At 52.6% G+C, this 131,400-nt stretch overlaps 2 protein-coding genes across 9 annotated transcripts; one reads left to right on the forward strand and one right to left on the reverse strand.

Annotated features, from left to right (window-relative positions):
* Nucleotides 1-22,692: 22,692 nt before the first annotated feature.
* On the reverse strand, nucleotides 22,693-68,170 carry OPA1 (OPA1 mitochondrial dynamin like GTPase). Of its 6 annotated transcripts, none has more exons than XM_078390282.1 (31): nucleotides 68,039-68,170; nucleotides 65,951-66,266; nucleotides 64,729-64,825; nucleotides 63,850-63,957; nucleotides 62,854-62,907; nucleotides 61,460-61,527; nucleotides 57,953-58,072; nucleotides 54,340-54,393; nucleotides 52,908-53,012; nucleotides 52,175-52,258; nucleotides 51,567-51,680; nucleotides 51,387-51,467; nucleotides 49,351-49,425; nucleotides 49,065-49,136; nucleotides 48,308-48,407; nucleotides 47,546-47,676; nucleotides 46,521-46,593; nucleotides 46,358-46,430; nucleotides 45,369-45,484; nucleotides 44,424-44,488; nucleotides 44,010-44,086; nucleotides 40,774-40,939; nucleotides 40,150-40,302; nucleotides 39,128-39,236; nucleotides 38,815-38,894; nucleotides 37,937-38,077; nucleotides 36,275-36,391; nucleotides 35,612-35,705; nucleotides 35,211-35,321; nucleotides 25,354-25,438; nucleotides 22,693-24,601 (listed from the first exon to the last, which is right to left on the reverse strand). In XM_078390282.1, exons 1-30 carry the CDS (start codon nucleotides 68,065-68,067, stop codon nucleotides 25,371-25,373), a joined length of 3,051 nt encoding a protein of 1,016 aa, XP_078246408.1. In that variant the 5' UTR covers nucleotides 68,068-68,170; the 3' UTR covers nucleotides 22,693-24,601; nucleotides 25,354-25,370. The 6 variants fall into 6 exon arrangements, with proteins under 6 accessions (XP_078246408.1, XP_072852501.2, XP_072852502.2 ...); XM_072996400.2 differs by having other exon boundaries at nucleotides 52,175-52,261; XM_072996401.2 differs by lacking the exon at nucleotides 62,854-62,907 and having other exon boundaries at nucleotides 52,175-52,261.
* A 1,037-nt stretch (nucleotides 68,171-69,207) lies between these two features.
* Nucleotides 69,208-116,538, forward strand: ATP13A4 (ATPase 13A4). Of its 3 annotated transcripts, none has more exons than XM_072996397.2 (30): nucleotides 69,208-70,084; nucleotides 81,130-81,303; nucleotides 85,811-85,948; nucleotides 88,008-88,078; nucleotides 88,183-88,254; nucleotides 88,634-88,703; nucleotides 93,523-93,657; nucleotides 94,889-94,961; nucleotides 95,486-95,617; nucleotides 96,451-96,624; nucleotides 98,532-98,689; nucleotides 99,221-99,409; nucleotides 100,800-100,861; nucleotides 101,825-101,975; nucleotides 103,220-103,309; nucleotides 104,476-104,629; nucleotides 105,478-105,589; nucleotides 106,310-106,434; nucleotides 106,931-107,100; nucleotides 108,191-108,316; nucleotides 108,595-108,674; nucleotides 109,102-109,144; nucleotides 109,697-109,806; nucleotides 110,056-110,152; nucleotides 111,043-111,115; nucleotides 112,054-112,228; nucleotides 113,176-113,381; nucleotides 113,934-114,022; nucleotides 114,870-114,950; nucleotides 116,293-116,538. In XM_072996397.2, exons 3-30 carry the CDS (start codon nucleotides 85,931-85,933, stop codon nucleotides 116,521-116,523), a joined length of 3,267 nt encoding a protein of 1,088 aa, XP_072852498.2. In that variant the 5' UTR covers nucleotides 69,208-70,084; nucleotides 81,130-81,303; nucleotides 85,811-85,930; the 3' UTR covers nucleotides 116,524-116,538. The 3 variants fall into 3 exon arrangements, with proteins under 3 accessions (XP_072852498.2, XP_072852496.2, XP_072852500.2); XM_072996395.2 differs by lacking the exon at nucleotides 69,208-70,084 and adding an exon at nucleotides 73,561-73,693; XM_072996399.2 differs by lacking the exons at nucleotides 69,208-70,084; nucleotides 81,130-81,303; nucleotides 85,811-85,948; nucleotides 88,008-88,078; nucleotides 88,183-88,254 and having other exon boundaries at nucleotides 95,494-95,617.
* Nucleotides 116,539-131,400: the final 14,862 nt, after the last annotated feature.

Below are 131,400 nucleotides of genomic sequence, written 5' to 3' on the forward strand. Positions count from 1 at the left end.
GACATCTGTGCCCATGGCAAAGGGGGGCCTGATTCCCAGAAACGTCATTTGCACACATGCTCAATTCCCTTGGGAGGGCAGCGCAAATCTTCTCCGTCCAACTCCTCTTGCAGGCGGTCGGGCGGTCGGGCTTTGAGAGGCCATCCCTTCCTCTTGACCCCAGACTGTCACCACCACAGTGGTCCTGGCCCCCTCTGTGAGACAAGGCGCCAAAAGCAAAGGTCCCGGGTGTGAGACTCTTGGGGGGGGGCCCTCAGACCTCCTGGGCCCTGTTGGAGGAGGGCTTTGCAGCGAGGGCGAGGGGCTTCAGGGGCTCTTGTGACACGCCGGGGCTTCCCATGAACGGCTGACCGGAGGGTGTCAAGAGCCGGGAGGTCTCTCCCGTTGCCATGAGATCCCGTGGCAGGCAAGCCCAGAGAAGGAGCAGGGCCCACGAAAGGGAGGCGCTTGCAAAATAAATAGACGCGAGTTCAGCTCGGGGCCAAGGAGACCGGGGAGGCAGAGGAGGGGGCCAGAGTCCCCAGGGACTCCCTCACATTTACCACATGCCATCCGGGGCCCGCCGGGCATCCTTGGCAACTCTTAAGCCAGAGTGAGGAGGGTCCATTTTCCCCACCGTGAGGGAAATTCAAGCAGGTGCTAAATTCTGGGAGAAGCGCAGATCTGAAGCAAGGGAGGCAGGGCGGGGGGTAGCATAACTTGACAGTTGTCTTAGAGCAGAACCCTATAAGCCTGCTCACGAGTAGGTGGCCCAGGGCGCCAGCATGGCCGTGCGCAGCAGGCAGGGATCCCTCCTTCCCCGGGAGAACCTGAGAAGTGTGCTTGGATTAGCTCAGGGCTCTGCACCTGCTGGGGGCAATCACCGAGGGCTAGAAATCTGGACGAGACGGATCCCCTCACGTCATGTCCACCCCCAGCCCTCGAGTCAATGGCTCCTCCAGCCCCCCCCCTCGGCCTTGCAAAAAGGGGAAGGGCTCGGTCTTGGCCAAAATCAGGGACGCTTTCTCTCTCCCTTGCAAATGGGACCTCTAAGGACATTTCAGAGCTTGGATAAAATGCCTTCAGGAAATGCTCAGAGAGTTTATTTAGCAAGGCCCAAATTCTCTGGAGTTCTGGGCCGCAGTTCCCATCAGAGGCCAGCCTCCTTTGGACGCCACCAATGGAGAGACCCACAAGTCTCATGGAGCAGAGAGTGGCGCTCGGGGGGGGGCTTCCCGAGGGGTTTGGGGCGCCACTCTCGTCAGCGCTGGCCAGGGCGAGCGGGAGCTGCCCTCCGTCACCCTCTGGAGCCTCCGTCCTGCCCCAGCCTTGAGTCCACACAGTGACGACTTCCCTTTGTGGGTCCACAGCTTTATCACAAAGAGCTTCGTTTTAATTAGATAGCGAATTCCTTCCAGGGCTGTGCATGAGCCTGGGAGACATCACAGCGCCTACAGATAAGAAGGGAGGAGGCCTGCCAAACTCCAGGCAGCTCCCTTCAGGAATTCATGTGCTAATTAATTCCTCAACCGTGGGCCCTCAGGTGGATTCTGACCTCTGGCAGTCCTGGGCAGGGCTTCCCAGGGATGGTTGACCAGCCCCTTGCTCCTGACGGGGGGGGGGGGGGGGGAGAGAGAGAGAGAGAGAGAGAGAGAGAGAGAGAGAGAGTGCGCGCGCGCGCTTTGGGACTGAGCTGTCCTGGGTCTCCTCTCTCTTCCACCTCCTGCCCTCACAAAAAGAAGACAGAAAAGGGCCAGGGTGATTTGTGCTTGGGATACCAACTGTGTTTGCTGGTCCTCTCTGTCCAGCCCTCCCTGCCTCATCCACCGCCCCCCCCTTTGGTCCAAACCTCATAAAAAGCCCGTCCGACCACACTGAGGCCATGAGCCCTTTACGCTCGGGTTCATGGATGCGGTCCTTTGTGCTAGGCACACGTGGAAACCTCTTTCTCTGAACAAGGGGCCTGTGGGTTGCATCCGGACCTTCACGGTGTTTGTGTGTGCGTGTTCAGCTGTCAACCACCTTCCTATTTCATACCTGCAGTTCTGTCAGTTGCAATGCTGTTACTCGCCGTAACATCCTTGTCGTGTGGCCATCCTTGTAACTTTGCTAAGGCTAGCTTTAATATTAAAGTATTTAATACTATGCTAGAGTGATGTTCTGTCCTGGGGCAAACAGAGGCCTTTGTGGCCAACCTCATTGTGAGGGTTCGTGTGTGTGGGCTGTCCTTTCTTCAATAAACGGACGAGACCCTTGAGGAAAGTCAAACGGCAACGTATTTATTTCTACTTTAACATCATCAGTAACTATACCCATAAAAGGGTTTAGGGACATTTGGAGTCCAAGGTTTGGTTTGGGAGGAGTCCACAAACTATGTACAAAGGGGTTAGAGTTCTCTGGGTTCCAGGGTCCTGTTGAAGTCGGCACAGTCCCTGGTCCAGGGTTCACCTCTTCTTCCAGGGATATCAAGGGTAGGGTCTCCTCATCTCCACTCCAGCCGTCCCAAGAGGAACCGTCTTCTACTGTGAAGCCCCAGGGGCCGGGTAACCCCCCAGCTTCCTCAATTCGGCGATGTGCCATTGACGCTTGCGTTCCAACTCTCTGGCTACCGCCTCTCTCTCCTCCCGTAGTTTCCTGCGCCACTCTTTCGCCTCCGTCTCACCCCAGTAAGACGGACGCGGCTTCAACCCCAGTTGACGGCGTCTCTCCGCCTCCTCATGGGGTACTCGGACTTGTTCCCACTCATGGGTCCAGGGGTCCTCCATCCACACCCACTCCCAACCGCCTGGAATATCCTTCGGTCTTCCCCTTATATCCCCCATCCCAGCTTCTATCTCCTCCCCTCTTTTTCCCGCCTGAAACCGTCCCGTTTCGCGGGCAATCTTTAACCCCTTCATATCCTCTTCTAGGTCCCGGGTATCTACTCCCTTGTTTAGGGTGAGGGTTCCGCCGCATTCTGCCCCCCAATCAGGGGTTTCCACTCCTTTCTCCTCCCGTCGCGGTGGGGATGGTGGGGGGGAAGTCTGGGTCTGGCTGCTATTCTTCGAGCGCAGCGGCACTCCAACCAGGGCTTCCACCTTGGGAGCCTCACATACCCCCCCATCCGAGAGTGCCGCTCGCTCCTCCTCGCTCCGCGCCCTCGGACCCTGCCGGGAAAAATAATCTACGTTAGAGTGTTCTTTACCCTTGCGGTACTGGACCTTGAATGAATAGGGTTGCAAAGCTAGATACCAGCGGGTAAGCCTAGGGTTAGTCTCCTTCATACGGTTCAACCATTGGAGAGGGGCATGGTCTGTCACCAATGTGAATGGGGCTCCCTGGAGGTAATACTTCAAGGCGTGGGTGGCCCACCTTATGGCTAACGCCTCTTTTTCTATAACTGCATATCTTTCTTCCCGTGGTTTCAACTTCCGACTCAAGTAGAGAATAGGATACTCGTTGCCCTCCCTCACCTGTGACAATATCGCCCCCAGACCCCTATCCGAGGCATCGGTGAATAGGACAAATGGGTAGTTGAAATCGGGGGAGAACCTGATGGGTAGTTCACATATTATCCCCTTCAAAGTCTCGAAGGCCCTTTCCTGGGCGGGGCCCCACTTTACCTTAACCGAAGCCCCTTTTCTGGTGAGGTCGGTGAGGGGGGCAGCTATGGATGCAAACTGGGGTATAAACTGTCTGTAATAACCAATCAGGCCCAAAAACTGCTGCACCTCCTTTTTGGTACGAGGCTTATACCATTGTGAAATCTTTGTCACCTTCTCTTCCTGCGGTTGCACCTCCCCCTGCCCTACTTTGAAGCCCAGGTACTCTACTTTATCTACACCAATTTTGCATTTTTTGGGATTGACGGTTAACCCGGCCTTCCTCAACTCCTTGAGAACTCTCCTTAGGTGAGTTAAGTGTTCTTCCCAACTGGCACTGAAAACAATGATGTCATCTATGTATGCCGCAGCCCACTCCCTCTGAGACTCCAACAGCCGATCCATAAGTCTCTGAAAGGTCGCGGCTGCCCCGTGTAGCCCGAATGGCATCTTAACAAATTGGAAGAGCCCTTTGGGGGTGCAGAAGGCTGTTTTCTCCCTATCCTGAGCCCTCACGGGAATTTGCCAATAACCTTTAGTTAAATCGATCGAACTTAGGTATCGGGCGTTCCCTAATTTGTCCAACAGGTCTCCCACCTTGGGCATGGGATACGCATCAAACTTGGAAACCGCATTGACTTTTCTAAAATCCACACAGAACCTCAGAGACCCGTCCGGTTTGGGTACAATGACAGGGAAACTGCGCCACGGGCCCTTGGCGGGTTCTATCACCCCAATGTTCAACATGTCTTCTACTTCCTTTTCTATTAGAGCCTTTACATGGTGGGGCCACGTTCTACCATTCTCCCTTACCACCACCCCGGGGTCAGTTTCAATGGTGAGTTCTACCAGATTCGTTTGACCCGGGACCTTGGAAAACACTTGGGGAAATTCAGCTTTCAAGGAGAGGGCTTGCCCCTTTTGGGTGGGGTTCAGGAGTTCGCCCACAGTAATGTCTTCTTCTTCTTGCATCTGTCCGACCTCCGGCCCCAATTCCTCATCCGTTTCCCCATCGAAGAAGCATTCACGGTCTACCCAGGCTTTTAGTAGGTTCACATGAAAAATCTGCCTTTTCCTCTTTCTATCTGGGGTTTCTACTTCGTAGTCCACCTCGCTGAGCCGCCTTATCACTTCATAAGGCCCGTGCCATTTTGCCAGAAATTTGGAAGTCTCGGTAGGCAACAACACTAATACTCTTTGCCCCTTCTCAAATTCCCTAGGCTTCACCTTTCTATCATAGCGCTCTTTCTGTTTCCCCTGAGTTTGGGCTAAATTTTCTTGGGCCACCTCCCAGGCTAATTTCAAGTTATTTCTCATCTCTACTATTTGCTGCAGGGCATTCCGTGAAGCATCTTCTCCTTCCTCCCATTTTTCGCGGATTAGGTCTAGCACTCCCCTAGGTTTCCTCCCGTACAACAATTCAAATGGCGAGAAACCCGTCGAGGATTGAGGGGCTTCTCGCACTGCAAACATTAAAGGGTTAACAAACATATGCCATTTCTTAGGGTGTTCCATCGCCACTTTTCTCAACATTCCCTTCAGAGTCCGATTGAACCTTTCCACCAAGCCATTGGCCTGGGGATGGTAAATGGAAGTCCGGAGGGGCTTGACCCCTAACAGTTCCCACATTTGCTTGAACGTTAAACTCATGAAATTGGTCCCCTGATCCGTTAGTACCTCCTTCGGAAACCCCACCCTCGAAAATACCCCCAGTAGCTCTTTGGCCAATACTTTCGCCGTGGTTGACCTCAATGGGAGGGCCTCCGGGTATCGCGTAGCATAGTCAATTATCATCAACACGTATTGATGCCCCCCTTCAGATTTGGTCAAGGGCCCCACAATGTCCATGGCAATTCGATCAAAGGGTCTATCTACCAACGGCATAGGTACCAGGCCCGCCCCCGGGCCGGTTTTAGGTTGTGTTAGCTGGCATTTTGGGCAGGATTTGCAATATTCTTCGACGTGTTTCACCATGTCTGGCCAGAAAAACCTTTGGCGGATGCGGGCCAACGTTTTCTGTGTGGCCAAATGACCAGCCACGGGCAAATCGTGGGCCCAATGCATCACCCAGCTCCTCAAGTGGTCGGGGACTACCAGGGTTGACTCCTCCCCCTGTTCCCCTCGGCGTATTTGGTACAGCAGTCCTCGTCGTACCTCAAACCCTTCCCCATTCACCGGGGTTTCTCCCTCAGGGTTGGCTTTTTGGAAACAGGGCTTCAGGGAAGGATCGTCTTGTTGCAGGCCCCTTACTTGATCTCTGGACAACTGCATTATTTCTCCTTCCCCTTCCCCCTCGCCTCTTTCACCAACCAGTCCGTCTTCTGCTCGTCACGCCAAATCCTCTAGGCCCGGCCAGTCCCTGCCCAACAGCATCTCGCGGGTTAAGCCGGGGACAACTCCCACCTCCAAGGTTGCCTCCTGGGTTCCGATAGTCATGTTTGCCCTGGCCGTATCATATTCTTTGGCGTCCCCGTGGATGCACCTTACTACCACCGTCTCCCCTAGTCTCGGTCCCTCTAGTTCTCGTACCAGCGATCGGGTGCACCCAGTGTCTATTAAGGCCCTTTTTCTCTGGCCGTTAACCTCGGCAGTTACCACCCACCCGGGATGGAACTTCTCACCCACCTTAGCGGCGTTCGCATAAATGTTGGCCCACGCATACTCTTCTGCCGGGCAGAACTTCCGGATGTGGCCGAACTGGCCGCAGCCGAAGCAGGCGGTCATCCTTTCCTTCCCCTGGTTCCAGGTGGGTGCTAGCTTGCTCTTTGCCGGGTCTGTTGTGATTGTCGGGCGAGGAATTCGCGACCCCGTTGCATTCACGTACTCGATACGGTCGGGGCCTTGTTTTTTTTGGAGTCGCCGTCGGGGTCCCTCGTGGGGCTCCTGTGATCATCGCCTCCGCCATCTTGTCTTTGCTCCGGGGTTTCTCTCCCCCTGCCGCAGGGCAATTTAACCATGGATCCTCCGCTCCTAGATAGTCTTCCAGTAGTGTAACAGCGCCCTCTACCGACATTGGTTTGTGTTTCACTACCCAGTTCCTGGGTCCGGAGCTCAGCGTTGATACTAATTGTTCCAGTATCATTAACTCTAGCACCTGTTCCGCCGTTTTTCCCTTCGGCTGTACCCATCTCGTGGCGTTCACTCTCATCTTTTGCGCCACCGTTCGTGGGTGTGTGCCCGGCTTCAGTCGTAGTTCCCTAAATCGTCTGCGATAGGCTTCCTCATTTAGATTCAGCGTGTTGAGGATCGCTGTCTTGACCTTTTCATAATCCCCTGCGTCTTCTGGGTCTAACGTGTCCACTATTTCTTGGGGTAAGCCCGTCAGGTAAGGTGTCACGATCAGAGCCCACTGGTCCTTTGGCCATTGCGCCGACACCGCCACCCGTTCAAATATGTTCAGGAACGCCGCCGGGTCGTCTTGGGGACCCATCTTTTGGAGTTTGATCGGTGGCCGGTGTGCGATTGCCCCTCTTCCTTCCGTTGCTGGTGTCTTGGCGGACAACCCTATTTGTGTTCTGCTTAGTTGATCTATGATGAGTTTCTGTTGATCCGCCAGTTGTTTCATCAGTGCCTCTTGACCTTCTGTTATTTGTCGTATCCATCCCTCCGTTTCTTGAGGGGCTGACAGCCCCACGTTGGGCGCCAATATGTGAGGGTTCGTGTGTGTGGGCTGTCCTTTCTTCAATAAACGGACGAGACCCTTGAGGAAAGTCAAACGGCAACGTATTTATTTCTACTTTAACATCATCAGTAACTATACCCATAAAAGGGTTTAGGGACATTTGGAGTCCAAGGTTTGGTTTGGGAGGAGTCCACAAACTATGTACAAAGGGGTTAGAGTTCTCTGGGTTCCAGGGTCCTGTTGAAGTCGGCACAGTCCCTGGTCCAGGGTTCACCTCTTCTTCCAGGGATATCAAGGGTAGGGTCTCCTCATCTCCACTCCAGCCGTCCCAAGAGGAACCGTCTTCTACTGTGAAGCCCCAGGGGCCGGGTAACCCCCCAGCTTCCTCAATTCGGCGATGTGCCATTGACGCTTGCGTTCCAACTCTCTGGCTACCGCCTCTCTCTCCTCCCGTAGTTTCCTGCGCCACTCTTTCGCCTCCGTCTCACCCCAGTAAGACGGACGCGGCTTCAACCCCAGTTGACGGCGTCTCTCCGCCTCCTCATGGGGTACTCGGACTTGTTCCCACTCATGGGTCCAGGGGTCCTCCATCCACACCCACTCCCAACCGCCTGGAATATCCTTCGGTCTTCCCCTTATATCCCCCATCCCAGCTTCTATCTCCTCCCCTCTTTTTCCCGCCTGAAACCGTCCCGTTTCGCGGGCAATCTTTAACCCCTTCATATCCTCTTCTAGGTCCCGGGTATCTACTCCCTTGTTTAGGGTGAGGGTTCCGCCGCATTCTGCCCCCCAATCAGGGGTTTCCACTCCTTTCTCCTCCCGTCGCGGTGGGGATGGTGGGGGGGAAGTCTGGGTCTGGCTGCTATTCTTCGAGCGCAGCGGCACTCCAACCAGGGCTTCCACCTTGGGAGCCTCACACTCATAGCCTCCTGAAAGGTGAGCGAATGCCTCCAGTTTGCTCCTAGTTTTCTACATTTTCCCAAAGACTGTTCACATGCTTACTTTATTCCATGCACCGCCTGCCTTGTCTTCAATTGGCTGCTTCTCCATGCTGGCCTCTATGCCATTTCCTCTCGTGTTTGTCCTCTCAAAATTGGCTCTTTTGATGGACCGAGGAGAGTGCGCATCCCCTTCCCAGATTTATCCAGGAAAGGGACATCTTGGGGGCCAAATGCCCACCTCCTGACCTTTCTGGCCCAGGCTGGCAGTGGGCTCTCAAGAAAGACCCCCACATTAAAGAGGCCTGGCCAGAGGGAGCATTTGGGAGCCAGCCGTGGTCCCAGGGCCCTGACAATGACGCTCCCCTGCCCCGCCCCACCTGCCCCACGGATGCCTTGGTGAAGCTTTCCTCTGAGCCAGTTCCCCCATCCTCTCCAGCTCCTGGGACTTAGGCAAGGCCCTGCTCCTCCCCCCCCCCCAGCACCCTCCTGCCCTTCCTTGCTCCAAGACAGGAAGGGGGGTGGTGATGGTCAGCCTGTCCCAAAGGAGCGGGCTTCCAAATGCGAGGCTCCCCAGCGGTGGAAAGCCAGGGCTGCTTTTCCTCTTAATTGGGGGAGGGGGCACCCAGGGAGCTTTATGGTCAGGTTTTTTCATCAGGAACAGCAGAGGAGAGCCGCCCGCCCCTCATCCCACCAAGATTGCTGCAAATGGACTATAAATAGCACCTCCAGGAATGGCGCCGGAGCCGAACGTGGCTTCCACGGAAGCACACCCCCCCGTTTGGAAAATGCGATGAAAAGCTTGGGGAGGGGAGAGGGAGGAAAGAGAGTGGAAGGGAGGAGAGGGGAGAGGGGAGAGGGAGGGGAGGGAGGGAGGAGCCCCTGGGACAGAATCCCCCTGGAATGGGCTCCGGTGGGTTCAGCCTCTGCCGACCGATCCCTGCTGGGCCCAGCCGCACACGGGCCAGGCAGGCTTGACCCCCAAGACATCCTGGCAACAATGACAAAGTCCACAGAGTGGTTTCTCCCCCTTCCCTACTCACCTGCAGCTTTTGCCCCAGAGGAGCCATGACTCGTGTGTGTGTGTGTGTGTGTGTGTGTGTGTGTGTGTGAGAGAGAGAGAGAGAGAGAGAGAGAGAGAGAGAAAGAACTGTTTTTTTTTTTCCCAGGTGGCAAGCTAAGAAAGGCCATTACGCACCTGAGGGGTCTTGGTGGCCAGGTAGGAAGCTGTTCAAGGAGTCCCTCCGGCATGGTGATGAATGGCCTGGCCCCAGGGAGCAAAGCCCCCTGCTGCCCATTAATCGGGGCTAATCAGCTCTAAAGCTGGCTTGCTTTGTTTTGCAATTAAGTGGTTATCTGAGAAAGGGAAAAAACAACCCAAATGCGCTCCCTGGCCATGGTGCTGAGTGCATCCCCCTCCCCAGCACATGATAATGGTCTCTCTCTCTCTTTCTTTCTCTTGGGAAGGAGAGGGAGGGGACGAGAGGGGGAAAGGGCCTTGCCTTTTCAATCACAGCTGATGGAAAATGCTGAGAAATAGCGCTTGAACAGCCCCCAGAGCATCCTGACAGGCCCTGGAATGATGATTAGCACTGCTTCCCCCCCCCCCAAAAAAAACAAAGGCTCAGGATAAATCAGGGGGTGGGTAGGGTCTTCTGGGGACCCCTCTCTCTAAGCAACCCTTGGGACTAATTGTACAGCTGGGGGAGGCTTTGGGATGGGGGGGACACGGTCCCGCAGCAGGTGCTGCTCACAGTGCAGGCGGCATGACGGGGGGGCAGAGGCCCACTCAGGGCCCTCTCCGTGACAGAATGGCAAGGGTGCCTGGCTTGATCCTGCATTAAGTTGGCTCAGGCATGAACTGCAGGGTTGGCTCTCCCTGGGCGGCGGGCAGCCCCCCCAAAAGGGCACCCTCCTCAGCTCCAGGCACATGGCCTTCGGGCAAAAGCCTGCACCCCACTGCCTGCTCTCAAGCATGGGTGTGTGTGTGTGTGGAAAGAGGCTGTGGCCCCTCTGGTGTTCGCCGCAGACAGCACGGGCTGTGGGTGAGCCGGATGCCGCAAAGACTCCAGACAGAGCCCTGGGAAGCCCTCTTTTGCAAATGTCACCTCCCAGAGCCCGGGTTGTAAAGCGAGTGGGGCCGAAGGGACTTTGCCCCCAGGGCACCAGAATCTAGAAGGTGCCAAATTCTGGAAGTGGGTCTACCTGTGAGTGTAACAAAAACGGGGTGGGTGGGGGGAGGAATTAAGTGCCTCCTCTTCTCTGGGGAGGATTACGCACCTTCCCTTCCTCCTCCTCCTCCTTCTCTTCATCGTTTTTTTCACAGATGGGGGGGGCCTCCCTCCCCATGCCTCAGGGCAGAACCGCTGGGCAGTGGAGCGGTTTGGCCCGGGGCCAGCTATGGCTCTGCCCAGAATCCCTCAGCTGGCCGGCTGGCGTGCCGTCCTGCAAGGAAGGGTTGACACTCATGTTGCAAAAACCTGGTGACATGTTGCCTAATTCTTCCTTTTCAGGGTGTGTGGGGTGTTAGCTTTTATCAAACCTTAGCATTGAAGAGGGAATGACCTAAAACCGGCATCCGTGGAGTTGCTCTTGAAATCACACATGACTCATGCAGAGCAAGGGCAGGCTGGAAGAAGGATGGGTGGAGGGACGAGGGGGCACCCCTGGGATCCGGGTTGTCTTGGGAGGATGTGGAACATTTAGGGTCCTTTTGCATCGGTTGTCTGACCCAGTCGCTGAGGAAGTGAGGCTTTGGACCGAGTGGCCCCTGACGCGAGCCAGGATGCGACGCGAGGGAGGGAGCGATCTTGCCCGAACCTGGCTTTTTCCAGGTGGTTTAGAAGATGGGATGACCTTTGCATGCGGGTCAGTTCATGAACACGCAGGCCTTGCAAGTCATGGGCGCCTTCCTACATCTGTTCGACTCATTTTGCGCTAGAGGGACATTTGAACCTACTGTGCAGGATCTGTGCATAAAGTGGAGTCAGAGGCAGGTTACAAGAAGTAGCCCCAAACCTGCTTGGGGGTTGCATGGGGGAAACAAAAGCAAGATGGAGGTACTGAGGGTGGGTGTCCCCACAGTGGGGGGGTTTGGGAAACTCCCTCTCTTTTGGGGGGGGTGACCCTCCCTGCCAAGGATGGGGTCTGCAGTTTGGGGATCCATCTGGACATGGCGCTCACTATGGAAACCCAGGTGGCGTCCGTGGTCCGAACCGCCTTATTTCATCTCAGGCGGATAGCCCAGCTGCGGTCCTATCTCGGTGTTGGGGCGCTCACCACCTTGGTGCATGCGCTCGTAATCTCAAGATTAGACCACTGTAACGCACTCCACGTGGGGCTGCCTTTGAGGCTGTTGCGGAAACTCCAGGTGGTGCAGAATGCTGCGGCCAGATTACTTAGCGGAGTGAAAAAATACCAACATATTTCACCCACTCTGGCCGCATTGCATTGGCTGCCCATCCGATTCCGCATCGACTTCAAAGTGTTGATGCTTACGTACAAAGCCCTAAACGGTTTAGGGCCTCGATATCTGGCGGAATGCCTACTCCCACCAAGATCTACCTCGTGCGAGCCAGGAGGAGCCTAACGCCAAGGGAGGCCCGGAAGGAAAAGACAAGAAATCGGGCCTTCTCGGCGGTGGCTCCTCGCCTCTGGAACAATCTCCCTCCTGGGATTCGCGGGGCTCCCTCACTGGGTATCTTTAAGAAGCAATTGAAGACATGGATGTTTCGGCAGGCCTTTCCTCCAGACAATTCCTGATGTTTCTTTTCTTTTCCGCTGCACTTGGTTTCTATTTTTGTAAAGTTTTTATTATTTACGCTGTTGTATGTATGTATACTTTTATTATCTGATGATGTTAGCCGCCTAGAGTGGTCCTGAGTTGGCTAGATAGGCGGGATATAAATAAAATAAATAAATAAAAAATAAATAAATAAAATGTTTCCCACGTGGCCGTCCTGCAAGAGGCAGGGGGCTGAAGTAGGCTGCCTCGACCCCCCCCCCCACTGCACCAGGCACTTTAGTGGAATGTGTTTGTATGAGAAATGGGGACGAATCGGGGGGGGGGGATGGTGCTTCGTTGGGATGCATCATTCATCAAATTTGACAGATGGACGAAATGACAAAGCACCGTATTTTAGCAAAGGCAAATGTTCCTTCATTTGTGGTTACATACAAGGTCCCACCGAACAGCTGATCAGCGGTATTTGTATGCACAGGTGAACATAAGGAGGGTCTGGCCCCCTGGGGCAGGACAGTCCGCTCACCTTCTGCTGTTGGCGCGGGCTCTGCACTCCCTTCCCATCGCTCCGGAGCTCGCGGTCTGCGACTCCCTCCTGGCCGGAGGCGGGAGGACCAGCCTCGCTGCCGGGTTGAAGAGTCTCTCCCCGGACCCTTTCTCTTGGGGGATTGTGGCCCCGGAGGGCGTGCTCAGGTTCTGTGCCAAGGATTGCTGTGCATCGACAACGGGCTGTGTGCTGCCCCCACCCCATGGAACACACACGGCCGCTTCGGAAAGGCTTCACAAACGGCGTCCCCCGCTCCGAGCAGCTCCCCTCAGGAATCCTGGGCCAAGCAGACTGGAAGGATGGATGGACAGACGGATGGACGGAACGGATGGGCAAAGGGCTGTGCGGCTTCAAAGAGCAGCAGCAGGAGGACAAGTAGGAAGGGGGGAGGCCACCGCTTTCTAGTGGCAGAGCAAACAGTCGAGCATCCGCAGCAGCAGCAGCAGCGACACCCTCCCTCGGCCGGCCGATGTTTGCACAGGGAGCCTTATTCCAGAATCCCTCGCCAAGTCGCACTTCACGGGGACAAAAGGAGACCGCCCGATTAGCTGCCTCCGGGGAAAGGGGTGACCCAGCTCAAGGAGGGAGTCCAATATTTGCTCCAGGAGGGCGGGAGCAGCTCTTTAAGCAGCCCGGCAAGGGTTGCCTTCCGTCCTGTTTGAGCAGCCCAAGCGCAGCCCCGTCGGGGGCTGGAGGGGGGAAAAGGCCCGAGGGCATCCCCTTGGTGTAGCCCTGAGGGGAAGCACCTTGCTTGCTCAACCCCCCAAGGGAACAGACAGTAGGGGGTAGCCCTCATCTATCAACACCTCACCAGGGAAGGAGGGTTTGGCGCACGGCTGCAGAGCGGAGAAGGACGGAGGGCTTGGCCGGCCTCTGCTTCCCCCCTCACCCGTAGCCCCATTGTGCCTGGGAGTGGAGCAGCCCAAGGGAAGCGAGGAATCGGTGCCAACTGAAGGGTGTGTGCACTGAATAGGCGTGGGGTTCACATGGGGTTGGACCGTGTGAACAGAGGGCTCTCCCTGGAACTGGAGCAGAGGTGGGTGACTCTGCACCTCTCCGGGGCTTGGTCTTCCCCCATCTGCTCAGGGGAAGGGAGGGGGCGCCCTTCTCGTGCCCAGATGGCACTTCTGAGCCAACTGGCAAGTGAAACGACATCCCCCACAAATGCCTGAGATGGAAGACGTCAGGGAAGAGAGGCAGACAGAGGTCCTTCTCCAAGTGCCCCCCTTCCTCCAAAAAACCCAGCTCCACCAGGTTTGGCCTTCAAGAGCCTGGCAGCGCTGGCAGGGGACCAGGGAGAAAGCTCTCCTGGGCAAAAGCAGCTTGGGGGGGGGGGGGGACAGAATGTAGATCTGGCAGGCCCTGGCTTTGTGCTCTTTGGGGCATCTGGTGGAGCCATTTTGACCCTCAGAAGAAAGGAAAAGAGCAGGACTCCCAAGGGAGGGACCCCTCCTGCTCCCGTCGTGCCACCTCTCTGCACCTCTTCCAGAAAGGCAGCTCTGTGCCAACTGTGACAGTCCTGGTGCACTCGAAAAAACATAGGTTCAGGTGGGATCAAGGTTGTGCCCCGTCTTGTCCCCTGACGCCAAGGCCCTGCTTCCCACCCAGGGCAGCACAGATCTTCTGCAATGGGTGGGTTGTCCGCGGCCAGATCCTCTTTTCCAGGAGACTGGCAACGGCCCGGCAGCCTTCTGGGCTGCACAGAAGCATCTTGAGGGGATGGTTGCAACCCTGGCAGATGATGGGCAGTGACCCTGGGTGTGCCCTGGAGGGCTGTTGCTGGAGCCTCTCTCGGTGAGCCTCTGCCACGCACATCATCCCCTGGGGAACTAAGGCAAGGGGGACAGCCCACTGCTGCCCTGGGCAAATCTGACAGAGAGCAAGGAGGCGCTCCTAAGGCTTAAGGGCATCGCTTTAGAAACCAGGGGACCTGCACCGGCCTGGCAAGCAGAGAAGGGGATCGGATCGTCTTTCCTCCCGTGTTTCCGCCAAAATAAGACAGGGTCTTAGATTAATTTTTCCTCCAAACACGCATTAGGGCTTATTTTCAGGGGATTTTCATTTTGTTCATGTACAACCATCTACATTTATTCAAAGACAGTCCTGTCCTCTTCTTCTGGTTGCTGCAGAAGGGTGGAGGGCAGGGTTTCACTCAAATGGGGCTTATTTGGGGGGTAGGGCTTGTATTACAAGCATCCTGAAAACTCCTACTAGGGCTTATTTTCAGGGAAACAGGGTAGGTGGAGAAGCGTGGTCTAATCCTTCTCCCCACAAACACACATACCAGGACAGACAAGTAACTCACCACACATGCCTAAATTTAATTGTTATCGCTTATGCCAGTCTGGGCAAGAGGATAATGGCAAACCTACGCCGGCTGTAACTCACTCTACTGAAAGGGCAACCACATGGATTGAAAAAAAGAAGAAGCAGGAAATGCTCCAGGATTGGGATGGGTCGATGCACATTCTTTTCCTTTGACCACACAACACAGAAGGAAATGTGAATCAGCCTGGAGTCCCCACCACCACGCTATGTTTTTCGTCTCCAGTGCTGGGGGCTACTAGTTTGGCGGTGGTAGTGGGCACAATACTCTTTTGCATCGGTTCAGGCATGTGATTGCTGGAACTCCTGTGGCTAAGCAACCCGCCCCCATCATCACACTTACAACTTGTCCATCAGCAAGATGGCTCTTTGGATCTTATTTTTCCAGCTTGAGAACAGAGAGAAGAGCTTCTCTCCGCTGGCAAGAGTTTTCTTTCTTTCATTTTTGAAAAAAGATAGTGAGATGAAGAAAAGAGGGGAGAAAAACTTGTTTAAAGTTTATTAGGTTGCTCTCTTGTAATGATCTGCAGGGCTGTCAATGGAACAGCAGACAAGCTGTAAACAAGGCTTTCCTCTGCCTGTTTGACCAGTCAATGCGGAGACTCGGGGAGTTCTCTTCATCCGAGATCCTTTAAGCTCATCAACTCCCCCACGAGGCCCACCCTCCTGCCTGTGTGGCCTCCATAGATCTGTGGCACTACGGTGTTCCGCTGGCTTTTAGGCCCAAAAGTCAAAACACAACCACACCACACCCCAATTCAAAACATTCTCTCTCTCCCTTCCTCACACCTTAACACCTTCTTTTAGGATGCAGGAAATGGTAGAAGTTGGTGAACTGCCTGATTGCCCTTCTTGACGGCTCTGAGCCTCCGTGCGGGGCAAAAAACCTGAGGCTGACGGAGAACCACGCAGGCCCAGCGTTCTGCCCCCTCGACAGACCACAACCACTCCTGCTGTGGTGGCCCTGCCTGTGAACACTGCTAAGCGGTTTCCGGGACGGGTGACTTGCTGTGGATTTATTAATCATGGCTTGGTTTGCAGTTGATGGCTGCAGGGTTTTGATTCAATTTGGTGGAGTGAGTGGTTGGTTATCACATTTTTACGTAGCTTTAGAGCAACTTTGAAATTGGGTTCGTTAGGATCCTTAGAGATGGCTTGGGGCATACCTACCTCTTTCATTCTCCTTCTGTCTCTCCCAGAGAGGTGAGGATAGGAGCCCAGCAATGGGTGCAGAACGACACCACGGCCCCCCCGTACTGCAGGCAGCAGGTGCGGTTCAGGAAGAGGGGCAGTTAGGAGTCCTACTGCCCACGAATCTCTTCCCCCCACACACCTTTTTTGTGGCTGCTCTGTGCCATCAAGTTAGTGGCCTCCAACGGATGGCGACCCTCCGAAGGCACGATCTCCAAAAGGCCCTCTTCCTCAACAGCCGTGCTCAGCTCCTGTAAACGCAAGCCCATGAGGGTTCCTTTAAGGAACCAGTCCATCTCATATTGGGTCTTCCTCTTTTCCTCCTGCCTACCACCTTTCCCTGGCATGACAGCCTTCCCCCCTTTTTAAAAGATCTGTCTAAATGGATGGCCGCCCTGATGCTTGCAGCCTACTTTGACCACGGGCTGTTTAGTGAAGGGACCTGCGCCTCCCATTAAAACCAGATGCCGCTCCAACTTCTAGATTGATCCACAGAGAGCAACACCTTCCTTGTTTCCCCCCCGCCCCAAATGCCTTGCACGGTTTGGGTCATCTCTTTGGTGCCCTCTTTCTCTCACACAAAGAGAGTGCCCCCCCCTCAGAGAGGACTGGCTTCGGCCCCTCCATCATCTGGGTTGAGCTCTTTCCTCTGCTTTCCAGCTCTGCATGATCCTGTGGCCAGCGTAGCAGCCGGCCCTGCTTGAGGCACCCCAGGTGGGGCTTCACCCTCGCAGATTTTTTTTTAGTCTGCCAAGGCTGTTCCATTTCTAAGCCCGTCTCCACTGGTGGGAAGCAGGGCATCCGCTGGGCAGAGGACGGGCCTCCTCCCTGAGCTGCCTGCCCACCCCACCCGGAGGAACGCTTCGCCTGTTTGCCCCAAACCTCCTCCGTCCTGGATGGATTCGCCCCGAGGGCTTCCTCGGGCGGCCCTCGAAGGCAGCCGGCTGCCCACCAGGGGTGCAGAGGGCGCGCGCACGGGTGCAGGCAGGAGAGCTCCGGGCGGCTTGCCTCTAGGTTTAATCCGCAAACATGCCCACCCCACCCGCGCCAGCCCGGCGGGTTGCAACGTGTCCCCTGGAACGCCTTCTGCTTGGGTGGGTGCAGACAAGGGTTGCATTAACTCCCCAACCTGCAAAAAATTATTTGAAACAAAAGGCCCAGCGATGTCTCCCTCACCCTCTGACAAGCCCAGAAACAAACACTACAGGAAGGGGGTCACAAAGGAATGCCCCCACCCACCAGCCCCCTGAATTAATTTACCTACCTCAGAGCTCATTCAGGGGAGGGGGAGGGCGGCCTGTGGGGGTCGGCTGGCTGCTCCCTTACAAGACCCGACAGGCCTCTGCCCGCCCCTCCAGTGGCTTTGTGTCTCCCACATAATAGGTGCACAGAGGAGTGCAGAAAGGGGAGAGGGAGGCATCCTGCACCCCCCCCCTTCCCGGGAAGGAGCAAGGCCTTTGCAAATGCTAATAGCGCTGCAGCATGCTCGGGCATGTTGATTTCCACATGAAACAGAAAGGAGCCATTGTGACACCAGGGGCTGGTCAGAAACGTCATGTGGCATCAAAGATGTCAGGCAGGCTCAGTGGGGCGGTGGTGGTGGTGGGAGCCCCCATTGTTGTTCGTGGATCGCCCTTCACTTTGCCCACTCTCGGCTCCTGGCAAGAGGACTGACGGGCGGCAAAGGTGAAATCCTGCAGCCTCCCTCCCGGGTCCCTCTCCGCCGTGTGGAGAAGCCCATGGGCCTGCAGAGGAAGAGCGGGCACCGCTTGGCCCACGGTTCTCATCCCTCTGCTTGCCAACAGCCTCCCGCCACCTGCCTTGGCTACCAGAAAAAGAGGGAGCTAACCATTCTGAAAGGCCAAGGGGATGCCCAAGGCCCAGCCATCCCTGGGGGGTGCGCACGACGGAGCCTGTGCAAGGGGACGTTTGCACGGACCTTAAGCGAACCATGGGCCAGGCTGGCCAAAAGGGGCAGCCATAAGAATCACACAACTGTCAGACTGGGAAGGGGCTCCGGAAAGGCGCCAGCGAGCCTGGGCCCAAAAGTCAAGCGCCTCGGGCAGACGCTGGAGCGTGGTAAAAAGGAGGAGAAGGGGGCACAAGGATGGGGCCGGGTGGTGGGAATCCTCTTCTCTCCAGAAAAGGGCCTGAAGAATACACACAGAGAGGCTGAAAAAGCCACCTTGGGGGCCGGGACCCCGATGTTCACCAAGGTTGAACCACCAAATTTTGGGCAGTGTCTCCCACGCCTATGTATATATGTCAAATAAATTCAGTCAGTTCTTTTATAATTTATTTATGGGAGTATTCCTAACTTAAATTATAAAAGAACTGACTGAACTTATTTAACATGAAGGGGAAGTTAGGAATACTCCCATAAATAAATGTATATATTTATCGGAGTATTCCTAACTTCCCCTTCATGGATTGCTGCCTTGTCGTGGCGAAGGGGCTTGAGCAACTCAGAGAAGCTATGGGCTATGCCGTGCAGGGCCACCCAAGATGGACAGGTCAGAGTGGAGAGTTCCGACTAAACGCGATCCACCTGGAGCAGGCAGTGGCAATGCCACTCCAGTGTCTTTGCCAAGAATGCCCCATGATCAGAAACAAAAGGCTAAAAGATATGATGCTGGAAGATGGGCCCCTCAGGTTGGAAGGTGTCCAACATGCTACTAAGGAAGAGCGGAGGACAAGTACAAGTAGCTCCAGAGCTAATGAAGTGGTTGGGCCAAAGCCGAAAGGATGCTCAGCTGTGGACGTGCGTGGAAGTGAAAGGAAAATCCAATGCTGTAAAGCAAAATACTGCATAGGAACCTGGAATGTAAGATCTATGAACGTTGGGAAGCTGGAGGTGGTCAAACAGGAGATGGCAAGAATAAACATCGACATCCTGGGCATCAGTGAACTAAAATGGACGGGAATGGGTAAATTCAACGCAGATGACTATCATGTCTATTATTGTGGGCAAGAATCCCGTAGAAGGAATGGAGTAGCCCTCATAGTCAACAAAAGAGTGGGAAAAGCCGTAATGGGATATAATCTCAAAAATGATAGAATGATGTCAATACGAATCCAAGGCAGACCTTTCAACATCACAATAATCCATGTTTATGCACCAACCACCATTGCTGAGGAAAATGAAATTGAATAATTTTATGAAGATTTACAACACCTTCTAGAACTGACACCAAAGAAAGATGTTCTTCTCATTCTAGGGGACTGGAATGCTAAAGTAGGGAGTCAAGAGATAAAAGGAACAACAGGGAAGTTTGGCCTTGGAGTTCAGAACAAAGCAGGGCAAAGGCTAATAGAGTTTTGTCAAGAGAACAAGCTGGTCATCACAAACACTCTTTTCCAACAACACAAGAGGTGGCTCTACACATGGAAATCACCAGATGGGCAATATCGAAATCAGATTGATTATATTCTCTGCAGCCAAAGATGGAGAAGCTCTATACAGTCAGCAAAAACAAGACCTGGAGCTGATTGTGGCTCTGATTATAAGCTTGTCATAGCAAAATTCAAGCTTAAACTGAAGAGAGAAGGAAAAAACTGGGCTAGTCAGATATAATCTAAACCACTGGTTCTTAACCTTGGGTTACTCAGGAGTTTTGGACTGCAACTCCCAGAAGCCTTCACCACCAACTGTGCTGGCTGGGGTTTCTGGGAGTTGCAGTTCAAAAAGATCCGAGTAACAAAGGTTAAGAACCACTGATCTAAACCAAATCCCTTATGAATACACAGTGGAAGTGAAGAACAGATTTAAGGAACTCAATTTGGTGGAAAGAGTACCTGAAGAACTTTGGATAGAGACTCGTAACATTGTACAGGAGGCAGCAACAAAAACTATCCCAAAGAAAAGGAAATGCAAGAAAGCAAAGTGTCCAACGAGGCCTTACAAATAGCAGAGAGGAGAAGGGAAACAGAATGCAAGGAAGATAAGGAAAGTTACAGAAAACTGAATGCAGACTTCCAAAGAATAGCAAGGAGAGGCAAGAGGGTCTTCTTAAATGAACAATGCAAAGAAATAGAGGAAAATAATAGAAAAGGAAAAACCAGAGATCTGTTCAGGAAAATCAGAGATATTAAAGGAACATTTTGTGCAAAGATGGGCATGATAAAGGACATAAATGCGAGGGACCTCACAGAAGCAGAAGACATCAAGAAGAGGTGGCAAGAATACACAGAAGAATTTTATCAGAAAGATTTGGATATCCCAGACAACCCAGATAGTATGGTTGCTAACCTAGAGCCAGACATCCTGGAGAGTGAAGTCAAGTGGTCCTTAGAAAGCTTGTCTAACAACAAGGCCAGTGGAGGTGATGGCATCCCAGTGGAACTATTTAAAATCTTAAAAGATGACACTGTTAAAGTGCTACATTCAATATGCCAGCAAGTTTGGAAAACTCAATACGGCCAGAGGATTGGAAAAGATCAGTTTACATCCCAATCCCAAAGAAGGGCAGTGCCAAAGAATGCTCCAACTACCGTATATTGTCTGTATTGTCCCCCTGCTTATTTAACTTATATGCAGAATATATCATGCGGAAGGCCGGACTGGAGGAATTCCAAACCGGAATTAATATGGCTGGAGGAAATATCAACAACCTCCGATATGCAGATGATACCACTCTGATGGCAGAAAGTGAGGAGGAATTAAGGAACGTCGTAATGAGGGTGAAAGAGGAGAGTGCAAAAAACAGTCTGAAGCTCAACATCAAAAAAACTAAGATCATGGCCACTGGTCCCATCACTTCCTCGCAAATAGAAGGGAAAGATATGGAAGCAGTGACAGATTTCACTTTCTTGGGCTCCATGATCACTGCAGATGGTGACAACAGCCCCAAAATTAAAAGATGCCTGCATCTTGGGAGGAAAGCTATGACAAACCTTGACAGCATCTTAAAAAGCAGAGACATCACCTTGCCAACAAAAGTCCGAATAGTCAAAACTATGGTTTTCCCTGTAGTGATGTACGGAAGTAAGAGCTGGACCATAAAGAAGGCTGACCGCCGAAGAACTGATGCTTTTGAATTGTGGTGCTGGAGGAAGCTCTTGAGAATCCCCTAGACTGCAAGGAGAACAAACCTATCCATTCTGAAGGAAATCAACCCTAAGTGCTCACTGGAAGGACAGATCCTGAAGTGGAGGCTCCAATACTTTGGTCATCTCATGAGAAGACTCCATGGAAAAGCCCCTGATGTTGGGAAAGTGTGAGGGCAAGAGGAGAACGGGACGACAGAGGACTAGATGGTTGGACAGTGTCATCAAAGCGACCATCATGAATTTGACCCAACTCCGGGAGGCATTGGAAGAGAGGAGGGCCTGGCGTGTTCGAGAGTCCATGGGGTCAGGACGAGTCGGACACGCCTTAACGACTAAACAACAACAATTCCTAACTTGCTCTTTGTAAACAGATCTTGGAAAAAGGTACAATGAATATAATCAAGAACTCAACAATTTCAAATCAGGAGCACAATCTTGCTTTATCTTTTTATTAACAAGGGGTGGGTGCTCCCACAAAGGGGTGGCCAAGCTGAATAATGTTCTGACTAACCATTCCTTGCAGCTGCTACAGGCAACGTCTAAGATGACTTCATCACTAGAGATCACAACATTCCTAAATACTCAAGAGTAAAGCACAGATAAAACGTGTTGAAGCACCCATTTCAGCTGGATGGCCTCTTAAAAATCTCTCGCCAGCTCCTCCAACGGTTAAAGACTTTCATTTCACTTGTTCTAAAAATCAAATTGCAAGTTCGTGGGACAGAGTGATGGACGGACGTCTGGGTAATGCGCTCTTAATTTCTTTGTTCAGACAAATCATCAGATAATTAGGGTAATTCTGTTTTAATACAGTCTGAAGTAAAACGTAGCCATTTGGCCAACCTCTCTTCCAAGTGCTGGTTTTAGCTAATTGCGAGAAAAATCCATTTTCTTTACACTCAATAGTTACTATAAAATTTCCAGTGCTCGATGGTTTATCAAATGCAAGCTGTCTTTGTTCATTAAGGAGCTGAAGGATTAATGTTTTAAGCAAGGACCAGATACAAGTACAGCTCTTGGCCTTTCTCAGAAAGCAGAAAGGAAAACCACGGAGGCCGAAGATGGGAGCAGGCAGATGACCCACAGACCACAGAAGGAGGCTTTCCCCCTCAGCTGAGGCATCAAGGACAAACCTTCCTCTCTCCACTCAATGTCACTTGCAAGCGATGTTTGGGGACATCAGGGTCCTGGTTTCAAAATGCACCCCAGCAAAGAACACGCCAGCTGGTCACCTTGGGCAAATGGACTCTTGCTCAGCTTCAACCCCTGCCCTGCCCTGCCCCACCTCACCCCCCCCCCCAAATTAGCAGCAGTGGGGAAGCCGGCACAGAGTGACAAAGGAGCGCCAGGGATGAAGAAGGCAACGGAGAGGCCATCAAGGACTAAGATGTCCCTCCGTGTCAGCTGTGGTTTCAGCACAGTGCTGTCCAACGATGGTGGGGATCGTCCAAAGCAGAGCATCCATGCGGCTTCCTTATTCAACAACAACCCCTTCGACCCATTTAAAACTGGAGCCCAAGGGAGGAGCTGGTGTAAAGCTGGCTTTTATCGGCCTGACTCCCTTTCCAAATTTACACTGTTGCAGACGGAGGCCCTCATCATTTGCCTGCGGGGCCCACCTTGATCTTTCTTTTCCGTTTCCCAATTTTCTCTTTTGAGAAAGGACAAAGCCTAGACAGAAAGGACAAAGCCCAACACAGAAAACGGGGGGCAAAAAAGCGTGTTCAAAACGTGTGTTTATTCAGCTTTTCTTCAATGACATCTGCATTCAATAAATACCTTTCAAGGGGATACATCATGCTAAGTTTCAGACCAGCAGCAGAGGCTGGCAATTCCAAAGTGCACCAGACAGCAAAGAGGAGGAGGAGGAGGAGACGGGGAGTGAAGGCTAGCCCAGCAAGGGAGACCCTCTGTGGTGGCTGAGTCTGCCACCGACAGGGACTTAATAGCATTCTCCCTCCCCCCCCACCCCCACCCCCACGCAGGGCCAGTGAGTCGAGGCCTGGTGGCCCACTTTAAGACTCTCCTGCGTGACTTTTAACATCAGCAGGAACTTCTCAGCCCTCTTAGGCAACAACCGTCTGTCCAGATGGACAAACTAAGAGGATGAAAAACCCCATCGGCCCGGAGGGCACCTGGTTGCAAACTTCAAAGTCCCCGGCTGAAGAAGATACGATGCTGGCTGCCTGCCACAAGATGCCATGGTGGTTTTCTCAAGAGTAGAGCCCTCCAACCATCTCTGCCCCATCAAACAGCTACTGGGATGCCCCTTTTAAACTGGCTGGTGCCCCCGGCGGGCCCCCTCCCTTGCCTGCAACCTTCCAAGCCCTGCAGCCGAGGCAAGAGTCTGAGGTGTAGTGGGGGGGGGAGAGAGAGGCAGCATATTTGGGGTGGGGGGAAGACAGGGTGGCTGTGACACAACACACCCCACAAGCTGGCATGGGACTCTGGGGTAAAACTGGTCACGAATGACATATTTTGACAACAGAGAGAATCAACACACACACACGCACACCCCACACACAATTCCCCTGGGCAAATCCCCCAAGCCTGGCCCATGACAGGCCCTCCAAGGATGCACAATCTTCTGTGCCTTTTTATCTGCTGGGGACGAGGCTGTTTCCTCCCCAGTGGCATAAAGGCCAAAGGCCACGAGGCATTGGGAGGAAACAGGGTAAGGAGGACCATGAGCCGTGGACTGACCCCCGACTGATCAGGACACCGGACAAGGCAGGAACAAGGCTTTTGCAAGGAAGGGGTTCTTTCAGGCTCTCCAGAAAACAAATCTAAGAGGCTCCGGCACCATGCTTGATCGGTCACCCCCGCCCTCATCCCTGCCGGGGTCTTCTTCTTTCTGCACGGGGCCAGTTCAGAAAGGCCTGCCAGGCACCCACAAAAATGGAAAAGAAGGGGTGAGAAGGAAGGAAAGGAAATGAAATGTGGCTGACCTCAACCCCTCTCCCTGTCCCTCACTAGGCGGAAGGAGAGGAACCCAGGAGGCCCACCCAGAGGTCCCTCTGGACGTCTCTGGGGACCCTGACTGGAAGCCCCCACCCCAGCCACGGCCCCTCCTCACAGGCAGGCTTCCCCCTCTCCAGGGCTTCCCAGGCCTGGTCTCCATAGAGTAGTCAGAAGCACACCTTAAGACCTGCAGGACACCAGGGCACCTACCGCTCTGCAAGTGCAAACATACATTGCTTAAATGTCATCCATATATGTACAAACGCTAAAATTTTTATTTTAAGCTCTCCAGGGCTCGGTTTGGTTTTGCACAACTGAACCTCAAGAGCAGCTACAACCCCTTTGAAGAGCCCAGGGACACTTTGCCTCCCCGGGCCAGAAATCTCCCTTTCTCTGCTTCTCCTCCTCTCTCCTTGAGGAACAGAACCGCTGGCCAAAATGGGATCCATCCCAATTCATCCCTTTCTTTGACATTTCTTCCTCTTCTTCAGCCACCAGGTGACAGCCGTGCCTTCGTGGTGTTGCTGGTGACTGTAGTTCCTTGGCGACGTTTGAAGACATCCTTGAAAAGTGCCCCAGGGAGAAGAGGAGGACCTGGAAGGGGTCCATCTGGTCAGGTTTGAGCGCCATGAGTTCCTAAACAGGGCTTGGATGGCTGAAGAGGGTCTGGGAAACAGAAAAGCAGGCTTACCAAGAGAAGGCAGGGGGAGCAACCCCCCCACCCACCCCCAGCTGCCATGGGAGGGCTTTCACCCCAGCCTTCAAAACCTGAAGCGGCTGCTCAGGCCCTAAGCTGGCAACCGCACCCTGCCCTGAGGGGTAAGCACTCTTCCAGTCTGATTTCAGAAGCTCAGACAAGTTGGGCCCAGTTAGCGCTGAAGTGGGGAGAGCCATTAGGTGGGAGGGATGGGGCTCCGTGGTAGAGAGAACATCCTCTACACGCAGAAGGTTGCCAGTCCAGGGGAGACAAAACTGGGCCCAAGGACTAGGGCTCTGGCACAGGACGAAGGGGCCTCCTCTCTTGGAGGCGAAGGAGAACCACGTCTCCTTGCTACAAACACCAGAGCCCTTCCCCTGGGGTTGCTTGGTCCTGGGCCGGCCAGCCAGGAGCCGGCCTCGGGCTTCTGTAAAGGTGGCAGCGGGCATTCCTCTGCAAGGTGGGCTGGCCCGAGGCACTCTAGGAAAGCTCCTTTGGTTGTCTGGAAGGCCACCCTCTCTCTCCCCCTTCACCTCCTGGTCTCTTGGCTGGACCATCAGATGAACGAGGAGGGTTAGGCAGCCTTTCTGGGCCCCTGGCAAGGTGATGCTGCGCTCTGGGGCCCTTGACTGGGCAAGTCCTCCACCCGACCAGGACCGTCGCCTGCTCTGGGCAGAGAGTCGCGCGGTGTCACACTTCCCTGTTGGCAAAAGCAGCTCACCTGAGGGAGTGAACCATCTACTTCTCTTCTTGATGCAGGGCCTCTATGAAGGCTTCAAGTTTTTCCTGGATCTCCCGCACTTTTTCTGGAAAGAGCAAGAAATCATGGCAATTCTTCCCTGCTCTCCAAACAGCCACCTCCAGTCCCGCACATGGCTCCAAGTGAAAACATAAGTCCCCTACGGCGATCCATCTCCTCCAACGAGAAGCAGAAGCAAAGGGGCGCCTCCCATCCCATGCCAGCTGTAACAACTCAGAGCTGGGAGTCAGCGTGAGGGTCCCAACCTTCCCTCCGGGCGGCTGTTCTGAAGCCTGGCTGGACGACATGGGTCTGTTCACCCTCCTCGGACACACGGACCCCTGTCTGGGGCTCCTGCCTTGAGACACAGCCTCCATGTCCCCTTTTGGGGTTGTGCGGCCAAAGGGTGGACCTTGCTCAGATCCAGATAAAGGATGGCCCCAGCTGACCGTGGGAGACTTCTGCCCACCTTGGCTGGGAGATGCTGAAGGCAGCCCCTCCAAACCACCAAACACTTCCAAGCCTCCCCTCACAGCTCGTTCCCACGGGAGGGTCAACTTCAAGAAGGACCTAAATGTGCTCCCAGTTAGTTCCTGAGAGAGCACAGACACCGGCCGGCTACCAGCTATCATGCCACCTTCTTCCCCAGGAAGGGCACCTCCTTGTCATGCGCACACACGGACACACACACACACACAGAGGACATGAGGCAACCCTTGAACAGCAACAGCTGGCATCTTATTTCCACCCCCCCCCCACCCCAACCCCATCCTTCATGGAGGCTGTGGATCCAGCAAAGTAACAGAAACGGTCACCTTGATGTACATTTCAACCCAAAGAGTGGAATTAGTTCATGTTAAGTGAAACCTGCAACACCATGTAGCTATGCAGAGTTTACCTATCCCAGGAATGGGAAAGATGGAACTTCTCGTTGGCCACTGCAAAGGTAGACGTGAGCCAAGTCTTTGTGCACTTTGTGCACTTTTGTGCAAGGTCCCTGCTCTGGAGAGCCCCACTGCCTCCTCCCGGGCCTGTCTGGCTGCTGCCTGGAGGGCTATATAGGACGGGCGAGGAGAACCAGGAGACCCGACGGCCTCCCCGCACCCCTTCCGAGTCACGGCTTTCGGTCTTTGAGCTGCTCGCCAGCCCAGGAGAAGGCTCAGGGGCCTGAGTTTAGGGGAAAGGGCAGGCAGAAAGGCAGCGTCCTGAGAGCGCCTCTTCAGGTGGACGAGGAGGTGCCGGGAGGGGAGCTGCCCTGGGCGAGACCTCCGTGTCACTGGCGCAGGTGGAGGAGTCGTCGTCATCTGAGGAAGGCCCCTCGGCCCAAGCAATTGGACGCTTGGTAGGGCAAAATGGGAGACGCAGGGGGAGCCTGGAAGGCTATAAAGACAGGGTGGACAGCCGCTGGGGCCAAGGTCCCGCTGAGCAATTGTCTGGGGTGGACGGGCTGTGCAAACCCCTCAACAGGTGAGACCTTGTGGGCCCCAAGAATCTTCCAAGGGTGCCTATCCAGAGAAAGCAATCTTTTGCTTGCTCAGCCAGTCTTTGGCCTGCCCCCTCCCATCATGTCTGTGCTCCAGGGGTTCGGCCCCTCTACCTCACTCTCTCTCTCCCCCCCCTCCGACCTTTCTGCTTGGAGGCCCTTCTACACGAGCAAGGTCCCTGCTAAGAGCTTACAGTGCTGAGGAGGAGGAGGAGGCTGAGGAGGAGGAAGGGCAAGCACGGCCCACGTCTTGCACCACCTGTTAAAGGATGAGGAAGATCCCCAGGCAGGAGGGCCCAAGGAACAAAGCCCGGCTTCTAGCTTGGCCACAATGGAGCACCCCAGCCGCCCGCCCTCCTGAATGCCCCTTCTGCTGCTCTCCATCGACTCCTTGTTTACTCAAAAGATGAGCTGGCCCCGCCACCACTCCTGCATGGATTCATCCCAACCCCTGATCTGTCATGAATAGTCCCATAATCCTCCCCCCGCCCCCCAGAGAATGAAGAAACCCTCTATTCAGGACCTGGAGAGAGGCTCATGCAGGGAGGTGGGCGCTTTATCTGCACATGAAACAACACCCACAGCCGGCCGACCCACTCGGTTGTCTTTTCATGACTCCCCTGATACCAGCTCCAAAGGGTTCAAAAACAAGACTAATTGATCTGTAATTAGCGTTTGAATACTCACTGTGAACAGGGCAAAACAAAGCTAAGGGGACCAGGGCTGCTCTGGCTGCCCACAGAGGGACGGAGGTCAGCTCAAGATGGAGAGGCATCTCTCTCTCTCTTTTTTAAAAAACACACCTTTCTTCTATAGAATCAGTTTCCAGAGCTGCTGGGTCCTGGTAAAAAAGCAACCGCACACAGAACAAGGATCTGTCTGGAATCCCTGCAGAACGGATGGCCAGACCCAAGAAACCTAAACTGGGGGGGGGGGGGGGGAGGGAGAGACCAAAGTGCTACTTATTGAAAGAAATTGCCCAAATTCCAGCCAACATGCCTTGGCCGGCCCTGACCTCTTAAAGCCCGGTGGGCCATCACGCGCAGGTGTAGTAAAACCCACTGGTGTGGATTCACAGAGGCCAAGAAGAAGAACCAGCGAGCATCTCTCTCTGCATTTTACTGGCCTCGAGGTAGAGAGCGTTCAAGTCATGAAGAGCTCCCGGCACACCTCAGTGCTTGTGCCGGGGGGGAACAACGGTCAATGGTCGTGGCACCCTGGGTACCATTCTGAGAGAAGCTCTTGCTACAGGGAGGTCCACAGCAGGTTGCCAGGGCGAGCCATCCTCCTTCTCTCCTCCGGTCTTCATCACCCGCCAGAGCCACCCAGGGGCCTCCCCTCTGGGCAGGGAGCAGGGCTAGCCTTCAGCCCAGGGAGATCCTGTGGAGGCGGCAGCGAGGAAGCCTCTCTCAAAAGGGGCAGCCCCATCCTAGGTCCGTGGCCGTCTCACCTCCAGGGTCCCTGGGATCCCAGCCCTTCATCCAGCTCTTGCTCCTCCCCCACCCGGCAAGCTGGTTCTCCCACACCCTCTGCTCCTTCCTCTAGTCTGGAAGTACCGTTCGGCAAACCATCTCACAAAGACAGAGAAAAATATCCAGTGTTCGCCAGGGCTCCCAGCGGTGGCAAAGAAGCCTTTGCCACTATGGCAAGACAGGACTCCTGTTCCAGGAAAGAAGGTTCAGGAAGGAGGGTGGGAGCTGATCACGAGGAGATGGAAGAGTTTCCATAAGGATCCTTCCTTTCCCCCTCCTGGCTCACCTGGGGTGCTGGCAAGCACTGGCCACCGAGAGTGGACCGATGAAGGTGAAGAGGCCACGGACACAGGCCCAGCGGGGTGACAGGAGAAGCTTTGGGTCGTTTCCAGGCCTCTGCGCCTCCATTCAGTGCCCAAGGGTAACACGAAATGCTGCCGGAACAGAGTGATTCCAGCTAAGCTAGGGTCATGCCCCGACGAGGAGGGTTTTTTGGGTTTTTGTTTGTTTGTTTCAAAGGAATCACTTTTACGCTAATGCTTCACATTTTTGAGGCAGTTTTCTCTTGTTCACATACAACAAGAAAAAGCAGAACTTTAAGGAGAAAACCACCCAAGCCTTCCCTAAAAAGAACGCTGGTCATTGATCACTTGCAAAGACAGATTTATAAAAAGAGCCCCCTCCCCAGCCTCTGTTTCTTAAAGGCGTTAAGAACCAGATGGGAAGTGAATGGGCCGTCCGCCGGTCAAGGAAACGCCGGGGAGGTTCCGCTTGTCTGCGGCATTGAGGCTGCCAGGGGAGAGAAGGGGGTCAAGACGGAAACGGGGCGGCTGGCGGCTGGAAAGGCCCTTTCTTTCTTCAGGCGGCCACAAAGAGCCGCCCTGTTCCCTGCCCCACCGTCAAGCCGGGAGAAAGATGGCTTGTCAAAAGGTCTTCCGCAAGCCCAGCCTTCCCAAAGAGGCTCATGAATTGGGCGAGATTCTTAAACAATTAGCTCATTAGCGCAACAAGGCCAGGAGACAAACGGCTGCCAAATGGAAAGCATCAGAGCGGGATTTGGGGGGTGGGGGTGGGGGAGAGAAGAGCAGTTCAGGGAGAGTCACCCATGAATCATCCTGAAGGGCATTGCAAGCTCTTCTCCGGCAAGTGGGAACCTCGCGGAAAAGCTGAAATGGTGATAAACACCCTGCCCTGCCCGAACACCCAAGAACTCCCAACACGCGCTCAATGAGGACATTGTAAGCAACACACACACACACACACACACACACACACAGAGACCCACTCCTGCCAAGCTTCAAGTGAACACTTCCCAGGCGTTCTCAGCTGTGGGAACCTGGGCTGAGCGCCCGAGATGGGAGACACTGGAAAAGGCAATTCAAGTCGGGTTTAGGAAACAGCTAAGCTTCTATACTTCTCGGCCTAAAACACCCAGAACTCTCCCCCCCCCCCAAGGTATCATGTTGGCAGGCACCTCTGAGACTGGAGGTCCCAAATATCCAGAGGGCCAAAGCTTAGGGGTGGCAGACAGAACAGGCACATGTCCCCTGAGGTGGCTTCTTCGACCTCTCCATGTGTCTGCTGTCACCCGCACATCATTCCCAACATCCTTGACAAGAGAGAAGATCTTCCAGGTGATGCTGGTCCCGAGCAAGACCAGAAGCAAGACATTCCTGGGCAAGAATGCAAAAACCAAGGCCCTCCTCTGCAACTCAGCTGTAAAGAAAACCGTAGCAGCAGCAGCTGCAGGAAAATGTGGAGAAAGGACTGAGACATACCTGCACCTCCACCCCCACCCCTGTTGGTGATTCCAGTGGAGCAAAATAAGGATGTGTAGGACAATATCCACAGGATCTTCCCCAACGGTGGAAGGGGAAGGGGATCACCCACTTCCAATATTTTGCAGAAATGCAACAATACAGAACTAAAACAATGGTGCAATTTTGTCCCCAACAGATCCCACCAAAACTGTGAAACTTTGTCCCTGGGACAGGGAGGTAACATTTCCCCTGGTGCAATTTGTGGCACACCTTTAAGCTCTCTTAAACTTTGCAAATGTTTTTATTTAGAGAAAAAATGTTTCACAGGTGGTTTTATACACATACGGGCTCCCTCTCATTCCCCCAAGTTCAACTGTACCACTGTTCAGTTCTTCTCCTCCCATTTCTTTAGCAAGGTTCACACACAGAGGTCATGCCACCCTTGGCACTAGAAAGGGATCTGTCACGTCCCCTTTTAAAGCCACGCGTGTTGGTGGCCACCACTTTGTGGGAGTGAGTCCCAGAGTTTAACTCTGCCACGGTGTGTGAAGGGATCCTCCTTTTTGTCTGTCCTGAGTCTTTCAGGGCACATCAGATTCACTCAAGGACCCCAATGGGACCCAGGCTTAAGAGGAGGAAACGCTAATCTCTCTCCCTCCATGCCACCCCTTTAGAAAAGGCAGAATTTCAGAAACACTGCCTTTTCTAAAAGGGGTGTGTGTGTGTCCTTGGCTTAGTGCTGCTGCCCCAAGAAGGACCTGCTCCACCTCTCTGCCACTTCTACTACCATGGCTGACCTGAGCTTGTATACCCTGGCTTTCTCCCCCAGTCCTGATGCCACACAAGCCAGTTTTGGAACAGATGCTCCAGATTCACTTTGCAGTCAAGGGAGCTGAGCCAGCTGTCATTCACCTTCCCGTACCCGAGAATGAAATGCTAACAAATCTGTAAATAAACAGTTCCCCCATCTGGATTTTGCATTTCAGCGCAGACCAAATGAAATCACACAGGCCGGCGGAGAGGCAACGGGAGTTAACAACGGCAACGCTGCGCTTAAGAACGGCAGAGACGGAAAGGAGATCAAAGAGCAAATTCAAGAACAGCCAAAACATCGGCCCGCTTCCATGTCCCCATTAAAAAGGAAATTCGTGAAAACAGAACAGCAGGGCAAAATGCCACCGAGGGGACTGAGTGTTTTCATCCGAGAGGCCCTCCAGTCGGCAGCTCTCCGGTCGGTCCACAGGGTGTCTTGCCAGCTCGACTCCGGCACCCTTTTTAATTGCAGGGAAAACACGGAGCCTGCACACAAAGGCAACGAACGGGGGAATCGGCAAGGAAACCCGGACTAGGAGAGGTTGGAAGAGGGGAAAGGGGCTGCTGCTCTCACGAGCCCCCCGGCTCTCAGGGACCCCAGAGCAGATGTTCTTCCAAGGAGCCTCTGCAGCTCAGCTGCCGGCGGACTGGGCGCCTCAGGGGAAGGGGTTAAAACCCCCACTTGATTAGGTCATCTGGTGTGCCAGGTGGAGCGTTTGATGTGCTCCCATGCCCAGACCTTACATGCCTTTTAAAGTGGGTGCAGCTGGCTATATCCAAAGTGGCCAGCTTTAGTGAGTAAAGGCGAAACCAGCCTGTGAACATGGGAAAAGGGGTGTGTGTTGCAGCCAGCATGCTGCATGCTTGTCCCATGGGGGACAAGCCGTGTGTCCCCAGTGGCTAAAGACAATGGACCCTACAATCCACTGGCACACACAGCTCTTGTCCATTTCAGCCTCCTAAGACACAGTGTCGTGAATTTCAAAGAGGCAACAATAGAAAAAGGGAAAGGCAAAGGGAGGCCCTTCTGGGAGAAGGCCAAAACAGGCTGCATAAACAAACTCCACTCGATCTTTCAGGGCGTTGATAGAGATCAAGGCTTCCTAGCATACTAGGCATATTTTCTGCAACTTCTTTTGCCATAAGGATGTTCTCCCTCCACAGACCTGGGGCCCTGCCCTAGACAGAACTCTTAGCATTCCTAGGACTGCCAAAGCTACCGGGCAAACAGCTCATTATCCCACTAATGGCCTGCCATGTAAATTAATTAGTATGTCTTTAAGGCCTTGATAGTCCCTTTCCTGTGTGAACGAGGCCCTGTGGCTTTGCCCATTGTCGGGACCCTGGGGATCCATTCTGATCTAGGAAAGTTCAGGCAAAAGCAAATCTGGCCCCTCAAGGGCACAAACATCTTGTCCTTTGGACCCCCTCCCCCTTTACCCACCCCTCTGATTCTGTCCAGATGCTAAAAGCCTCGTGGCGCAGTGGTTAAAACGCTGTACTGCAGCTAAAACTGTGCTCACGACCTGGGGTTCAAATCCCAGGTAGCCGGCTCAAGGTTGACTCAGCCTTCCATCCTTCCGAGGTCGGTAAAATGAGTACCCAGCTTGCTGGGGGGGCAATGTGTAGCCTTTATAATTAAAATTGTAAACCGCCCGGAGAGTGCTTGTAGCGCTATGGGGCGGTATATAAATCCAATAAATAAATAAATAAATAAATAAATAAATAAATAAATAAATAAAAGCAACCCAAGAGGACTGAGGGGAGCTGGTCATTGTCAAGAGTGGATCCAACCCCAGAGAAAGCTTCTTGCTGGGGGGGGGAGAGAGGGAGACACACACACACCTTCTGCAACCTCCCACAAGAATCATGGGCCTGCAGGAGGGAAGGGAGGCTTTTGGGTTAGGGGCTCTACCCTCCGCCCTCCCCACCGCTTGGCTCCCTTTGTGGGGAACCAAGTCCCGACTTGCTTGGCACATCTGCCCAGGTGTCCGCCTTCCCGGGAGGGGGGGCTCCATCCTTCCCCCCTCCCACATTCTGGAGGTCTCAGCATTCCAGGCTGCAACACCCCCCCCCCACCTCCCTACTTCAAGACAGGAATGTTGGCGCAGATGGAGCCAAGAGATCCTTCTTCTCTGAATGTCATGTTTTTAAAAACAGGGAAAATAGGGTGGTCCTGCTGGTGGTGGAGAAGGGGAGAAAACGCCCGAGGGCTATCGGCCCCTGTGACAGGAACAGAGCAGACACTTCAGAACTATTTTGAACAGCAAGGCTGTTCGGCTCGGGTGGGCCAAAGCATTTTACTTGTGTTTTATTTTTATTATCTCCTTAAAAAAAAAAAGAATTAACAAACCTCTCAAGGCTGCCAAGGAAGGCCACGAGACGGGGCCCTGCGAAGTCCCTGCCTGGGGAAGAGTCCAAATCATGTCACAATGAGGCGAGAAGCTCCCAAAGGCAGAGCGGGAGCTCACCGGGGGGGGGGGGCAAAGCCCAGGCGAGCCCCACCCAGGGAAAAGGAGGCAGGAAAGGCGAAAGATGCTCCTGGCTCTGCCTCCAGGGGCAAAAGACAGCCAACAGAGGCAGGGGGTCGGGCATGGGGTGGTGGCAGCAGCAAACCTGTCTCTCCTGGGGCTGACCCCTCCTACCAAGAGATCGCCCCACCTGCTGCCCTCAGAAGGGCAGACAAAGCCCTCCTCCCCTTCGAGGCACCCGATTCACCCTCCAGGACCAAAATTAGGAGCCCAGCAAATCAGATCTCACCACGTGAAGAGGCTCTCATGCTGCCCCCCCCGCCCTGCCCAAGAACTCAGTGGGGGAGGGAGGATTCTTGTCAGGTATGCGGCGGGTCAAGGAAGAGCAGAGACCCCAGGCAGCCCCCATCCAGACTGGGGTCACTCCGCTATCATTTAAAACGCATATGAAACAGAGTCACACTTGTCACACCTCATTCACCTGGGCTCCCAAACAATAAATCTGCTTCCTTCTGCCCTTCTAACAACACCCCCCCCCAAAGTCTCCTATTAGGACAACAGGCCAGCGTGAGACAAACCTGCCCTTTGCAAGCCTGAAAAACTGTCCTGCTGCACCAGGGGCAGGAGTCAACTGCTGGGACTCCACGGGGGCCAAATGACGAAGGCCAATTCTTGGGCAAACCTTCTTGCAGCTCAGCAGCTGGAAGGAGGACAGGCGGGCCAGAGCGTCCGAGTGGCGCATGGTGCCCTGCAACCCCTTTGCCCACCCTTTCCCCAAAAGTCCAGCCAAATGCCACGCTTATCTTGGCCTCACAGTATTAAACGATACAGAGGCAACGTACATTCCAAAACACTGATGTAGGTAAGACAACAGCATCCTACCGTAAATTTTCCACCTCCCAGAAAATATGCGACCAGTCCTACCACACGGCTTCTTCAAAAAGCCGTGCCTCTTGCCTTTCGCAAGCAAGCCCTCACCTACCACGTGTCACGGGCCTTAACCACAACCACCACACAAGTGGGGAACTGAAACTAGTTAATGTGCTAGTGTGCCTAGTCCACTTCCCAAAGCACCGAAGGCTGAAGGCGAAACAGGAACCAAGGGCTCACAGCCAACGAGCACCGGACCGTTTCACGGCAGCCTCCTGACGGCCAAAGACGCGCCCCCCCTCCAGGGGGACCCCAGCGCAAGCGCGCGACCACAAAGAAGCCCTTCGCTCATCACCGTGTTGCCGACAGTCCCTTGGCAACGGAACAAGCCTTCGGGATCCGGTGGCGTGTCCCAACAGGAGAGCGCCTTTGTTGACTGAAGGCGGCTTTGTCTTAAGAACTCAACTGGAGAGGAAACGGCAAACACTTAAGGTCTCCCCCCCCCCCAAAGGCTGCTGTGCGCTTCGACTGCCACCTCCTTGAGAGGAAGGCCCCGCGGTGCCTTTCCTGGGATGGAGAGGAGCACCACCCAGCCAAGAAAGCCACCAAAGCGAAACAAAGCCCTACCTACTTGCTTGCTACGTGTGACCTGCCCTTTAGCCCTCCGAGGGGCAGCAGAGCAGCCCCTCCTAAAGGCAGGCACATGAAATGCAGCTGGCCTGCCGGTGCTGGGGAGCAGGAGGACAGAAAAGACCATGTGCCTTGCGCAAAAGGCTCTCCTCAACACTCCCCTCCAAATCACTCCAAAGGTGGTTCAAACCAAGGAGTCATGAGCCAACCCACCTCAGAGGGAAGCCGTTCCCGGAGAGGCCACACCCGGTCTGTCTGTGAAGACCCAGAATCCCCAGAACGGAGGGACCAGCTGTCCCAGAGAGCAGGCTTGGGGCTTCTGGGCCAGAGAGATACTCACTCAGGTCCTCTGCCAGCTGGACTCTTTTCCCCGTTAGCAACTTGGTCTTCTTCTCGGGGTCCTCAGCAAAATCTTCCAGCACTTCTTTTACATTCTTCTCCAGGCGCCTCACTACAGAAAAGCCGCATGGTTAGTTAGCAAAACTATTTTTATACCTGGTGGGGCAAAAATAATGATGGAGGGACTCCTTGAGGCAGGAATCGTGTGCTCAGAAGCAAACATCTGCTGGAAGGAAGGAAGGAAGGAAGGAAGGAAAGAGCAGGCTCGGTCTAAAGGGCCCTCCCCACCTTCCTCTTTGCTCACTAGAACTACGGCCACCCCTGAAGAGGGGAGAAAGGGTCCCAGGAGCAGCTGTGGGCACAGCAGCCCCGCCCAAGAGGGCGCCCCGAGTGGCCCCTTACCTTCCGTGTTGGTCAGCTGCTGCCTCAAAGTGTTGGCGGTGATGGCCAGCATCCGCTGAATCCGCCAGAAGAGGACGACGTCGTTGCATTCCAGCTGAAACCCACAGAGTCACAAGTCAGCCCCAAGGACGTGGGCCCCGTGACTCATGAACTCAAGGGGGTCCAGTGGCCCAAGTTGTTGCGGGAGGAGGGAGTCCAGGGGAGGGGGAAGAGAGGAGGTCACCCCAGGAGGTGGGGAAGAGTACAGAGGAGGAGGCTGCCTGTCAGGAGGGCAGTTCATTGACACCCCTGGAAACCACTTTCCTGCAGCCCTCTCTGGCGCATCAGATTCGAGTGGGAAACCTGTGCCTGGGCATGCCAGGAGCCCAGCAGACATGCCCTGGAAGCGTAAGGAAGGGAGCTGGAGCAGCCTCTTCAATCCACAAAAGGATCCCCCCAAGGGAGAGGCCAAGACTGCCATCTGCTGGAGCCTCCCAATAGGGCCATTCCCTCCCTCCGTGCATGTGTGTGCGCACGCACAGACACAGGCAGACCTGTCTGCCTTTCTGCAGAGGGTGCTGGCACTAAAAGGCATGGAGGGACAATTCCCCCCCCCTTTCTGGCCAGCCGTCAGGGAGCGCTGCCATTCCTGCGCACCCATAAGCCACAGGCTCCTCTACTCACCTCGGAGTCCACAAAATGCCTCTGGTAGTAATAAAAGCCTCTCCGGCAGAGATTGCAGTGGCCTAAGGCCTTCTTCAAGAAATGCCGCCGGTAAACCTGGTGCCAGGTGTCTTTAATCTGGGGCCAGAGAGAGAGAGAGAGAGAGAGAGAAGGAGAAACATCTGGTCACAACTGGCTGGAGTCCAGGCTGGGCTAGAGCAGGCGTGCCAGCAAACCCCTGTTGCACAAGGGCTCAGATCAACATTCTCTGCCTTTATGAGCAGCTGGAAGCCTTGCCGGTTGCTGGCAAAGAGCAAGCAGCCGGCTCATCTGGACACCATCCGGCTACAAGGGCGGCACACAGACTCCAGAAAAGCACTCCGCCTTCCCCGCCGGCCACTGGCTGGAAAGCTCTCCTGAAAGCTATCCCCGTTCTCATGACTGAACTGTCCACACACTCATTTTGCATTCCAGGTGCCTCTCCTGACAGAAGCCACATGCAAGGATTAAAAAGGAGGTGTGCTCAAAGGCAGGCAAAAAACCTAGAGATTGGAAGGGGCAGGAAAACCCTTCCCTCTCACTTAGCATGGCTGCTTCTTTTAAGACTGAAGGCCTGCACCCTGTTCCACTGTTGTGAATTTTATTTTCTCTTCACTGCAGGCAGCATGACAATCCGCGCTGCCATCGCTGCCAGACTCTCATCTGCAGGCCGAGAGCAGCGCTCGTCTGACTTCCACTGGTTCACGTCAAGCACAAGAAGGTAAGGCGTCTTTAGGGTCTGGAACAGCATCCTTCTCCAATAAACTGGGCAAGAAGGCCTGCTCCCGTCCCAGGGATGAGAGAGCGAGAGCGAGAGCGAGAGCGAGAGAGAGAGAGCACTCTCTTACTTTGCTACGCCCCCGTTCATCCCAGTTCCGGAGAGAGCCTGAAAGGGCAACTCCCCACAGCCAAGAAAGGATCCGGAGACACCCCTCTTGCGTCTGGACACTCGGACCAGCCAGAGAAGAGCAAGTGCAGGGGTGCAGGTGTCCATTGGCTGGAGGCTGCTTGCTGGGGTTCCTTCACGCCTGCCTTGGCTGCATCCTCACCACAAGCCCGGAGGGTGTAGGGAAGGGCCAAGCGCACGCGCCACACCCAGAGGACCCCCAGTGGGAGAAAGAGCTGCCTGATGCTCTCAAGTCCAGCCACCAGGGAGGTTGGGCGCAAGCGGGGATCCTGTCCCTCGGCCAGACAAAGGCGGCTCTCAGAGTAGTGGTGGTGGGTGCTTCTTTGAGAAGGGCTGCTGCACGACGGGATAAGCCTTTGGGCACCTAGAAGTGAGCTCACCCGAAAAACGGCCTCTTAGAGGCGTCCACAGACACCAGGGGAGACTTTCACAAAGACAGGTTTCATCGGAGGAAGGCTGGGGTCTGTGTTCAGGGAAGGCTATCCGTTCTAGCCCTTGCAACAGTACCCTCCCCCTCCCCCTCTCCCTGTCCCCCAATAGCAATTAGGGTGTAAACAATCCTTTCCCCCTCTGGCAATGGGAGAAACACCTGGCACCCACTCCGCTCTGCTCGCAAGAACAATCCTGAATACCTGGGCTGAAACCTCCCCGTTTAAAGCTGCCTCTCTCCTCCAACCGACCGACTCCGGAGCAAGAAGAGGGGCTCGCTTGCCTGTCGGCGGCTGGAGATGCCTTACCAAGCATGGATCGACGGCAACTCCTCGGGCTTCGAGGTTCTTCCGGACAGTTGTGACCTCATCGTTCGCAAGGTAAGCCGGGTGGTCTTCGTTGCACTTTATCATCTTCTCAAGTTCATTTTTTGTTTCATTTCGGACACTCTTAAAGGAGAGAGAGAGAGAAAAAATTGCTCATTCGTGCCCTGTACCGCTGCTCTGCTCTCTCCTCCCTGATTCCAAAGCCTATCGTTTGGGTGCAGACCGATCTGGACGAAGAACCATCAGGCAAACGCCTCCCCCCCTCTTGAAAAGCCTCAAAACCCAGGCCCTAACGACTTTAATGCTTTAACTCCGGTACCCGGGGGGGGGGGGTCATTGCAGCCCACCACCTGCCCCGGACCCACTTCCTACAAGCGGCAGAGGAAGTCAGGCACAAACATAAAATAAAAGCCCGACATAATCCAGAGGCATTTATTTTATACTGTTTTCCCACTGCTTCACACGGAAAAAAAGAAAGAAAAGAAAAGAAAAAAGCATATGTGGCATGATGAATTTCTTTTGTGGGATGATTTATTTCTCTTTTGGAAAAGACACAGAACACAAGCGGACACCATGCTGGCTTTGGAAACTGTAACAAGACACGGAAGGAAAGCAGTCTTTGTGACTCCACGAGAAAGCCCGAATCGCACACAGGGGGAGCCGCAAGGACCCTGAGCAGATCCGAACGCTCCCACCCACTGCCCTGGGTTCCATATTAAGCCCAAGAATCTCACTTGGGCTCAAAAGAGGCAGCAGAGTGGAAGGACATGGGGGGGGGGGCTTCGAGGCAAGCGGAGCCCAGCCACGCCGCCCCACCCCACCCTTCTCTCCCCCCCCTCCCCAAGGCTCCACCCTTTTACCTGCTCTTTGGTGCGCGCCAGCCAGTAGAGCCACCTTTTCTTCCAGTCCGGGCCCACCATGTCTTCGATGACGGATTCAGCTGGGAAAACAAAGACAGAAGGAAACAACCTTCCGTATTTGCAAGACCACACCAAAGGATGACTTGGGTTCCCCCCCCCCGGCAGTAAACCCCCAAGGGCAGGAGAGAAAAGGGACGGTCAGCAAGGGGGCGGGCCAACAGGAAGAGAGGTGCACATGGAGGGAAAGCCACTGGGCTCTCACCAGAGGAGGTGACCCCATGAAGGAAGTGGAGGGCTTTCAAGGGAGACTTACTGTCTTTCAGGCGGCTCTGAAGCGTTTCCTCCATGAACTGAATGGCCGCATCCCACTGTGGCTTGTCCGAGATGGAGCGATCCTCCAGGGCGTTGTGCTGGATGACTCTCTGCCAAGAAACCGGGCAACCCTCAGGCTCTGCTCTAAAAGACTTCGCTGGCTTAGTCCACGGGCTCCCAGCCCAGGTGTCCTCAGGCGGCAACTGCCAGAAACCCCAGCCGGCACGGTTGCTGGCAAAGGCTTCTGGGAGTTGCAGTCCGGGAAGCCCTGGTCTCGCCAGTCAAGACAGCAACGACTGGCAATGGTGTTTAACCTGTCCTGCTTTAAGGGGAAGTTGTTCAGCAAGCGCACGGAGTGCTTCAGGAAGCCCCTCAAACTCTATTGACAAAGGAATCTGACAGGCACCGAGTGGAACGGCCCCGGACGAGGGAAGCAGCCCTTGGCTGCCTGCTCGAGTCAATGGCATCAGCTCGTTAAGGATTCCAGCGCGACCCAAGGTGGACGAGTCTGGCCTGGATCCAACCCAACGAGCCTAAGCAAGGCCTTCGGGCTGCAACGCCCATCCGAGAGATGGCATTTGGCAGGCCAGCCCAAGGCTCGCTTGGCCCAAAGCAGCCACGGAGAGCCTGCCATCCGCCTAAAGGTTTAGGTCCGGGAAGGACAAGCTTAGAAAAGCTGTGGCAGGATCGTGGGTTTGGCTCACAGAATGCCTTCGAGACCCCAGTTTGGGAAAAATGGAAGTTCTCTGGGTGGGGAATGTGGCTTTTGTTCATTCCCAAGCAATGCTCAGATCAGCACTGCGTGATCCCAGGCCCACCAGCAGACGAAAGGCTGGTGAGACGAAGGGGCTCTGGAGAAGGAGAGCGTGGTCTGGCTGGTAGCTGCACAGCCGACAGGGAGCCACAGAGCAGCCTGAGGGTGTGCCAAAAGAAAGGGGAGGGGAGGAAGGTGGCAGGCCAGCCTCCCTTCGAGCCCTGGCAAGGTTTCAAGGAAAGGCTCTCCGCATCTAGGCCTGGCCCTACCAGGCTGTCTTCGGCCCTCTCGTTCCACTTGTGCCTCTTGATGCTCTCCTCCTTCACCGCCTGCTTCAGTTTATCAAAGATGTCATCGTGCTCTTTGCCTTTCTCTTCTGTCATGAAGCGGGCAAATTCTTCTTGAAGGGTCTCCCAGGCAACCTGCAAGTTTAGCAACAGAGCCCGGCCTTAACGGCGGAGGGACCAGACCCACCCTGGAGAACAGGGGGCCTCACCCAAGAAGGCCCGGCCGCCCCAAACGAAACAGAACAAGGGTCCCGCTTCGGCTGATCAGCACACGCCCACTGCAGGAGAAAAACGGCCTCCGTCCTCACGTGCAACATGGAATATTCACAAACATTCCAAAGGCTCAAGACCGCAAGCGTCCCTAGAGAAAGGGAACGGCTGGTGTTGCAGCTCAGCTCAGGAAAGGCTGACCTGAGCAGCTTGGAGAGAGCGCCCCACAGGAAGCGGAGGAAAGGCCCCCCCGGGGGGAGGGGGGAACAGGGGTGTGTGCCCACCAAAGCAGAAAGCCTCAACAGCAGCTCCTCTGAAGCCCCTCTACGTGCCCCACGCAAGGGAGGGCCTGAACGTGACTGATGTCACAGAGAGCCCCCCCCTCGCCACCCTCACCTCCACAGCTTTGTTGGGGAGCTGCTTGTCCGTCCACTGCTTCAGCTTGATGTCCACAGTGGTGTTGAACGTCCCTGCGTTCATCGTCTGCGCCGCTGGGAGGTAGATGTTCTCTATCACGTGCGTTGAGACCCTCTCCCACAAGGACTTCTGGAGGATGTCCTCCCTGGGGGGGGGGAGGAGGAGGAAAGGGGGGAGGAAGAGTTCAGTCGGCATTCCCAACAGGAGAGCAAGCAATTCCGTTTGGTAAAAGGCCTACCTTAAAGGGAGATGGTTGGGGAATCACAGTACAATGGGAGTTGGGAGGCGCCTAGAGAGCCTGGGAATCCCATCCCCACCCCCACCCAGACAGGAATCCAAGTCAAAGCAGATCGGACCGATGGGGGTCCCATTTTCTCCTGAGGGCCTCCAGCACTGGGGTGCTCACACAAGGGCAAGGATGCAATCACTCTCTTAACCTGCATATGTGTGTGTGTGTGTGTGTGCGCGCGCGTGCACGCGCACGCACGAGTGCATGTTTTCCTTTAGAAGCCACTGATTTGCCTGTTGTGGGAACAGAGTGGTGGGCTAGTGTGGCCTGTTCTTCTGAACAGGTCTTTACGAAAAGAGTTCTGGAATACCCTCCCTCCAGATAAGAGGGTGACCCTGAGGTTCTGCTTGTCCCACAGAAAGGAGGCGTGGAGGCAACATTTCCAGAGAAGAAGCCTCTTAACGTATGGCTGTGCACAATAAACGGACCAATGAAGGATTGCTGAGTGGCCGGAAGCCCGCGTCGGCACCGCCAGAGAGAGGCCCGGGCTTCTTCCCAAGAGAAGATGGGCAGCATCAACCACCAAGGCTGCCCAAGGAGCAGGCTTCTGCCGTTTGCTCCTTCCGACATTCCAGGAGCAGCTCAAACACGGCCCTCCACCCCTCTGTCAGGAAAAGTCCCCTTGGGCTTTCTAAGGTCATTAAAGGAAATACAAGTAATGAGGATGATTTTTAAATGTTGGCCACTATAAGATGCAAGGGGGCACTTTCCGTTTTTAAAAAACCCTCTTTTTTAAACAGTTGCATCCATTTGTCAGTTATCAAGAACCCATTGTAGCGACCTCGACAGAATACAATCACTGTGCTGAAACTTTTTATTAAAAGCCACTTAGGGAAATGTGAAGAGCTGGCCCTGCTGCCCTGGGTTGTGGGCAAATCTGAAAAAAAAGGGGGACTCTGGCCTGAAAAGACCCTCAAGGACCCTTGCCGCTCCCCATGCTGCTGGGGAAGCCAATCAACCTTCCCCACCCGCCCTCTGCTTTTCCATCATCCCGCAAACTCAGCCTTGCTAAGCGAACCTGGATGGTTCAAAAGCAGCTCCTCTCTTTTGAGGTGGAAGCGGCCGCCAACTTTTCTAATCCTGGAGGAGTTATTTACAGAAACGTAAAAGGAAATGAAGCAAAACAGAAAAGAAGAAAGGAAGTGAGACTTCTAGGAAGTAGAAGCAGAAGCGGCTGCCACTGTCTTTGGCTCAGGGATGGCTGGTCTCACGGCCTCGTCTCTCTGCCCAGAACAGACCCATCTGCTAACACCTCCTTGCTCCAAGTGCAGAGGTTCCAGTTCATCCCCTGCAGCACAACTCACAACGTTGCAAGGGTGGGGGTGACATCCTTGGGAAGAGATCAAGGAGATGCGTACAGTGGTGCCTCACTTAGTGACGTTAATTCGTTCCGCAAAAATCGCTGCAGAATGAAAATGTCGCTATGTGATATTAAAAAGCCCATAGAAACGCATTGAAACCTCTTCAATGTGTTCCTATGGGCTTAAAACTAACCTTAAAGCGAAGATCCTCCATAGCGCCGCCATTTTCGGTGCCTCTAAAGCGAGGAATCTGTCCCTAAACACAGTGGGCGGCATGTTTTTTTTCCCGGCGGCCATTATGAAACCGCCGATCAGCTGTGCGGAAATGGGGGCTTTGCGATGATCGCTTCCCTGCGATCATCGCAAAGCGAAAATAACCCATAGAGAACATTGCAAAGCATTGTTTTTGTGATCGCAAAAATAGCATCGCTAAACGATTTTGTCATTAAACGGAGCAATCGCTAAGCGAGGCACCACTGTACCTTTGGTCACAATCAGAGCCAGAAATCCCAGCTTTGAGAACACATCTAGTTCTGTATTGCCAGCAAATATGGGCTTGGCAGCGGCTCAGCAAGACTGCCTTGTGGAACAGCCACTGTGGATTTTCACCTGGGCATTCTCCCCCCCCCCCAAGCTGGCAGTTCCTGAACAAATCTCTGAAGCGGTCATACCAGAGCAGCAGAATTGCACAGAACATACACCACATCGGTGGCAGGGTTACATAAAGCGCAGTAGCCCTTTAACTGTAACCTGACTTTCCTTGACTCTCTGTTCCCATGTAGGCAGGCATACTGGATGACATCCAGCGCTGGGAGAGGAGTCTCCTCTTGGCCCAGAGAACCTTCCCGGCTGGTTCTTTCCCACCCACCCCACCCAGGAACTATTCCAGAGGGTCCCACAGCCTTCCAGAGCAAGACTTGGGAGCGGGCAGGATGGAAGGGGCAGGACGGCAGAACAGCCTTCCACCAGCAGATGTGACACCAGCCTGACACTGGGTTCTCCCCAGGGTATTCCCAGGTCCGCACATATAACGGTTTCTATCTGTTTTCAGAAGCACCACCTCCTACCCCTTTGGCCGCTTTCCCCAATTCCTGGGACAAACATGCGCTACGCTCAAGGTTCCCCCTAAGGTGCGCGGCTGCCTGAGTACAAGCAACTCCACCTGTCCCATGCAAGGCCTCTCTTCCTCCTCCGCGCACCCACAGGGATCGTTTCCAGCCCCTTTGGTTCCAGTTGCGACAGAAACCCACATGGGGGGGGGGGGGGAAGCAGAGTCTTACAGAGCCCCACCCAGCGGAGGCTGGACACTAGAAGGAACGTTGACTACACTTTCTCGAAAGAGAGGAGCAGCTCTGCTAGCCACAGGGAGGGTTTAGAAAACTCATTCAGACACACAGAATCGATGCACACTTTTGCAAGAAAAAACAAGAGTGAAGGTATTCCAAGTGGATTATAAGAAAAAGGTCATTCTCCCAGGATCAGAAGAGAATTAATGGCAATCCACTTCAACCTCAACACAACCACTTATGACTCAGCAAAACCACAACCAAAGAAAAGTGTCCCCCACTTGCCAACACACACACACACACACACACATATACATACATAGCCATTAATTACTGTACCAGTGCTTTGGCGTCACCTGGCTCAAGCTTATGACTTCATCAAGAATTTCATTCTTTGCCTTTTCGAAGAGTTCGTTCTAAAGAGAGAGAGAGAGAGAAAGGGATTTGTGGCGCCTGAGATACTTCCTGAGCCAGATCAAGGGTGATAGTCACAGGGCCGCGAACCATATGGGTGCTCTTCAGGCCACTGAAGAAAAGGGGGCTGCACAAAGAAGCCCCTCAACCAGTGTGGAAAACAATCAAGGGATGACGAGCGATGGATCTCCCAGTTCCACCCGCTGCTCTGCCAGCACTTCCATGGCCTTTGACAAAGGGGGGGGGTGCTGTGAAGAGAAGCCCCAGCTCCCACGGGGGCCTCGAGCCCTCCGGCCTGAATTCCAGCCCAGCCTGGACCCTTGGGGGGGGGAGACTCACCCGATCCAGTTCCCGCAAGCGGGGGAAGTTGTTCTTCCATTCAGTCTCTAGGTTAAAACGGGTTGCTAAGGGAGGAAGAAGAACGCCTTGAGAACAGAGGGGACCCCCAACGCCTGGCTTCGCTTGCTCATCCGGACAGGAGACTCCCCCTCCCTTCATCCTCCTCTGGATGCGGACAAAACACTTAACGGCAGGCATGGCCTGCTTCTGGAACAACAGCAGCAGCAGCAGCTGAAGTCACAGACAGGGGATGATAAAGCAAGGGGGCTCAAGGCAAATGCCTCTGAGTTAGGAAGAGAAGCACATCCCACGAATGGGAAGCACATCGGCTGGTGCTTCAGAACTTTCGTCCTGAAATGTCAGCTCTGCTGCATTATAAGGAAAGACCATGCTAAACGTTTTCCAGAGAAAGAGAGAGAGTGAGTGTGTGTGTATAGCTGCATTATTCCTCTGGAGTAAAGCTGAGGCCCCTGCAGTCATGACTGAAACGGACTTCTAGGGAGAGGGATCCCTCTAAACTGGTCATGCCTCGTGCAGGTCTTCGGCAGAGAGCCTTCCTGGCCCGGCTCCCTCCACTCCCTTCCACCCAGTTCTCAACGCTGGAACATTCTGCATCCAACAGGCACCCTCTTGCCGTTCTCCCCAATTCTCTCTCTCACACACACACCCCAACACACAAAAATCCCAATTCCTTTCTCTCCGCCACCCCTCTCTTCCTCGCGAAGAGAAACTCTTCATTTTTGGCAATGCCCTTCACCGCATGTCCTCTTTGTGCAGCAATCAAAGGGAGAAAAAGGGAGCTGCTCTAAGGCCAAGCCCGGTTCTGCTCCCTGTCTAACCGAGAGTGTCCTGCAAAGGAGAGGAGGATTTTTGGGATCCACCCAGCTCTCAGGGCAGTCCCTCCCCTCCACCCAAGCCACCCCCAAGAACCCCTAGCCCCCTGACCTTTGAAAGCATCAGCTTGCTGCTCCACCGACTCTCGCACCATTTTCCAAAAACAGTCTGAGACAGCAAGGCTCAAGTTCCGCGTAGTCACCTGGTGGGCCTTCAGCATGCAGTTCCTAGCAAAGACCCGCAAGCAAGGGAGAAGCAGGGGAGTGTTTCAGGTGAGGAAGGCCATTCCCATGAACTGAAGCCCTCGTCCCAAAGCTTGGGGGCAGGAGGAAGGAGAAGGGAAACAGAGAAGGGCAGCTGCACCCCAGCGTTCCTCCTGCAACACTCAGAGTTTCTGGCTTTGCTCTCCTTGGCTCCTGAACCGAGAGGGCAGCCTTTTTTCGTGGAACAAGGAAGATTTGTGATCTCTTAATTGGAGATCCAAAGACTTCCACCAGACTTGCTAAGTCTGTGAAAAACTTCTCATAAGCCAGAAATCTCGTCCATTCCCCCAACAGAGAGGGAGGGACTCTTGTCTTCAACATCATGTTGATCTCTGTCGCCATCATCTTCAGACGGCAGAACAAAGCCAGGGATCATGACTTACTTTCTAAGGAATAGGTCCCGTTTGACTGGCTTCTAAAGAAACACATATGCAACCATGCTGCAAGGAAAAAAAGTTCATTCCTGTGCCACATTTTCTTGTGAATGCCATTTAAAAATATGCCATTCATGGATGCATGTAATGAAAGTGGCACATCATTCAGTGGGAGAACATGGGCAAGTTCAGAAGTCCATTCCCACAGGACTCACACAGAGGAATAACTCCGCAGCTGCCCCCCAGAACAGCCTGCTTCTCTCAGGGAGGCCCCCAACATTCAGAAGACCACCTCAATGAATCTTAAAGCTTATCCCAAACCACATTTCCCGCCGTCACACAGAGGTCTTGTTTCCTGACGAACTGAGAGGGTTCATCTGCCACTAGAAATTCTGATACGTGTTGCAGGTGGCATCCAACCAAGAAAGCATGCTTCAAAAACCAGGAAGAAACATGGGCTTACTTCAGCAGTTTGGAGCTTTGGAAAAATTCCTCTTCATACTCTCTAATAGATTCAATACTTTCAGAGCTATTTCCTGGGGGAAGAGAAACAAAGAGTAAGTATTTAAAACACCCAATACATTCAAGAAGCCTGTCTCACTCAATTAGAATAAAACACTCATCACCTTTTCCTGTAACAACTGCAAAATAGCCGAGAGCTTTCATTGGGAACAGTTTGCCTTCAATTATTTGCTGAATCTGAAAAAAAGGAAAAGAAATGCAAGTGTTCTCTTGTTATTATCAGATTTCTTTTGCTCAAACTATAAAATGGAGGCCAGCAGAGAACAGCACCGGTGGAGAGGAAGGTAAAGACAAGGCAGAGGAAGTCATACGTAAGGGAAGGGGGTCTGGAATCACACTCTGGGCCTCTGAACCCTTCTCTAAACAAGACAAAAGGGCCAGCCAAGGCCGTGGGCATCCGCTGCAGCAAAAACAACAGAGTCCTCTGGTACCTTGCAGACTAACAGATATAAGATGGCAGCCAGAGTCCTACTGGCATTTTACTCAGGAGAAAGTGAAGTCCCCTGAGCTTCAGCCGTGAATTGCCGATAATTAATCCGGTCACAGATTAAGCAACCTGCAAGCAACCAGGCACAAGGCGGGCCCTGCGGTCTGCCCCTGTGGCTCTGGCAGTCCCACTCTGCCGTAAAATCCCAACAGGCTTTTGCCGAGTGTCAGCTCTTGTGGAAGGCAATCAGATCCCATTCTACCAAGTGCATTAAAGCCAGCATGGCCTTCTTCGGCCACCGAGGCCATGCTGAGTGTCCACTACAGGTGTCCCAGCTGAGTTTCAGGGGGAAGGTTCAGCTAGACACTGCACAAGGGGGGCGGGGGCTGCACCTTGTTGATTTTCTCTCACGGCCCAAGAAACAATCCGTGTTTTCCAAGTCCACAGATGCAGATTTTAAAGAGCAGCCCAGCTGCGGCTGATTTAAACAGGCAAGCTGAGCGACATTTCTGCAGGCCATGGTCTGAAGGGACACTGGACAAAATCCTGAACACACACACACACACACGTGGCACATTTCTCCCACACCAGAAAGCCACAGGGTAACCTGCGACAAACCTGACCCCTACGGGGTGCCACCCTGGGGGGACCAGGGAGCTCACCCAGCCCTAGCTGGGCAAAGGCCCGCCCCCCCTTCCTCACCCGGCTTGGGCTGGCCAGGTTCTTCTCGGCAAGGTCCACTTTCGTCAAGACAAAGATCGTCCTCTTGCCCTGAGGGTCCATTTGGCTGACCAGGTCGGTCACAATGCTGCGCTCAGCATCCACCGACCCATCTGTGAGACAGAAGGAAACAGCACAGTGAAAGAGAAGGTGGGAACGAAACACAACATCTGCGGCAAATACAGAACACACACTGCTATTCGCTCTCTTGTGAGGCTTGGCAAAGAATGAGCCAACAGCATCCGAGCACCGAGGGCAGACAAAGAGCGAAAGCCGTTCCCTCCACTCATTCCACAAAGGTAGAGCGAACCCCTTGGGCCCCCACTTCCTCCTAGAAGCCCTACAGAACTCTACAGACCTCCCAGGGAAAAACCAGAAAGCTGTTCGTGCGCCGCCGATCTTCGTCCCTTGAAAAGGGGCAATTCCAGCGGGAAGCAGATAACCCTTTCCAACCATATCAAAATTCATCTGAGTATTAAGGTATAAGCATTTCCATTGTTGCCAGGACTTAGGGCCGCTTCTCTAATTCTACATTTCTTCTATGTTCCATAAACACAAAAATACTTCGAAGCTTTTGAGAACATCCAAAAGCCTTACAACTCTAGACACAAGCACTTAGAAATATATGAAAACAAAACGTGCATGTGTGTCCCTGTGTGTGACGGAAGGGGCAGGAAAAGGGGCAGCTGGAGGGGTTTCCAGGAGACCAGACAATTCCAGTGGGCCAGCTGACCCCTTCCTTACCTTGGATGCAAAGGATGATGGCGTTTGGGTTCTGCATGTAAGCTTTGCTCATGCTGAAGATGGTGTCCTTTGTGTCGGGAGCCATCCCCGAGGTCACCGTCTGAGAAAAGAGACAAGAGGCAGGTGGGGAAGAGAATCCCAGCTGGCTGGATAAAACAGAAAGGGAGGTAACGGCCTGAGAGCCCCAGGTGGCCTTCCAGCCTCTCTCCTTGCAAACTCTTCCTGGCCCCTAAATCCTCTCTGGGAGGATTCTCCCACGGCACAGAGCAGAGTTTCAGGGGTTCTCCAGGGCACCTTTGGTGGGAGTGGGGAGGGGGGGGCAAATAGAAGTACACAAATCCCTGCCCTCCCCTTCCCCCTTTCACAAGTGCAACGATGACATGGGACCACGGAACTATTTAGGAGCAGCAGCAGGTGGCTCTCCTATTCCTGCACTTTCCCTTCCAGCTCTTTTGCGCCACCAGCCTCCAGAGCAACTCTTCCCCCTTCCTGCTTGTCACAATGCCCTTCTCGGCCCGTGACATCCCAGGCGGAACAAAGATTTTCCACCCACTCTGTCCCCCTGGAGCTCGGGGGGACCATTCCCTCCTCTGTTCCCACGTGAGCAGCCGGCGACAGAGGGGGTCAGAAGCCCTCTCGCTTTACAGCTGGGGAACTGAGGCTGGGGCTGAGCCTTCCCTTCCCACCTTCCTCCGTGGCCCCTGGGCAAAAAGTCCGGGTCGGTGGGAGAAGTCCGTCCCAGGCCCCGCCTACTCACACTGATGACCCCGGGCAAGTCCACCAGCACCATCCTTTGCAGGCCTGGCCCTTTCACGCTGAGGGAGATGGTCTGCGTTGGGAGACAAGGAAGAGGGATTTCCTCCTTCAGAACGAAGCAGGCAAGCAAAAGAAGGGAGGTGCCGAGAGGGGCACAGTCGCCTCCACCCGCCACCCCACCAGCTGTTTCTAGAACCCAGGCTTCGTTCTGCCCCTTGGGAAAGGGGGTGGTGGGGAGAGGGAACACAAGGAGGGGCAGAAAAGGAGGGAGCGCAGGCGGTCCTCACCTCGCTGCTGACGGTGCAGCCTTCGCGAACGCTCTTCCTCATCCTGATCTCAATCTCGTTCCTCAAGGCCGCCAGCTGTCTCAACACAAGCACAAAGGATGAAGCCGCACCTTCAGCACCAAGGGACTTCTCACGCCTGACATCACCTTTCCCTTCCTTCGACTTATCTGAGGGGGGCCATGGTTAGGATTCTGTTCTACCACCACCAGAAGCACAAAAAGGGTGGCTTCTAAACATACGGAACACGCCCTTCACACCAGCAAAGGAGGTCCAAACACAGGGCGAGGCAACACACGGCCTGCAGTTTACGCCCGGTCCCAATTCACCCTGAAAAAAACGCTCCCCACAAACTGCCTTGCAGAAATTCTGCAACACACGGCCATAAGTCTTTGAAAAACCAAGGAGAAAGGTTAACTTTAAAGGTTCTTTTGTGCTTTGACCTTGAAATAGGGCGGCCAAGGGCAGCCAAACATTGTTTGACACAAGCATTTGAAGAGCCTCACACCACACTCCTCACTGAATTATATAGCGGTGCTGAAGCAGGGGACGGGGTGGAGTCCACACAGTGGATCAGGGCAAGACAAGGAAAAATGGCCCATTCTTGCCTTAAAGGTGGAGAAGGACTCAAAAAAGCAGGAGGGAGATCGCCGCTCCTTGAGCTATATCACGGCACAGCTGGCTGTCTACAAAGAGAACCAGGATCGGCCCGAAGCAGCCCTCCAGGCCATCAGCTGCAAAGTGACCCGAGAGTCTGGAACCTGCTCCTGGTTCGAAGTGCGGCTGCCAGAAGGCTGGAGGAAGCTCAGGGATTTTCACATTGTACCCAGTATAGAGGCTTCATTAAGAGTTCGTACAGAGGCTTGCAAAGCCCTAAATGGCTTAGGACCAGGTACGTGGAAGCATCGCTCGCACGGCCCATCCTGTGCTCTAGAACCTGGCCTGTTCACCTGGGAAGGTTACAAGGCAGGGACAGCAGGTTCTTCTGGGGGTGGGGGTGGCACCTCCCGCCCCACCTGAAGAACCTTCCAGTTCCTCCTCCTGTTGTTCTCAACCATCTCTTGAAGACGTGCTCCAATAAAGCTTTCTGTGTTTACATGGTTTGCTCTGTGGACAATTTCCCCTACACCAGGCACAGCTATTGTCTTGCATCTTATCTGGTTATCCTTTTCCAAGGTAATCCTACTGCCACATTTGATTCTATTTTACAAATGGTTTTAGGCATTTATTCAGAAAAGGAAAAGAGTAGATGAAGCATTATAAAGAACGAATGAATGAAAAAATAAATAAGGCTCACTGATCTATCGGGGTGGGTGAGTGGGTTTCGTATTTTTATTCTGTAACCCCCCCCCCCCCGAGTAATGGGTATTCACTGATGGGGCAGCATAAAAATCAAATCAACCAATTTACTGTCTCCAGATGTGTAAAAACTCCATTTGAACCCGGCAAGGCAGCAGATCTGCCAATGCGAGGTTGGGGAAATACAAGAGCCTTAAACGTGCACAGGAAACAGCTGTGACTGATGGATGGCACTTGTACCCCTTTGGGTGAATTGCTGTGATATGAATAAACATCCCCCAATCATCTACCTGTTGACATGTAAATTGTCAACACAAAGGGCCCAGAGGCACAAAGGACTACTTGACTGGATGAGAACAGCCAAGGGAGGTTGAATTTAGAATAAACTTATCAGTTAATGTTTCTAGCTTTCTACCTGTTTTCAAGAGCAGCACTGTTTAATTTTAACTCAGCTGGATACCTATAGCTTCCCAATACTCTTGCAGCATTTCTACAGATGTCCGAGCAGCCCAGACACACTCCCAGGAAGGCAGGTCCTCAGACATCCCCTTATCGCTGTGATTGATTGGGTAGCTGAACTGCCCTCCTGATGCTCCATGCTTGAAACACCACGGTCTCTTTAGACCACAAACGCCCATCTTTATCGTGCAGAGGTTTCCATGCACCAATGTTCTAAGCCACGTGGATGTCACGAAAACAGTTAAGCCCTTTTTGATAACGAACTACTTCTTAAGACTTACATCTTCCTCCTTGGTCAGGTCAAACTCTCGAGAACTATCCTTGAACATGGCTACGTGGTGAGGGCCTTCGCTGAGGGTAACCTGGTGGCCAAAGGGGAGAAAGAAAGAGCCACTGGTCAAGAATTTGGGCACCTCTTAACGGAGCTGGGTTGGGCAACCTCCGCATTTCAAGGTTTTTACCTTAACAGGTGAACGAGTCATCATTTCTCCAGAGCCGCGAGGAAAGATCCGGGCCTGCGCGATCATCTCGAGCACGCTGGTTTTGCCAGCACTCTGATCTCCAACCACAACAACCTTAAATAAAAACATTCATTCACTGGATTTTTACACAGGCTGCTGCACTCTTCTCAGAAAGACATAATCACTCAATTATTTTGGAACAGGAAATGCATAAGAATAGACAAGCTAAGTAAGAAAAATGTTATCAACAGCCACTAGTCCTGACTGCCATCTATATTCTCCCTCGAGAATATAGGAATATGGGTCCGTTGGGAGAACACAAGTAGGGGCTACAAGCGAGCTTACACCCTGCTTGTTGGCTGGTGGCTGGTCACCAAAGGAACAGAAAACTCGGTCAAAGAGGGATCTGGTCAGATCTGGCCTCTGTGCTTTCCCTTTTTATTGTCTTACTTTAAAACAACGTCAGATAGGGGTTGCCTCCAGTTCAAGAATTAAGAGGACGTTTGCCAAAACGTCCTGAGCTGCTTCTCCTACTCACAACTTAAATGAAAAATACGAAATTTCACCACCCTTCACTGTAAATCCAAAGCTGCTGAACGGTCCCTTACCCGAGGCAAATGATCATGGGTGTTGTAACTGGCATCGTAATCGGACAAAGTATCCAGGACTTCAGAGTACATATCGATCAGAGACTTCTAAGGAAGAAAGAACCAAAGTTATGCCAAAGTTTCCCATTTACTTCCTGCTTTGAGCAAGAGGTTGGACTCGATGGCCTCAGAGGGCCCTTCCAACGTCAGGATTCTAGGATCCTACGAACTCAAGGAATGGAACTGAATCCAGACATGGAAAAGACTTCTTGCAGCCTCACCCGCCTGACCAAGGAGGAGAGGACATGGGACGGTGTCAAATGATGTTTTTATTAATGCACCATTCTGCCTCATTAGAGGCTCATGGCTTCTTCCAATTTGGACCAAGAAGAAGAAAAACACCCCCGCCCCCCACTGCCACCACTGCAACAGGACCTGGTGGAACCTGGAAAACGAAAGAATCCTCTTTGGCAGAGGCTTTCATGGATGGGAGAGCCTGGCCTCCCTATGAAGGTGGGCTGCAGAGTCTACAAACGTTTCTGCTAGACAGAACCTGTTAAAAGACTCTCTGCAGACATTGTGCAAGAAACATAACACAAAGACCCCCTTTCAAACGGAAACCCCTCTGCAAGACAACACCACCCTGACATTAAAGGGCAAAGGCAGAGGGGACGCCTGCTGCGGAAGAGGTTGGCCCAGGCGAGCAAGGGCAGCCGCCAGGGATCTGGAGAGGGGCCGCTCTTGCGTGGGGTACCTTGAGTTTCCTCTGATGAATGCCTTTGTCATCCTTCTGCAACACAATCTTTCGCAGCTCTTTATTCTCCTTCTCCAAACGCTCAAGCACCCGTTGATACTTCAACTGCAGAGGAGTCCATATGGAAAAAGGGGTGGGGGAGGGAAAGAGAGACAAGAGCTAAGAAGTAAAAGGGTGGACGAAACAAGGAACCTCCACGCCAACAGCAAGGGTTTTCTCAAGCCAGACGGCCTCTGTCAGGATGGCCATCAAATATCTAACTTCAGGAGGCACTCTTTGCTGTCTTTCAGAAGGTAGCCCATGTTGTAAGAGGAAAGACCGGGCATTTATTTTGTTAACTGCTTTTCAAAAATATGATTTGCAAGAACCATAACTAAGTTGTGGTTTCCCAAGCAGCAGGAACAAGCAAATTTTAGCAAGGGCCTGCTTTTAGTGTTTCCATAACCGTACCAGAGCATCTCACACAACGTCTGACTTCGTTATGTCACCTTCGGATGTGCACTGATAATGGGAACTGTCATATAAAAATACGCTGGCTTGGGCACGTTGTGAGAATGGCTGATGGTCGGATTCCAAAGGATCTCCTATATGGAGAATTAGTGCAGGGAAATCGCCCCAGAGGGAGACCACAGCTGCGATACAAGGATATCTGCAAGCGGGATCTGAAGGCCTTAGGAATGGACCTCAACAGATGGGAAACTCTGACATCTGATCGCTCAGCCTGGAGGCAGGCAGCACATCACGGCCTCTCCCAATTTGAAGAGACCCTTGTCCAGCAGGCCGAGGCAAAGAGGAAGTCACAAAGGAAGCAAAACCAGGGAGCTGGACAGGGGACAGATTGGATTTGTCTTCAGTGTGAAAGAGATTGTAACTCTCGAATTGGCCTCCTCAGCCACACTAGACGCTGTTCCAAGTCCTCCATACAGAGCACGCTACCATAGTCTTTCGAGACTGAAGGATGCCTACATATAAAAATAACATTTAGAAAGAACACTTCCAGAATTACTCTGGCCCAGGCGTTTTCAAGACAAAAACAAAAGCAAAAGAAAAAAGACAGAGGAAAACAGCAGAGGAAGAGAGCAGGGAAACTGAGGCAGGTGCAGAAAAGCTCAGACAGAGATTCCTAGAACAAGCCAACCAGAGCCTGGAGCTTCAACCTAAGGCCGCCCCCCCCCCGAACTCCCCATGGGACTGCAAGGTGCACACCAATGACATGGCCACAGATTTGCTTGAGGGACCAATTGTGTGGGTCTCCAGCATGATCAGCTGCCACCATGGTCACCCCCTTTGCCACCCTGGGTCATTGTGTGGGTCTCCAACATATTTGGCTGGCTTGGCTTTTAAGTAAAAGTTTGCTCCAAACTCCTGGCAGTGATTCAGGAACACGATCTATGGAAGACAGTGACGTTCCCCCAGGGGGAAGGGGCTGTACCTGAGTGCGTAAAAGTTCCTCTTGAAGCTGATCAATCTTTTCTTTGTCGGAAACCTGCAATGACAAAAGCCATTGGGATAAACTTCTTGAGCCAACGGCATGTTCAAGATCCAGCCAGACTTACAAACCATGCTTTGTATGGACCACTCGTTTTGCAAGAGGCATCCCGTCAAAAGGAGGGGAAAGCAGGGAAATGGAGAGCAAATGGCAGCCTCTTTCACAACAGTCTTCCAAGCGAAGATTAGGTGTAGTCAAGGGTAAATACACACGCTGGGAGTTTTCAAGGCCCAAAAGGTGCAACCGCCAATTCACGCTCCACAGAGGTCAACTGGTAAAGTCTCCTCATGAACGATGTTTTTTAAAAAAGAAAAAGGAGTGGCTGCTTCACATACGGAGCCATCACTCCAGGCGCTGTGACGCAGCGTGTGACCCACTCTTCCCTCGAGCGGGTCTTGTGCACGCTGCCTGTAAGAGGAAGGGGAGAAGCGGCACCTGGCTGAAGAAACCCAAGCCAGCAAGATTAAAAACAAGCTTTCTGACTGCTGCCACCACCATTTCTTGCCTTCTGGCCTTACTGAAAGCAAGCAGGCCTTTTACTGAGATGGCTCCAGTGGCTGGTATGTACATCACGCACGCCAATTCAACTCTACCCATCCCAAGGAACTCCCAGCTCTCCTCTTTTAAAAACATCTGAAAGGTTTATTCCCAAGAAAGGAGGGAGAAAGGCGGCCTCCTTTCTTTTTTCTCCAAAAAAAAAAAAAAAAAAAAAAAGGCAGCTGGCAGCGCAGCTGCTCCCTGCCATAGGAGCTGCTTTTCGGGAGCCAGAGGCCTCTCCCAATGGGGCCACTGGCCAGGCACATGCTGCCTGGGAGGCCTTGAGCCGGAAGGAAGGGCTGTGATGGGGCTCACGAGACACAGGCCTGCAGGCGAGCGGCATGACGGCTGTGCCACTCAAAGAAAAGGCCAGCCAGCAGCTCAGGCGGGGCTCTTAAGGCCTCCCCAAGAGCGCAGATGGGAAAAGAGAAGTGCTACTCGGCCACCTCACCCCTCGGCCAACCCAGGCAGGTGCCGCTGAGAGGAGGGCGCCGGGCGTTAGCTAAGCCACTCCCGGGTGGGGAGGCAACGCTTTCCCCCTTTGCAAACAAAACACCAAACTACTCTTTCTCGAGACCACCTCTCTGGGACACCACAAGCCTATGCAGCCTGTCCTGGGCAGGTTGTCGCCTTTCCCATAAAAGGAGGGGATACTTGGAGTGCTCCTCTCCTGATGCACGTGTTCTCACTACTTCAGGCTATTAAAGCAACGGCCCAAAAAGGAAGGCTGAAGGTGACTCCTCGGAGAATGGTCCGCTCTGTTTCTAGATGCCCAGATGCCCTGCAGAACACTTAACTAATTGGGTATTTACAAGGGAGAGGAAGGAGGCAGCAACAGATATGCCCATCTGCCCTACCATCAAGCCGCGTACGTGGGCAGGGAGGAAGGAGAGGCGCAGACCACAGCACACTTTTCAGAAAGGGCATGGCCCCCCTGAAGCCCTATGGAGGCACCTGCCCCACAGCTCAAGGCTGCTGAGCGGACGAATGCCTTTGGAGTACAGTCAAACGTTTCTCCTGTGTCAACAGCATGGGCAGAGTGGCCACAATCCACAGGCCTGCAGGGCTTTCATTCTTATGCAACCTTTCAGAAAGGTAGGGAGGGCCGCCTCCACAGCCAAGGCAAGAAGGGTCTTGTGCTCCCACATGCCGAGAGTGCCCCATGCGAGTCTGTCCCCAATGTGGACAGAAAGGCAGCAGCATCACTATCTCTACATGGGAAATAAGCGGCAGTCCGAACAGCATCCGTTCTGTGGCAGGGAAGAGGAGGAAGACTCCCCGAGGGGAGAACAGAAACAGAGAGACAAGACATTCCCCCCAAAGCCTTCCGCCCATTTGAACCCTGAGGTTACTACAGCAGAAGAGACAGCGCTCCCACACCATCCTGGCTCCACAGAGGAGGAAACAAAACCTACACCCCTCTTGGCCCATTCACAACTTCGGCTCTCCTCCCACCTATTCCAAGGGTTGGAAAAAAGGTTCGCCAGTGCCAGCAGGACCCGGCAGAAAAAGCTATTCCAAGTCCCCCCCCCCCCCGCCCCTCAAGCTGAGCAGCACTAGAGGCTCCTCCAGGATGGCTCTTCCACCCTCAAATGCCCTTCCTTCCTGGCCCGGCTCCGAGAACCCTCACTGCACCCTCCTCCAACTTCCAGCTTCTGTTCCAAGACTGCCAAAGCCTCGGGCAATGCCTCGCCCACGACACCCTCGCCCACGCCACACAGCCGCCTCTAATCCCGAAGCACCCAAACAAGCTCTGCAGAAGGCAGCCCAGCCTGGCGCCTGCTCAGAGCGGGGCTGAAGGGGCGTCAGGTGTCGCTGATGCCTTGGGGGGGGGAATCCTCCTCGCCCCACCCTGCCTTATTCCAAGGGAGGGAGGGAGCCAGGGTTAGTCCTTTCCCCAACATCCTTTCCAGCCCAACCAAACAAAGCAAGCTGTTGCAGTGAAGCCGGCAGAATCAGGGCCGACTGAAGACCACCCCAAGGGCCTGAAACCCCTCCCTCCACAAGGCTGATGGGACGCCATTCATTCCCTCGATAGGCAGCTGCCGGACGGTCCTGGGCTCGTGTTCTCTGGGCCCGCTGCCGGTCTGGCCCAGCTCCCCTCACGGGATTTGCTCAAGGGTGGAAGGTGGTCCCGAGTGAACGGCCTCTCCGGAGAAGCGGGGCGCCTTGGAGGGCCACTGCCGGAGGCTGAGGTCACCCGGCCAGGAAAACGGGGTCTGCCAACCCGCTTGCAGGCAGAGGCCTTCGAAAGCAGTCACTCTTGGTTCTTTCCCCTCCTTTGCACCTCTGCGCCGTTCTCTTGTGACAACCGGGCTCTGCCGATGGTTCCGACATTTTATTCATTTTTCTGTTTATGTAAACTGCCCAGAGAAGTGCAATGGGGGTGGTATATATAAGTCCAATAAATAAATAAATTAATAGTCACACAGAGAAATCAGACAGACAGACTGCATTGAGAAGCTGCTCTGAAAACTCTTCAAAATTCAGATCCCTACAGGTGCAGGAAAGGCCGGACAGTCTGCCTCGTGTCCAGCAAGAGCTGGCTAGGTAGGCTTCCCAAAGGCCCCCTCCCCCTGGCTTCCCATCTCCCAAATGCCAGCTATTGAAACACTCACTGCTTTTCTTTGAATCTTTAACCACTATCAGTACACCTGCTAAAGTAATATCCTGGAGAATTTTTTCTGCACAAGGAACATAATTTGTGTGATTAGAAGGAAGCCAAAGAAATCATCATGCAAGAAGAAAAAGCTCTAAGAAATCAGGATCTCTCTCTCTCTCTCTCTCTCTCTTGATCTTAGCCAAAAGGCCAAAAAGCAATGAGTACATTTTTGGTTCTCTTGTGAGGAGTGAATCTGCAAGACCACCGCAAGCTTCCACAATCAAGGTCCTATTAGAGATTCGTTAATGGTGATCAAATCAGAGTGTTTGATTAGACTGGAGCAGGGCAGAGGAGGAGGAGGAGGAGGACACAGCAACCCGTTCTTATTTGGGGGGAGGGGTTTTTTCAAGCCATCACCTTTTCTCTCTTCTGGGAGGAGCCTGGGCCAGACGGGTCAGCGGCTCGGCGCGCCTCCTCCTCCTCCGCTTCGTGCTGCTCAATTTGCTGCTGCAAGAGAATGAGCTCTCCAAGAAGACCCTGCCGTGTGTTTCCAACGGGAAGGAGAAGGGAAGAAATACGGAGGTGAGGGGAGCAGTCATGGTAAACCGCGCGCGGGGGGGGTGCAACACACAGACGGGTGGGGGGGCACAGAGAGGAACTGGCTCGGGGGGGGGGTGTTCCGAAATATGGACAAAGCGGTAAGACATGTTCAGAAACGTATTCGCCCAAAGTCGTCTTGCTCAGGAACATAAAATCAAAACAGAGTTAAAAAGGTTTGTGAAGAGGAAAATGTTTCAAATGGATTAACACTTCTTCAATGCTTTGGGCTCTTTTTAAGGAGGAAGGCAGGATAAAAATATGTTTATATCAATTAAATCAACAACATAAATCCAACAGCAACCACTCCAGATGAGGCCTGGGGAAAATGCCCCACAAAAAGACAGACAATGTGGGTTATCTGGGGAGCAGCAGCAGCAGCAGCGTTCAGTGCCACTGAGAATGCCACAGACATCTATTCCTTCTCAGTCCGTCGGTGCTTCTGGTAAACTTTTTGGAGCCCACCATGTCCAGGAAGGTCCACGGAACAAGAGGAGTCTCACCTCTCACATGCCAACAACATTTAAAGGCAGAAATGGACCTATTCCTTTTTAAATCAGTTGCCCCAAATGCCTGTGCAGTGGCCCCCAACTCTGCTCAAATCAGGTTGATTTTTATTCATCTGAATGCAATTAATGGTTCAAAAATGCACAGAATCAAGAAATACATGAAGCTCAAATACAAACCAGCTGAGGATGTATTTCTTAACAGGGTTGGAACTGAAATCCACAGAGGCCAAGGACCCCCTGGACATCCATCCATCCGTGTGGCACACTAGTCCGGGATCTCCCTCACTCAAGTGGCGATGCCCCTTTTGAACAGCCAGGTCGGCCTTTAACAAGGAGGTCTCGGATACCTCCTTGCACAAGACATGTCAATGTGAGCCCCCCACCCCCTCCCTAAGTCCCTTGCACTTTGGTTCTGGCAGGATCCCAGTGACCGTTTACAAACCCACAGGGTGCTACCAAAAAAGTCGGTGCACTGAAGTTTTGCTTCCCTGGGGAATGCTGTGAGCAAAAACTTCTTATGCATTCATACTTCCTTTATCCGGGAACAGGTGTATCCTTCTATGGACAGATCTTTTTTGCCAAGGCCAGCTGCAAAAACAGCTTCCCTGACACTCTGCTCAGGCAGGTGATCCTGGAATGTCTTCACCTGACTGGCAAAGGACCTCCTGAAGGGACAAAGGCAATCTTCTCCATCGCACGGAAAGGTTGGCTCCCTCACAGAAGCGATACTTCTGGAGTTCAGCACTGCTCTGGGGAGATTCTTTACAGGTTCTTAAAAAAAGTGGGGGGAGAGGGAAGCAGCTACTTGCAGAGGCCAGCAATCCCCCCGAAAGTCACACTGGCAAAGGCAGTAATATGGGCTGGATGAAGGATGGGGAAAGTGGGACAAGACAAATCCAGAGGAACTCCTGGGAAACACACTTCACTCTCCGAAATCAAGTGTGTGCAACTTGCAGCCCACAAACAAGTCCCCCCCTCAAGTCTGTCGTGAAGCACCTCTGGAAACACCTTCTTCCTTGCCTTCTCTTTTCAAAGGTGGTCTAGCTGCCACGGTTGCCGAGACGTTTTCCTCATCAAAGGCCTTCGTCCTGAACACGGCACCCACCATTGCCTTGATCGAGGGAGGGGCGCCATGGGCTTCACAACCCATGTGCAGCCCCCAAGGCACTCCAATGAAACCATCCAGAAACATCTGATGTGCACGGAAGTGTCGAGAAACAAGGGCCTTCCCTTCGAAGGCCCAACAGGGATGGTCGTTGTTGTTGCTGAACGCATAAAAACAAAGAAACAAATGCCCTGGGAGATACGGATCCAGAGAGAGTAAGTCAGGCGTATCCTCAGTCGCCCGCTGGCCTGGATCCAAGTTCCTTGGTGGAGTCCACAACACTTCTGCTCCTTCTTTAAAAGGAAGGATGATTGGCTTTTGGCTTTGTTTGGAAGCTGAGTTCGTGACCCCATGGACCAGAACATGCCAGGACCTCCTGTCTTCCACTGCCTGCCAGAGTTGGGTCAAATTCATGTTGGTCACTTCGGTGACCCTGTCCAGCCATCTCGTCCTCTGTCGTCCCGTTCTCCTCTTGCCCTCACACTTTCCCAACATCAGGGGCTTTTCCATGGAGTCTTCTCATGAGATGGCCAAAGTACTGGAGCCTCAGCTTCAGGATCTGTCCTTCCAGTGAGCACTCGGGGTTGATTTCCTTCAGAACGGATAGGTTTGTTCTCCCTGCAGTCCAGGGGACTCTCAAGAGTCTCCTCCAGCACCACAATTCAAAAGAATCAATTCTTTGGCAGTCAGCCTTCTTTATGGTCCAGCTCTCACTTCCATACATCGCTATTGGAAAAACCATAGCTTTGACTATGTGGACCTTTGTCGGCCAGGTGATGTCTCTGATTTTAAGATGCTGTCTAGGTTCGTCATTGCTTTCCTCCCAAGAAGCAGGTATCTTTTGATTTCGTGGCTGTGTGGCTTTCGAGCCGTCCCCCCTGCAGCCCACAGGCTGCGAAAAGGAGTATGCCTTGCCCTAAAGCCAGGTGGTGGTGGTGGTGGGGAGAGACAATCTCAGGGAAGCCAAGGGCCATTTTTCAGATTTGCCTGCAGCCCAAGGGTAACTTTCCTAAGAAGTGAGGGGAAAGGGATGGCGGCCGGCCAAAGAGACCAACTTGCATGCTTGATTCTTGAATACACCGGTTATGTACTTTCGGCACTGATACAATGATTTGTCTTTCAAACTGAAAACCCCAGCCCTCCGGAGCCGGTTTTGCAGCATGGGCCCCAGGGTGGGGTGGGTGGGGGTTGCCCCCCTTCCTGTCCTCCTTGATTCCATTTTCTTGCCACCTTCCCTTTGGGGCCAAAGGCCATTTTTCAGCTTTGCGAGTCACCTGAGGGGTGGATTCCCAAGGGCGAGTCCTCATGTTTTCCTGACACAGCAGTTGTGCCTTATAAAGACACCTCAGTGGGTTTTTGTTAACGGAAAAAGGTTTGCCTAAATATATCTATTTATATGGGGCTATGGGGAGTCCCAGGGGTGCCAGAGGCTCATCAAATCATGGGTACATTTCCCCCAACATTGGAAGCCCCCATGCATTTCTGTAAAAACACAGGCGGGCTTTTTAAAACAAAGATCTTTTAAAAAATAAGAAACTGGGGGTGGGTGCAGAGAGGTTGGAGGGGCCCATAAAAATGGCTCCGGGGATAACCCTCCCTCCTGCAGCCCACAGGTCACTGTCCACCCCCACCCCTCGTGACATGGCTCTACGACTTGATCCTGGACTCCTTCCTCTCCTGCCTGCCTTTGAGCAGTTCCCCTCCAAAGCTCACCTTCTTGAACTGCTTTTCGTTATTGCTTCCCTGATCGGTGGCTCGGAACGCCGTGTCCCCTGGAGAACCTGCGAGAGAAGGGCAAGGATTCACAGGAGGCAGAACACATAACAAAGCAACAGGTTGTGTTTTAAGCACAAAATTCTACTCCTTTTAAAAACATTTTTATTGCAAGCTGCCACAGGTCCCAAATCAAGAAGAAAGGTTGTATATTCAAAAAATAAGAGCAATAAAAAGGAATAAAATGAACAAGTTGTCTAGTTATTGAATGCAACGCCAGGCCTCTTTAATGATTTTCTCACAAGAACATCAGATCTTTCAGAAGCAAGGCAGCCCTCTTTACCTGCCTAAGGAAGCACTTCTGCAGATGGAACAAGGACTAACATTCATTGCCACACTAGCCCAAGGTGGATTCCTCAGGCAGGCGGCCAAGGGGGCACCCAGGAAGTGCCTGGTTAGGTCAAGGGGAAAGTCTGCTTTCTCTGCCACTCTGCAGAATGCATGCCTTTAAGTACAGTGGGGTCTTGACTTGAGAACTTAATCCGTATTGGAAGGCAGTTCTCAAGTCAAAAAGTTCTTAGGTCAAATCTGCATTTCCCATAGGAATGCATTGAAAACCATTTGATCCGTATCTGCTCTTTTCCGTCCATAGAAACTAATGGAAAGCTGCTATTCTGCCTTCGACCAATAGAGGGGGATATTTTGTTTCTTTTTTTCTTAGGTCAAGAAAGGTTCAGGGAAGGCAGGGAAAATACAGACCAGGCAGTCCGAAGACTGTCTCCCAATCCACTCTCTAAACGCTGGGAGGAGTGAGGAAGCAGACAGGCACCCTTTTCACTGGCCAACAGTTAACTGAAAGTTTACATTTTGCACTTTCCCTGCCTCCCACGTGGTTTTTTAAAGTTCATAACTCAAATCTAAGTACGTACGTCAAGTCAATATTTTCCTATGAGAGCAGTTCGTAAGTCAAAATGTTCGTAACTCGGGCCATTCGTAAGTCAAGACCCCACTGTAAGCCACTTTCAGCTCTGCTGGGAACCTAACAGCTGTGTGGAGGGAGGCAGAGGCGAGCACACCCAGCTTAGAGGGAACCTTGCCATTGAATGTTTTAAAGGAGCATGGGTTCCCTTCTCCTTAGGAATCCTGCTCTCTTGAACTGAAAGACCCTTTACAAGGCAAAACACAGGCTGACAACACAGCTACTGGGCAAAAGCTAGTGCATGGCCCCACCCCAGTCCCTACGCACAGTGTAAGTTAACAAAACATTCCATCGTCATGGGTGAGCTACTGCTGACTCTTGCCACCATTCTTTTAATTTCTGGTACTATTTTTTTTAGGAGGAAGGAATGGGCAGGAATGTTAAGTGACAGTATAAAAAAGTGCTTTTTACACACCCAACAAGAGAAGTAGATCAGAAGCTCCTATGACTTCACTAACCAAATTGTAACCTGTGGAAAACCAGCAAAAAAAGGGGAAATAAAAATTATAAATACAAACAAATGGCAAAGCAAATGTGAGACATGTTGGTCTCCTGGGCAGGAAAGGCTGGACAGACATAACGGCACATGTAACAAACATGGCTTGCCATAGAACAGAAGCGGATGGGCTGGAAACCAATCACAATGAAGGACCGCTTTTTGAAAAACTGAAAGTGCATAGGAGGGTCTCATCTACTTGTTTTTAGTTTCTCCTAGAGTTCTGGGCTGCTCTCCTGTTCCAAGAGCACTTGGTAACAGGACAGCAAACAGTGACACAGATTTCCTGCGAGAGAGAGAAAGCTTTGGGGGTCCCCAGCCAAGCAGATGCTGCCACCGCCACCAACAGCCTGAGAGCAGCCTGGCAGAACGGGCAGGGCCTTGGGACACCAGAAAAATCCACTTCAATCTGGAGGGCTGCAGACCCTACACTCGAGCAAACCCATTCAGAGCACTCACTGCAGCTGGACTCGCTCTCGGCCAGGAGAAAAGATAGGTGGCTGCAGGCTTCAGGAAACCCACAAATTTACAGTACTCCCCTTCCCTCTCAAAGTGTGTGTGTGGGGATCCCCCAAACAGCCCAGTAAGGATAGGGAGCAAAATAGAGGCTGACTGTTGGGGGCAAACTAAAACTTGGGAATGGTGGGAGCTTCCCTACTGCTAAAAAGGTGATTCTTCAGCGGCTTCGAACTTTGGCTCCCCAGATATTCTTGGACTGCAGCTCCCAGAAATCCGGGCCACCACAGCTAGTGGTGAAGGCTTCTGGGAGTTTTAGTCCAACCCCATCTGGGGACCCAAGGCTGGGAACCACTGCTTTAGATGAAGGTTAACGAAGTCACAACATTGCTCATTTGCAACTTTCTGCACATTCTTTCCACACATTGGCTTATGAGACCAAAACTGAAATTCTCTTACCAGGTGTGAATAAACCAGCCAGTGACCTGACACTCTCTCCAATCTTCTCAAAGTCCGGCATCAGCTTGGCCAGGTCCTCTGAATCAGGAAGAGCTTTTGTAAGTTTTTCTAGAAACCCAAGAAGAAGAGGAAGGAGAAATTGATCACTTCCAAAATTTCAAGGCAATAATAAACCGTCAGCTTAGCCTTCACCTAGATTGTCAGAGTCGATTTTCATCTCAAAATGTTAATTTTTTTGCAGAACATGTTTTAAAAACAATTGCAGATGATATGAATGCATTTTTTCAAAATCATTCGCTAGACTTCCATGTAAGTGGAAGGTTTCCATCCACCTTTTACCAGCACCTATGCCAGAAAACTCACTTTCAAGTTTGAGAAAGGACTGTTGATTTTTAAAAAAGAAATCTGCTTTTATAAATACACAAAACACATCTTTTGGACTGGCATACGAGGGGGGGGGGGAAAGACCCAGGAGACTGTAAGCAACTAAAAAGCCCCCTACCTTCTGATTTATTTTTCTAACGCTCAATAGTGCGATACACACTTTCTGAGCGGTGAACAGCCGCCATGTATAAAATACAGATAACCGACTATAACCACTGACAAATGATAAACAATAAGTATATTAAAGGGCTGTATGCCTTTAACTTTGTTGCACAGAAAGGGGTGGCTTGCAGTTATGCAGATTCCTCCGTATACAACTGACACTCAAGTTCTGCACAAATTCAGTGTGAAAAGAAAAATGGCGAACTGTTGTTGTTTAGTTGTTAATTCGTGTCCTACTCTTCGTGACCCCATGGACCAGAGCACACCAGGCCCTCCTGTCTTCCACTGCCACCCAGAGTTGGGTCAAATTCATGTTGGCAAACTAGCACCTACCAAAGTCTATGTACTCGTCCAGTTCCCAGATGAAGTCAGGCACGATCCACTTGTACTCGCTGAGATCGGGAAGCACCTCCTTCCACTGGTCATACGTCTGGAGCAAAGCAAGAGGCAGAAAGACATCCACAAACATTCGTGCTACTTACCAGGATGAATGAGACAAATTCCAGGCCAGGAAAAATGAGGTGCTTCCTCTTTTTCACTGGCTTTGACATGGAACTGCTGCAAATTCCAGTCTTACAACCAGTTCTCCTTTTGTCTCAAGCCGTTCGCTACAGCCGATTTATTTTACAAGCCAGAACTTCACGTGCAGAAAGGAGCAGAATTGTACACATCAATGGAGAGCAAGGCCAGAAAGGAGGCCTGCTCTGGGATTACCCTTACAGGATCCACAAAGGGTTTAAATGTTTATGAAACCCGAAGGTGACTATTTCTGCACTCTTTCAATACGCAAGAATCCTAAGGCTTGGTCAAGCAACCACACAAGTCCCAATGACTTCCAACTACCAGCTGCGGTGGGATCACAACACCAACAAGTCAAACAGAGTAGGCAGCAATGCCGCAGGGCTTTAAGGTGTTTGCCATTCAGGCTATTTGACAATACAGTGTAGTTCTTCTGATCAAGAAGCCAAAACTACTCTTTTCCAGTGCACCCTCTAAGGAGGACTGCTGCATCACCAACAGACAACAGCACTCCACAGGGTTCACCTTTTAAAGCACCTTTGGCATGCCACACCGGGAAAGTCAGGCAGCTTGGCCTGCCATTATATCCAGGTTCTTCCAACTGGGGAAGACAAGTCAACCAAAGCAGTTATTTTCTAGAGGCCCAGCTCCATGCTAAAACCTCTCCCCCACCCAGTGATAGAAAGAGTGAGGAGATAATGTCCTTGGAGAGAGGACAGGTGCAAGAGATTGACTAGCATAGGGCATGTGTGGCAGGAGCAAACACTGGAGAGGTCTTTGCCCCCAAAGGCACTCTTATCCATCCGTATATTCCACAATGTTTTGTAGCCTTTGTAATTCTATAAATCTCTATCGCTTGCTTCTCACATATATTTCATGCAGGCATTTCTTGGCCAAGAAAAAGGCACCCTCCCATCAGCAACGAGGTACCCTCCATGATCAGCCTTCAAAGGATGGCGCTAGACCGTGCGGTGAGCATCAAAAGCAAATGCCCAGAGCCGAGGCCTTTGCAACCCCCGACTGTCCCCAGGCCTACCTTTTTGGCTGTGTAGCCTCCGCCCACGGCAGATCCGAGGAGGATGTACCGAAGCCTTAGAAGCCTTGACGCCACTCTGGCTAGCCAAAAGTGCCGGCGAGGTTGGTATCCATACTTTACAACAAGTCTGGCTTTACACCCAGGAAGGCGACTGAGAGTAGAGAACTGGGGCGTGGACGCCTGCAATGGAAGCCTCCGAAACTTGGAAACTGGATGGCGGGAATGATGGATGCTCCGGGAAGCGAGATGCAGTTTCTGTAGCGGTGGCCGTCCTCTCGTTCCATAGGTCCCATTGACTAGGTTTCGGCACAGGAGGCTGGAGAAGAAAAGACAGGGGCCTATTCACACTGCAGCGTTGTGGCTTTACTTGGCATTTCAGCACCTTCCCAGGCTTGAAAGCACACAGAACTGCACAAGATAGACAGAACCTGTTGACAGCAGGAACCTCCCCCACCCACCCCCCTGAACTGCCACAGGCGTCCCTCACAAGAAGATGCAGATTTCCCAAGGGCAGGAGAATTTCTGTCAGGTCAGTACCTTACACAGTGCTGCCTTGGGTCCTTTTAAAAAGAAAGGCAGAGTAACAACATTTAAAATCAATTAATTAAATAAAAGCAACCTGCTGAAATATCACAAATGCACAGTAAGCTATTAGGCTCCCCAAAGTCTGACACAGTGTTAGTCACAGCTTCAGTGCAGGTTTATAATTACGAGGCTGCCCCATGGAAGGTCCCCCCAAGTGAGGGAAAAACTGCCCCCACACAGAGCTTTGGCCATGTCCAACAGAACCTGAAATCAAAGGATTGGAGGAATCGAAGGACAAGACGGCTTTGGCCTGGCAAAGGACAGACCAAAACCAAGCTGAAAAACAGACATGGCAGCCCTCCTCCTTCCAAGGAGAAGGCCTCATCAAGGGACCAAGACAGCCCCTAAAGTGGCTCCTGCACCAGAACCAGTTCCTTTTAATTCTACCCAGCAAGCCCATTTTCACACAAAAGGAGAGACTCCATCTGGGCTGAGAAAGAGGTGGCCCCTCGAGACGAGGCTGAACCATCATCCTTCAGTGCCCATCGTGAGAGTGAGGGAAGGCTTGGTTGGTCCAACTCATCGAGGTGGGGCTGGAAGAGTTCCCCCCTTGAAAGACACCTTGCCATGGCTTAGCGCTGTTTATTTATTTATTAGATTTACAGTATGTCCCTGCCCATCTAGATGGAAGTCTACTCTGTCTGGGTGGCTAGCCAGAGTGCGGGAGATATGCTGATATTTCCTCCTCCCACTGAGAAGTCTGGCCATCGCCATCTGAAGCTCCCATGTCAGTCTCAAAGGTAGCCCCACGAAGAGCGCATTACAGTAGTCCAATCTCGAGACTGCAAGCGCATGCACTGAAGTGGTGAGGGCCCCGCCATCAAGATAGGGACGCAGTCGCTTCCTTTCGGATCCTGAGAGGAAGAACCGGCGGGCAGCAAAACCACCCCAGACCAGCAGACGCCATCCCGGCTCAAGGAGCCCCCCAGGAAAGAAGCTGCACGGTTGTTTCCCGAGGCGCCCAGAGGCCACTTCAGCCTTAGAGGAGGGCACTTGGAGGGAGGGCGCCCGCCGGCTGGCCGGGCCGCCCCTGCCACGCCTGGAAGGGTCCTCCTCCCTCCCCCCCCCCCCCGAAAAGCCTTGCCCGCGGCGGTGCGGATGTCTCTGCGTGTGGGTTTGTGGGTGTGTGTGCGCGTGTGCGTCTGGGCGCGTTCTCGCCTGACAAGGGCCGCCCGGGGACCCCTGAGGCTGGACCCGGCCGAGGCCCCGCGGGCGCCCACAAGGGCCGACCATGACAGCTCCTCCTCCGCCCCTTCTCCCGGCGTGGGAAAGGCCAGGTTCCCCCACCCACCCCGTTCCTGCCTGCTGGGACCGAAGGCTCAGGCAGGCCCTGGAGGCCGGGAACCCCTTTCTCCCCGCCGGGAGGGAAGGAAGGAAGGAGGGAGGGAACCAACTCCCTCCCCCCCCCCAACCGCCTGGCCTGGGAAAGGAGGCTTTCCCCCCCCCCACATACACACCCTCCCCTTGCCCCCCACCACCACCGCCGGCCCCGCTCGCACTGACCAGGCGGCCACCGCCCGCGCCCGCCACATCCTTGCCGAGACGAGACGAGACGCGCCACCCTCGCCCTCCTTCTCCGCCGCCTTCTCCTTCCGCTTCCGCGCGACGCCGAGTCGGTCCGGCGGCCAAACAGCTCCGGCGAGGGGCGGCACTGAGGTTCCGGGAGGGCGCGGGAAAGGGGGAGCGGATTGAGGGACGGACCGGCGCCTGGAACGTAGACCTACGAACCTGCAGACTGACACCGCGGGTGTTTGGAAGAGGGACTCTCTGCTTCCCTCGGGAGGGGGAGGGAGGGAGGGGGAAGGCAGGAAGCAGCGCCTCCCCTGCAGTGGGCGGGGGGGTTGTTGGATGGGGAGGGAGGGGCGGTGTCCAGGGGCGCCTGTCAGATAGCGCCCCCCCGCCCCGTCCCCAGAGAGAGGTGGGGCCGAGGCCGGGAAAGGCGCCGCACACAACAACCCGGCAGGGTCGTCCAGGGTTATCGGGCCCCCGCCCTCCGCCCTCTCCTCTGGGAGAGTCCGCGTAGCTCCTGACCATGTGCAGAGTCACTTTGCCCCTGGAAGGGCAGGGGAGGGGAGGGGGCGCCTTGATCCAAGAAAGCAGGCTGCGGCTTGGAAGAAGGGCGTGTCTGTGTCTGTGTGTCTGTGTGTGTGTGTGTGTGTGTGTGTGTTTGTTTGTGGTCTCAGGGGTGTGTGTGTGGCTCGGGGAGGGGATGTGCATGGAAGGAGGAGAGGGGTCTGGAGAGGCCCCCTCCCCTCCCCAGGCCCTCATCCTGGGAAGACCAGGGAGGACAGGACCGCCGCCCCCCGTTGCTGCTAGAAGAGGGAGGGAGGGGAGGGGAGGGGCTCAGCCAACCCCCTCCCCCTTTGCAGGTGGGTGGGGTCCTCCTGGAAGGAAAGAGGGTGTGTGGAGGGGGGTCTCCTGCACTCCCCTGCCTGTTGGCCTCAGTCTCAGAGGAGCTGGCTTGACCCCCCCTCCTCACTGCCTCCACCCCACCCCCAGTGGCTGGCTAGGCAGAAGGGAGGCTCTTCCTACCTGTCAGGGACCGGTTGTGGGAGTTTTATTTGCAGCCTGGCCTGCTTTCTGGTTTGAGGAACTGGGAGGGGCATTTTCTGGGCTGAGGTGCCGTCCGTCCGTCCGTCCGTCTGTCTGTCTATCTATCTCTATCTAATGCTAACCAATAATTTCTTCTGACTTTTGAAATTCAGAGGGAGACCGACCTCTCGGCCGAGTATTTCATTCCCTCTCTTTTCTGGGTCGTTGGAAGTTGGTAGGTTCGCTGTTGATCTGTTTGGTTCATCCTGACATCTGACTTTGAGGATTACTCCACACCGTCTTGTGTCTTCTCAGCCACCCCATCGCCATCAAAGGGAAAACAACCAGCTTTCTTTTCCTTTTTGCCGGAGAGCATGATCACACACACACACACACACCCATCGCCTTTTGCCTCCAGGGCCAGTGTGTCAAGTCTTTGTCTCCTGCACAGAGAAAGAGGGCAGCATCTTCTCCTTCCTGAAAGCCCTAAAAGTGAAAGTGAGGGGAAGCAGGGTCAGCAGGCACAAAAGAAGGCAGAACCTGTTCCGCTGAGGGGGTCCCTGGCCATCTGACGTGACAATAAGCTCCAGCCAGTTTTACCCAAGGGACTTGTTCTACTGTATGGTATGGAATTGTGGGTTTTAAAACAGGTTCTTTTAAAATCAGATAAAAGGATTAAAAAAACATGTTGGTTCAAGGATGCTAAAAAGGTATTAGATTTATGGGTCGACCACTGAAAAAAAACGTGGTAAAACAAATGAATTGAAGGCCATGAAATCATAAAATGTATAACATGCAGAAAAGTAACACACTTTGGTTACGTAAAGAGAAGCTGAAAGTGCAGATCTGATCAAGGGATAAGGACTTGAGGAATGGAGAACGGCTGGAGAGCAGCCGGAGGAGCTGCTCCGAGGCAGCCCGACAACATTGTTGGCAGCCCGACAACATTGTTGTGAGCGGGGATTTGCGTGGGCGTGATGATGGCCTCAGATACAGGACAGGAACAAGGGGAAGAAGGTGGGTTGCCTGGAAAGGCAAGCTGGAGGGGGCAGTCGCACTCCTGTACTACTCGGGGGCTCCCCAGGGGCATCTGGATGGCCCCTCTGATCAAAGGAGGACCCTCACTTGGGTCAGTGCTCTTCTCGTGTGTGGCTTAGGAAGTCGCACTGATCTGTGCAAAGGGGTATGCAAATTCCCGTCAGCAGGAGCCCTTTCGGAAGGGACAGAAAGTAGGAAACAACTTCTTATTTTTTTTTTTCTGGGAAACTGATCGTCACCTAGTCCCGGGTCATCAGATTGACCTCTGCGTGACCGAGGCTTAAAAAGGGAGTGGAACGAGGAAGGCAGAGAACAAAACTGGAGTGAAAGAGATCAAAGGATTGGATGGAGGGGGTGTCTCCCAGCACCATCCCCAGTTGGTTATGAGACTCGGGCTCCCAGTTCCTGTTTATCAGAAGCCCTCTTCTTCTTCCTCCCCCTCCTCCTTTCATTTGTGTGCTTGCGTACGTACTTTGAAAACTGAGCCAGCTCTCTGCTCTTGCCTTCCTTCTGCCCCCCCCCCCGAAGACCTGGGAGTTGGGGCTGGTGCCTTACCTTCTCTGGTGGGTGGGCGTGCCGTGCATAGGTGGGAATCTGCTTATGCTGGGTGTATGGGTTGCTTTCCAGAGCCTTGGCCAAGGGCCGGTGACAATCAGATAAACAAAGAAACGAAAGGTGCGCCCTCAGAATAAAGCCATCTTTCAAGTCATGTTCTCGGCTCTTGCCCCTCCATGCCCTGTCCATTCAGTGCGTCACCGCCATCTTCGTGGCACTGCAGCCTGACCTGTAGCATTCGGACTGCTGCAGGTTAATTGTTGGCCACCCACGTGGACATCCCTATCCTTCAACAGCCAGCAGGGAGCAATGTGTACCTTTGGTATTTCCAAATCCCAGGTGGAGAAAAAAAATGTCCCCCCCCTTTACAGGAAGTCAGATGGTTGTTTTCCTTTTTATGGAGATGGGACGGCTGGGAAGATAGGAGACAGAGGGAAAGAACCTTCGAAGTCAGAGGTCCATGGACAGCACAGACCTGTGGCAGCTTGTAGAGGGAGGCAGGGGGACAGGCGTGGTGGGCTACAGGAGCCAGGAGGGTGAGCAGCCGCCCCCCCCCCCGGTCATAGAAAAGCAGAGGGAGCTATGTGGAGCCTTAGAAAAGCCCCTCCACTATCAAGGTCTGTTTTCATTATTTACTTGAAGGGATCATATGCGTTCCCTGCACCTAATGATCCCTCATGTTTTTTTTTTAATTAAGTAGCAATCCAGAGTTTGTTGTTATGCTCCATAAGGTTGCTCCCAACTAAGTACAGTAATCCAGAATTTCCTGCATGTGCTTAAATGCTTGAAGAATCTTTACCACACACTTCTCCAGTGAGTTCCCTTGTTCAGGTAGGAATCTGAACCCAGGTGTCCCGTGTCCTAGTTGACATTCATAATCCATGCCACACTTTCCATCCAGAGCAATCTAAACTAAAATGGATACAGATATTCAAGCATTCAACTCAAAACCCACCTATGTGTGAGTTAGGCTGGTGTATTTTTCAAGAGCTGTGTTTGTTTTAGCATAACCGAATAGAAAGAAGAGTCTTACTGGTATGGTGTACAGAAATTTTCTGATCGACAGAGTCCTGTTCCGGTGGAGAAATGGGTGGGAATCCATGAAAACGTGCTGAAATCGATCTGCTGGGCTGGAATCCTGTTCACAAACACTGTGCATAAGAGGGCAACTGGGTGACACTCGTCCCCCTCCGTCGGGCTGGACGTACCCCTGATTTCACAGCCAGCCTCTGGCAGGTTGCCTGAAGGAATCCCTGTGGAGGCAGAGGCGAAGCTTGTGCAATATCCCTTCTGTGATCATGTGAGTCAACAGGATTCTGGCCTTGGTCTTAAATGCGCTCTGAGGTCTTGTCTGCTTTGGACGTCCTTCTTTCCCTGTGGGTGAAGGTTCGATGCTTGGCCAGCCTCGCCTGAGATGGCCCGTTGGCCCATGTCCTCAAGCTTCCTAAATTCTGGCTTCTCCTTAGCTTGCCTCGGGGCTGGCTGGCTTATTTATTTGCTTGGAGCATACACAAAAATGGAAATGCATGCAGACTTTCTATGTAGACCTGGCAGAGCCTGCCTGGGAAGACGGAACTTTTACATCCGGTTTGGTTCTCAGGTCTATCTCCTGTTTCTGCCACTTCAAAGAGTTTGCAAACAAGTAGAGTTGACCACCCCAACCCTCTCCTTTGTTTATTGCTTGTTCGAAAGTGTCGAAGTACCTACCGAAATGAGCTAGGAAAGCAAGGTGCCTCTCTGGGGCCTGAGGTTATGCAGGTTAGTCTGCAGCCCGTCAGGGAAGCTGCTTATTGTCCAAGATTGTTAGACAAGGAGGCCATTTACAAAAATGGAAAAGTCAACCCTGATGCAAGGGATGGTGCCGGAGACCGCATCCTCCCAGCTGACATTTGCAACCTAACTCACACAAGCAGCCTTTGCCCAGACATCTGCTGTGATGAATTTGAGGCATTTGCACCTCACAAGGAAGTGTGGGTCCCCCCCCCACCAAGAGAGAGACATAGGGTAGGTGGTTCTGCTTCGGTTTCCCAAGGAACCACTGCCGTGAGCCTCCACGCAAATAAAGAAGGGGGGAAACAACCAGCCCCCGTTCTGCAGCCTCCTTCCACCACCACCAGCTCTCTTCTCTCCAGACGAATCCAAGGATCACTCGGTCTCCTTGGGATCCAGCAGAAGCAAAGTAGAGGGATTGAAAGCCATTCGGCTGAGGTCCTCAGTCAGCTCTGAAACGTGACTCCTTTCCCCAAAATGTACAGTGCCCAGACTCCAGGAGTTGTTGTCCAAAAATAAATAAATAGGTCCCTAGCTGAGTTTTGAGAAAACTTTGTTGGCATCCAAACAGCTTCCTGAAACCCAAGCCTGTGTGCACAAATCAACCCAAGCTTGTCTGCGTAGGTTCCCAGCATGCAGAGGAAAGTGAGTCGCTTACTTTCAAGCTTTGCAACGTCTGGCAAGATTCAAGTTATCTGTATAGACCGAGAGAGAGAGAGAGAGAGAGAGAGAGAGAGAGAACACACACACACATGTCCATAGATGGCACAAGACCTGTTTTTCTGCTTCTCTCAAACACACTCTGCAGCTCAGATAAATTCCTCTAATCTCCCTGGGCAAAGCCTTCCTTCTCCTGGCCTGTCCCCAGAGCCGGCAGGGGGGCCAAACAGAGTTGAGGCTGAAGCTCTTTTCCTCCGCCACCGCCACCCCCCATGCCCCCTCTGGCCATGACAGGTGAGCAGCAGCCCAGGAGGGAGGAAGGAGCCTTCAAAGAAGAAGGAAGCTACCTGAAGCCCTGGGGAGGAGCCGCCTGGGCTCTGGCCCGGTCAGGGAAGAAAGGTGTGTCCCTGACAAGGCAGTCGGGCATATAAGGCGCCCGGTGGCTCCTGCAGGTCCAGCGAGTGTGCCTCTTGCACAGACCAAGGGCAGGAGGGGCTTCAGGGGGTGGGGACCCAGGAGGGCTGCCTTGCCAGTGGCCTCATGGGGAAGAGCCATGCGCGGGACGGCCATCCTCTTCTCAACGAGGGAGAAGATGCGGAGATGGTAAGTCTCCTACTCGCAATCTAACCCACAGGATGCTGGCCGTTGTGTTTTGGCCCAGGGTTTCCACCGGGCTGGAAAGGCTTCCGGCCAATAAGGCTGGCTGGTTTTTGAGGTTGCCCAGGACTCCTGGCGGCATGGGCTGCTCCACACGGACTCAGGCACCGGCCCAGGAGGAAAGCGTCCCACGTACAAAGAGTGGATCTCATCCTCTTCAGTCGGTTTCTGGACTAACTATAAAGCCAAAGGGCAATATCTGGTGAAATCTCGCTTGCTCCGCACTGCTTTATGAACGCACCCTGCCTGTTTTGCCTCGGGGCTGCCTCTCGCATTCCTCGCAGTATGAGTTCAGTCTCCCAGCTGTACCAGGCAACCGGGGGGGGGGGGGGGCATTGTTTCCGCTGCTTTCCTCCTCCTGTGGATCCTTTGCAGGGAGCAAATTGCTCGGGGACCCAGAAGGGGATCACGGGAGGGGCTGGGGCTGGGTGGAGGGACTCAAGACCCGAAGGAGGGTCATCATGAAGATCACCTGAGCGCCCTTGGGTCCTTCCATCTCATTTTTTTGAATGGGCGAAGTAAGTCATCATGTCATGAAATGGAGGCTTACAACTAGAGATGGGCACGAAGTGGGGAAACGGCCAAATTGCAGCGGTTCGTGATCTACGAACCACAAACCACCCATGAACCCTTTTCCAGTCCATGCCTGGGGGGAGAAGGGGAACCTAACGCCCCTTCCCACTGTCCCCTCACCTCCCTCCCTGGTCCGGCCTCTTTTTCCTCCTCCTCCTCCTCCTCCTCCTCCTCTGCCATCACCATCTTCATGCACCAGCCTATCAGCCAAAGCAAAATGAAGCGCTGGATGGGAAAAAAAGTTGGGCACTTGGTTTCGTTAAAGCAGAATGCACGAACCAAACCACAAAGCAGCCCAGTTCATGGGTTTGGTTTTTTGTGGGTTTTTTGTTTTGTTTGTCGTTCAGCTTATGCCTGTCTCTAACCACAACCATAAATACAGCCCAATGGAACTGATTAAAGCATACGACTGATCCCTAGCTAACAAGGGGAGGGGTCTCTCTCTCTCTCTCTCTCTCTCTCTCTGTGTGTGTGTGTGTGTGTGTGTGTGTGTGTGTGCCTCTTCGGAGGAAGGACTTCCCAAAGGTCTCCCCGCCCTTTTGCTGCCTAGCTCAGGTCTTGCAAACTCAAGGCCTTGGCTTCCCTCATACCATGAATCCATCTCATGCTCAGTCTCCCTCTGCTGTCTTTGATCTTCTCCACCTTCCTCCCCCCATGGTCTGTTCACAGAAGTCATTATCCCACTGACAGTAGCTGGTCATTAGGCAGTGTTGGAAAAGGGACTTGATGTCTACTGGAAAGATCTGCTGGAGGAGTGTCAGAGTGTCCTTTATCGGTGCCTTGGTGAATAGGGATACTACATCAAAGCTGAACAGTCTGTCCTTGGGGTTGGGTTTTAGGGTGGTGATTTTGTTTATGAAATGTCCTGAGTCTCTGATGTAGGATGAGGTTTGTTCAATGTGGGTCTGTAGGAGGGTGGCTAGGTATTTTGCTAATTCATATGTCAGGGAATCAATGGTACTTACAATGGGCTTGAGTGGGATTGAGTCTTTGTGGGTTTTAGGGGGTCCATATAGTCTTGGTGGGAGAGCTTCTGTTGAAGGACGTTGGGATGCAGGGAGGAACTCTTGATCAGCATGTTTATTTGTTTTGTGATTTTGTTGATTGGGTCCCTTTTCAGTTTTCTGTAAGTGGTGGGCTCTAGAAGTTCCCTGATTTTGTCCTTGTGGTCTTCTGTTTGCATAATTACTGTGGTGTTGCCTTTGTTTGGTGGCAGGATGATGATAGGATCTGAGTTTAGGATCCGAGTTAGGGACTTGATAGCATTTGTCTCCTTTCTTGTTATGTTGCTGTTTGGGTTTTTTGCTTTTCATAGGATCCTTGTCACTTCACCTCTTATTTCTTCTGCTTTTCCTTCTGGAAGATGATATAATGCTGATTCCACATTGGCATTGATGTCTTCTACTGGAATTTTACTGGGTGTGACTGCGAAGTTTTCTCCTTTGGCTAAGACCAAAGGAGGAAACGTTGTCTGGCTGTGTGGCTAAGAACCACAAAGCCAAACAAAAACAAAAATTCAACTAATGCCAAACAAGTTAACTGAAACCTACACTAGACTCCTCGTGCATCATCATCAACTTATCTGAACGCCAACTCTCCCTGGAAGAAACCTCAGTCTTAGCCAAAGGAGGAAACTTTGCAGTCTCCCCCTTATCATAACAATACACCCACAACAAAAAAACAAGCTGATCACCATAATCACCCAATCTCCTGAAAAGGACAAATGCTGATCCCACAGCTATAAATACTCAACTATCCCACAAAACTATACCAGAGCACAGAGTTCTAACTCCTGTCTTCTGGAGATGCCGGTCACAAAGACTGGCAGAACGTTAGGAAGAACAACCCTCAGAACACGGCCAAACAGCCTGAAAAACCTACAACAATAAAGTTCTAACTGACAGGTTTTAATAGGGGCAGTTAGGGCTCATGAATGTAATAGTGTAATATTGAGAGAATTAGTCATTTACTAGAGAAAATATGTTGGTCAATAAGTCCAGAACATGTATGACAAATACCAAATGTCTAAGTACGATGAGTTAAGTTATATTTTTACAGATGTTTATAAGCCGCCTAGAGTGGTCTAGTACGACCAGATAGGCGGGATAGAAATAAAATAAATAAATAATAAATAAATAAATAAATAAATAGTAAAGGTTGTATAATGTTTTGATGAAAAAGACAAGCAATCATTTATTTATTTATTTATTTATTTATTTATTTTATTTCTATCCCGCCTATCTGGTCATACTAGACACGTAGCTATGTGTCTCTCTACAGCATTAGCAGGGTGGAAGTATGAGTTGGAGGCTCTCTCTCTCTCTCTCTCTCTCTCTCTCTCTCTCTCTCTCTCTCTCTCTCTTCTCTCTGTGTGTGTGTTTGTACGCGCATGCTCCTGCCCTGCTAGCAAGCTCCCCAAGATTGGCTGGCAGTTGGGCAGATGGAAGAGCAACTGGGCGGATCCAGCAAGGGTTCTGTTCTGTTGCAGGTTCTCAAGTCAGCAGAAGGGCTGAATAACCAAGGACATGTCTGTGAAACATGGTGTTGAGGTTACTTGACAACACCCAGAGAGAGAGAGAGAGAGAGAGAGAGACTGGGAGAGGGAGGGACTGTGACCTGCTCTGACCTGAACCAGCCCCAGGGTTCTTCTCACATTCTAACTCCAAGGCATATGAGCAAAGGGAGACCGAAAATTCTTTCAGCACAATTTCCAGAAAGGAACCCAGGGAGGATTAGGGACCAACTCTTAAACTCTATGAGTTATGTGTGAAAGAAGGTTGCAATAAGGGGGGATGAGGAAGAAGAAAAGAAAAATGGGGTAGAATGACTCAAAGGATTAGAGAGATGATCTGTTTGGATTGGAAGTATCACCCCAGCTTGGAACAAAACTGGCCTTCGCCCTTCCTGCTAGACAGGTGGGGGCAGTCTGGTTTCCGAACCCAGTCTTCTCTCTCTCTCACACACACACACACCTTGCTTTCTTCCCTTCTCTGTGAGCCCAGAGGCTGGGACCGATGCCCGGCTTCTCTGTTGAAATAAGAGGGCCTCCCTCTCATGGATAAGGCATTGCACGTCTTAGGGATGTGCAGAGATCCCCGGTCCAATCCATGACTGACCAAAGGTGGGTCACCTTTGGGTGACTCTCTAACCTGATCCTTGTCAGAATCTGTGGATTTATTGGTCTACTTCAGGATCACCATGGAAAAAATCTATTCTCTCCAAGGGTGAAATGGAAACAGCCGTGGGCTGACCTAGCCAAGCAAAGTCCCTTCTGGTGGAACTCAGTCACCCACCCATTGCCACGTCACACCTTCAGTCCTAGCAGCGTAAACAGTTTAGTAAACTAAGCCAGAAAAGAAAGAAGCAAAGAAAATTCTAGAATGCAAATCCTCACCAGCAGCAGTGACACATGCCTTTCCCTTCATTCCATAATGACACCGCATGGCTGGTCAAGGAGCCGCCAAGGGATTTCTACACCTGGCAAGGAGTTCAGCGGTCGGCATGCCCAAGATCTTGGGTTTTATTTGGAGGGGAGGGTTGTTCAGCAGCCATTCACCTTCTCCGTGGGTGCCAACAGCTTCCGGACAACTGTGTTTATAAGGGTTTGATCACACCTGCCAAAAGCACTCCAGTTATACTGACTGGACAGTTATTTAGATTGTTTCATAATTTTTTGTTCAGACGAGGCATGGCCAATATTAATTCATTTGCCCTGGCCATCAGTTTATTTCTCCCTCGCCAGGAGGGTTGCTCTAAATCCTACCGATGATGTATCAGTTCATTCCTTATTGTTTCGGCATGTGTGAATGTTGCTGTTGATTTATTTCCTTTGCAAAGGGGTTGGGTTTCTGGGTGCTGTGGCCACCTTATGGCCACTGTGTTTGTACCCTTTAAAAATTGTTTTCTAAAAGGGATATTGATAAATCGATAAATAGTAGCTGCCGTTGTGACAAAACCAACATAAATACATTGCTCAGAAGGAGACAGCATCCCCCCCCACTTCCAGGTGAACTAGGGCTTCAGATTTCCTGCTTTGAATTGTAAAGAAAGGGAAAAGAAAAAAGGGAAAAGAAAAATGAAAAGCAGAGAACTGAGAAATTTGCAAGGAAATAAGAAAAGGGGTGAGTGAGTAAAGAAAGAAGGGAAACGACAAGAGAAGAAGGGGACAAGGCTTGTACCACTTAATCAACATATCAGCATTGGTAATTTAAAGAAAGAAGGACAGAGGGGGGCTAATCGCCCCAAGAAACAGTAGAGAAAATGAATCGATACAAGATTAAAGAGCAGAGAAGCCTGCTATAATGGTTCAAATAGAAAGAAATGAACTGATACAGTTAAAAGCAATGTAAATGCTCCCTCCATGGAATGATATGCAAATCACCCAGCATCTTGGAAGAAAGGCTTTCTAACCATATAATTGCTGAATGCAATGCAAAGAATCCATGAATGTGTCACTCCACTCATTGGGTAACCAGAACCTCTTTGCTCCTTGGTTGCTCCCCAAGTGTGCAAATGTCCACGGTTGGTTCATTTTTGTACATTGGTGTGAAGACAGTTCATATCTATGGTACTTCTGCAAACGTGTATCTTTTCCAGGCCTCCCATCTAGGGTTGTTCAAAATAAGGTGAACAGCCATACAAATATTGGGTAGAAAGTTTCCTGACAACATCCGCAGAGAAGTGAGTGAAGGAGTGAGGGGGCACAAAATTGGGTGGAATCACTAATACCTTGGAAGACAAGAACAGCATTCAAAAACATTTTAATGGGCTTGAGCACTGGGCCGAGAACAACAGAATGCAATTTAACAGAAAAAAAGTGCAAACGCCTACACCTAGGGGGAAAAACCAAATGCATAGTTACAAGATGGGAGATGCTTGGCTCAGTAATATGAGTGAGAAGGAATTGTAGTAGATCAAAAGCTGAATATGAGCCAACAGTTGTGATGTGGCTGCAAAAAGAACTGAAGGGTGCCAGGACTAATTCCTGGTTTTTTGCCTGTCTCTAACACATTAATCAATCAGCCAGAGACAGAGAGATCCAATAGATGCTTGTTTATTTTCAGCTGAAAGCAAGCAAAGAGGTGCAAACTTCATACGCAGAAAGCATGCAGAGAAGAAGCTCACTCAAGATACTGTACAGAAGTATACATTTTATAAGTTCACCATCAAACAAGGGAGGCAAAGGGGGTGTGAAGAAGGAGGGGGAAAGGAGGGGCTGCAGGTGCCTGGGCAACAGGCCATCCGTGTCTCTTATCAGTAACCAAGGACAAATTCCTAATTAGACTAGTTACTTGCAAACAATGGAATGCAGAAGGCCGCCCTCCTTTGTCTATTCTTGTCTACTAAAACTTAATTTTCATGCAGCAAAGCAAGTTAGAGAAAGCAAGATAGCTAGGATTAGGCTAAGATATATATATGAGATATATATCTTAGCCTAACCATAGTCATCCTGCTTTCTCTATATTGCAAGAAGGATGCTAACAAACTGGAACAAGTTCAGAAGAGGGCAACAAGGATGATGATCAGGGGGCTGGAAACCAAGCCCTATGAGGGAAGACTGAAAAAACTGGGCATGTTTAGCCTGGAGAAAAAAAGACAAATCCTTGAAAGGCTGTCCTAAAGAGGAGAGGCAAGATCTGTACTCCATCATCCCAGAGTGGAGGACACTCAACAATGGGCTCAAGTTACAGGAAGCCAGATTTCAATTGAATGTCAGGAAAAACTTCTTAACTGTCAGAGCAGAACGACAGTGGAACCAGCTATCTTGGGAGTGGGTGAGCGCTCCAACCCTGGAGGCATTTAAGAGAAACTTAGACAATCACCTGGCAGATCTGCTTTGATTTGTATTCCTGCCTTGAGCAGGGGATTGGACTCGATGGCCTTAGAGGCCCCCTTCCAACTCCACGATTCTATGATTCTATAAAATAATGTGTAAACACAATAAATACAGTACAGAGCGGAACCCAGGGACAGATGAGTTCATCTCTTAGGGCTACAAAGCTGGTTAGTTGTGAACTGTATCTTCTTTAGGTAAAGGTAAAGGTTCCCCTTGACAATTTTTGTCCAGTTGTGTTCGACTCTAGGGGGCGGTGCTCATCCCCGTTTCCAAGCCATAGAGCCAGCGTTTGTCCGAAGACAGTTTCCGTGGTCACGTGGCCAGTGCGACTTAGACACGGAACGCTGTTACCTTCCCACCGAGGTGGTCCCTATTTATCTACTCTCATTTGCATGCTTTTGAACCACTAGGTTGGCGGGATCTTCTTTAGTTGGGTGCAAAGCTGGTTCGGGGGGGGGGAGGGAGCTTCTGGACCTCCCCATTTGCTGCATGAGAACCTTCCCCAAAGGTTTATTTCCATGGAATGATATTCTGTGCCCCGGCTTCCCTGGCAACACAAATCATCTAGGTGGAGAGACCCATCTGTAACCTGCAAGAAAATGCCAGCCCTGCAACACGCACAGCCTGGAGTCCAGGCCTAAGGGCTTCTGCTTGCCTTTATTAAGGTTTTCTTTAGCGGGGGGGGGGGGGGAATTCAGCAGCAGTTGTCCCTGTGAGAATAGGTCCTTGTTTCCAGTACAAAGGAGGCAGGAAGGGACTTCCAGAATCCCCTCCTGCAGAGCCATAGCGGGAGGGGGAAGCTTCCGCCCAGGGTCCTCTGCAGCCACTCTCCAAGGTCCTAGGGGGGAGTCCAAAGGTGAGATCTTCCTCCCCTGCAAGCAGGTGAGTTTGGGGTGGACTGAGATTTGACTGTGCTGAAAGGAAGGGGGTGACAAGGGGATGTCCCACTCCTTTTCATTGCTCTTTCCTGCAGGAGATATTCGGCTACAGAACCCGGGGCTTCTGGAAGGCCCTGTGCCTGGCTGGGTACGTCCTCTCCTGCGGAGCCCTCTGGCTGGTGTTCTACTGGAAGCCGGAGTGGGGCGTCTGGGCGACCTGCCAGCCGTGCGACCTGGAGGAAGCCGACACCGTCCTGCTACGAACAACGGTAGGTGGCTTGCGTTTTCCCCGTCGTCTTCCCTAAACGCTCATCCTAGAGGCGAGAGCGAAGGTCCTGTGGATTGATCTTCGGGTTCAGGTCTCCACAGCTCATGTAGGAAGAATCTGCCCAGGCACAGAGAAAGTTGAGAATGGGCACCTGCCAAATTTATTTGTGCCTCTAATAGCTGCAGGTATAATTTTGATACACATTTCACAGTCTTCTTTCTTTGTTCAGAAATTTTGAACCATATTCTTCTTTGTTACTTCTCTTTCCTTGGGACCACCAATTGCAATCATGGCTGTAATTTCCATGCTAAGTAGGACCAGCTGGCCTTTAAAAAAATCTGATATATTCTCTGAAGTGTGCCAGATTGGGGATGAGGCCTCAGAGGAATATATTTTAGACTCCGAGCTCACCATCACGTGTAAAGGAGTCTGTCCATTCTTGGGTAGATAAGACTAGAGCAATTAGCCTGACCCTAATTACTGAAAGTGCACCCTGTTTGGTGATTGTGGGGTTCTTCTTGAACAGGTGGCGAGAAGCAACCATTCCTGGCATCAGGAAAAGGCAGCTGTTGTGTTGCTCCGAGCCATGAGAAGGGCAGCAATTTTTTTAATTTTTAATTTTTCTAAATTGCTTCCTGAAATGTTATTATCTGAACTGAGAACAACTTGGTGGACCTGCTGCTCTCATAAGAGCTGGGCTTTGCTCTTCCTTTCATGCCCTGATGTTGCAAAGTCTATAGGCGGATGGCTTTCACCCGTCAGAATCACCCCTTTGATTGACTGATTGATTGACTTCAGTCAAAGAACCCGCCTTGGGTTCTTTTTAAGAAAAAAGGCGGGATAGAAATATTTTAAACCAATAAATGAATAAATTCATTCCAACCCCAAAATTTCTCCCCCAAAGGAACCTAACCTCTAGCGGGAGCTGAATGTGGGGACTATAGAAAAGCTGGAACAGAACAAAATGGAGATTTCTTAGTAAAAGATGATGCCTAAAACAGTGGGATGTGCCGGACACACATCCAAACAATAATTTAGATCTTAAACCAAATGAACATTGCTTTTTCTGTAACCCAAAACCTGCACAATGACCTGGAAAGGCCACCTCCGACTATGATAACCCAACCAAATTCACAACGTGCATTGGGCTGGATAAGACAGATGCAGAAAAGTGCAAATCATCTGCAGAAACAACAGTTCTGGCAGCCATTCCAGGCAGAAAGTCAATATTGTGGAGAACAGCTTGGAAGAGAGACCTCCGAGTCGGACAGCCCAACTTAAGTTTATTTTAGTTTATTTATTTATTTTATTTATATCCCACCTATCTGGTCGGTTAAGACCACTCTAGGCGGCTTACAGCAAAAAAAAACACAGAAATGTATATAAAAACAGTTACTACATAGTAAAACACATTTCACAAGATGGGAGCAAACAATGGGAAGAGGAAGGGAAAAAAGCATCAAGGATTGACTGGAGGGAAGGCCTGCCGAAACATCCATGTTTTTAATTTATTTTTAAAGATACCCAGTGAGGGAGCCATGCGAATCTCCGGAGGTAGGTTGTTCCAGAGGCGAGGAGCCACCGCCGAGAAGGCCCGATTTCTTGTCTTTTCCTTCCGGGCCTCCCTCGGCGTCAGGCTCCTCAGCCTCACCTCCTGGCTCGCACGAGTGACACGGGTAGACCTTGGTGGGAGTAGGCGTTCCACCAAATATCGAGGTCCTAAACCGTTTAGGGCTTTGTACATGAGCATCAACACTTTGAAGTCGATGCGGAATCCGATGGGCAGCCAATGCAGTGCGGCCAGAGTGGGTGAAATGTGTTGGTGTTTTCTCACTCCGCTAAGTGATCGGGCCGCAGCATTCTGCACCACCTGGAGTTTCCGCAACAGCCTCAAAGGCAGCCCCATGTAGAGCGTGTTACAGTGGTCTAATCTTGAGATTACGAGCGCATGCACCAAGGTAGTGAGCGCCCCAACATCAAGCTAGGACCGCAGCTGGGCTATCCAGCTGTAGTCAGACCCATCCTGCTGGAGCAGAGTTGTGGAGTGAAGAGATGTGAATGGGCACCAGGGTGCTGTTCCTGGGGGGCGTTTTATGGTTGGTTGCATCCTTTCTCTCTCCAGCTGGTGAATTTGGTTGGGCTGGCCAACCCGAAAGTTGCTTTTATGGGCTGATTTTCACAAGACTTACGTTCTGCCTGGAAAAGGTCTTGGGATGCTCTTCCTGGGGGGCATTTTGTGGCCAGTTAGTTGTGTCACATCCCTCTAGCTCAGGGGTCTCCAAACTATGGCCCACGGTACAACCCATCCGCCCTCCTTGCTGTTTTATCCAGCCCGTTCCCTTAACCCCAAGCACATGCGGGGGGTGCGGGTGGGCAGGGGCGGGGGGATGTGTGCGTCTGGCAGGAGCATGTTCGCGGGGGAGGGGTGTGCGCGCACACATCTACACGTACATATGTGTGCACATTCCTGTTCCTTCGCGCCTCTAAGATCTTGAAAGCATCCAGTGTGGCCCTCAGGGTAAAAGGTTTGGAGACCCCTGCTCTAGCTGGATAGGTCAGGTCAATTTGGTTGGAATGGATGATGATGATGATGATGATGATGATGATGATGATGATGATGATGCATTTCTCCCAAAAAGGGACCTAACGTGGCTCACAACATTAAAATTCACACAATTAAAAACATGAAAAGTTAAATATTAAAAGATATATTAAGCAATATATGATTTAAAATATAATTAAAAGATTAAACATGAATGTATGAAAAAGCTTAAAATTACCTGCTAAAATCGGGTTCAGGGATTCAGTTATAATTGTTAAAAACCTGCCTGAAGAGATGGGTCTTTAGCTTTTTTTGGAAGGATAACAGGGCAGGGGCCCTCCTGATCTCCCGAGGGAGAACGTTCCATCTCCTGGGAGCGGCCACCTAGAAGGCCTTTCTGTCCCGTGTCCCCATCAGCTGGGCTTGGGCTGGCAATGGGGCCGAGAGGAGGGCCTCCTCTGCTGATCTCAATTGCCGAGAAGGCCCATATAGGGAGATACGGTCCTTCAAGTAGCCTGGACCCAAGCTGTAGAGGGCTTTAAAGACCAGCACATTGAATTGGGCCCGGAAATGGACCGGTAGCCAGTGCAGTTCTTGTAATAGGCGCCTTATAGGCTCCCTTATAGCTGGCCCCAGTCAGCAGTCTGGCTGCAGAGTTTTGCACCAGCTGACGTTTCCAAGGCAGCCCCACATAGAGCGCGTTGCAGTCATCCAAACGGGGTGGAACTAAGGCATGCGTCACTGTAGCCAGATCCGACATCTCAAGGAACGGGCGCATCTGGCGCACCAGCTTTAGCTGTGCAAGTGCACTCCTGGCCACTGCCGAGACTTGGGCATCCAAGCTTAGGGATGAATCCAGGAGTGCACCCAAGCGGCGGGCCTGAGTTTTCAGGGGGAGTGTAACCCCATCCAGCACAGGTAGCGCTGAGTACAGTGTGACTACTTTGCTCTGGGCTGTTTTTTGCAACGTGTGTGCACGTGTGTGTGTTATGTGTTTGGTTGGGTTAGCATACTCAGAAGTTGCTGCTCCGGGCCATTGTGTTCCATTCTGGTGGGTTTGGGAGGTATTCATTGGGTTTGATATCCAAAATACATATTGCTTAGATGTCTGTCCAGCATATCCCACTGTTTTTGGCAGCAGTGTCTCTTAAGAAGTCCCTGTTCCGTCATGTTGTGTTGCATTCTGACTTTGATCTAGTCTCCTGTATGCGTCAAGTGTGGGCAGAACAGTTAAGGCCGAAGTTCTTCAGACTTTGGCAGATCTCAAACTGGCCAGGGTACTTCCACAAGACCTGCTAATTGCGAAAGACTAGAAGATGTACGTAGGGCCCTACCTGATCTGCAGGTGGGGGAGGCTTGCCTTCTTACCTTGAGGACCTTTCCTTTTAAAATTTGGGTGTTGGCATCCATTTTCCACGGACATGCCATCCATCAAGGGACTTGTCACCTCGTGAGAGTCCAGCCTGCATGGAGAACTGGGTTACCTGGAAGTCACTTAATGGCGTACAGAGTGGAGTTGGCAGAACCAAAGCAGAACCAAAACAGGAGTTTTCTCATCGTCACAGTCCTTTGTGGGCGTGAAGGAGAACAGGCCACAGCAAGCGGCTTCCACATCCCTCAACATGCACCCTGGAAGACTCCATGGTAGCAGCCCTCAAACGCTCCTGATGTTGCAAAATTAATTGTACTGTAGCAGACATGAGTAAAGACGATATCAGGAGAACAACTCATAGGATTTTGTGAAGTCAACCATTTATCTATTGCAACCACCTGCTTCCAGCCACCTAGCTGGACGTCCATGATCATTTGGGGGGGGGCTGCCAGGCTATGGAGCGGGCGGCTCTCCTGGCCGGAGGTGTTCTGTAGGGCAGGGTGGGTGGGTGGGTTGCCTCCTTCCTCCACTCCATAGTGGCTTGAATCCTCTTTCTGCATCCCAGCCCTGATTTCTGCTGTCTTCTTTCTGCAGGATGAATTTCAGATTTACACCCAGAAGAAGGTGACCTGGATTTCTCTGTCGGCTTCGATCCCTGCGAATTCCAGCCATCCTCTGACGGCTGACGAATGTTCTCTCCTGAATGAAGTCATAATGAAACCGGAGTTGAAAGTGAGTGGAAGTTCAAAAGCTGCTGAGCGGGAGGGGGGAAAGCGGGAAGCTGGGCGGGTGCCCCTCCCCCAGGGCTACGGGCTAAGGGCCGGACCGTTGGGTTCTTCACCCCTGGCCTGCTGGGCGGGAGGCTGGGTGGGGGAGTCCTCACGGCTCATTTTCAGTTTGCCCAGAGCCTCTTGATGGCAGGAAGGTGGCCAGCCCCGATTGCTCGGCAGGTGGACTCAAGGCCTGGATGCCCGGGGCTCAAAGGCTGGAACTGGAGCGCCACCTGGTTGGGACTTACCCTGCCGGAGAGAGAAATCCAGGTGTACCTGAGAAAAAAACACGTGGGGCAGAAGAAACGGGGGGGGGGGCATCTCTTTGTGACTGGAGGTTGCTCTAGGACAGGTCTTCACTTCACTTCCAGCCATGGCTTTAAAAGGACGCAGCCGGTAGAACAATCATTCATGCTTACGCCTTGCGTGGTGACGGTGACGTGGGGTGGCAACAGGATGGGGAGAAACAGGTGGGCCTCTGGTCTGTACCCACGATTTGAATGTGCTCTTTTAAGAGACATCTGGCATCAGCCAGACTTTGCAAAAGGCCATCATCCACTTCAAAGCCTCTTCCTCCTCCTGCTGGCTCTGATGTTCTTGAATGGAGAGTGGTAGGCAAGTCTGTGGAATGACCCATTATTGAGAAGCAGCTGTATAAAATCCAAAGCATTTTTAGAGGCAACCTGCCCGGCCACTCCGGCCACACCTTCCCTCCCTCCCCCCCTCCCCCCCCCACCTCCCCCATGGAGAGCATTCCCTGCACTTGCTCCTTCCTGGCTCTGCCCTGGAGGGTCTGTCCTGGCCTGTCCTCTCCTTGCTCCCTTGTTCTCGTTTTTTTTTTTTTGACAGCCTTTTGCACCAGACAATAGGAGGAGGGGAAGTCAGTGTGCCTTCAGGCCCCTCCCTTGTACACACACACACACACACACACACACACACACACACACACACACACACACACACACACACACACACACACACACACACACACACACACACACACACACACACACACACACACACACACACACACACACACACACACCACACACACTTCCCCACCTTTGGCTCTGGCTCACCGCTCGCTCCGCAGGGGTTCCATCCAATTTATGCAACAGGTCCCGGACCCGGTCGGTCTAAGCATCCGTAGTCGGGCGGACCCCGGCTGGTGGGCAGGATTGCTCACATTCTTCAAGGGATGTATTTCAGGAACAGGGAAACAATCCCCAAATCCTTCAAAGAATGGGTCCTTTCAGCCACTCTTGGGTACAGCTCCTCGGCAGGGAAGCCGAAGCCCAGAACCCGCCGGGAAAAGGCGGCCTAATCCTCGAACAAACGGTCCCCTCGGCAGGGGTGTCGTCCCCAAAAGGCACCTGGAAAGCCACCTGCCATCATGGGAGGGGAGGGGCTGGAGGAGAGCGGGGGTCTCCCACAGATAGCCTGACCTGGGAGAACCCCCAGGGAACCCCGCCTCCACCCACCCACCCAGTCAAGCCCCATCTTCTCTCTTAGGCTGGGTGGGGTGGGATGGAGGGATGAGGACTCCCAGAATCCCGCCACCACCGTCGCCACGGGCCATGTGGGAGCTCCCTTTCCGGGCTCTGAGGGGCAGCTTGGCGTTGCCTGCCTTCCCCTTTTTGCCCCCCCCCATGGATCTCTCTCTGATGCCAGTTTCAAGCCATCTGAGCTGGTCTTTGGGCCTTTCCCAATGCGTGTGGCGGCGGGTTTCGTGTGTGAATCCTGTGACCTGTGAAGAGAGTTTCTTTTGCTCCTCACTTGATTCCCTTGAGCGAGTTTGAACTCTGGTCCTGGGAAGGGGGGGGAAGGAACCTATCTGCCCCTTTTCCTGCCTGTCTCCCCCCACAACCCTGCTCTGCCCCCCCACTTCCCTCCTCAGGCGCTTGATTTCCTAAACCAAACCGTCCTAACAGCCAATTTGGCCCCCTCCTGACTTTGAGGGTGCCCCCCCCAGAAGCCGCGCTTCCTTCGCCCCGCCTGCTGCCCCTCCGCTTGCGTTGCAGGTGAGGTGCCTCACGGTGCAGAAAATCCGGTACGCCTGGGATTTCTCGGCCAAACGGTTCCAGAAGGTTGGGTGAGTCCCGTCCCCTGGCGCTGCTGCCCGGGGTCACAAGGGGGATTCTGGGGGGAAACGGGAAGGAGGCCTTTGGGGCCGACGTGGCTTGCTTTTCCTTTCAGAGTCCTTGAGGACGGCTCAGAGATCCACGCCAAATTTGGGTCGGGGCTGGGGAGCCGAGAGCAAGAGATCAGGTACCCTCCATGAACACAGAGGGGTTTCTGTGGGGTGGCACTTCTCCGAGCATCGTCTGTTCTCGGCGGACGGAACAGGCAGCCACCCGAGAGAAACCGTGGGGATTCTGCTCCCTGGAGAGACTCCTCTCCTCCCTTCCCTCCCTTCCCCGGGGGCTCATCCCACAGCAGCCGGGGCATGGCTCTCAGGGTGCCAGCCGCCGGTCCTCATGCCAGGGGCCCAGGCCAACAGGCACGTGGGGGTGGGGGTGGCGCCGGCAGTTCTCCTTGGAATCTGGGAGGTGGTGGCTGGTGGCAAAGTGATGGGAAGACCTTGTTCTCATGTGGGACAATCGAGGGCGGGTGCCCAGGTCCCCATCTCTCACTTGCCCATCCTCAGGAAGATCATCTGTGGGGCCAACACCATTGACGTGGAGATCACACCCATCTGGAAGCTGCTCATCAAAGAGGTACCTTCTGCTTTGGAGTCTGGGCTGGCGGGCCACGTCCCTTGAGTCGTAGGCAGGAGAACACTTTGGGCCACCGGTGGCCCCACATGTGTGCACAACAGAAAAAGGCTCTAAAAGCAAAAAGCAAAGCGTGCTGCTTATCGATCACCCCATAACCACTTAAAGCACTCTCTAGGTGGTTTGAAATTTAATTATGCATACATTGCCCACCCCTCCAGCAACCTGGGTACTCAATTTACTGACCTGAGAAGGAAAAAAGGCTGAGTGAACCTCAAGCTGATTACCTGGAATTGAACCCAGATCATGAGCAGAGTTTTGGTTGCAGTACTGCAGTCACCGAATCGACCAACATGACTTTGACCCAACTCTGGGAGGCAGTGGAAGACAGGAGGGCCCGGCGTGCTCTAGTTCATGGGGTCACGAGGAGTCAGACATGACCTAACAACTAAACAACAACAACAACAACAACAACAACAACAACTGCAGTTTATCTGCTGTGCCATGAGGCCATTCCACACACCATCTCTCAACACTTAGAAAAATGAGCACAGCAATGTCAGGGAGACCTCATGGAGTTCTCCGAGCAAGTCATGCCAGACTAATCAAGTCTTCCTTGCTTTAATTTTATTTTTGGATAGAGTTAGAAGCTTAGCCAATCAGGAAAATGCTGCGGATACAGGATACTGTGACATCATCAAGGTTTTGGACAAGATCCCCATGATATTTTGGTGGCCAAGCTAGCAAAATGTGGGTCAGGCGATGCTCCTGGTAGGAGGCCTTGTAGCCCTCCGATAGGCCAGACCTGGAGTCCCTGCTGATGGCTCATTGTTGTTATCTTTGAGGAAAGTCACATGGGGGGGGGACTAGTGCCAGAGGATTGTGCTTTGCCGCCAGAGTTATTCAACAACTTTACAAATGGCTTGGGCAAGGGTAGGCTCACCATATTCTTCAGATGACGCCACACTGAGAGGGGCATTTCATACTTCAGAAGACAGAATCAAGGTTCAAATATTTTAACAGCTTGGAGAGCTGAGCAAACCCAAACAAAATCTGTTTTAATAGAGACAAATATAAAGTCCAGCATTTAGGCAGGAAAAGAATCAGATGCACACATTTAGGAAAAGCAAAATCAGGCTTGGGAGTAGCCTGTGTGCAAACGATCTGGGCATCTTAGTAAACTGCAAGCTTAACGTAAGTCTCCAGGGTGGTGTGGCATCAAAAAAAGCAAATGCAGTGGCCGGTCACATAAGCAGAAGTCTTGCATTGAGATCCAGGGAAGTTGGACTACGGTTCTCATCTGCTTTCAGTCAGGCCTTACCTGGGAGAAGGTGTGTCCAGTTCTGGCCACCACACTTTAGGAAGGAGATCAGCAGAAGCTGGAATGTGTCCCGAGGAGGGTCTCCAAGGTGGCAAAAGGTCTAGAAACCAAGCTTTGTGAATAATATTTGAGCAGGTTGGGTGATGTCTGGGCTGGAGAAAAGAAGACTGGGAGATAATAGGACAGCCACACGGGAGACGGAGCAGGCTCGTTTTCTGAAGCCCCAGAGAGCACGACCTCAAGTACTGGTTGCAAATTATGGGAAAGGAGACTTTGCCAAAACCTTGTTGTTGTTGTTTAGTTGTTAAGTTGTGTCCGACTCTTCCTGACCCCATGGACAGAGCACGCCGGGCCCTCCTGTCTTCCACTGTCTCCCAGATTTGGGTCAAAGTCATGGTAGCTTTGATGACCCTGTCCAGCCATCTCGTCCTCTGTCGTCCCCTTCTCCTCTTGCCGTCACTCTTTCCCAACATCAGGGGCTTTTCCAGGGAGTCTTCTCTTCTCATGAGATGGCCAAAACCTTAGGAAGACCTTTTTGAGAGTAGAAGCTATTTGGCAGGAGAACAGGTGGCCTCAGTCAGGGGTGGACTCTCCTCCATGGGAGATTTTTTAAAATAGTGGTTGGGTGGCCACCCTCCAGGGATGCTTGAAGGTATGGATGTGCTTTCACGCTCGACGGTTCTAGGATTCCAAGCCTGGCATTTGGTATTTGGCAGCCTTTCAGACTCCAGAGCATCTCAGACCATTTTTTTTCTGGCATGTCCAGTTTGAGGAGGTGTGAAAGGTTTTCTGCTCTGTGGGTTCCCCGTGAGCATGAGGTCCTCATGTCTGGAAAATGTGCTCCTTGTTCATGAAAACCTGCACCACACTAAATCTGAATCCATTTGATCATCTTTGAGGATATACTAGACAGTGCAAAGTGGAGGTCTGAGTTTGTTTTGTTTGTTTGGTTGGTAAATCAAAATTGTTGCCAAATTGAGTTTCAAGTTTTCAGAATAGTCAAAATTTGGCTTTCAGGAATCAGGGAGTGCTGTCCCAAACTATGGAGCCCTGCAGATAAAAAAAGGCATTTTAGTCAAATACCATTTTTCTGAACGAGATGTCTTGTACCTCTGCCTGTTCAAACCAGCAAAATAGACAGGCACCCCCAAAGTGTCCCCTCCCTTCAAAAGAAGGCTGGGAGGGGGCACTGAAAATGTCAGAAAAATGTAAACCTAGGTTGTCCAGGCAGATCTGAGTCAGGAGGAGATGCCTAGGAATACATTTCCTCCCTCTGGGGTTCTGCCTCGGTCTCAGACAGAGAGAGGAGCGGTCGGTGCTCGGTTCCCTTGCAAAATCCTTCCCAACATGGGCAGCCCTCTGCTTCCACCTCGTCCGTCCCTGAAGTGCTGTGAAGGCTGTCCTTTCTGTCCCACCCCACCCCACCCCCACCCCCCAGGGTGGAATGGCCCTGGTGGGGGGAAGCTCTCCTGCCAATGCCCCAGTGAAAACAGGAGAATTTGGTGGGCTTCAGCTGAGAGATCCCAGGCGGTGGATCTTGCCCGCAGCCCCTTGAGGGTAGCCAGAGCCCTGGATTGAATCCTTTCTTCTCAAATGCTCTGCAGAAGCAGTGGCTCCTAGCAGCCAGATTAACAGCTTAATCAACAAGCTTTAGCCTTTTCCAGACAGAACATTTTGTCCTTTCTCACTGGGCGGGCCCAACCACAGTTGCTAGCGGGCACTTCTTATATAAAGGTGTTTTTTTTTGGAACAGATTCAACAGGCCACTTGGGGTGGTTGGATCTGCTGGTTCATTTAATTAAAGTTCTGCTTCTGAAGAGGCTTCTGGAGATGGAGGCCCTTGATAGCCTTGCGAGAAGCCGGTGCCTGCATTCGGGGCCAGCCAGCAACCCCGACAGCTTTCCTTTCAAGCAGTCCTTTCAAGGAGCAACCAAGGGCACAACCGAATGAGGGAAGTCAGAGTGATCCGGTTTGCACTGGGAAAGTTCTTATTTTTGGTGCAATCTGTTGCATTTTGCACTTGATCAATCCTTCCATTCACATGGGAGACAATTTCTTTTCCTGCGAGAAGGGATCCAGACAGCTCTTCGGATCACTCCAATTTGTCTCCCTTTCAACCCTCGTTCCCACCCCTGCCTTTTTCCACCGCCTGTGGGCCATGGCAACTTCCCCTCCTTTCCTCCCCCATGAAATAAAGTAAGTGATATAGCGCTACAGCAATGCATCAATCTAGTATGCTACACATAGAGCATTATACTTATTGTAGCAAAAGACACCTCCAGTATATTAGAACTGCGCTGTGTCAGTTAGGGAAATATTTTTAACAAAGGAAAAGAAAAATAAAGAAGGTTTTTCTTCCCATCTTCACTTTTAATGTCTCAATCCACTGAGCACATCACAGGGTTGTCACCTCAGATGACACCATCCACAGTTCTATCTGAGAGTCAGTTGACCACATGGGTTACAGAACAGGATAATCAGGAGTGTTCCCATGCGCACCACATAAAGTGCAGCCCTAGCTCTGTGCCAGAAAAGAGCAAGGCCAATTGTGAAAGAGTCAGGATGGACGTCTGTCTTTGAAAACCCATTTGATGGCCAGCAAGTAGGGTGGACCAAACCGCACCAAAAGCAAACCAAATAGCGAGCAATATGCCTGTCTGATGGCCCTCTATCTCTGAGCTGTCCCTCAGATGTTCCTTAGAAAGGAGTCAGCGAGGCTCTTGCAGTGGAGACGGCTCCTTCCACTCATAGAGTCCCGTTGGAGGGCATGAAGGGCATCTAGGGCTCTCTTTACTGAGCAGAGCGAAGTATCAGCTGGCACAGGGGGACCCCAGGGGAGCGACTCTTTCAGGGCCATGCAGTTAAGCAACTTGCCTGCAGGTTGCAAGGGGCCCTCCGTTGCAGGATCTCCCTCTGCTGGATTCCAGTTCTCATGTCACAGAGGTTCCCTCTGAACTTCCTCAGGCAAGACCAAACTTCCAGGCAGGACAACCAGCCTGCGTGTGAGCAGTCCCACAGTTCAGGAAACGGCAGCACCCTGGAGAGCTCCTTTCGGAGGCCCCCACCCCTTGCTCCCTGGAGGCCAAGACGAGCCCTCGAGGTCAAATTCTCTCAGGCTTCACACCTGCCTACACATCAGGAAACCTTCAAATGGGGGTGGACATGGCACAGGGACCCAGGGGGCTCCCCCTCGCCTGTCCCCCCCCCCGGAAAAGGCAAAGCTTTCCTGGAACATTGAAACAGGAGGTGGCTGGATGTCTCGAGTGCTCCCAGCGCTGAGCTCCTCTCGCCACCCTCTCGGGCAAGGCGTGCTCTTTGTCTGGGCCTTGTGGAGTGCTGAAACGGCATGGAAAGTCCCCCCTCTCTCTGTGTGTGTGTGTGTGTGTGTGTGTGTGCACGTGCGTGCGTGCGTGCGCACACACACACAGGAGTGGGGGTGTTTGGCAGGAAGGCCCGGTTGTCTCCCTAAGCCACTCTGTGTGTCCTTCTTTGCTTCCCCAGGTCCTCAATCCATTTTACGTCTTCCAGCTGTTCAGCATCTGCCTGTGGTTTGCTGAGGAGTATATCGAGTACTCTGTAGCCATCATCCTCATGTCCCTCCTTTCCATTTCGCTCACTGTGTATGACCTCAGGAAGGTGAGGAGCCCCCACCCACGCACGCCCCCCACCCCCCGCGGGTGCAGGAAGCTCTGTTTGGGAAGGCCCCCCTGATTTTCTTCTGACACCCATCCCTGTTGATCTGGAAGCCCCCCCCCCCCGGCTGAGGAAGCCACGCAAAACATCCCTCCGGTCCTCTGCCCTCTCCCGACGTGACCCACCAAAAGCGCTGGTGCCGGTCTGGGGACCTTGCTCCAGGCCCCTGAGGCAGAGCAGCCCCTGAATCTGGCCATTGGAAAAGCAACAGGGGTTTTCCCAGCAATGTTTCTCTTTATGTTCTATCAACATCTGGATGGAAGAAGAGCCTTTTTCTGCTTCTTTGGAGGTTGGGTCTCATTTTCATGCCTACGTAGAGGTCTTGGGAGGGACAAACGGATCGGTGCCGGGAGCAATGCTGAGCCCCAGAGAGTAGCCCTGCTCTTCCAGTCCTCACAACCACCGTCTGGATAGCTTTGTGTTATCCGCTAAGTCCTGAGGCTGGAGAGGAGGGCACCCTGGGGATGGGGTGGGAAGGGGGGGGGAATGGCCTGAAGCCACAGGAGTTGCTCCACTCTCAGGCAGAGATTCCTCAAGGCAACACTCTGTCCCTGAGCGCCCCCCCCCCCCAAATGGTGAAATGCATGGCATGGGATTGAAGATCCCCTCTCTTTTCTTTGCTTCTGTTAAGTAAGCTGGTTTGACCCAGATCCAGACCAGGTGGAAAAGGGAGGTTGAGGGCCAAGGTCTAAGAGGTGGCAGCTTCAAAACCGAAGCAAGACACATGTGTTTCCTCCAAGGCACGCAATTCCTTCCAAGCTCCATGCCTGAGTAATCAGACTTGCACAGGAAGTTCCTGCTAAGGAAATGGGATGCTGATCACAAAATAAAAGCAAACTGAATTGCAGCACCCCAAGGCAAGGAAAGCTAATGCTGGGATAAGCAAGCGTCTGTTATCTCTGAAAGGAGAGCTGCTTCTGACGAAGGGCTGCCTTCACCGCATCACCCAGACAGGTGCTTAAATTGCTGCTCCTCTTCCTGAGTCGGTCAGTGTCAAGGTCCAAAGGCAGCTTCGTTTTCAGTAACGCTGCCCTGAGCCCAATCCCAGGCATCTGGCCTGGTAAGCACTCGCCCCATTTCTCTCGCACAGCAGGGTCAGCTTTCACTTGCGTGGCCTCCTCCTTATCCAGCCCACTGATGTGGCTCCGTGCCATCTTTCCTTCCTACTTGACAGCAATCCACGAAGCTGCACCACTTGGTGGCATCCCATAATAGTATCCTGGTCCAGGTCTGCAGGAGAGAGACAGGTGAGAGCCCAGGGCTATCAGGGAACGCCCTCTGCCGGTTCCTTTCCTTGCCAGTCCACCTGTCGGCCCTGCCCAGGAAATGGGCAGCAACGTAAGGCTGGAATCCACATTCCCCGGGTGCTTGAGAGAACAGAGTGCAGGATTTCACCCTCTGTCCCATAGGCTGTGGGTCTCCCTCTTCTTTCTCTTGGATGTGGGTGGTTCTTACCCAGAGTTTAGACTAACGTCAGCCCCCTGTTGAAAGGCTGCTTACGACAGCCTTCAAAAAGGGAACCCGACAAAGCCGGACGGTGGAGGGCTCAGAGCGGGCCAGAGAGGAGGGCCCCTGGCACCCGGGGGGCATCCGGGAGCATCGCCTGCCAGAGGCCTCGGGGTCAGGCCAGCCTCGCTTTTGAGCAGTCCTGGGTCTCCTGCTGGAGAGAGATGGTTCTCTATAGGGGGGAGCGTAGCGGCGCGGACCGGCTGGTTTCTCCCCAGCCCCCCTAATGCCGAGGGCACCTCGGGCTCTCCCCTTCTGCTGCCAGGGGTCCAGGAGGTGGAGTCCAGCCATTTGGTGCCCGGAGACCTGCTGGTCCTGGGGGGTGGCCGAAGCCTCCTGCCTTGTGACGCCCTCCTGATCGGCGGCCAGTGCACGGTGAACGAAGGCATGCTGACCGGTAAGGCGCTCGGTCCCGCTTCCCCGAGAGGGTGGCCCTCAGAAGGGGGCTGCCGCTGGATCCAACCAACTTCCCCTTCTCCCGTCCAGCCTTCCTTGTCCACCAGGGCAACCAGCCAGATGCCCCCTCCCTCCGGAGTCTGCTGTTGCCCTTAATTTTTAATTTAATTTTTTAAAAAATATTTTATTTGTACCCTGCCTATCTGGTCATTGCGACCACTCTAGGTGGCCCTTGTCCTTGTGAGCCCATTCTTATTGGGAGTTAATGACGGAAGAAGGGTGAGGAGAAGCGTTGTGGGAATCACCCCCACACCACCCAGGGCCTCTGCTTCTCGAGTTCCGGAGCTTCTTGCCCACCCGACCCTCGCACGTGGGACTTGTTGCTCTAGTGGCCAGCAAGACCCCCTGCCCATCCTTGCTTTCCTGGAAGAATCCCAGGTCTAGAAGCTGGATTGAGGAGGGGCTGAAGCAGCTGTTGACAGTCAAGGAGGACAAAGGAAATGCTGTGCCGTCCTTGGACAAAATCCCCAAAGGAGGGTCAGGAAGTCTATCCTTAGACTGGAAAAAGGAAAGGAGAGAATCAAAACCAGGCAAGATTTCAAGGCCTGCAAGGTGCCTGGTCAGGCTGGCCTTAGAAGAGATTGGGGAGGGCAGGTCTGGGTGGGCTGAGAAACAGAAAAGTCCGCAAGCCATTTTTTAATTTTTATTTTTTAAATAAAAGAGACCCTCCAAAGTGGAGGCCCGTTGGCGTTTCCTTCTCCTTCCTCAGCCCAGGAGCCGATGGGGTGGAGACTGGCTTGGGGGGCTCCTGTGACACAGCCTGGTCTCCTCTAGGTGAAAGCATCCCTGTCGCCAAGACCCCTTTGCCCCGAGCGCACAAGGATGCTCAGCCCTGGCAGACGAACCGCGCCGAGGACTGGAAGAGGCACCTCCTTTTCTGTGGGACTGAGATTGTCCAGGCCAGGGGAGATGGCGACGGGCCTGCCAAGGCAGTGGTTCTCCGGACCGGTGGGTGGATGACTTGTTGACCGGGACACGGAGGGGTGAGAGGAGGGCAAGAGTTGGTGGTGGTCAAGGAGACAAGAAACTCTGACTTTTTGTTTCTTCTGTTTCTGTGCTGCTTTTCTCTCGCAAAGGGATTCAGTCACAATAATGAATAGAGGTGACGTGCCATGACTCAGTGCTTAGCATGCGACTACTCAGATAAGTAAAGATTGCAAGGGCTGGTAATTCCTCCCTCCCCAAAACCCCAAAGAAGCAATATAAGAGGAATTCCATTCAGGGACACAGGAGGAGAACAGGTCTCCGACTGGGTTCCAAAAGTTTCCATATCTGCCTTCTACAAATGTGCATTTGCTGGCAGCCAATACAGAGAAAGGCACCCTCTCTCTCTCTCTCTCTCTCTCTCTCTGGTGAGCTGAGGCGGCCTCCCCAGGGCACTCTCCGGGTGCTGGGTTTGAGCTGGGAGGGGGGGGGCTAGAGGGCACATCTTTAGAAAGAGAGCAACCAGAGGAAAACTCAGCAGTGGCCAGTCTCCATCCCAATCCCAAAGAAAGGCAGTGCCAAAGAATGCTCCAACTACCACACAATTGCACTCATTTCACACGCTAGCAAGGTCATGCTCAAAATCCTCCAAGGTAGGCTTCAACAGTATGTGGACCGAGAACTCCCAGAAGTACAAGCTGGATTTTGAAAGGGCAGAGGAACTAGAGACCAAATTGTTAACATGCGCTGGATTATGGAGAAAGCCAGAGAGTTCCAGAAAAACATCTACTTCTGCTTCATTGATAACACAAAAGCCTTTGACTGTGTCGACCACAACAAACTATGGCAAGTCCTTAAAGAAATGTGAGCGCCTGACCACCTTGTCTATCTCCTGAGAAACCTATATGTGGGACAGGAAGCAACAGTTAGAACTGGATATGGAACAACGGGTTGTTTCCAAATTGGGAAAGGGACTTGTGATGATGCCTGAATCGCTGGGACGCTTGGCTGGCTCATCTCCACAGTATTAATATCTTATGTGTTTTAATCTGAAGCGTAAACAATGGCTCCGCTTCTCTGGTTTTCTGCAGGGGTGGCAGGTAGCTAGGGCTGCTGCTCCCCTCCAGGTCTTCATTGAAGTGACCATGCCAGCTCCATGTTGGCGCAGATACCTGTTTTTCTGATCTAATCTGTTTTGTCTTTCAGTGGCAAGGGGGCAGATGCCAGGGTTCGTGGAGGGCAGGGTTGGCGAACGGTTAGACCGGCCGATGGCTGCAATTCTTGTTAATGTCAATGGATGGCAGTCTTGTGTGACATACACCCATGATGTGCTCCTCCTTTAAAGCACAAGACAAGACGTTTAAGCACACGACAAGCAGAATTTTAAACTTGCACTCATTTCCTCCCCTTTCAACACTTCAGAACATTACTTCATTGTTTATGCTTTGTCGTAAAAACAGGCATGCTATGAATGATATACTTCTGACATGCTATCTTATCAATAAACTTGTTCCCAAACAAGCTGGTTGTTTTGGAAAGCGGTGGGTTGCTTTGAAAACCATGAAATCAAGCCACACTTTTGCCTGACTTCTGCTTTTAGGCAATTTAAAATTACTTCTTTCCTGCAAACATAAGAGGAAGTGTACTTGATCCAGGAAAGCTCACATTTAGACCTAAGCAGTTAGTCTTCAAGATGCCAGTTAGTCTTTTGGCTTTGTCTTGATATGGTAACACAGACTCACACGGCTACCTCTTCTAAAACTTCTTTCCTACATTTTCCTGAATCACTTCTAAGCTCTTAGACTGACAAGGTTTCAAACCTTGACACCCCCTCAGCCCTTCCCTGCTTCTTGTGTCTGCTGAGACTCATACTCTGCTAGCTGACCTTTGGGGTTCCCATTGCCTGCTAAGGTTTTGTTTTGCCTTTCTAGGTTTCAACACAGCCAAGGGGAATCTGGTGAGATCCATTCTCTACCCGAAGCCTATGAACTTCCGGCTCTACCGAGATGCCCTGCGGTTTCTCATGTGCCTCATAGGAATCGCGGCTGTCGGAATGATCTACACCGTCTGTGTTTTTGCGCTCAATGGGGTGAGCAGTTGCGGGGGCCTGTCGGGTGGGATGGGAGTGGCCTGTGTGGGCAGCCCGTGGCAGAAGGCCCGCCAAGTCCCCCAGCAGAGGAAAAACATAATTCCTGGAAGCTTCCCCTCCACGTCCAACAGATCTAAAGTCCACGGCAAGTGTCCACATCTGAAGTCTTGCTGTATTTCCACAGGAGTTTTGGAGTTTGGACTGGATATGATGCCAAGGGCAGAGGGGCAGAAGGGAGGTGTAGGGCCTGGAGCTCCCTTGAATCTGAACTTCCAGAGGAAAGCCGCAGATCAGCCCCATGGAGGGGTTCCACTAGAGAGACGTCCCCCTGGCCCTCACCTGATGGGATCCCGTCATTGCCCTGTGGATAGCACCGAGTTTGGCTGGAGAACTTTCTAGCAGGGATGCTCCTTGGGTGTAAGGAAGGAATGCCAAACTCCCAACCCACACAGCCTTGCCATGGGGACACACCCACCCATCACATCCAGACAGCCAGAAACCCCAACCCCCTTCCCTTTCTCTGTCCACCAGGAAGAGGCTGGGGAGGTGGTGAAGAAGGCCTTGGATGTGATCACGATCGCCGTGCCCCCGGCTTTGCCGGCTGCGCTGACCACTGGGATCATTTACGCCCAAAGGCGGTTGCAGAGAAAAGGCATCTTCTGCATCAGCCCCCAAAGGATCAACGTGTGCGGCCAGTTAGACCTCTTCTGCTTTGACAAGGTCCCATGTGCTCTCTCTCTCTCTCTCTCTCTCTCTCTCTCTCTCTCAGGTGGGGAGGGGGGTGAGGTAGTGGGAGGGGTGGGGTACGGTGGGGTGGGGTGGGGGTGTCTGGCCACTTCAGTTGCTTCAGGAGGGGCAGAGCAGAGGCCGGCTGGATGTTGGATCTCATGGGACTGCCTGCCTGCCTTCGTTTCTGTCTGGCTGCACCCAGGATGTTCACAGACATTCCAACTGCTGGGTGGACTGAGTGACTGCTTAGGCACCTTGAGCATGAAAAGAGCCCTGCTGGATCAGGCCCAGGGCCTTTTTTTTTTTTGTCCAGCATCCCATTTCCTACTGTGGTCAGTCAGTCAGGGACTTTTGGGAACCCCACAGCCGTCTTTTGGAAACCTGGGGCCTCGGACCCCAGAGGCAGAATCACAAAGTCTAGCCCTTGCTCATCTCCCTCCCTCCCCCACTGCCCCACACGTGGACTTGCTTTATTGTGCCACGAAGCTGTCTGGATGGAGGGCAGTCCCCAAGCCAAGGGGAAGCAACTCCAGGGGCTTGCGATGGGGTATGTGAAGAAGGGGGGCCCCTTTGGTCCGTTCTGAATCTCCTGCCACTCGAGGGTCGAGGGATGAAACCCCCAAGTCCTGGCATTCTTCTCATGGGGAGGCAACGCCTTTGGGCCCCTTTTCCTCCATCACTTGTAGCTTTTAGAAACCTCCGCCTGGCCCCTCCGATGCCACCTTTGCTCCAAAGCGCCAGGCTGACCCCCTCCCCTTCTCTCTGTATGTGTCTCTGTGCGTGTGAGTGTGTGAACCTTCTTTTGGACCAAAGGTTGAGGGGCAAAGAGGGGCAAAGAGGGTCTGATCCAAGGAGATGCTGAGGGGGCAGGAGAGATCGGCTGAGGGCACCACCCAGATATCCACTGGAGGTGCTGAGATTTGTGCCCCCAAACGCAGTTCACGGCGCCTGCTCTTAACTTAACACTCCCTGAGAGGGAACGTGGCCTGTGGAAGGACCACCTGGGCTGTAGAAGGCTAAGAGAAGGAGGGATGATGGCGGGGTGGACCTGCCCCGCACTGGCCCTCCGGCTTGGGTGGTGGTGGTGGTGGTGGGAAGACCAAGGTATGCTGAGGACGGCACATCCACGGCAATGGGGCCAGGATCCAAGGGGCCCCGCATACTCTCCGGAGCCCTGCCCGAAAGCCGAACTCATCCCTGCTCCCACCCTGGAGGCAAGACGGCCCCTGGAAGGGGCTTCTCTCCTCCTCCCACCGCCTCTGCACAGCCCAGCAGACGCCTCTCCCTTCTCCTGTGGAAGATCTCCTCCTAAAGTTCCCTCTCGGTGTTCTTCTTCCCTCCGCTCTGGCATCGGCTGATCCATCCGTGGGCCCGCAAACAGACCGGCACCCTGACAGAAGATGGGCTGGACCTCTGGGGGATTGTCCTGGCTCAAGGAAAGAGGTAGAGCCTTCTTTGTCTGTCCGCCTCCCTCCCTCCCTCCCTGTCTGTCCTTCCATCCGTCTTTCCGCCTGCCTGCCTTTTGCGACGGCTGGTCCTCCGCTCTTGTCTGAATGAACTGCAGGATCCGTGGTGCACAAGCGCAAGAGTGCAGGCTAGCCTGGATGGACGGACATCTGTAGCCCGGATTCTCTTAAACCCTGGCAAGCTTCTCTTTCCAGGTCTTGCTCGCCTTGAGACATCCACTCACCCACCCACCCACCTAATCACGCGGAGTGTTCAAAACCCACCCACCCCCAGTCTGAAGTCCTGCTTCTGGGGACGGGTCTCCCAGCCCTTCTGCAGGAAGCCTCCAGCCTCGGCCGCTTTCCGCTTCTCGTGACTCCAAAGCCCATGAGCGGTCGTAGGCTCAGCGCTTCCTGTGTGAAGAGCCAATTTCCAGCGGCAGTCTTAAGCCCTTTGAGAAAGAAAACCAAATGCCACCGAATCTTCCACGTCCCTTACAGGGAAGCCTGCAGGCGGCCTCTTCCCTGCCTTGGTTGCTCCATCAGGGAGAGGCCGAGGGGGCAATCGGGAATGACCGGGGGGGGCGGGAGGGGGGGGACTGAGAATGGCCTTTGCAGGGTGGGCAGGTGGCCTCTTGCTTTTTCTTCTTGTTGTTGCTGTTGGCTTGTTTTTGATGATGATGATGATGATGATGATGATGATGATGATGATGATGATGATGATGATGATGATGTTTCAAGAGGAGGCCTTGCCTGGAAGGCAAATGGGGGCCCTCACTCACCCCAAAAGATGCGGCAAGGGGTCTGCCCTTTAATTCAGGGAGGAAAGTCTCTCACAAACCGCTGGGCAGGCTCCCCCAGACCCTCCCTCAGGCTCTCTTGGGTCAAGGCACAGCGGGGGGGGGTGGCCCTTTGCCCTTCTCAGCAAGGGGTGGTTAACTGTTGCTTTCTCCACCGCCAGCTTCCTGGCTGCCCACCGCTTCTCCTCCGGCCGCCCCTTGCCTTGGGGCCCAGCATGGGCGGCCATGGCCAGCTGCCACTCCTTGGTGGTGGTGGACGGGAAGATCCAGGGAGATCCGCTCGACCTGAAGATGTTTGAGGCGACTCACTGGGTAAAACTCCGCATCGGTTGCTGGGAAGCCTTCCTGCCTTTCACGGCCCCTTGGACCGGGACTGGCATGACGTGGGTGCCCGGGGGCAGAGGGGAGGGGGGGCACTGTGGAACCCTGGGGAGGGGGCGGATGTCAAGAATCCTACTTTTAGGGACAACTGTTGCCAGAAATTCCCCAGGCAAGGTCTATGTGTGTGTGTGTGTGTGTGTGTGTGTGTGCGTCTGTGTCTGTGTCTGTGTCTGTGTGTCTGTGTGTCTGTGTTGTAATCCCTGTAATCTCTAGGAAGCAGCATTTCCAAGGTCTGGTAGTGGGGAAGAGGCGACCAGCCTGTGTACGGAACCCACACAGGGCACACGGAAGCCCTTTGGGGTGGCAGCGTATGGCACCCCCACCTCGGCCCCAGAGAGCCCCTGTCCCCTGAGCCCACCGGCCCCTCCTGCCTGTTTCCTAACCCCGGCTTTTCTCCAGAGCTGTCTTTGCCGAGACCATATGAAGCAGACCAAGCGTTCACTTCCCTTGGCCCGGCAAAGGGTGAGGCCCAGGATTTGGTGGTTGGAGTCTCCAGATGTGGGTGGGCAACCCACAGGTGGCTGGTTGGGCCTTGGTCGAATCCAGGAAAGCAGTTCTTCTGAGCCACGTGCTTGACTGAGAAGATGGGAAGCCTTCCCCCTCCCTCCTTCACCCATTTGATTCAGCCGAATCTACGGTATTGCTTTATCTGGTTTGCATCACCGGTCCTTCAAGGCCACAGGGGTCCCTCTCGCCTACTCAAGGTAACACTTGCATACGGTCAAATAGAAAGGCAGCTTTCTCCCGAATTAATTGGGCCGTGACCCTCGCTGGTCCTTGTGCTGAGAGCCTTTGCCTTCCTCCTGGGTTGGCTTTCATGGGCCTCGGTCCTTCCTGAAGCTTTAAATCAGGAGCGGTCTGTGTTATGTTATGTCTAGGTTCCTTTGAAGTAGTAGCACCCAGCACTAATCGGTGTGGTTGACCAGTGTAAGCAACAGATGAAGACATAATGTTTTGAGACCACAACTCCCACCAGCCGCAGCCGGACATGAGGCGTGCTGGACATTGCAGCTCTCCAACGACGGAGGGGCTGCGTGGTTCCCACACCAATCCCATCAGCCTGTGGAATTCTTTCAGTTCTCATGCACTTTCCACGTTGATTCACACTGAAACACACCCAGAGGATAGGAACCCTATCAGGACAGAAGAATATTTTCCCCCATTGAAACCAACAGGAAATGGAGGATCCCGAAGAGGAGGAGGAGGGCAGAGGTGGAGACTGGGCCCACGCCGTGGTGATCACCCCAGGAGCCAAAGCAGAGCAGGTGAGCCCTGCTGCCTCCCGCTGAGCCATGGGGCTGGAGGGGCAGCTGAACCGGGCCACACGGTTGCACCGGCACTCGGTTCCCTCCCATTGCATGCTTAAACTGTAGTGCTTTCAAAATATATATTTAAATCCCTCACTTGACATCGAAGGCATAGTTTTTCTCAACACATGGGGATATGGTTTTGGATGAAAAACCACAGCAGAATATCTGGGGATTTTAAAAAGTGTCCCAGTTAGCCCACCAGTCCAAAAAGTCCATTTGTACTGGATTGCCCACATTCTAGGTTCCCAAAATGGTCTATATGGACCCCCCAGGGGTTGACTTGCAGAGGGTCCACATCAGAGAGAGAGAAAAAAATAGGGGTACAAATTTAGACTTATATCAAAGCTTTACAGGGGGCAGGGGGTCTACGGAAAACAAATAAGTTGGCAAGTGGTCTACGGGGCAAAAAAGTTTGGGAACCTATGCATGTCCCTCGTGAAAGCTCAAGGAATGGTCCCGGCTGTCTGCCTGCCTGCCTGCGGCAGGAGCAGCTGCCTCCCCCTTAAAGAAAGGCAGGAGGGCTGTTGCGGTCATAGTTGCATCCGGAAAGCTAAGCAGATCCTCTCCTCCCCTGAACAGGGGAAAGGGAGCCCACCGACTGCGCTCCGAGTTCGGTGGGTGGGGGAGTGAGTGAGTGGGTGGGTGGGTTGGGGAACGGGGGAATGCTGGTGGCAGAAGCAACACCAGGATGCGTCCTGGGCAAGACGGCCTTTCTCCGGTGGAAAGAACCTAAGGACCTCAGAAGAACAGCCCTGTGCTGGATCAGGCCAAGGGTCCCTCTTAGTCCAGTATCCTGTCTCTCACCGTGGCCCCACCAGATGCCTCTTGGAGACCACAAGAGACCGGTCTCCTGATCCCCCTGATCCCCCTGCATCTCACCTTGGGAGGTCCCTTCCTTCTAAGCCTGGAGATTATACTAGATCCCCATCGTGGCTGGGACTTCTCCTCCAGGAATCCATCCCACCCCCTTGTTCAAGGCCTCTAGAGGCCAGAGGCCCTCACCCCATCCTGGGGCAAGGAGTTCCACAGACTAACCCCGCGCTGGGGAAATGCTGGCCCTTTGGGGTCCGTAGGGCCTGGAGCCCTTGGGCCAGAGCCCAGCGCCTGCTTCTCTGCCCTAGGTGGCCGGGGGAGGAATGGCCATCTTGCGCCAGTTCCCGTTCTCTTCAGCCCTGCAAAGGATGTCCACCGTTGTGCAGGAGTTCAGCGGGGGCCGCCACGTTTTCATGAAAGGAGCCCCGGAGAGGGTGGTCCATTTCTGCCGGCCAGAAACAGGTAACGGCCTTTCCTTTTTCCACCTTCTGCTCCTTTCGTTGGCCTCAGCACAGAGCCCTCCTGACGCCCCGTTCACGTATTTGTCTTATTTAGAGGCTACCTTTCTTCCGTTAAGGGGGCCCAAAGCAGATCACAGTACTTAGAAGGATAGAATTAAAAGCACAATGACTCTCACATTAAAAACCAATTAAGCTATAAAACTGATGAAAACATAACTGGACAATGAAAACATCGACCTTAACTAAGAAATGGCATTCAGGGATTTAGTCGTGATGGTCAAAAGGCTGCTGTTCAAAGGTGGGTCTTCCGCTGTCGGCAGAGGGGTGTGAAGGAGGGGGCCAGCCTGACCTCTCGAGGGAGAGCATCCCGCATTCTGGGAGCCACCCCGGACAAGGCCCTGCCTTGAGGGACTGGCTTTCGGGTTTCCCTTTTGTGTGAATGCCCAGAGGAGAGACCCCCACCCCACCCTTGGCCATCCTTCCTTCTGGTGGCCTTTTGCCAGCCCTGGTGACCTCTCCACCAGCCCGGCCAGCTCAGGAGCTTCCTGTCTCTCCCAAACCATTCTCGGAAGGGCAGAGGCAGAACCAGGCCACCCGTGTTTGTCTGGCTGCTCTGCCCTGTTGTCTTCCAATCCCCTATGATCCTGCTTGCAGCCGGGTGGGAGTGGAGCTGCCCCCCCAAAAAAAGAACGCCCTGCGCCAGTCTCCGAAGCCACACTGAGGTGCTTCTCCCATCTTTCTGTGGGGCCACAGCTCACGAGGACCTTCTGCTGCATTTGCTTCGGGGCAGCCCCCTCCCTCCGTGGGAGCCTGACGGTCTCTTCTCTTCCCCCACCCCGCTCTGCCCAGTGCCCACCAGTTTCACCCGTGAACTCCAGCTCTACACATCGCAAGGATTCCGAGTCATTGGTCTGGGACACAAAGCGCTGCCCGCAGGGGTGGAAGCGGCATCCCTGTCAAGGTAAAGGGGAAAGAGTTTGCACCTGTGGCGGGGGTGGGGGTGGGGGGGAAGAAGCCGGAAGGTGGGGATCGAGACCTGCCGCAGGTGGCCTTGGGAAAAGGCATGGGCATCCCTTCCTTTGCAAAGACCCTTTCCTGTAAGAAAGAAAGGGGGGTCCTCAGGCCCCCAGAAAGCAGAGCGGAGGCTTGCCAGTGCAGGCGGGAGACGAGCCAACCGGCACACCCACGGCGTGGCTCCCGGCAGCAAAGTCCAAGCTCCCCCCCCTTGGGAAGCAGGAGCAATGCTAAGGGGTTTCCTGGGGGGGGTGACACGGGTCTTTCTCGTTTGCCTTGGACTCTGAGGTTTGGGTAGCTCTGAAGCCAAGGGCGTCAATGCAGGCGGCTCCACGCTGGAGGCAGAGGTGCAAAAATGGACATACATCCCTGACCTGGTGGCATTTGGGAAGCCCCACGAGCAAGCCATGGAGAGCCAAAGGCCTCCCTTCCTCTGGCCCCCTTCGTGGGCAGCTTCTGAACCAACCAGCTGCACCGAGCAGGAGACGGGGATGCTTTGGTCAATGGGGCTGCCCGGGCCTGATCCAGCAGTGCTCCTGAGTTGCCCGGTTGGGAGCAGCGCTGCTGGCCTCTCCAGGCCTTTGGAGAGCTGACGTGTCCACGGGGAAGGGTTAGGGTGGCTTTGTTCTGCCAGGGGATGAGTGACACTTTGACCCTTCTGCCCCAGAGAGGAGGCAGAGTCGGACCTGACCTTCCTGGGCCTGCTGGTCATGGAGAACCGGCTGAAGAGCGAGACGACGCCGGTCCTGGAGGAGCTGAGCAACGCCCGCATCCGGAGCGTGATGGTCACAGGTGGGCTGCTATTCCTCCCCCCTGCTCCCCCCCCGCATGGAGGGCTTTTTCTGACTCACTGATGAAGGCCAACACAGCAAGGGAGTGCCCGGGGGGGGGGCTCAGGGGAAGTGGCCACGGTTGGTGGGCAAGATGGTGCTGAGCCCTCCGTGGCAAAACGCTGGCACGGCTCTTGCCCTCTGGCCAGCCCTCTGTGCCCTCTGTCCTCAGGAGCCTTAGAAGATCCCACCCAGCTGAAGGAAGGGCTTATCACCCCCCCCCGCACCCTGGGACCATTGGCTTCTGTGCACAGAATGAGGGTTGGGGGGGCCTTAGGCAGCCAAATGTCCTGGGCTGGGTAAGGAAAGGCGGCTGCCCAGCCTCGTTCGGGACATTCCCACCCGCTCGCCCACCTCCCCAGACTCTGCCCTCTTTCCAGCCTTCTTGGCATCGCCCAGGGGGGTCCAGGACCACCTCTCTCTCTCTCTCTCTCTCTCTCTCCCGCTTGATCTTCCAGGGGACAACATCCAGACCGCCATCACAGTCGCCCGAAAGGCTGGCATGATTCCACGGGCAAGCAAAGTGGTCCTCGTTGAGGCCAGTGCCCAGACAGAGGGCAATCCCTCTGCCTCCATCACCTGGAACCTCCTGGAGGAGAGGGAAGGGCGTGGCTTCAGTGGGGTGGAGGTGAGCGGTCCAGGCTACTGGGCAGGCGGGAGAGCAGGGGTGCCCAAGCACTACCACCACCGGGAGGAGGAGGAGGAGGAGGAAGAAGAAAACCTCTGAGCAGCTGCCCCTCGGCCTCCCTCCCACCCACCCCTAATTGCCCTTCCAGCTCGGCTCTGGGTGGGGACTTTTTCTGCAAAGAGTGGAAGCCAAGAAACATCAGAGCAGCCAGAGGCACCCAGCAGGCACTGGCGCCTGGCGGCTCAGAGGCCTCACCCGCCTCTCTCTGCCAGGGGCGGCTGCTGCTGCCCTGCCACCTCCTCTCTGCTCAGGGGTCTGGAGAGGCGGGCGCAGGGTCTCAGGGTGGCTCAGAGAATCAGAATTGGGATGGGGGTCCTGGAGATCAGCTAGTGCACCCCCTCCCTCCTGCTGGCTTGCTTACTTGATGGATTTGTTCATGTTTGCTTTATTCACTTATTTCCTTTCCTTTCCTTTCTATCCGCCTTTCTCCCAAGGCAGGGACCTACGGTGGCTTCACCAAACATGTTAAAGTTAAAAATTAAAATTAAAGTTAAAAAAACCCGACAACCCAGATAATAGTAAAAAAAAAAACCCACAATGAACTATAATATCAAAATGGTGTTAGATAAACCATAACATGAAAACAATGTTCATTTCAAGCACTTTGGAAAGGCAGGAGAAACCAGGGAAATGGGCACCCCCCCCCCCAAGGACAGCTCCTGTCTCCTGTCCATTTAGTTGCCCAATATCTGTCTAGCGGGAGAGGGAGAGAGAGAAGGAGAGAAGGTCAGGGACACAAACACAGAGAGAAAGGGATGGTGAAGTTGCCCCTGGAAAGGCTCGGTGGGTCCGTCATGCCCTTGACAGCAGAGGGTTGGTTTGTCCTGGGTTGAGCTTTTCCCTCCCTCTCCTCCCTCCCTCCAGGGATCCCTTTCTTCTTAGGGTCCAGATTGCATGTCTGGGGGGGAGGCTGGGGCGAAGGGGCAGGAGGGGGCGAGCATTTGCCAGGAAGGGGGCCGAGCTCTGGGGGGAGGGAGGAGAGTCCCCAACGAAGCAGGAGATGACCTCCTCCCCCCTTTCCCTTTGGCAGGAGGGCCACCCCAAGGCTGAAGGTGGGCCTTTCCCCGACCCTGGGAGCAGCGGCAGGCTCCATTTCTGCCTGAGTGGTTGGTCGTACGACGTCCTCGGTCGGCACTTCCCTCACTTGCTCCCAAAGGTGAGTCGAGGGCTGGGCTGGCCCTCCTGCAGGTGCCGCCTGCGGCAGAGCAGCCCGCGGGTCTGTTCTCAAGGGAGCCGCGGTGCGCCTTCCAGACCTCTGGCCCCCTCTAGTTGGCACTTACAACAGACACGGTGCTTCACGAGGCCCACCGCCTGGCTCGGCCCTCGGCCCTTCCTTCGACAGCCCCTCGGCCGGGCGCCTGTCCATCCTCAGGCCACTGAGCTCCCTGGGCAGCCGGGGTTGGTTCTCCTCCTCTCCCCTGCCTCTCCCTGCAGGTTCTCCTCCATGGGACCGTGTTTGCCAGGATGTCTCCTGCTCAGAAGGCCAGCCTGGTGCAAGAATTCCAGAAGCTGGAGTGAGTAACCTGGACACCTGCCTGAGTAAAGAGATGTGTTTGTGGAAGGAGATATTTGGGGCTGCCAGAACTTCGGCAGGGGACCTTCTCCTCCTTGCCAACCTTCCCCATGGCTGCTCCTCCCCCTGACCCCCTTCTCCCCCTACTCCATCCCCTCAGAGGCTTCCCAGTTGGCAGGATCCTGTCCTTTCCGAGACAGCAGAGGACCCTCCCTCTAAGGGTGGATGTGGGGTCCACAGGGGGCCCACAGGCATGCCGGAGAGATCAAGATGGTGCCCGAGGTGGCCTGGGCTTCACTTTCTGCAGAGCGAGCCACCCGCTGAGGTTGATTATTTTTGCAAAGCTCTGCAGGAGGGTTGGGGGGATTGCAGCCCCCTCGACCCACACCTGGATTCACAGCGGCGGCCTTTTCTCTTTTGCCTTCCAGCTACTTCGTGGGCATGTGTGGGGACGGCGCCAATGACTGTGGGGTGAGCGTGGAAGTCTTGTTCAGCAATGCTCCTGAGAGTCAAGTCTTCTGTGCCAGGACTGTCTGTCACCTAAGAACACAGGCTTGGGAGCCCTCTTGCCCCTGGCAGGTCCATTCTGGGGAGGGGGAGGAACAGGGGGCTCTCAACCCCCTTCCTGACGACACGAGCAGACCTCCGGCCCTCCTTGGCCAGATGGCGGGTCTCTCTATGGAGCCATCCCCTTGGGCAGCCTAGGGGGTGAAGCTGGATCAGGTCCAAAGGGAATCCTGCCAGTGGGGCCCAAGGGCACAAACAGCCCCCCCCTCCACTTTCCCTGCAGTGGGTGCTTGGAGGGTTCTTGCCCCCCTCCCAAATAATTGGATGTCCGATGGACGTCCGTCAGTAGCGGCCCAAACCCTTGTCTTCCAGGAACGTCCCCGATCTCAAGGCAGGAGGGGATGGCCGGGGGGGGGGGCAAATGCAACAGGGATGGGTGTGGAGGGAGGGGGGGGTCGGGGTTCCTGGGCATCGAGGGTGGCTCTGCTCTCCTCACCTTCTGAGCTTTCCTTCCAGGCCTTGAAAGTGGCCCATGCCGGGATTTCGCTCTCGGAGCAGGAGGCCTCGGTGGCTTCGCCCTTCACCTCCAAGACCCCCACCATAGAATGTGTCCCCGAACTGATCAAGTGAGTCCCCGGAAGTGTCTCTGGAGCCTGGCTGGCTTGGGGGGATTTTGTTTTGGGGGGGTGGGGGCATGGAGGGCCGACCTTCTCAGCAACTGGGATGCTTCACAGCTGAGCCCTTCCTTCATCTCTCCCCCTCCTCCTCAGTTGATTGTGTGATCCAACGTGGCCGGGCACCGTTTTTATTGACAGCCCTCCTAGACATACTTGTCCTTGTGCTTCTCCCACCCACCCCACCTCCACCCCATCTAGGCAAGGCCGAGCTGCTCTCGTCACCTCCTTCTGCACCTTCAAGTACATGGTGCTCTACAGCATCATCCAGTACGTGGGAGTCTTGCTGCTCTACTGGGTACGGTCACGGAGACGGGCCAGGGCGGGCGCTTTCTCCTGTGGCAGCTCGAGCTGCAGGGGGCAGGTGACAGGGGGCAGGTGACCCATCCCTCAGGTAGAGAGGGCCCCTTCCTTCCAACTTGGCTCTTTGACTAAGGGAGGGGGCCCACTCTGAACTCTGGTAGCATCAGATACTCTGTTGGCACCCAGCAGTGAAGTGGTCAGCTGCAGGCACCAGGTTTGGCAAATTTCCTTCCTTCCTTCCTTCCTTCCTTCCTTCCTTCCTTCCTTCCTTCCTTCCTTCCTTCCTTCCTTCCTTCCTTCCTTCCCTCCCTCCCTCCCTCCCTCCCTCCTTCCTTCCTTCCTTCCTTCCTTCCTTCCTTCCTTCCTTCCTTCCTTCCTTCCTTCCTTCCTTCCTTCCTTCCTTCCTTCCTTCCTTCCTTCCTTCCTTCCTTCCTTCGTTTCTATCCCACCTTTCTCCCAGTGAAGGGACTCAGGGTGGTCTTCTTCCCTGCAAATGCCCACTCAAGTGACTACCTCCCCCCCCCCCCAATTTATTGGGCCATGTTTCTGAACAATGCTGCCCATGGGCATGCATGCCCTCTTTGCAACCTACGGCTGGCAGGTGGATGTGGGAGCTGGAAGGAGACATTTGACTTCTGGAAGAGGAAAGGGGAGCAGTCGAGGATGGCGGCAGCCTCTGGGGTTAAAGCCAGGGCTAAGCCCACCAGAGCAGGGACCCATCTAGCCGGGGCTTGGGAGAGGCGGGAGGAACGTAAGAGGCTCTGGCACGGGGAGGGATGCCAGGTATGAAAGGACGGGTGGGAATTAGCCACGGAAAGGGTGAAGTGAGGGTGGGGGTGGTTGGCTCAGATGCCTTGACTGGGATCCCTTTTCCTGCTCTTTCAGCAATTAAACTCCTTTGGGAACTACCAGTTTTTGTTTCAAGACTTGGCCATCACCACTCTGATCGGAATGACAAGTAAGCCCTTCCTTTCTCGTTTGTCCGCCAAGAGCATCTGGGGCTGTGCAGGAGGAGCTGCTCAGAGTCCCCGTCCTTCCCACCACCACCCCCGGTCTCCCAAGGGTGGCTGGTGAGCTGTGTTTCCCTTTCAGATTTTGGTCCAAACTTTACAGAAGCCATCCAAGGTTGTCAGCCATCTGGGGGAACTGGGACCATCCTCCTCCAGCCTCTTGGGGAGCTCCCACAGAGCTCAAACTAAAACCAAGGGTGGGGAAAGCCTGCACCTAACCCGACCCACCTGCCAGCAGAGAAGAGGCCTCTTCTGGCTCAGTGGGGAGATTCTGGCAGATAAAAAAAAGGGGAACGATCCACCCTGCCAGGCAACCACCACCACCAAGCCCCAAAGGGCAAAAGGCTCAGCAGACCAGCTCCTCTCGGAGGTTAAGTGTTAAATCAGTATCTGAGGGGGTTCTGGGGTTGGGGTTGGGGTTGGGGTTAACCTCTGCCTTGGCTGAGCTGCTTCTTACACCAGTGGAGGCCCCCCATGACGATATCACTCTGTACCCAAAGGGCATTTCAGGAGGAGTGCCCAGCAGGATACCTTCCCCCCGTCTGTTTTTCTGCAGAAAAGGGTTTGTTTTCCCTTCATTTTTTATGTAGGGGGATTCAAAGGCCCTTCACATAGAAACCTGGTGTGTCTTGAACAGAACGCCACCCCCCCCACACACACTATTTTTCTATGGAGAGAGGATTGTTTTTGTACTTGTCGTCTACAACTGCGCATTCCATTGGGCATGGCTGAGCACGGCCGTGTCTCCCACAAATGGCACACGGGGCTCTTCAGGAAGAGAAGTGCCCCCTCTCTCCCTGCCAACAACACCATCGATGTCTCTGGGTGCTTGGGCCATTCGAGGAGAGGAGACCCAGGAGACCCTGTCTGCCCTTTCCCTTCGCAGTGAGCCTGAACGGCGCCTTCCCCAAGCTCGTCCCCTACCGGCCCACAGCCCGGCTCACCTCGCCCCCTCTGCTGCTCTCCGTGGTGCTGAACCTCCTCTTCAGCCTGGCCACGCAGATCTGTGGCTTCCTGCTGGTGCAGAAGCAGCTGTGGTACAACCCCAAAGACCTCCTCAGGTAGGAAGGCCCTCCCGGGTGGGCTGCCCTCCCCCGCCAGCCTGACCAATGGTGGTGGTGCTGGTACTGCTGGTGGGGAGCCTTCGGCCACACACAGAGGTGTGGTGGGTGGGAGAAGTGGTTTTCTTTTGCCTTTCCTCCTTCGAGCATGCTTTGGAAGCGTTTGCCCCCAAGTCTTTGATGCTTGTAAAGACTGTTTCTCCAAACGCAGTCTCCCCTCCTTTCTGCACCTCGGTACTTTTGCTGCAACTCATCCCCTGTTCTTGCGTGTGGCTCACGTTGGAAGAGCTCCCTGGACAAGAGAGAGAATGGTCCTGCTAATCAAGGAGCCTGGGCTGCCAGAACCCACTCCCTCCCGCCCCCCCTTGTGAATCTGTGCCTGGATCTCTCTGTCCTCTGACGATGGGACAAAGACCCACAAAGTTTTCTGGGTGTGGGTTCAAGTGGAAGATTGGACAGAGCTTGATCATGGCTAGATCGTGAAGGCCAGGAAAATAGACGTCTAGAAAAGTTGTGGAAGCTGCTTCCATGCCTTCTGGTGTAGATGGTTTCTAAAAAGGGCCTAGATCCATTTCCCCCAAAATACGCAGTGACCGGTGTTAGCTCAATGGAACACCCATGTGTGCCTCTGGCCAACAATTTCATGGGGACCAGCATCAGGGGCGGGGGCGGGTCTATCATCTTCCTGGTTGTGAACATGCCTTGAAATACCTCTCCAGCCAATTTTGGAAAGAAGCCGAGGGATGAAAGGGTCTGAGGTCAGATCCAGCAACTGGCCTCCTCTTCTGCCTTCCCTCTATCCTTGGGAATCTTCAAGGTCAAGGTTGTGCAGCCTCTCCACCTGAGTTTTGCTCCTCCAGCATCTCCAATTCTGATTCCTCGATGCTTGGAGTGAGATGGGCTTTGTGGTCTGGTGGAATCCAGCGCTGGCCTTGGTTTCTTTCCAGTGCTTGCAGCCTCGGGAACAGCAGCCAGCTGGAATTCTCCTCCCTTGCCAATGCCACCCTGGAGGGCAGCCCCGGGGAGGAAGACGAAGACAGCTACAAGAGCTACGAGAACACCACCGTGTGGCTCCTCTCCACCATCAACTGCCTCGTGGTGGCCCTGGTCTTCTCCAAGGGGAAGCCGTTCAGACAACCCGTGTACAGAAACTGTAAGAGCTCTGAGGGGACCCGGCCTGGGCTTTGGAGCTGGTCTCCTGGAGACTGAGAGTGCAAGCCAGACCCCTCTCCTAAGGCTTAGTTTTGGCACTCTAAGCCTGAAATGGGTCTCATGAGGGCCTCCCACACAGTTGCCCCTCCGGCCCCAAAGCTGCCCCAAAGCTGTAATTGGGCCAGGGGGGAGTCCAGCCCCCCCTCACCCAACAGCCTCCCATTCCCTCACAAGAGGGCTTTCTGGAGACATGGATGGAGAAGCTTTGGAGCAGTCAGGCAATGGCTCCCTTCGCTCCCCAGCCCCCAGACGGAGCCCTTCTTCCCTCTGCTCTCTTCCACCTCACCAGGGCAGGGCAGGGCAGGGTTTGTGTGTGTGTGTGTGTGTGTGTGTGTGTGTGTGTGTGTGTGTGTGTGTGTGTGTGTGTGTGTGTGTGTGTGTGTGTGTGTGTGTGTGTGTGTGTGTGTGTGTGTGTGTGTGTGTGTGTGTGTGTGTGTCGGTGTCTCCAGTCCTGCCCTTCTCACCCCAAGCGGTCTTTCTTCCTTTGCTCCAGACATCTTCGTCCTGGTCCTGATGGTGCAGCTGGGCGTCTGCCTCTTCTTCCTCTTCGCCCACGTCGACGGTCTCTATGCCCGGATGGACGTAAGTAGCACAGGACCCTTGGTGGGCTTCCTTCCACCAGGTATGCCCAAAAGAGCTGGGCGTGGGTTGAAAGAACAGCAACGGGACCTCCTCAGCATAGCCGTTGCCCCACAGTAGCTCTCTTGGTCTGTTTCCTCAGGCGTGGCAGATATGCTTTTGTTGGAATAAACATTTGTAAAATGTTGGGGCACCTTAAAAATGCACACATTGTGCGAGCCACCCGTTCTGACCTCTGGCCAGAGGGGACTGTCCTCCTCCCGTCTCTGCCCTCGGCAGGCTGTAGCCCCGCCCCCTCTGGCTCAAGCCCCACCCACCACCCGCAGGCTCTCCCCCAAAGCAACCCACCCCAACCGCTCTCGGTATTAAAGCCTTTGCCTGACCTCCTCAGCGGCAGCCTTGGACCCGCCACGTCCGAGCATCCTCCTTTCCCAACCCCTAGATCAGTGGGCTCCCAAGCCTGGCCCCCCAGAAGTTCTTGGACTGCGAGCCCCGGATGTCCTGGCCAGGACCGCTGGTGGGGAAGGGGGGTTGAGCTCTCCCAGTCAGAGATTTCCTTGCACCAGCTGGCCCCTGCAGCCCACGGGGAGAGCCGTGGGACAGCTCCATGTGGGAAGCCACGACGCCCTTGAGGGCCACTGGGCGGCTGCAGGCGGGAGAGAACCAGAGATCCTCGGCCCTCTTGGGAGCACCAGGGCCGCCCTGAGAAAAAACGTGGTCGGTGGCCAAAGAGGGAGGCTCGCGCTTCACCTGACGGTCCGAAGGGCCCTTGTTGGGGGGGGGGACATGCCTGCTCCTCCTCAGAGGACATCTCCCACGGGCTTCCGCCTCTCCTTCTCTCCCGCTTCAGCTGGTGTGTACTCCGACCATCTGGAGGGCCTCCCTGCTCCTCATGCTGTTCATCAACTTCGTCGCCTCTTTTGTGGCTGAGGTGAGTGGGTCACCGAGAGAGTTGCCTTCCTCTCTTTGGCTTTCACACCTTGGACTGAAGGGGAGGACCCTTGCCTCCTGCAAGCACAGGGCTGGCTCAGAGGTAGGAGGGGGCTCCAGCGTACCCCTCAGAGAGGCAGCCAAGCATGACGAGGGCGGATGGAATCGCTCTGTGCTCTCCGCTCAGCAGGAGCAAATGGTGAACACTGCAGACATTCCCCCCTTGAACCTATTTTGGCAACTTTTATTTTCAGAGAATAGCCATGGTAGGATAATGCTTTTCAAATCCTTGAACAGCTGGTATACAGAGGAGGGGCAGGATCTGTTCTCAGTCATCTCAGAGGGCAGGACATGCAGCCATGGCCTCAAGCTTCAGGAAGCCAGATTTAGGTTGAAGATCAGGAAAAACCTCCTGACTGTTACAGCAGGAGGACAGAGGTGGTGAGCCCTCCAGCCCTGGAGGCCTTCAAGCAAAACTAAGACCTGGCAGATCCGCTTGGATTTGGATTCCTGCCTCGAGCAGGGGGCTGGACCTGATGGCCTTAAGAGGGCCCTTCCAACGTCGCTGTTCTGTGATTCTATGTTAGTCTGTGTGAGCCTATCAGGGCAAAAACAAAAGAAAAATGAAGAGGACAAAAACATTGTGTCACCTTAGAGACTAATTGCTACATTTTAATGTGAGCTTTTTTTGGACAAGTCCACTTCCTCAGATATAAGAGTGGGACTGCATAGCATTTTTTTTTTAAAAAAATTAGCTATCTTTCACAATGTTGCCATTCTGCCTTTCAGTCCTCCCAACTTCTGAGCATCCCTGCTGAGATGGGGCTGCACTGGAGATCTCTCGTTTTTGGCATGGGCCTTATCAAGGCCCCTGTTCCATTTTAGGTCTTCCACACTATATGTGTGTGAAATTGTATAGGGACTGGGGTGGCTAGTGGGGATGATGCAAGAAAGTTGTGTCGGAGGGCCCACGATTGGAAAGGTTGTGGGGAATGATTTGGAATCTGCATTACATTTCCAAGACTACGGCTTCCCACGCCACCCTTTGCTTTAAAGGGACGGGATTTCCTCTCCTCTCCTTTGGGACCCTGTCAGTGCTGAAGCTGGCAGAGCCGTGCACCTGGTCTGCTAGAGCCAGAGGTTGGGGATTCAATGTATTCGCGTTGGGGATTCAGTTCCCTAGCGTGTGTCCCCAGAGAACAACTACCAGCCAGTGTGGCCTTGGGCAAGCTTCATGGTGATCCCAGAGTGCCTGCAAATAAAAGGAATTCATAAAAGACTTCTGAGCACTCTATATCCAGAAAAAAATGTGCCTGTCCTTCTCTCGCCCTCTCCTTTTGCAGGAAGCCATCGTGGAGAACAGAGCCCTCTGGTCGCGGCTGAAGAAAGCCTTTGGGTTCCAGTCTGGCAGCCGTTACAAGAAGCTGCAGCGGGCCCTGGAGAGGGACGCCTCCTGGCCACCCTTGAACAAAACTGACTTCTCAGGGTCTGTGGCAATCCATGTGGATGGTTTTGGGGGGACCTACAGCAACCCAGCCTTTGAGGACCAGGAGGAGCCGGCAGCGTCGTCGTAGTCCAAATCCACCAGGGCTGAAATCTTTGCCCCTCCAGGGCTGGACCCTGGGGGCAGAGCACAGAAGGATGCTTTGGAGAGGCACCTCTCAGGGCGGGGTGTGAGTGGGTGGGGGAAAACAGCAGCTGCTGCCATTTTGAATCTGCCCTGGGGATCCACCAGTCAAGAGGTGATGAAGTGAATTGGGCAGCAAAGCCCAAGTATGCAACTAGGAGAAGAAGCGCCGTTTCTGAGCTGGTGGTTTGCAATGCGAGTCCAAAGGCAAAAAGGGCAAAAAGGGCGGAAGGGGGGGGAGTAGAGATTGTCTGGATGCCAAAGGCAGCCTGGGGACATCAAGGGGGTGTGGGGGGGAGGGCATGACACGGTTGGGGAGGACCCCAGTTCCACCCACTCAGGGACCAAGTGGGTGCCGAACAAACCACAGAGGTGAAGAGCCGAAAGGACACAAGGATGAACATTGCAAGCTCTCAAGAGGCGTGGAAGCAGAGGAGGCTCACAAAACCCACAGGCCCCTCTTTTGCCCTGCCCTGGGGGGGGGGGCTTCCAACCCACTGGGCCTGCAGAAGGAGTGCCTAGACTCATGCAGGACGGCCGCGAGGCAGGCCAGGAGGGGACAGAGTTACCCACGTTCTGCTGCGCATATCCGGCTTTGGCCTGAAGGGGGCACCCTTCCCCCATTTCTTCTGGCCACCTGGCATGGCGGGTGGGCTGTTTAAGGAGCCGGAGGGCCTGATTCATCTCAAGTCATAAAGAGCACCAAAGATCCAAACATGCATATTCTCTACGATTTAATCCACGTCCCGCTCTGCGATACAACTTTCTCAGACACTGGCACTCAGAAGTGCAAACTCAACCCATGTTTCCTTTTCGAGACCCATCCCAAAGCCCAGGGGGATGTGAGGCAGCAAGCGAGCAAAGGAGGTCTGAACGCAACGGACCTCATTCGTTGCTGATGGGAGCACAGGCCGTCTGTGGTCTCCGTGGAGCTCCATCCCATGCTCACAGTTTACAGCCGAGCTCTTGAAAGCCGTTCAGCCCCACGATGTGGGTGGATCTCCGCAGGCCAGGGGGATGTGAACACCTGGCCCCTAGCTCAGCAGCCAGGTGCTCCAACCCACTGAGCCAGGACCCACATCTGGTGGTGCCCGTTCCAAAGGCTTCCTCTCTAGCAAATGTGTTTAGGACCACCACTCTTCCTTTAAAAAAAAAATAAAAAATCTCTAGCCTTTCTAGTTTCTTTCTGTGGCCCATTAGAACGTGGCCTCTGGTTCCAAGTGTGGGGCTCAGAAAGTCCAGTGGGTCGTGCAAAGCTGCAGCGTCCAAGAACCCTGTGGGTTGCGTGCCTGATCAGAACCAGCATCACTGGGTTCCAATTCGTGTCTATTTTACTGCAAAAGCTTTAACCTATGACACAATTCTGCATTTGATTTCGATTTGGTAAACTACGTGGCAACTTTAGGACACGTCTGAGCAGCAGCTGTCTGTGGCTCAACCTGTGACTGTTTCAGGTGAAGGTAAAGGTTGCCCTTGACATTTAGTCCAGTCGTGTCCAACTCTAGGACGCGATGCTCATCCACGTCTGCAAGCCGTAGAGCGAGCGCTTTGTCCGAAGACATCATACAAATTCGTGTTGGGATGCGAAAGGAAAGAATGTCTTCCCCATGGCTGTTTTTTCCAGGGTTTCCCAAAGGCAAGGTTCTGGGTATGGCTTACCCAGTGCCCTGACAGTGTCGAGAAATTCCGAAGCTCTCCGGGTGATCTTATTGCTACTCAGCCGAGCCCACCTCACAGGGCTGTCATTAGAACACAGCAGGGGCTGAGAGCCGGCATCCCTTCCCAAGCTGCTTCGCTGAAGTGACACCTGTCAGACTTTGAGAAGCAGAGAACTTTACCTTCTCCAGCATCCAAACTTTTTTTAAAAAATGAATCTTCAGGTAACCAATAATCGTTAGATTTTTTTTTCTCCTGTGAGAACAAAACTCCTTTAAATGAAAGTAAATATATAATTTTATAAACAGGTTCCTGTTCTTTCAGATGTGCACTTTACTACAAAAATAGGCCAATGTTCCCATTAAAAATAGAATAAAAACAACATTCAATGAACGGCCGAACGAACGCCATTATTACTCCAACGTGCAAGAGCTGCGAACACAAAACGCTTCCCTCCGTTTGAGTTCAGACATGAGTCTCTCTCGTTTTTGATCGGCCTCCTTCCCAGGAGTTCTCAAGCAAGCAGCTTTCCTGCCCCGTCCTGGGTGGGAAGATCAGTGTTAAGACGACGGGGGCCTCCGTCTCCCATCCTGAAGGCAATCTGAGACAGAGTTAAAGCTGAATGCTGTGGGGGGGGGGCTGTTGCAGGTCCGAGAGGAGACAGAGGTGGTCTTGGCCGGCATGTACAATGGGACTCCGAAGGAATCCCACACTTAATTTCCTGAAGGCAGGCAGCCCCCAGACAAGAGAAACAGCCCAGCCCTGATCTTCGGGATGCTTTGGGAAGTTAAGGGTTTCCCTCGGCTTCTCCCCGGGGGTTATCCGCTTCCTGTGGAACACACCTGTGCCCTCGATTCTGCAGGCATCAGGAAGAAAGACAGTCACGCATGAAAGCTGCTTAAGTCAGCTGCCATTTGAATGAACACAGCCATGGATTTTTAAAATCTGATAAGCAAACAAATCAACCCATCAACACCCTGCTTTCTAAATCTCGGTCATTCTGTGTCGCCTCCACCCAAAGGCCGGCCAGCAGCTTGTTTCCAGAGCAGCCTCAGTCAGCTGGCCATAAAACGGAGGCCATGCCAGATCTAGAGGCAAGATCTTTCCAGCCTATGCACACACAGGTGCAAAACAATCACCTGTGGTTTTGCTGAGTAACCCCTGTAGGCTGATGGAGACCCAGCCTCTGCAAAGGGATAGACTCAGGCTCTTCCGGGCCCCGGGACGCGAGAGAAATGGCTCTGCTGAGCGAGGGCCATGGTCGGCAGGATTCCAGCTGGAGCAGCCAGCCTGGGAGAGGAGGGGGCAACCTGTTCGGTGCAGGGGTGCACAAGGAAAAATGTTTGGGCAGCCAAACGTGGGTGGAGGTACGGAAGAAGGAAAACTTTCAAGGTGGTCACCTGGAACCTTCATGAATCTCGGCAGCTCCCTCCCTCTGAGACTTTTCCCCTCTGGCAAAGGCCAGATTTGGGTAGACTGGCATCAAATGCTCCCCAGGACTCTTGGCCAGCCCCGCCTGGAAAGGCTGCCAGGGAGAGTTGAATCTGGGTGTGTGTCGGCGCACAAACCCGTGTGCGATGCTACTCAGCCTCTCCCTGTCAAAATGCTCACTGGAGAACATTTGCGCCCCCCCCCAACCGCATACACCGGTCCGACTTAATCGGCTTACAGATTCCACACCTAGAGCAGCTGTTGGCAAACAGGAGGGAGCGTGTGGGAGAAGAACAGGCAGAAAAGCAGCCAGCCTTAGAGCGTTCCCTTTCTTCAGCGGAGGCGGTAAAAACCCACTGGTTCCTCCTGGAAGTTTCTGGCAGACGTGTGGTGGGTGCTTCATTGTGGAGCGCACCCCCTTTGTCGGGACCATTCATGGATCCAGGCGACTGCCCTGAGAGCTGCTTTGCCACCAGTGGCTCCCAATGCCCACTAGCCAAGAGGTCTCTCGGTGGCATCTGTGCTTGCAATGAGCCGGCCACACAAGTGGCTCTGGTTGAAGAGGAGCCACGTAACCCTGTTTTCTTCTGACCGTCCCACGTGTGGCGTTGTGCGCCCGATGTCAGCATCTGGTTCCTTCAGATGGTGCAATTGCATCACACGCTGCTTCCTTGACTTCCCATAACTTTGCCTGCATACGGTTGTGCTGTGCAGTTGCGAACGGGACGCCGGCCACTGTGTTTCTGCTGCACAATCATCAGACGTAGGAAGCCCGTGCAAGGGTCAGCTGTGGCCTGACACCCTCTCGTCCTCTCCTTGGTGCGCAAGGCTGCTGGCTACTGGTCTCACGGCACATGCAGGGACACGGAGGGGGGGGAGGTGTCACTGCCTCACACAGGAGTTTGCATAGCAAATCGGAGTCTGTACAAACAAGCTTTTTCCCCAGAAAAATAAAAGAGGGAGCGGTGGGTGGGTTTTGACTGAGTCACGAGAGTCTGGGTCACTAGGAAAAAAACCCTCCTACGTTGAGTCCAAGCCGAGTCTCTGGCGACTCGGGTCCCCCTCTCTGCTGCATCGTCTCTTTGCCCGGAGGGGGTCCCTTCCCCTTTTGAGCTGAGTATCCTGGGTTCTTTAATTAAAAGTGAGTCCTTCCTGTCATAAGCCGCCATTTCCAGGGGCCCCAATCCCAGGCAGTGGAAGGGCTGCCTATGGCTGGTTTCTCCTGAGCAAGACGGAGGCCGGTTTTCCTTGACATCGAGAGCAGTTTCCCTCTGAGCTGCAGCAGCCCTTTTCTGCTGCCTTCCCCCCCCCTCAAATATTTCTCCTGTGATGTGTGACCTCATCGCAACACCAGACCTTCGACTGGAGGGAAGAATTCCTCCTTTATCCGATGGCAGAATGGAAGGGAGCCTCATCCCACAGCTGAGCTGTGGGATGGGTGCTCCCAGATGAGGGTTTTATTTTTTATTTTTTTCTTTTAAAATTTGTATTAATATATACATTCACATATACATTCTTATATTTTGTACCCTTCTTCCCCCCCCCACCCTCCCATTCCCATGGCAAAGTCGTATCAAAATTCTTATAAGTCTTTTCAGGGAAAATTATATCTTCCTTTTTTTCCTATTTTTTTTTATATAAGGGATGACAGAAAGGAAAAGGGAATTGGAATTGATGAGGAAGAGGGGAGACAATAACATACTTCCATCCATTCTGTACCTATTGCCATATCAAGATTTTAAGTTATTCTGTTTACTCTTTTCTGCCTTCTAGATTGAGTTCTCATTTCAATAAAAACTATTCATAAGCTGCCCCGAGTAGACATGGTCTAGAGGGGCGGGGTAAAAATCAAATAAATAAATAAATAAATAAATAAAATAAGCTGCCTGTTGATTCTGTCCACTTGTTAAATAGATCCCATCTTTCTATTGCCTTTTGTAGGGGGTAGTCCTTCATGACTTCTGTTAAAATGTCCATTTCGGCTAGTTCCTGTATCTTTTCAATAAGATCTTCTTGTTTCGGTACTGTTGGTCTTTTCCAATTTTTAGCATATAGAATTCTGGCTGCCGTAACTATGTATATAACTATATAATCCTTTGACTTATCTATATTTTCAGGTATCATACTCAATAGAAACAGTTCTGGGGTTAATGGCACTTTACAGAGCAATATTTGTTCCAACATAGCATGCACTCTTTTCCAATATTGTTTCGCTACTCCACATGACCACCACATATGATAATAGCTTCCCACTTGTGTTTCACATTTCCAACACTTGTTTGATACATCTGTATACATTTTGACAATTTTTCTGGGGTCATGTGCCATCTATAAAACATCTTATATATATTCTCTTTAAAGTTCACCGATCTTGTAAGCTTTATGTTATTTTGCCGTATTTTCAGCCATTGATCGATATCAATATTATGCCCTATATTTTGTGCCCACTTAATCATACATTCCTTAACCATTTCACCTTGCATCTTAATTTCCAACATGTAATTATACATTTTCTTAACATTTTTTCTTTTGAACCTAATAAAAGTTTATCAAAACTCGTTTGCTCTGAGTAGAAGCCTTCTATCTTATTTTTTGTATATCTAGATTCTAACTGTGCTCTAGTCCACCAATCAATATATATATTCTGTGACTCTAGCTCAGTGGTGTCGAACTGTGGCCCTCCAGATGTTCTTGGCCTTCAACTCCCAGAAATCCTGGCCAGCAGAGGTGGTGCTGAAGGCTTCTGGGAGCTGAAGTCCAAGAACATCTGGAGGGCCACAGTTCGACACCACTGCTCTAGCTCTTCTTTAGATTTTAATTCACCATCCTTTTTTAATAGATCTTGATATCTTAAAAAGTTTGCTTTTGTCATAAACCTGGGTTGAGTAAAAGCCTCTATCGGTGACACCCATACAGGTATTTATAATAAATTTGTTGTACAATTTTTCTCCACGTTCCCAGTAAAGCTCTTATCATATGTGAGTTGAAATTCTTTTGTTCTTTATCCTTTTTATACCATAAGTAAGCATGCCAGCCTAGTTGCAAATCATGTCCTTCCAAGCTAAGTAATTTATCGTTTTCTAGAGTTATCCATTCTTTTATCCAATCTAAAATACAAGATCTATAATACAGAACCCAATCTGGAAGACCAAAGCCGCCCCTCTGCTTATCATCTTGCATTGTCTTAATTTTAATTCTTGGTTTTTTTCCTTGCCATATAAATCTCATGATTATCCTATTAAGTTCTTTAAAAAAGGACTGTTTTAGTATAATAGGAATTGACTGAAATAAAAATAAGATTTTTGGCAGGATGCTCATTTTAATCATCGCAATTCTCCCCAGCAGCGATAATTGTAGTTTGTCCCATTTTTCCAAGTTGTTCTGTATCTCCTTCATTAGTTTCAAGTAGTTATCTTTAAACAATGTGCTTGTCTTCTTTGTAATTTGTATTCCTAGATATCGAATTTTCTTTTCCTCTTGGAAGTTCGTCTTCTCTATTAACTCCTGTCATTCTTGTTCTCTCATGTTTTTAGTAAGTATTTTGGTCTTCTTTTGATTTATTCTCATACCTGCCATGTCACAAAATTTTTTTAGCGTTGCCATCAAGGCTTCTATTGAATACAATGGTTCTTCCAATATAATGACTAAATCATCCGCAAAAGCCTGCAGTTTATAGACTTGGCCTTTTACCTTTAATCCTTTCAGTTCCTTTTTATCTGTAATTTGTTCATTTCATATTTCTAGAGTCAAGATAAATAGGAGTGGAGACAGTGGACACCCCTGTCTAGTACCTTTCTGTATTTGGATTTCTTTTGATAACTCGCTGTTAATTCTCACTTTTGCCTTTTGGTCAGTGTATATTACTTTAATTAAGTTCATAAATCTTTCTCCAACCTGCAGTGCTTTCAACGTATATATCAGAAAATTCCAATCAAGGTTGTCAAAGTCTTTCTCTGCATCCAAGAATATCATGGCCATCTGTTTCTCCGGGTGTGCTTCGTAATATTCCAAGGAATTTAGAACTATTCTTATATTATTCTTCATCTGCCTTTTTGTCTTCAGTGTGGAAGGGATGGTCCCTCTTGAATCGGCCTCCTCAGCCACACTAGACGCTGTTCCAAGTCCTCCATACAGAGCATGTTCCCATCATCTCTCGAGACTGAAGGATGCCTAATCTAATCTTCATGACATTAGTCTACCTTTTTGCAATACCACCAAAGGTGTTGAAAAGATCCCTTTTCACGTACAGCTTCTCCAACACATTGGTGACATTGCAGGGTTAATATGTGAGAGCCAAAGTGGGGGTCAAATACCATTTCTGGAGTATTTTCAATGCAATACCCCCCGGCTGCGATAGAGATGCCTTTATATGGGGATTTTGTAAACATTCCTGACCATTTCTCTTCATCAATTTTAATATTCCAGTCCTGTTCCCATACCTCTCGCAACCCAGTTGATGATCCTAGATCTACCTCAATCAGCAACACATAAAGTGTTGATACTGCTCTTTTATTTGTTTCAGCTAGGGAGAGGAGACGATTTTCAAAAGGAGGGAGTCAGCCTGTGGCCTGTTTCACAGTGTTGGCCTGTCTAATAAAATTAATTACAGTATTGGATGCCAGGTTAGTCACGATTTGCCCTACTCTCTGAAATGGTCCCTCCAAACATCCCTAGAAAGGGGTTGTTGATTGGTATAAAACTCCATTAAGCTAATAAGACTAATCTTTTCAAAAACTGTAGGAGTTAAATACCTCATCCCCTGTGAGAGACCTGGGTGACAATATATTGGTGTTAAAGGGGAGATATCTGCTAGGAACGTCTCCTTTCTCTTCTTCCACAATTGCATGGCAGGGTATAGAGTACTATGAGCATTTTGGAGCTGATGTTTCAAATTCTTTCTTCACATAAAGTATTTTTCCCAGCTCAGATGTACCCAGTAATTCCATTTCTATTGGAAGCCAAGGGGTTTGGCCCGATCCTATGTCTAGCTGCATCACAATATGAAGCTGACAGGCTTCATAATATGGAGTAATGGTATAGTCCAACCTCCTTTAGTAATTGGACAGTAATGAAGGGATTTTGCTGTCCTGGGGTTTTTCCTATTAAAGACAAATGTTTCAGTTCCTTTCTGCCACATCTTGAATGTGGCATCTTGAATTTTTAAATGGAAGACATAAAAGAGATATTTAAACCGGGGTAAAATCATTGAGACAATCCAATTTGATAGTGATGACTTATATTTTTTCCCCATCTTTTCATTTCTAATTTTAATTTCTTCCAAATACTTACATAGTTGAGTTTGAGAAGCTTGGTAGAATTTTTACCTACAAAGACTTCTAAATATTTAAACCCTTTTTTTCCCTGTTTTTTTTTTCCAAGCTGCATTTTTTATTTAAAATTCAATCATTCAAAAAACAGCAATAAAAAAGGACAAAAAGAGAGTAATCAACAAGAGAAAAAGACAAAAAGAAAAGAAACCCTTTATTTTTGCGTGGAACTTTCAACCTCTGAGATATTGAAATTTTATCTTGGGGGTGTATACTGAAGCACATTAAATCAGATTTCCTAAAATTCACTTGAAGTCCTGTAGTCTTGAAAAAATTGTCTAATTCATTTAGTATACGAGGGGTTGCTTTTATAGGATTCCTCAGCATCAGTATAACATCATCAGCATATAAAGTGATTACATGATTTGGATTCTTAATTTGTATCCCCTGAATGTTTTTGTTCGCCCTTATAGTTAAAGGTAAAGGTTCCCCTTGACATTTAGTCCAGTCGTGTCTGACTCTAGGGTGCAGTGCTCATCCCCATCTCCAAGCCGTAGAGCCAGTATTTTGTCCAAAAACAGTTTCTGTGGTCACGTGTCCAGCACGACTTAGACACGGAACGCCGAACTGCTTTCGAACTGCTAGGTTGGCAGGAGCTGGGACAAGCGATGGGAGCAACAAACCTTTTATGATTAAAATTGTCTTCGCCCAACCAGATAAGCGGGATATAAATAAACTAAACTAAACTAAACTAAACTAAACTAAACTAAACTAAATAAATAAATAAATAAATAAATAAATAAATAAATAAATAAATAAATAAATAAATAAGAAAAGACCCCCATGTACTGCAGAATAGTAGGAGTGGCTGTTATCTCATGGATTAAATTCCGACGAGAGTTTTATGACCTAACTGTCTCCTTGGAGGAATTTGATGAGGGATCCAGTGGTCTTGGAGGTGGCGCTGTCTTCCATTCCCAAACCTTGTGGGGGTTCGTCTCGTGTTCTGCACATTGTGGGAAGGGCCATTCGATGGTACAGCTAGAAATGTCTCAACCTGCCTTTGTCTCAAGCTCATAGCACTCTAAGCCCCATCCTGCCCCAAGATTCATGGGATTGCTTGGCTTTGTTGGTGTCTTCCCATCTCTCCCATGCTTCCTTGTGGTTCTGTTGGTCAACTCTGCCTCTGCCTGCCGGGCCGGCCGAGGACACACCTCACCCCCAGGAAGGTCTCAGTCCTTCCCCCTCCCTCCCTCCCTCCCTTGCCTCTTTACCAGGTCTCTTCCAGACAAAGCCTTTGCTCTTTAAAGCCTTTGCTCTTCTAGCAACAGTAGCAGCAGCAGGATGGCAACGGGCTGCAGGCGACACCGCGATGAGTCTGTGTGTTCAGCATCTCCTGCATCTGCCTACAGAAAAAGTGCCTTCCTCTGAGTCAGATCTGTGACATGCCTTCTGCTGCTGTGCGTTGCCTGAGACGGACCCTGGTGCCTCCAGGGACTCAGAGAGTGGTCTTTTCTGCCTCCTCCCCAAGAGGAGCTTCCTGGAGCTGGACTTGAGCTCCTGTTGTGTACAGAGAGACGGTCCATCTTGGCTACAAATGGCACTGGAAGGGCCTTCAAGGCTCACGGCAACTGCCGGCACCTTTTCCTTTCAGGTTCCTTGGTGGAGGGGGAAACCGCAAATCCCATCGCCCCCACCCCAGTTTTCTCCCACTGCTGCTCACAGCTGTGCTGCCACCTTGGTTTAACCACCGATGACCAAATGCTTCCTGGTCTCCTTGCCCACCACAGTTTACCACCAATCTGGAGAATGCAGCCAGAGGGGCCAGAGGGGCATGGCTGGTCTTTGTTTAAAGAGGACCTAGTCCTCTCCTGCAGGCACCTGCTTCCTTCGCCTCTGTCTTTAAAGGAAGCAGGTGCCTGCAGGAGAGGACTGGGTTCTTCTACTGCAGATACACTTGGGAAGGAGGAGGAGGAGGAGGAGGAGGAGGAGGAGGAGGAGGAGGAGGAGATGAAGGACATGGAGCCAGTGTGCTTTCTGTGAGAGAAAAGGACCTGCACATCAGCCGAATATATAGAGAAGGACTGCTTCTCCTCTTACCTTTTAAAGGTGAGGGGAAAAAGGGGGGGGAGGCAGAGAGGTGGAGGAATCAGACTGTGGCACTGTGCCCAGTTGTGATGGGGGTCATGAACCTTAGCTAGTCTCCCTCTTCCCCCAATGAGGAGGGCAAATAGTCGGTAGCACTCCCTAAACATTTTTCCTGACCATCACTCCAAGGGGTATCACAGAAGGAGGGCAAGAACAGGACTAGGTGAGGTCCAGCCCCTGATCTCGCACTCCTCTTGTCTAGCATGGATCTTATAAACATTGTGGCCTGTGGCCAAAGGCCTATTTTTAGCACCATGGACCGGCCAGGTCTGCATGCCACTGTCAGCACTGATGCTCTGCTTGACTGCCTTGGTATGAATGGCCTCAAAGGCACTGGGTGGAAAGGATCCAGCGTGTAATGCCCTTTCAAGGAATAGCCCCTGGGCTCAGATCCTTGGAAAGTGTGTAGGAGGTGTGAGAAGGAGGCACTTAAGGTGGTGAAGGCAGATGCTGCTGCCTTTTAGCTAAACACCCTTAAAAACGAGAAGGCCTGCCTGAGGCTGAGCCAAGCCACAAGCTGCTCCTCACGAACAGCAGAGGAAGTCCTGGGTAGATCTGGGTGTGGGCTTTGCAGGTGGAATAGTCATTCCTTGTGTGAATTCTCTTTGGAATCTCCCTAACCCACCACTGGGGTAAAATGAGAAGCCTTTCACCCAGACAGGAAGGGGCTTGCGTGCATGCAGCTTCCCTGGCTTCTGCTTTGGAAAGGGGCTGCAGCTCAGCGGTGAGACAGGAGATCAATGGGACAAAGGACTTTGGTGGATCCTTTGCCCCCACCCCTCAGGCTGGCAGCTGAACCTTTCCTCAGTGGGAGAGTTTCCTGCTCCACCGCTGAGGTCAGAAGTCTACCTTGGGGCACCATGGATCGGATGCGGTACCCACAGGGAGGCCTCACTGTCCCTTGGCTGGCTCCCTGCTCAGAAAACGAGAAGGGAAATGCAGCAGGGCCAGCCAGCAGAGCAGCACCTGTGGATGTGCGAGACCTGCCGGCATGCCAGTCGGCAGAGTGAGGCTAGATGAGCTCTGCTTTTGGCACCAACCTGCTTTCCCATGCTCCTCACGAAGCCCAAGTGACTCACAGGGATGGGCACTGAGTCGGGAAAATCCCTGCCTTCCATGACTCTGGGTATCTCATATCACCAGCTATGGATATCTCATAACATCAGCAAATATCATCAGCTACTCATGTTATGTTCCTTTCGCAATCCCCAGTGGAGATCCCATTGCAAAGACCAAGGCGGATGAGGAGAAACAAGGGCTCTGTTTTTGCTGGGGCGGGGGAGAAACGGTGTGTCATTTGGCCAGCTCCTCCCCTCCCAACAGCTGATTACCCTGTATTGGCCGTTAGTTATTTGTTAGGGGGCTTCCCTTGATCACCTAGGGTGTGTGAAATTACTTCTTTATATCACTCCTCTCTCCCTCTGTCCCTGCTTTTCCGTTTTCTCCCCTCCCCCGTGCATAAGCGCCCAGAACCGACATTGAAGTGGCACTTGGAGGGCAAGGCTGCATCTCACCACACCTTACACGACAGTCCTGGGCAAAGCAGAGGTGGGCCTCCAGCGACAGGCTCTCTCTCCTCTGGCTGCAGGGACTGGGCACTTGCCAGTTTCCCCTTTGTCTTAACTCTCCTTCCTTCTTTCTCTATCTTCCATAAATCCATCCATACTTCATTCCTTCTCTCTCAGTCCATCCGTCCGTCCAACCGACCAACTGACCAACCGACCAACCAACTCTTCCCTCAATGGCCAACCAGACGCCTGTTGTGGGAGTGATGGACATGTCAGCCTCCAGATGGTGTTGGGCCACCCCTCCCCTCCCAATGTTTCTCTGTAGCAGCAACTCCAACTGAACGGAGGGGTTGTAGCAGGGCAACAACATCTCAAACGGGCAACATCATTCCTAGACCTACAGTTGGGGGCGCTTTCCAGAGCCACCTTCCTGCTCAGGTTTCCTCTCCCCAAAAATCCAAAGTTCACAGGAGTTTGGAGAGGTGAAATGTGGCCCTCATGATGAGGAGTCATCCCAAGCTTTATCTTCCAGGAGTTCAAGCTTGATTGATCCAGGACCCACCTGCTTGCTTTTCTGGCACTCCAAGCTATCCGCCAAGCTCTTCCCCAGCACCACATTTCAAACAGATCCTCCCCCCAGCCCATCAGCTTTCTTTACTGTCCGGCTTTCGCATTCAGAGATGGAGATGGCAAATACAAGAGTATGGATGATCTTCATCTCCAGGGACACATCCTTACACTTGATGAGCTTTTCCAATTCTTTCTCTGCTGCCCTTCTTTGTCACTTTTCCTTCCACATCTCTCTGTGGTTATGCTTTTGTCAACCAGCCCATCTGACAAACAGGACAAGGCAAGGACTTGCGTAAGGCTGAACGCCCGAGCGGCTCGTTAATCGGAACAGGTTTTCTCAGCTACAGGGTTAACCCCAGAAAGGGTGTGTGCGCTGGGAGGCTTAAAGGCAGCTGGCAGCCCCATGGGGGAAGGCGCTTCCTGCCCTGGGTTCAGATCAGCTGCAGCCGGAGCCACAACGGTTCCTGCACCTCCGAGGAAGAGGACCCGGCAGGGAGTGACGGCAGCCGAGCCAGATGGCAGTGAAGCCTCCTCCGGGAGACGGCCACCGTGCCCTCCTCTGCCAGGGGAAGGAGGACGAGATGGTAAGCCTTCCCCCGGGATGCCCTCTTTCCAAAATGGGAGTCCTTTCCAGGTAACTCTCCGGAGAGGCCACCCTGGCCCCCACGGAGAACGGCTGGGCTCCAGGAGCATCTTGGCTCCTCATCCGAAGCTCCCCCCTCTCCAACCCCCCACCCCCGTGTGGGCCAAGGTGGCAATTGTCTGCCAGAACCGGCTCATGAGAGGAAGGAGATGGGCCGCTCGCTTGGCAACCTCTTGCTTTCTCCTGGGGCCATTCGTTCGAGGAGCTGCCAGGAATCTAATAATAGCGTCTTGTGTCGTCAAGTCAGTTCTGACTTAGGGCAACCCTTTCCAGGGCAGAGAATAATCAGACGTTGTTCACCCTTCCCATTCCTTCTGGGCCCTCCCTGGGAGGACTGTGCAGTTTGGCAGGATGGAATATAGGAATGGCTTTAAGAGGATGGCAGGAAAGAAGGCAGACTCGGCTGGTTCTCAGTTGCCTTCAGTCCCTACCAGGTGGAGATCACCCTGGACCCCTTGCCCAGCCTAGCAAGGAGGGAGGGAGGCTGCTCCATCTCAGGTGTTCCCCCCCCCCCCCCGTCTTGCAGAGAAGTCCCAGCAGTTATTGCTGGATCCATGCTTTTGCCCTGCAGGACTCTTTCCTCAGGGGTTGGGTGTATTCTGTTCTCTTGCATCTCCTGGTGTGTTCCCATCAAGATAAGCTCCTGCAGAAGAGAATCAGAGCTTGAGGGACATGTGGCCATCCCTGTGCCTTCCAGCAACATATTCCTTTGCTCATCGGATCAGAGAAGGGCATCTTGGAGACTGTTGTGAGTGGCCTTCGGAGCTCACAGGTCAAACACTGAAAGAACAAGTTTTTGTGAGCTAAGGCTTCCTCCATCAGATGCCTCTCCATTGTCCAGTTTTCACCTCTGCACTTTGAAAACTGGAATACCATCTTTTCTAGTTCCTTCACAGAACCCTTCCAAATCCTCTGTTGATTTCTTATCTGTGCTCTGCATCCGGATGGATTATTGAACCAAGGTACAGAAAATATTTAACAATTTTATTTATTTTTCATTCTCAGCATTACATTGTTATAAAATTCTTCTGCAGAAGTGGTCCCCCCCCCCCGCCCCACACCTATCATTCAGCTGCAGTCCTTCTTTGGCACTTTTTGCAATAAACTTCCTTGGAAATGGTTTGAAGACACAGCTAAGTTTTGACAGTAACGAGATGTCATCTGCATATCTTAAATGACTGATGCTACTCCCACCTGTTTTCACTTCTCTTTTATGTGAATGAAGTTCAACTTCCTGTATGATTTATTTTGTATATAAATTGAAAAGGTACTTGTACGTCTGATATCTTTGTTAATAGAAAATCCTTCTGTTTCTCCGTATCCTTTCCTAACAGTAGCTTCTTGTTCAGAATGGATGTTCCATATCTGGGCAAGGCACTCTTGGGGCATATGCTTTTCTTTTCGAATGATCTGTGGCTCCTGATGATCCACACAATCCAAGGCTTTGCTAATCTATAACACACAAACATATTTCCTTCTATTTGGTGTGCTCCAGGAGTGAACATGCATTTATGATATGATCTCTAGTGCCTCCGTTTCCCCCTCAGTCTACCTTGAACAACTGACATTCTTCTTACTCCTTATATCATATAGATATATAT

The sequence above is a fragment of the Pogona vitticeps genome, chromosome 3, assembly GCF_051106095.1.
Source record: "Pogona vitticeps strain Pit_001003342236 chromosome 3, PviZW2.1, whole genome shotgun sequence".
NCBI lineage: Eukaryota > Metazoa > Chordata > Lepidosauria > Squamata > Agamidae > Pogona > Pogona vitticeps.

Excerpts from the sequence above, each read along its gene's own strand:
- OPA1 (XM_072996400.2), bottom strand. The coding sequence starts at position 68,067 with ATGTGGCGGGCGCGGGCGGTGGCCGCCTG. Across the intron at positions 46,431-46,520 it reads TGCAGTTGTTACAGGAAAAG|GAAATAGCTCTGAAAGTATT; the intron begins GTGATGAGTGTT and ends CTCTTCCCCCAG. Across the intron at positions 38,895-39,127 it reads TCAGAGCCGCCTGAAAGACA|CTGAATCCGTCATCGAAGAC; the intron begins GTAAGTCTCCCT and ends TTGTTTTCCCAG.
- ATP13A4 (XM_072996395.2), top strand. The coding sequence starts at position 73,631 with ATGGGGAAGAGCCATGCGCGGGACGGCCATCCTCTTCTCAACGAGGGA. Across the intron at positions 88,255-88,633 it reads AGCCGAGAGCAAGAGATCAG|GAAGATCATCTGTGGGGCCA; the intron begins GTACCCTCCATG and ends GCCCATCCTCAG. Across the intron at positions 101,976-103,219 it reads TGTTTGAGGCGACTCACTGG|GAAATGGAGGATCCCGAAGA; the intron begins GTAAAACTCCGC and ends TGAAACCAACAG.